Source organism: Protomyctophum bolini, assembly GCF_963924005.1.
Source record: "Protomyctophum bolini genome assembly, chromosome: 7".
NCBI lineage: Eukaryota > Metazoa > Chordata > Actinopteri > Myctophiformes > Myctophidae > Protomyctophum > Protomyctophum bolini.
In genome coordinates this window covers 8,601,440-8,741,269 of record NC_137868.1, presented here as the reverse complement: position 1 = coordinate 8,741,269, position 139,830 = coordinate 8,601,440, and the positions used below count along the sequence as shown (strand labels likewise).

Here is a 139,830-nt window from a genome sequence, read left to right as displayed (position 1 = left end):
CCTTGTGTCTTCCACACCTCGTAATCAAGCATAATTGAGGCTAACTGTACGGCATGGCTGAAATGCAAGACAGGTAAGCCACAGCCTCTCATGATTAATGTAGTGCGTTAGTGTTCTGGGCTCTGACCTTTTGAGATAGGCCAGGCACCATTTTTAAGTGAAAGCTCTGCCTTAGCTGAGTTGTGGAGTTGTCCATCAAGTCCTCCTGCCCCTGTAACGCCCTCCCCCACCCAGCAGCACCACCATCTTCTCCTTCCAGAGGCAGATCCTTGTCTTGCTGCCTCGTTGCCCCTGACCCATGTTTGTTTTCTTATATGTCTCCTTTCACGCCAAAAACCTCTGTTTCCCCTTCGGCCCGCTCCTTACATTCAGACATGCACTGTTTGTTCAGGGTGTAAAGTGTTAACAACAGTTATCGTCCTGGGCATGGGGTTCAGTTTAATTCGGAAGAAAAAGAAGTCCCTCCCTCTCAGACACAGAGGTAATGGATATTGCTGGGGTGGGTTAGTGATTGATTTATCGTTCGTGCATGTGTGCGTGTGTGTGTGTGTGTGTGTGTGTGTGTGTGTGTGTGTGTGTGTGTGTGTGTGTGTGTGTGTGTGTGTGTGTGTGTGTGTGTGTGTGTGTGTGTGTGCACGTGCGTGTGTGTGCGTGCGTGCGTGCGTTTCAAGTCAAAATGCCAGTCACACTCTGCATGTATGGAAGGACTGTTATACCCACCAATGGCCAGACCAATGAAATCCATTGTCCACCCCACTGGTCAGTAACCCTGCCTCCTCCGCTCCACTAGTCTTCGCAGATGTGAATTGGCAGGGAGGTCATGTCCTTGCTTTGCCCCCAAACACAAGCATTGTCCGAGTTAACTAAGTAAATTTACTTTTGACTCAAGTCCATTCAGACTCTCACACAAACACACACACACACACACACACACACACACACACACACACAACGCACACAAACACACGTACGCCAACACTCAGACACATGCCCTGACAAAAAAGATGGACTATAAGCACACAAGAAAGACAATCTCCTCTTGAGTGTACAGAGGAGTTTACTGGGGAGTCGTGAGGTGCGTGCGCTGCATGCATGAAGCAGGGATGACTTTAGGACGCAGGTCACCCTCTGTAACACAGACCAGGGGTAGTAAATAGATGAGGAGGGGTGAAAGGGCATGCCTGAGACATTCCTTTAGAAAATAAACAGAAAGAAAGGGGCTTCGCCAGACAGGTACTCCATGCAGATCCATCAACCTGACCCAAAAACCGCTTTCTGTTTTCTGAATTTCTCATGTGCACTTCTTTGATGTGCTCTCGAAAATCCTCCCGAACGGTATCAACAACCTAAACAACGCTGCCCCCGACGTGCTTCAATCTAGAAGCATATACCGGTGGTGAAGCCTCTCGGGACACAATTCAATGTTTCAACAGCCCAGTCGGGAGTGTGTTTAATGCAATTAGGAGGTTATCTATGCGGAAGCGGAGGTGTCTGCTATCTCCCTGCCTGCTGCCGTATGATGTGATGAGAGCCCGGAGCGGGGTCTCAGCCCGGAGCGGGGTGCTGCAGGGTCGGATGTGCTGCCATTGGACCACAGAGTGTCCTTGTTGTGGCTTGCTCGCTTCAGCAGGGCTGGACCCTCAGAGGAAGCAAGCAGATGCTTCATCAGAGGGAAGTCCCTGGTCCTTTGTTATGCGACGGCTACTGCTCCAAACCTGGTTTGTTTTTCCTCTCTCTTTCTTTCTCTAAGTTATAAAGAGAGCAGCTGCCAAGGGCAACCACGACTCTTTGTAGTCGCTTTTGAGCCAGTCGGTGCCACAATACATCTGTGTTTTGGTTATTTCCTAAAATAGAGCTTTAAAAACATTATGTACTCCCCTCCAATGCGTGGCTTTCCGAAATTACGTCATGTGGGCAACCAAGTCTATATGGACTTTAATGTTTGTTTAGGGAAGTTAATGGCCAACGTAAGACTCTCTCTGATATTAATACATCTTGAAATACATGTATTTTCAAATACATTTACATTTTCACGTACATGAGAACATCAACATGCACCCCAAAAGTCTGAGCGCCCCTCACTTCACACGAGTGTGATTTTCTTCACTTCTGTCTTGCTGTTCAAGGAAAAAAAGTGTTCTCTGGCATAAAAGGCACAAGCAAGTGTATTTAATGTTGAGATCCACCCCTGCTATTGTGTTGACGCTGGTAGTTCAATGAAAGGCAGGATAGGGGTCAGTCCAGGCATCTGCTGGTCCTCTAAAACCACTCATCCTTCCATCTGTGGGTGCTGCTGCCCTTATGTCCCCTGACACACACACACACACACACACACACACACACACACACACACACACACTCAATCTTGTATGTGTGTATGTATATATGTCCGTGTGTGTGTGCGCGCGCGCGCGCGCGCGTGTGTGTGTGTGTGTGTGTGTGTGTGTGTGTGTGTGTGTGTGTGTGTGTGTGTGTGTGTGTGTGTGTGTGTGTGTGTGTGGGGTACATATTTTTACTCCCATGCTCTCTCAATGTCTTATTATATTATATAAAGAGGAACACAGGATGGGAAAGGGGGTGACGGGGGTCATTCTGTGTAGTAAGACGAGCACACTGGCGAGCGGCTATAAGAACAGGGACCGATCCCTCCAGACAGACAAACATGCAGGAACGTCTCTAAGAAGGGAAACAGATATTGAAAATCTTTGATAACAGAAATTCCTATTTGATGTCATCCTCATTACAGAGGGTTCTGTTCCAACTACAGGCCTCATGCAGCATGCAGAGGCCAAGCGGCATGCAAGTCTCCTGCTTTTGGTTTTCTCAACAATCAAAAACTCAGCTGTTCAACAAATCAAAACCATGGGATCAAATTCCTTACAAATATATCAGTTCTCTTCAATTGTCCATTTCACAATTTTTTGCTCGCTCGCACTGTCTGAGAGATCGGCCTGATTTATCTCCTTCCTGCCGCCTGATGAGGACATCACTGATAGCAATGGGGTTAAGTATGAGGAACATTTATGTCTCCAAATATGAGCCAAGAAGTGTTTCTAAACCTTGGAGAGACTCCCGGGCTTTGGACTTGGAGCAACACCTACTAGATCTTCACTATAAACCTTAAATGAACACTCAGGATTTTACTGTGTACTACTATGCGCCACAGTCCTCTAAGAGGAGTCTCCACCACAGATGTGGGGTGTCAAGACTATTTGTGTTATACATTCTCCACATTTCTGATGAAAGGGACCTGCGCCTTTGCCAATTTTGGTTTGGTTAAACTAATATATTAGGACGAAGTTTCAAATAAACACAACTCTCTTTTGCTCGCTCTCTCTCCGAATAGCCTCTCAGCTGAGAGACAATAACTGGGTTGTGATGAAGAACTCTGGAGGAACATTCAACTTAAGAGCGAGGGATGGAGACAGGTAAACAAAGCATTCCTTTCCCTTTCATCACCATTTAACTGTTCCCTACGTTCACTCCGATGCCCACCACCATCCCGTTTGAACGTGTCACATAAATAAAGATCAGACGTTTACGTTATTTTGACCATAGGAACTATAACAAGTGTGAGTTCCAGCAGCATCATAATTCACCGCTAATTCTAATCCTGCATCAGGCTTAAAGTATCCACCACTCTCACTGCAGTTATACAGACGCCAGGACACAATACCTCACACAATGCACTATGTGAGGTGAAACGGATAGCATATACCTGCTAGTGGCTGTATGCACATAGCATCCCGATGATGGTGTTCCAACCACCACACAGACATAGCCTGAAGGGCCATTTGGTTATACTCAGGGGAATGGTTGTTGTGTCAGTCATTTGCAGGGGCTGCTAAAGAGTGCACTTAGCATCCTCCATTTCCCCCAGCAAACATGTGGGGAGTGACATGATACTGTACGAGAGCCTGGACAACATATAACATTTCAAAGCAATTTCCTAATTGTTTCCAGGCCAAGGTCGACAGTCTATATGGAAGCAATCCCTGCTTTCAAACTTTTTCATCCCCAGATTGGGAAACATTAAAGTGTTAAGTAAACTTGACCCAGGCTGGCTAATTCATTGGGAAATAGCTGTGGTTCATACATTCAGTACCGTATCAGTGACAGTCAATGTAGTTCCTTCTATACTTGGATGGTCACCATATGTTTACATATAGTTTGTAATTCTGAGCCAGACTTATACACTGAACAATGACATTCATTGTCTGTGATTAGAGAGTGAACTGTTTACAAATGGCAAGAATATACTAGATTAGCCATTATGCCTCCAGCTTGCTCCATATGGACTGTATACATACACATCTTAACGTGGAGGACGAACGGGGGGAAATAAATCACATGAAATTTATGGGAAATGAACTGACCGATTTATCTTTATTTGTAAAAAAAAAAACAAAAAAAAACAAAAGAAAACATTAGGCTTTTCAAATCCATCGGCATCAACGGTATACTTGTAAAATAAACTGTCACTAATATGTCTTTTTAATGTATTTTTGTTTGTAAAGTGACCTTCAAGATCAACCACTTCACACAGCGTCTAATATGCCCATGTTGACACTCTGGAATGTCCACATCAACTCTGACACATGAAGCACCTCGCTGGTTCTATAGAAAAACTAAATGTGTAATCCAAGCACATTTAATCATTCGATGGGAAATATATAATGATTTTTATTATGATTTTTGTAAGACTGATATTAAATATGCATAGATAGGAATGAGAAACGGAACAATATACAAATATAGGATCTCTTATCAGTTATTTACAAGTCTTTTAAAAACATAGCAAATAAGCGATTCAAAGTTTACTTTTTGCTCTCGTAATTAATCTGTTGACCAAATATAGGAACATTCTTTGCCTCTCGTTGCAGTCAACGTGAAGATGACCAACAACATCCTTGCATGGATTAAGAATGAACAGACTTTTGTATATCACATGATTAACCAGTGATGCTATATTTGCTCTTTGGATGCCTATATGAACACTTACAAGAGTTAAGGTTTCATTCACAGAGACTCCCCACAAATGTATTTGTGAAAAGGGTGGAATTAATCAGTTGAAGTATACAAGACCTGGATTTATTTTGAGTTTGGATTTTATTTATACAGTAATGGTGTGGAATATTATCCAATAATATATGTATATAAATGATTTTATATAGCATTTGTAATTGCTCTTTACACTCTAAACTGAATACCTCAAAACTCAGATCCTATATGCAATTATGAGGTAGACATTAAAAATGGTCTTTCCACCCTCTGCAAAAAAAATATTGAATACAGCTTAAATTACTCTTATCAATGTAAGAAATATATGATTATCATGAAACTCTGTACAGCACAAATAATAAAATAATTATAGAATAGAAATTATAACGATTTGAGTGCATTTGTATATTTACAAAGAAATGTGTTTTGTTCATTTCTCCATTCGTTGCACTTTTGTAAAGTTTTTGACTATACAAATATTTACAGCTCAAAAATAATGAACAGCAGTGCATTCAAAGCTAATGTGCATTTAAATAGTATCTCGTTTGCGAGTCTTTTATGTCAGGCGATTCATCAAGGGGGGCGGGGGGGGGGGTCTTGCTGACTACATGTCTTTAGCGCAGTCAGTTGTGGAAGTGCATTTCGTAAAGATGGCGATGCAGACTTTGAGCAAAAGTTCGTCTCAACGTTTGAACGCGGTCGCGATGCTCCTGCGGTTTCTTTCTTTCTTTCTTTTTTACAAGAGGTACTTTCCCCGACCAGTCATAGTCACTTTGAGGCACAATGTGGTTTGTGTCCGTTATATGCAGGAGTATGTATAAAGGGGCCACCGTGTTCCCACCGCCTTGCGTTGTGAGCGGCCAGCCGTCTGGAGGAAGCTGGCCTAGCCGGCATCTCTGGCCGGCCGATGCCCCCACAGTCAGAGACCATTGTGTCAGATCACATTCATATACCTAGGCATTGCAGGGCCTATTGATAACGCATCAGGAGAGCGTAATTATTATCCCAGCTGGCCACAGACAATTACAGCCTGGATACACGTAGGCCTGCCTGCCCAAATGAGTGCCCCTCACATGATCACATGGGAGAGCTGCAAACAACAGGCCACCCATAATAATGTCCTCTGGCTTCAGCGCGAGCAGGTGCGTCATGGAATTATCGTTGGCCACTCGAAAAAAAAAGGCTGCCCGTCTCTTCTTCGTGTAATCAGCCATTTGGAAATAGGACATGGTGCGTCGCACGCACGCACACACAGGCAGACACGCACGAACGAACGAAGAAATAGGCCCCGTTTCCCGTGCCACACACGGACACGTAGGCTATATTGCTGTGGGAATATAAAAACAAAACAAAAACAAAAGCCTATTTGTTGATTAATAACGTTTTGCATGGTTGGAAATGTGTGCGTAATACTATGACACTGGGTGTAAATCATTGTGGTTGGATTGAGTCTGAATTGACAGAATAAATACAGCAAATAAGGCCTCATGTATCCCTTTTCAATAAAGAATATAGGCGCGCCATCTCCACGTGTTGAGCATTTTACACCTGGAAACGCACGTTTGCCAAACTTTATTCGACCATGGGACCAACTGGCTTTGATTTTAAGTGTTTTTATCCTTCTGTTTTAGGCCTAGCCTACTCGTACAGGCGACACATATAAGCGCTGCTACCTGCAGCCGCACTGCTCCACCACCATGTCCTCGTACTGTTTGTACACCACGTTGTTGCCCGAGTCAATGTAAAGGATGCTGATGGGACTCAGCTTGGTGGGGACGCAGCAGCTCGGCGGCGTGCTGTTCGGGTCCATGGAGTTCATGAGCGTCTGTATGATGGCGTGGTTGGTCGGCTCCAGGTGCGACCGCAGCGGGAAGTCGCACACGCCCTCGCAGTGGTACGCCTCGTAATCCAGCGGCGCGATGATCCAGTCGTCCCATCCGAGCTCCTTGAAGTTGACGTGCAGCGCCTTTTTGCTGCACCTCGACTTGGACTTCTTGCCGTGCCGCTTGCCGTGGCGGTTGCTCAGCGCCGTCCTCCGTCGGCGGCGGGCTTTAAACTGGAGGCCCCGCTCCTCGTCCAGCCTGCCCCCGGAGGCTTTAAACTGGAGGCCCCGCTCCTCGTCCAGCCTGCCCCCGGAGGCGGCGCCGCCTCCGGCTCCGCCGCCGCGCGACTTGATCTTCTCCTTGATTTCGTTGAACAAATTCTCCCGTTTCTTCGACCTCGTGTACACGACCAAGATGGCCTTCTCCTGCTGGGACCGTCCGGTTCTGCCGAAGCCCAACTGTTTCAGGTCGATTTCCGTCTCTGATTTACCAAGTGTGACCTTGAGCTGGAAACAAAGCTGGCTCCCGCCCTGGGCAGAGTGATGGTGGTTTCTGAACATTTCCCACACATCCAGAACCTCCCATCCCGGTTTTCTGGAATCTAGAGGATCAAGGGACCTGGAATCCAGTAGTCTCTCGGACCGACAGGAGAATAATTGAATGTTATAGAGACCTGTCGGAGACGTCTGGAAATCCCCAGGCACTTTCCTAAATATCCTTAATTCTGTTCCAACCAGCTCCTCTTTGTCTGAAAGGGTTGAGACATCAAACAGATACTTTTGTCTTCGCAAAGGAGAGTGCAAAAGATCGTCTGCAAGATAAAAAGAAATAATTGCAGTCAGATTCACTTAGGGTGTACAGTGTTCAGAAAGGAGGGGGGGCAGGGGAGAGGGGAGGGGGGAGCTCGCATTCTCACAGAGAGGCCAGACCCGCTGGCCTTCTTTCTTGTTTTTCAATGCCCACTCAGAACCTCAGCTGAGCCAAACTACGGCTGACACGTCGTCAAATTGGATAAAAAGAACTCACGGCCAACATCATGCTTGATATTATTTTGGAAAGGGGAGTTATTTAATTTTTGTGTGTGTGGTAAAGCGTTGCCATTACAGAGTACAGACTAAAACGCACCCGCAACATACGTTTACAGTGGGCCATGCAGTGCAGCCGGGCAGGCCCATGAACTTGTCTCTCGTTAAAACTAATTTGATAAATCTTGCATAAATTATAACTTTATTATTAGTCAGATGCAACATGGGAAAGGAAATGAGTTTGCAGCCGGTTTCCTTTATAACATTACGCGCTAAATACGGATGAGTGATGATGATGAGCCTGCTTTTACACATGTATATTGTCATCGCGAATATCACTTTATATGTTATTTCGTAGTGTAGGCTATATAGGCCAGACAGACAGTTAACAAGGATATATAAATAAATAAAATGGCAAGCACATTTCGTGTTCTGCAGTGGGAGCTATAAGCAAGGGCTTGTGCACAGTTTCACTTTTGGGTACATGAGCTGAGGTATAGGCCTATAGGACTATACTCGATTTATTATTCTGATTGCACAATTATTGTAATTATAGGCTACAATAATTGTAATACAATTCTGTAATATATAGGCTAAACGATAAACCATTTCCCAGCAAATCAAACGACTTTAATGAAGGAGGGAAAAAAAGGTCGATCCCTCATTGTACTTGATGACAGATGAATTATTAGACTACTAATTTCCACCTCTTTTGCAGATGGGGACAAATTACAAACCTTGAAAACCTTCCCGTTCTTATTATATAGCAGCAGCCTGTCACAATCACAATAACAGACATATATGAATAGTTTCTGCGTTCATTATTTAAAAGTGTTTTGTTTTGTTTTTGTTTTGTTGTTGTTTTTTGCTGTAGGAGTTGTGAAGCAGAGAAACAAGGGGCCTAGTGATGCGGCGGGCCGCGGGGTGCTGCTGCATGCCAGACACAACGAACCAAAGGCGACATACTGTACACTCAGCTGAGAACAATACACAATTAATGCATTATTCCCTGACGGAGAGACCCAGGAGGCCTGGCCTGCATGCACATACTTCAACAAGGCGACGCAATGTGCTTATATAGGATACACACACACAGGAAATATTACTTAAATGGAAAAGAGCGTATATAGTGTTTATATTATAGCTTCAGATTGTTCGTTATTTTAATATTATAAATGTCATGGTTTGATTTTATTTAAAGGTGTTATGCTATGCCATGTCTTAAACGCGAGCTAAACATAATTTATAGGCTACTGAGCGTGCGCTGCTCGTTGTGTTCCATCATTTTTCTGGCAACATGTCGATATATATGGTTTATAATGTGACTTATTATCTAGTGATTAATGTTGATAAGGGTGCACGTTAGTTCACCGGAATGGTGTTTTAAATACATCTGATATGCCTGCGTGTATACTTAAATACGTCAAGGCCAAGTGATACAATTTGTTAAGTTATTCCAAATCCATAGGCTATTTGAATCCGCCAGTTTTCCCCCTCTGTGAACCCTGCGGAGTTAAATAGTAAAGGCAGATTGAAACCTTCTGTTTGTTTCCTTAACTTTGCACGTATGGTCTGCATTAGGACTTTTATAAGGCCTCAAACAAATCGAATACAAGGTCACCAAATAATTAACGGTTCTGAATTCCCATCTTCCTCATTAAAATACTTCCTCGTTTATGCTTCATCTCGTCTTGCCAAAGAACACATTTTCGAATGAAAGTGCTCGCGCAGATTATGGGCTTTTAAACTATTGGAGGTTTTTACTGTTTGGCAATAAAAAAAAGAAAAGAAAAAAAAGAAGATAAAGCTCGAACAATTTCCATTAAAGTTTTGACATTTTCACCATAGGCAGATATATGTGAAGCTGATGATCAGCTTCATAATTGATCAGCTGCTGATCTTTTTTTATTAACTGTACCGGTAATCCTTATCCAACAGGCTTTAATTGCTGGCAATGTGCCAGGCACTTTTGCATTGTCAAGACCTTGTCGGTGGGTGTATGCGAGGAATTGCAAAACATGTTTTCACTGTCATCTATACATGCCTCTGTTTAATAAGAGGGGGAGAGAGAGAGAGAGAGAGAGAGAGGGAGAGAGAGGGAGAGAGAGAGGGAGAGAGAGAGAGGGAGAGAGAGAGAGGAAGAGAGAGGGGGGGGAGAGGGAGAGAGGGGGGAGAGAGAGAGAGAGAGAGAGAGAGAGAGAGAGAGAGAGAGAGAGAGAGAGAGAGTTCTCCTGCATGCTTCCGAGTCCGGCCAGCAGCCCAGCACCATCTGCGTTTTAATGAGTTACCTCAAGTGCCAAAAGTAATTTTCAGAATAGCGTTGTTTCTTTTCTGATCTTGCGACTGACCCCAGGCAGCAACGCCCTGCTTTATAAAACAAATTTATTTTTTTACCTATAATACAGACTATACAGAAAGACGGAATTCGCAGAGAAAGTTTCACGGGGTGCGCTAAAAAAAAACGTGTCTAAAGAAATGATGCGCAGAATGCGCATGCCTTCTCACTTTACGCATGGAATATTGTCCCCAAGGTATTCCTTTCCTTACTCAAGAGAGAGAAATAACCTTAGCTGTGTTTATTCTGCAGGTTAATGCAATTCAGCACTCGGGGGGCTTTTGGGACCCCAACAGAAACCACCACTGGGCTCAGAGAACGGAAGAAAAATAATTTTCCGCAATTAAAGTGGCGGTCTCATGGGGAGGTGCGCTGTAAAATACTAACCACTTCACAGCGAAGGAAGCGCTCTTTCATTTTTTTCCCCCCTCGTCGTTTTTTTGGTGATGTGCCATTGGCTGAGCTGGGTCATTATGGGAGAATAGACAGTGTTTGATATGTTATGACATGAACACTCAATTAGATCAGCGAGTTCAAATACTCCAATCAGTGGTTCGATGCTAAGCAACCCTCAGAGAGTCCAGCGAGGGGTCAGACCCAGTGACACATCAAATCAAAATCACAGGCGAAAGTGAGGCGTTTTCATCAAATCAGTTCACAGCCCGTCTCTCTCTGCAGGCTGCAGTTCGGGGTTGCAAAGATGGGATGGAATGCAAACAAAGATATAGCTTTTATTTCTTCTCCAAAGATTATCTTGGCCTGTGTCCTCGCGCTTGTTAGGTCTGATTGTGTTTATCAGGGCTGTGTTTGTCTACTCAACTCACTTGGTTACACAGTTAACTGACTCAAACACCTGCCTCTCACACTTTTGCCTTCATTTTTATCATTCCAGTTGGCTATAAGGCTACCTACTTGCTACAACAATCCTGACCAGTGACCACCATTAAATTTAAAGAGCGACAAGCCAGGGATATATTGCGTGTTTTTACGTTTGTTATAGTTCCCGTTTTAAAGTGTTTTAAATATATCCCAACACATTTAGGCTATATTCATTAACATTGAGGTTATAGGAACAGCCTTTTCTTTTTTTTTTCCTGTTGATCAGGGACCGTGGATGGAGAATGATTTACTTTCATTTAAAGAACACATCAATTAGTGTTTTATTATGTCGTGTTAGCTGGAGGTCAATTTAAGTTTAGTGTAACTTAATACTCGGCTAAAATGTGCTTCAACGTTTAAAATGTGTCCCACATGTTAAAACAGACCAGCATATGCATGGCGAAGGAAAAAAAGGTAAATAAATTGTAAAAAAAAACCAGCATTTTAAATAACCTTAAGTTTATAGGCCTATACAACAAATAGCATAGTCGGTCAAAGTATATTGCATTATTGTTTATTGGTTTCTTGTTGGTCTCTTTTGTAGTTTTATTTTAATTTAAAGTAAACTAAACATTTAAACACTTAAACAATATTATTTGTTTGTTTCTATACTTTTCTTCAACGTGCAATAGCCTATAGACCCGTCGGACAATAAGGGGGGATTTAATAGGGGCTAACAACTATTCCGTTATTTCCTATTATGTACTTCTTACAAGTTGCAAAATACTTTTGATCTTATAAAAGAGGCACTCATACTTAAATCAGGGGGAAAACATGAACAAGTTAGCTGCAGAGTATAGGCTAGCCTAGTTGAAACCAACCTGTTCCTCTGTCCACAAAACTTGTAATGGTGTTGGCAGATTTAGAGGAGCGAAAAAAACTGGCATTTAGTCCGAGCTTCTCTGCGGCTGAGTATGTCCTGTATATGGAAAGCATATAATCGTGCGGCACAATAGCGTCCTTTAGGTCTTCGCGGTGATGGCTCACGACTGGAGAAGATGCGAAGATCTCTTTTAGAAATTTGTTTGACCTTTGTCCGTCATGATGAGGGATCCTGGTTCCCTTGTTTCTCCTTGGCACAGAGGGAGAGATGATAGCAGCCGTCTGAAAACATGGTATATTCCAGAGAAAGATGAGGAGTATATATAGCGTTACTGCTCTAAATGCGTCCATGGTTATGAAGTCCCAAAGATGTTTATGAACTCGTTCCACAATGAAGCCGATGATGAGTGAGCCCTATGTCGCCACGCAGCCAGAGAGAAGTCTGAACATGAGCTCATAGAGCTGCACTTTTGCGTTCCCGTCTCACCACAGAAAAGTGCGTTCGCGCTCTTCACTTCACACAAGAGCGGAGACTGTTGAATCGACAGAAACACGCCCACTCGCAGAGACGCGGAGGAGAGGACATGCTTTTCCCAAAGTCTCTCTCCGACCGTGGCTGTTGATAATACCGAGACATTTCTGACGGGTTTCTCAGCACCATAAGTAACGCCACGGGACGCCAAGTTTAAAGGTACAATAACATGTTGACAAAGGTCAGTAGTTCGTGGCAGATTTCAATGGGGCTATATAGGTCTGACTGAGCCAACCCTCTGAGACTGAGAGTGTAGAAGGCTACAAATGCAACCAAAGATTCCCTTTGGTTACATTTATAGCCGTATACTCTCAGAGTCACACATTGTTATATTAACACTAGGAGTTGCAGTCAAAGGTGCAAACAAGCTGATTTACGCATTGGGCTTCTTATGGAGCTGCATAAATATGAAAATATGGAGCTGCGTAAATATGTAAATACTGCTCAGTGTTCAGCAATATTATGTGAATGGCCTATATTTATTATTAGCATTTCGATTTTTGATAGGCCTACACATTTAATACAATTTGTCTGTGTTAACAGATTCATGCATTAAGTTCGTTTGTGTACACGCCATGCGTTTCAGTGGCTGTATGAATATCAATTTGAATAATTTAACAGAATGAACCATTAACCCAGTGAATGACAGGTAAATCTTTGAGCGCTTATAGCTTGGTCAAAGAGAATTTGTATAGGACACATTTGTGATGGACTCTATCGACATCTAGTGGTGTTTCACGTGAACTATCAGTAGAAGCTTGATTCATGGCATGCCATGATGAGATGAGTGAGGCAAAGCACTCTCTTATAATAATAATAATAATAATACATTTTATTTATAAGGCGCCTTTCAGGGCACTCAAGGTCGCCGTACAACAGGTTAAAAACAGTTAATATAATTAAAATAAAACATAACTAAGGTAGCCTACAGCCTGCAGCAGAAGACAACAGAGGTCATGCCTGCCTGTCAGCCAGTCATGCCTGCCTAAACAGGTGGGTTTTGATGTGAGTTTGGAATATGGTGATAGAGTCCACGTTTCTGATATTAGGAGGGTGGGAGTTCCAGAGGTGAGGCCGGGCAGCGCGGCTGAAGGAAGGCTCTTGAGTGTGGGGGAGCCTGCAGTGGAGTTGGTGTAAAACAGGGGTGATGTGACTGATCTGATGACACGGGCAGCATCGTTCTGGACCACTTAATCTACGGTTTGAATTTTATAATAATTATGTTATTTGGATGACTCTCTAATAACTAATAAGGATCATAAAAAACCTTGAGCAATTAGCCTACTATTGCAATTTATTTTGGGTCACGCCCCTTTTTAGCTGACTGGTCTATTACGGCTGTGTTCGTTACAGGTTCACAATAAGATCGACAAGACATTGGATAAGGCATTATTCGATTTATTATGTATATTAATATGTTTGAACAGAACCCGATTTTAATTTCAAACCGAGAAATATTCACGCAACAGACTTACAATAACGCGTGTGCGCGCGCGTGTGTGTGTGTGTGTGTGTGTGTGTGTGTGTGTGTGTGTGCGTGTGCGTGTGCGCGTGTGCGCGTGTGTGTGCGTGTGCATGTGTCTTGTGTCTTTTAAGGACAAGGCGCATTTTTGTTCCAGCAGGTGGCATCATTTATCCATGCATGTGGACATGGTGCTGAACACAGCCTCTATCCTTGGTTCAGATGCTTTTGTCAACAAGGAGGATCATCTACTACGCAGCGAAATCATCACCCGTGTTGGAATTGTTACTGCGTAGTGAGTAAGGGACATACAACACCGGTCTTTTATCATCAATTTACGGCTGTGCAATTGTGCAACTGTTCCAAGCTATAGTAGGCCTATATGTATTAAACGTATTAACGTTATCTGGTCTCTTGCTAATCGCACCATTATTAGAATATGACTGCTTGATCTATCTGACATTGATTCGGCCTCCACTCCAGGCCTCGCAAGATCGTGACGCACTACTGAAGTCCTCCGATTTCAGCACCATGGAGAGAGTAGATTCTGGGTGACTTCATGGAGGCAGACCGTACGTCAGACAGACCATTAGATGTTCCCACGTCAATTGCACGGATGGAGATATCAGTTGCAGCATGTCATGTATAGTAGCCTGCCTATACATATAGTTTAGCAGATATATAAATCGTGTTACTGTTAATGTTATGTCTAATTTGTTTAGAGCCTATGGGAGGATTAAATTCCACCATACGGCTTATGTCCTTTCAATATAGGCTACAGTGGATGCCAGCCACCACTAGCAGGACTACCAGGCGTTAAACTGTACAGTAGACATGCCACTGCCAGTGTTATGTAACACACTTGGGATGTTCGTCTACGTAGGACGCGCGCTATCATAGGTCTGTACTGGGCGCTCTGCTTTTATCCAATCGTGTGTGCACGCGGACTGAACACATCAAAACACCGAGAGGGGATCATCGTCAACACACCCAGACCCGTCACCAGCAGCAACGACAGAGGACCGGAGCGACCCTTTGTGATTCACAGATTTAGGAAGCATCCTTTGCGACTGGAGGAATCAACGTCAAACATCCAGGCAAGAACAGATTTTCTCGAAATGGTATAGTAAGATAGTAATGCTACTAATAGTTTAATAACGATACGAAACTATACAATCCAAAACTATTTTCATGCGCTTTAGCTTTTTGTTATTGTTTCTTTTCCCCCCCTTGGTGGATCTGTATAAGCATGTATACACTGGCCAGGATTTGTTTATGATGTAGCCTAAGCCTATAGTATGTATACACGAAACAATAACGTACTGTAGCATAATTCACATCTGTGATTATAGCCTATTACCAATATTATTAATTTACTGCACCTAAGCCAAGAGGCGGGGCTGGTCAAATTATGTTTGATAGGTGTTTTCAGCACCGCGAGTCGTTGGACAGCTCCCTATAGTTTATCTGCGTTACTAACATGGAAGGGGAAAAAAACTGTCTCAGTGCACGAGGGTGGGGGCGCCAGATGAACAAAACAAAAACACTGCTCGTCACAGGGAGAGTAGGCCTACCTAGTATACAGTATTTGTAGTTTAAACAGAGAAATGTTTTCATGGTTAAGCATTTTGATGGTAACAATGGGAAGCTTTATGTTTTTAAAGTACACACACACACACACACACACACACACACACATATATATATAGCTATATAGTGTCACGGGGCAACTCGTGCCCTATATACAAATGAATTGAACACATGAAACTGCTTTCTATAATATGAAAGGACTAATGTTTTAACCGTGTGTATTGAAAGTGTAATCACTGATTTGTTGTCTCTCCTGCACTGCTGGTGGAAATTCCCTTGATTAGGAATGGGCCACGTGCTGTGCAGGAGAGGGGTGTTACTTCTTATGCTTTGAGTATTTGTCATTGAGTTTTCATGCTTATTTATATTGGTTTAATTGTAACACATCTTTAGCATAGGTTACTTTTATACAATGGATTATTTATGGGAATGTTGTGTAACTATTTATGTGTAAGAAATGTTAATTGATTCTGTCCTATGGTAGGATCCACTCCTATTTAAGGGAGGCTGCAGGGACAGACTAGTTAGTTGGTTGTGAGCTTTAACATGGTAACATTCTTGAGGGAGAGCTACAGGGCCATGTGTGACCACAAGGTTTAGCCTGAAGAGAGTTCTCATCCTGATTCGTTTTAATATCAAATATCTAAATACTGAATCGATCAACTTAAAAACTGATTGGGGTACTCACATAAGCCTGGGTAGACAAGGAAATTACTTTTAAGTGAATTTAAGTACATTAATCATTCACCTCTAGACAGTTTGTTTGTTCACAGTTGTCTGGACTCAAGCAGAAGATAGGAGAACACATTGATTACATAATCCTACTTTCTGGGCTCCAGGACTTAGTGTCAGGACAGGAACAGGGTGAACCACAAACACAGCAACAGAAGTCTTCCACTGAAGCTTTGTGAATCTTATCAGAGACCACAGGACCAGAGCATGCATGGGAAAGCATCTGTATCAAAACATCTCACTATGTTTCAGAGAGTGCAAAATCAATTTAGGTACCAGCAGGAACCGAACGTAATCAGATGCCGGAACAAATTATTTCCCTTTTTTGTTTTCATGTTCATAAATCATGAACACTCTTTGAATTGATGTGGAAAGTCCATGCAGGGAGTGTAGCCCACTTGCTGCTTATATTAAACACCAGCTCCCACATGCTCACAAATCTAAGTATGCAACAACACAAGCTCAAGGACATTAATACGGACATTGAAAAGCACTAAAATAATTATTTGGCCTTGTTAAATCCAACAATAACAAACAATAACCCCCCCCCCCAAGCAAAGGTACACCTCATGATAAGAAATGGAACCCTCAGCTGTGTGCCAATTTACAGTAATTGGGCCCCATAGCCTGCATGTAGCATTCCTTTCTTTGTTGCCAAGTCTGTTGTAATGGCATGCATGGGGTCGGTTGTTCTACACCGTCTGTTCCTGTTGTGACTCCGTTTCCGAGTGCCAGTCTACCAGCAAGCCTTGGGCATTTCTTTGATTTTACTGTAGGAATGATTGGCTCTTACTGTAGATATAGTCCATATACGTAAATACAGATGGTAGTGTTGTAGGACGTATAAGTAACATTAGGAGAGCCAATACTGTCCACAATTTTAGATGGGGTCTGATTGACATCCTTTTCTATGATTTCTATAATATCTTGGCTATATCTCTGTCTATATATAGAGAACATATACAAATGATACGATACTAGACTAGTACAGTATACCTAATCTCTTTTTTAAATGAGAGGAATTAGCCCAGATAGGCTGTGTTACGGGTGACAGTTTATTTTAATAATATACTCAAACACTGTCAGCCATGGTTGCTGTTGAGATAATTTGTCATTCAGACAATTCTATGTGAAATGCCTGAACTCTCGTGACGAACACTGCACGCGGCACGTACAGATGCAAGTGGATCTAGTTGGGACAACCATGCAGGACCCATCTGGACTCGGGATGAAAGAAAGGTTGAGATTCACTGATGCGACAACGGAGGCCTTCTGGCCAATTACGTCATTCTCAGTATAAAAAAGGAAAACACAAATGCACTTACATAACAAGGCTCCTTAATGGAGCTTGCTCGCAGGCACAACATTCAACAGGCGAAAGAGGAAGTAACATGGCTATATGAAATTCATTCAAGCATGAACTGCTATGTTGAATTATTTAGCCAAAAAGCGTCAATAAAATATTTCACTGCATGTACATAATGCATGTACAGTACATGCAGTTACTGTAGATATAGATTATACAAATATAGTAGATATAAGTTGATAACTGCAAGGAAGAAATGCATTAGAACCTCTCGAAGGTAGTTTTTATGTAATTTCTGCATCGTTTGTTTTGGAGTAATTAAAAAAATATGCACTAGCATGATTCTTCCCATTCGCATTTATGAAACCCACACAAAACAACAGCTTAAAAATTCACAGCTAAGATATTAATGGGTGTAAATTAGGCTATATCAAAGAACAAAACAAGAAACTCTCTTAGGCTTATTTCCTGCACAAATTGAAAACCCTGATAAGGGAACGCTTTTCTAAGTCACTTCTGGGATTTAGGATTGTACTGTACTGTACTGTACTGTACTGTACTGTACTGTACTGTACTGTACTGTACTGTACTGTACTGTACTGTACTGTACTGTACTGTACTGTCAGTTACAGTTACAGTGCTACATACATAGAGACAGGCAGACACACCAGGTTAGTCATTGGAGCGAGTTGCAACTCACTATCAGACCCCATCTCACTGTGATGCACTGTGAACAAGGCCAACCTAGAGATGTGCATTGTTGAGCCTTGCCAGGCGATCCCTTGACCTTTGACCTTTCCACTATGTGTCAACTATGGAGTTACAGATCTAATATATATATAATCAGTTTCATGACCATGAGCTGTGATTTGATAATGTTACAGATGACATCAGGCAACGGTGAATGCCCAGATACTAGATGGTAATTTTGCGTAGACACAATTATTTAGTCACAAACTAACACAACAAGAGAGTAATGCAACCGCTATGGCAGCCGTGCCTGACAGGATGAGCTCCTTCCGCCTGGAGGTCACTCAAGGTGACAGCTATGGTCAGCTACTTCCATATCAGCCCTTAGGCTGTTATCAGCCGTCACTCTCCTTTTATCACCTTCCTCCTCATCCATAGCAAATACAGACTGCTCGTGTTATGAATACATATGCACGGAGAGAACGCTCATTACAATTGCTTAATATTTTGCTCACTATTCCCAGACCACCAGGGGGTCAAGTTCTATAGCCTTCGTGATAATGTGTGTATGTTCAGCTGCTTAAATGGTTCAGCTGCTTAAATGCTGATCTATACTTTTCCCTAAGATGCTGTCGCTTGCCCCAAAATAACTGATCTACAAGCTAGGCTTCGGATAGAATAGAATGGTGTTTTTTTTTTAGGTAGGCTACCCACATTCACAACCTCCTCTGTTGGTTCCTGTGCCATCTGTGCCAGGCAGCCGTGCCAGTTAGTGATGTAACAGATTTTCTAAACAGGCTCGGCCTTGTTTGGACTGCCACGTCAAGATGATGCCACTCACTGCACAGAGCAAAACGACCCGATTTAGATTCTCCCTTTTCATTCCACCTCCAGGGGGGAACGCTCGCATGAGGCACAATGGGACCGTTCCAGGAATATGAGGTGTGTCAGATCTACTTGCTGCTAACATCTGATTTTATCAGTGGCACTTTTAATGCAAGATTTAGCAAGACGTCAAATACCAAAAATGTTGCTGTCAATTAACTTTTTTGCACAGGCTTAAAGTATAGCCTACGCCGGTATTGACAGATTTTCTTTTTAGCAGGAGAAGAAGTCACCAGAGAAAGGAAGCCCTCGTAGTCGCATACCACGGTTGGTTCTTCATACATTCCGCCCCAAAGATAAAGATTCACCGCTGTCTGATTCACCTGCTTCAGAAGAGGAAGGGAAAGACCGTGAGATGTCAGATCATTCCAAAAGGACCGTCAGCACCAACAGCTATTGCTCCGGTAAGAAGCCTCACCCCCAATCTTCAAAATAGTACGCTATATGTTAGCCTATTAGTATTAGTAGTATTTGCTTTTCATGATTCATTGTATTTTTGTTGTTAAATGAGGTGAGATTAACCTTATAAACACCACTGGGTTAGTTGGTTTACTAAATCTCACCTGCACAACCCTAGTATATTTTCATAAAATTATGTCACAAAACTGTACATGTAAATGCACTCGTTTAAAGGAACAATCAGTAATAGGGGCTCTTAGTTCACCTCTAACTAGAATAACTGCTCCTTTGGTCTCCCCCAGGTTTGTTGTGGGTGTGCATTCATTGTTTGGTATTGAGTGATCATAGAAGTAGCAGTTAATAGCCAATAGGCGTACAGTAGATGGAACTTGTAGTGTGTTGTTGTAGGTAGTTGTGGTTTATTATGACAGGATCATAAAGAAAAACAGGTCAAGGTTGATGCTAAACGTTAAAATCAAGTATGTGTGCTATCATAATATGTATGGATTTGCATGATGTTTAGACACAATGTGTAGAAGTATTATAAAAAAACATTGTGGTGGTGCTATAACAGGCCAATATGAAAATGGAGGCATTTATTCCTCAGCCTAGTGGGAATGTGTGTGCAAAATTTCAGGGAAATCGCACGCTGTTTTCATGATTTCTTTTTCAAAACGGACCAATCCTGCAAACTTTGGAAGCCAGTGCTAGCCAATTAGGATGGAATATGAAATATATTAGACAGATCTGTGTTGATCACATGACTATAGAGATACTAGTATGTACCGATTTGCGTGGTTTTTGGACAAAATCTGTATGAGTAGCCTCAAATGTGTTTGGCAAAAGTCGGCCTGCTGGTGGTGGCGCTATGACAGGTTGATCTGAATAATTCGGGGCAGAGGTTCTGCTCTGGCTTCCATGGATGTGTGCACAGTTTGGCAGCGACCGGGGAAACGGTGGTGGAGATTAGCTGGTCACAGACAGATGGACATTAGGACGGACGGACAGACAGGGTGAAAAACATCTCCCCATGCCCTCAGCCTGATGGAGACAATGAAGTCTGGGCTTAATGTTGGGTGACCTCCTGACAGAAACTAAATGGCATTATCAGACACGTAGAGATACCGTTCAGAAATGTCTAGTGAAGATGTAACATAACATTGCATTTTTTTCATTTTTTAAATATACCTGTATATAGTTTTTTTTGCACATAATTAAATTAATAATTTCCCACATAGTTGCAGAAATATTGTAGGCCTAATGCAAGTGTTTGTGAGTATACTGCTTTTATTTATCACAGATAGATATGTTTGTATTATCTTATATGACCTAAATTATATTGAATTTCCTGGGGGTGTGGGGCATCTCCAATGAAAGACAGAGACAGTTTGTTTAGAAACAATTTAATTCTCTGAATTCTAATCTCAGCAGCCATTAAGGTAACAGTGGAGTCATTGTTGACACTGATGAGCCAATACAATATTACTGATTTTTCCTTTAAAGAAATAGGAGATTTGTATATACTGCTCTTAATCTCGTCAAATGATAAGTCTAGTCAAATGATGCAAACATGATGATACAGTTGAATAGTAAGTTGTGTTCAGAATCTTGACATGGTGTGAAACAGAAACACGTACCACATTACACCTACCGGTAATCAAAGTAACAGTAGTAACAACAGCACCTTTCATGTAAATGAGCCAATTGATTGTTATCTCTTAGATAACACTGTAAACACGAACCTTGAGCTTTGATTGGTTGTTCTCTCATCTCTTGCCTGCCTGCATTCCTGCCTGTCCGACCTGTTCTTGGATACACGGTATTACTGTCTGTGTGCCTGACTGTCTACATAGATGACACCGGCTGCCCCACTAGTCAGTCTGTGTCCCCCTCCAAAACCCCGTCAGGCTCAGAGAACAGTCCGCACAGTCCCTTACTGCCCGAGCGCAAGACCAAAGTGAAGAGGGTGAGAATGATGATGGATTGGAATGCAGAACGCACCACACCAAGGCACAAGAGGGAGCAGAGGTCCGCCATGAAGTCAACAGCTAAAGGTGAATATGTAAATCCATTAGAATTTTCAAACACAGGTAAATCTTTTGTTGGGACACTGTCGGGGGCTGGGAGCTGCATCACCCAATGTTTTCCAATGTTAGTTTGACCAGACAAGACAAAAGTGCAGCACATCTCCAGTGCCAATTATACAATTTAAATATTGGTATTTTGCTTCATATGACACAGATATGAGTAAATATTTTTGATCTGTGTAGCTTGATACAATATTAATTTGTGTATTGTAGACAGCTGATGTTGTACGGTGCTCTGAGTGCTTCTGCACGCCAATAATTCCCTGCAGACCAAAGTACAATGAATGAATGATACAGTGTATTTGTTAGTTCAGTCAGCAACAGATTCCTTGACATGTTAAGCTCAGCAGACACTGGTTGGGAAACAGTTGCTTTGAAAATGACAACACACTATGTCTTCATTGTTAGATTGTAATGTGCATTTGTGGTGTACTGACAACGTTTATCTCTGAATGGATTTACCATCCACATTTTTAATCTGTACTAAGAAGTGAAACAAAATCCACAGATTAGTAAAGACAAAACTGGTTCTTCATCGGTAAAACAAAACAACAACAAAACTAGAGAACAAAAACCCAACAGGACTATGTAAAGCAAGCTGATTGGTTACAAAGGTTGATGAAAAGTTTCAGGGCGTAGCCAATTAGGCTGATTAGCTGGAGGTTATGTTCCTGTTTGCACACACCATCATTTCAGTCACTCACTGAGTACTTGAGGTCTGGATCAGTCACTTTTACACTATTTGTTTTCACAATCACTAGTGAGCACAACACTATGGTTTTATTTAATGGCAAGAGATGCTACTCAGGTATAGCTATTCTATTAACTTTCATCATTACTTACAGTGCTGTGGCATGTTCCCACACCTGGAATTTGAATTCCTGATATTCCAGGTTCTGGTTCTTATTTCTGTGCTGGAGATGCTTTGTTACATTGTTTGGTTTGTTTTTATTCAGAAATTAGTTTCAGAATGGTGTGTGAGTTAACCTTTCCTCAGCATTTACACATTTTCTGTGGGACTTGTACATTTATTGTATCTTTATTGGGGGGGATATAACGAATGCCCATCAGACAAGGATTGACATTAACAGATCTGTTGGATGAAACGTAGCAGCAATTTGCAACTCTAGCTCTTTATATAATTGGATGAATCTAGAGTTGCAATACCCTCCATTGACTCCCCATTCATCCAATTTGCTTTTGCGATCTGCTTGTATTAAACCACGTTAAACTCACCAACATTGCAGCTCTAGGCCAAGCTTGAATTATCCTATTTCAATCTGCCAAACGTTTGTTTCATACAAATTCACCGTACACATGTTATGAGCTACTTTCTGTCAATAAATTCTGTGCAAGTGATTCTTTGTCAAAGTGTTGGAGTTTGGAAGCACTTGTCGAAGTCACTGAACGGCCCTGATCATGCGTACCACAGGTTTGGAATTTGCACATAATGCAGGAGGCAGCAGCGTGACCCTAGATGAAACTCTGCTTTTCACAGCTTTCTACAGCTTCTGTAGGGACTGGTAGATTTAGAAGAGATACAGGTTATGTAGCTGATTTGAACAGGTTTCTACGTTCCTCTTTGTTATTCACAAAGAGGTCTTGCACATCCTATAAAACGTGTCTGTTTCAACTGGCTAATGTATTGCAGGTAGTGAGGCAGATTTCAGCTCCTCTAGCAGCTCTGGCAGCCTAAAGACCAGCCTTGCATCCATGTCTACAGGGAAGAAGAATCCTTCACGCAGGTATGGGGTGCTTTTAATCATTTCTTTTTGCAATATAACATTCTCCTAATGCCCAACATGCCAGTGTTTAGACTTGGAAGCTAGGCAGATCAGTGGATCAGTAAAAAGTTAAAATAAAAATAATATATCAAAGGTGATGTATTCTTTGTTCCTTCCTACCAAGCCGTGTTGGTGCCCACACAAGACCTGTCCCAGTGTTCAAGCCACCAGGGAGTCCAAAACTCAACCGTGATGCAGCGCTGTATGCCCCCTACAGAACCCCTCCCAGGACAACTCCCTCAACAAACAGCAGCAGCAACTCCAGCCCTACCTCCAGGTGACCTTTTTTTAAGAATCAACTACCGGTAGCTTCTTTTATCTATTTGGCATTAGTGCATAGCAGAATAAACTGTTTTGAGCAGTGGATATAATTATGATCTACAATGGTGATTATTGTGTTGCAGAAAGGATTATTAGGATATGACTATAAACAAAATGTCCTTGGGTGACCCTAAAGAACTGTGCCCTGTAGTACAATGTTTAGGCTGACCAGCCAGTATCTCGGATTCTCAGCATTGCCTGATTTCATGGCACAGCATGAGGCTTATCCTGTTGCTTAGTGACAGCATATTTTTAACAATAGCCTCGGAAGCTGAGCCATACTTGGTTGGAACATGTAGCATGTGTTTCTTTTTAGTAGCTTAACTGGATACATTAACGATTAATGCACCATCATGCCTACATCATCATCCCCCCCTCCGTATCCATCCCACAGTCAGCTCTCTCAGCTCGCCTCAGTGTCATGTGACATCCTCCTTCTCTCAGTAGCAACCTTCTGCTGGGCGTTTCTATTTCTGGCTGGGATGCAGAGCACTCGCATCACAGTATTACATTCCCAGGTTGCTAGGATATTGGGATGACTATGAATCATGTATTGGAGGCGTTTGCTGCTTTACATATCAACCAATCCCACAAACATGGCGATTATCCTTTTATCCATACTCTTTGAGCAAGATGAAAAACGCTAACTGGGCTTATTTACCAAACATGAATCTGTGAATAGTGTCTAGATTCTGTCAAATAATCGATGCAGTTTGTTCCTTTTTATTCCTAAAGTGATTGCTTTTCTGGCTGACTCTATTAGCATTTAACATAACACAGCATTTAAATAAACTAGTGTTGTGTGGGTCTTTTGCCTGTAGTCTGCATGCCAGTAATCCTGTGTCGGAGTAATTCCAGGCTTCAGCAAACATCTGCCCTGACAGCACACTTGCCAGACTGAACAAACTAATCCATTTCCTTCTTTAGGGGTTTAGTTTTCATCTGAAAGGGGGTAGTTCTGTTGTTGCTGTTTGAAATGGCAACTTGGTACTGCAAGCTGCCATTAGTTTCTTAGAGTTGGATCTTCATTTTGAATAATCTCTCTTCCAAACAGAAGGGTGAGCCGCTACCACTCTTGCGGAGACAACCATGGTATAAGACCCCCGAACCCTGAACAGTACCTTACCCCGCTGCAACAAAAGGAGGTGGCTATCAGGCATCTGAAGATCAAACTGATGGAGTCTGAGAACAGAGTTCATGACAGGTTGGTTAATATGGAGATGTGTGGCTATAGAGTTGCATTTTTTGTGTGATACCACCATTTTATTTCCACTGGTACAAAAGCCACCCTATTTAAATAATTCTCTTCATAACCTGTTTGAGGCCACCTTTGTCTTTTTCTGGGAGTATATTTTAAAGACCATTCTTTCTCCTCAGGGAGGCTGATATTGACGAGCTGAAATCGCAGTTGGACAGGATGAGGGAGGACTGGATTGAGGAGGAGTGCCACCGCGTTGAAGCACAGCTGTCCCTGAAGGAGGCACGTAAGGAAATCAAACAGCTGCGCCAGGTGGTGGAGACGATGAAGAGCAGTCTGATGGAGAAGGACAAGGGCATCCAGAAGTATTTCGTCGACATCAACATCCAGAACAGGAAGCTGGAGTCTCTGCTGCAAAGCATGGAGCTCTCCCAGAGTGGTTCAAACCTCCACGACGAGCCCACGGAGGAATTTAATTGCGACTCCCTAGCAACGTCTCCTGATGATGATGAGGAGGAGAAGAGCAAGATGGTAGGGGAGGAGGAAGGAGGTATGGAGCTTGGAGACCAGGCTGCAGAGGCGATGGCGGACAGTGGGCTACTGGTGAATGATGAGATGGCCAACAGAGCAGATATTTTGGAGCAGGTCTTCATGTCCACGGCAGTGGATTTTAGTCAGGACTCCAGCAGTAACCTGAGACAATTGCCTGGGCCTGGAGTGTCTGCACTGCTAGAGGAGAGCGTGGAGAAGTCCAACAATCTCCCACCCCCACCCCCAATTTGTTCCACCTTCACCACCTGCCCCAGCCCACCACCTCCTAGCTTCGTTGATCAGAGTGTGCAAGCCGATGTGGTGTCAATATCTCCACAAGACCTCCAGGCTCTGCTCCTCCAGCTGCTGAAGCTCAATGGGGGAACAATGGGGGCAAATGCAGCCCTCCCAGCCCCCAACGGTGTCCCAGGTTTCCCAGGCCTGCAGGCACCTATCCTGAATTCCACCCACACCACTGTTCACTTGGATGACTCGACCCCTACCCTGTCTGTCCTGCCAAACCATGCTCCCCCAAAGAGCCCGGACACTTCGACTGATTCAGGGATGTGCTCCTTGGAGCCTGCAGAGAGCCGCAGGTTCATGGAAGAGCTGGACTTTACCGTTGGTGAGAAGCAGTCTTTGGTCAAGGAGCAGTCTTGCATGCAGCCCGAATTGGGGGTGGTCAGCAAACGGTACTGGAGCAACAGTTTCCTGGTTGATCTTGTTGCGGTGGCAGCACCCGTGCTGCCTACGGTGGCATGGCTGTACTCGCGGCATGGTGTGGATGGAAGTGCTCCGGTGTACAACATCGCTGCTCTGATCAGGGGTTGCTGCACCATGGGATTACACTCTCTTCGCCACGTCACTCGCAGGCCAAATGTGTAATGGCCTGCCAACCCGCATGAACACACCTGTCCTTCAACTAAAAGCACTTAGCATCTGCTTATGAGTATTAGCAAATTTCTCTTTTCCAACACTTGAGCATATCAATGCAGTTATATTGGATTTGTTATTTTGCACTGTTGGTTATTTGAAAGGGATAATTTATTATTATAAGGTATTATTTTCTTGATTTATTTGTGTTTCCAGTATTACTGGTCATCTGGTTAGATGGTTAAGTGGTATCACTGTCCTGTGCTGTTCAATAGCGCTCCCTGTTTTTGGGTGTTTTTTTTTGTTTAAAGTGAGTTTGAGTTGTAGATGGAATGTTATTTGAGTTTATGGTATTTCGAGACTTCAATGTCATGTGGTGTTCAAAAAACAAACTTTAAAAGTTCAGCCAAAGCTTCTATGTATTCTTTTCATGTCATGTTTTTGTGAAGATTTCTCCCTGGGAGTATAGAGCTCTTTACAGTATTTACAATACACCCTTTGTATAGCAAGTACTGATGCTTCTAAAATATTGACACTTGTTATGTGCCTGAGCTATGTGCAATACTGGTGGTTTACATCAAATGTCCTTGTATATTTATTAAAGCATGATAATCGCACCTGTCTTTGTGTTTTAAGGGCAGCAGCAAAATGTAATAAAGAACCTAGAAGACAACTCTGACCTATTGCCATTTCCTGTCTCCATGAATGGAAAATGTATGTACAAACTAAATTATACAAGTTGCAGGAGTTCAAGCGGCACAAAAACATCCGGGTGGTACATGGTTTCTTCCTTCACATAAGTTAAACATGAATTATTAAGGACATTTTCTTCAGTCTGAACCCAGTGCAACAACGCACATTTGCCTGTTATGTAAAGGCTGTGTTTTCAAATGTCTCTTGGGCTATGGTGATGACAATGTTGGTGTGTTAGAAATAATCTACTTTTACTAAGAACACTGATGCTTTAAAATGGATTTACTGAGAACACCCTGGTGCTTTAAAATGGATTTCCAGGCCCTGAGACCAATAAAAACTGGTTCCCTGCTAGAGCAGCGTCTTGAGCAATCATCCACTTGGTGTGGAAAAAATGGATCACTATTGACCATATATTCAAATGGTGACCATGTTCTTGTGTCATCGAGAGGAGGGAGGTCATGACAAAAGTGTGAATATGGTCAATTACTAGGAACCTTTTGGTACACGACAGACTTCAACTTCTCTCTGCCATATGGTGGTCTGTCATCAGTTGCATAATCCTGACCTCTCAGTTCATGATGGCGATGACAGACTAATGAATCATCCCACATGCTGTAATCTCTGAGGCCCATGTCTGTTAGTGAGCAGTACAAAGTAGATTGAGAGGCAGGGCCAATGATGGTCTTAAAAGAAAATTGAAACCAGCTGACAATACACCAGTAGGCCTATGTCTAATGTGTAAGTTGTAGACTAGCTATGTCACTGTCACTGATTCTCACCATTCCATTATTCATATGTTTCACCCATCTGAGTTTGAAGTGAATAAGAAAATGTAGGTCTCTCCGTTCCAAAGACCTGATAGTGTTCAGCCTCTGAGGGTCTGTCAGGAAAGCATGCCTTGAAACAGGTGGTGTTGACAGTGGCGAGATTAGAGTCACATGACTGTTACTAATTGTTCAGCAAAATGGGTGATGCCTATTAACCCATTCTGACCGGGCACCCATTTTGGTGTTGGCATCATGTTATGCTTTAGCTATTGAAAAATAGCAGATCTACAAGCTCATATCGCGCCACCGAGTGGCGCGATACGAGCTTGTAGGTCTGCTATTTTTGAAAAATTCGAAGAACGACTGACATTTTTAGAATCTGATCTCAGGTCAGAATGGGTTAATCAGACCAGTGTGTGTCCCGTGGAAACCTCGTATGAATCTGATCTCAGGTCAGAATGGGTTAATAAATATATTCTTCTCGTCTGTTATCGTGGGGTTTGTTTCTTCCAAATCATAACACGTAACCCCTCTATACTTTGTCCTAATAGCAAAAATTGCTCACAAGCTTGTAGATCGGAGCTATTTTTGACAATGACATGCCCAGAATAGGCCAGGGTTAATTTGGTTTATATGGAAATCAGGTCATGCATTTCATGAAACCACACAGGGATGAATACGTTTCATCTTCACCAAACCTAAATTATGCTTAATCTTTGTCCATCACTGCGACAGCCGACAGATCGTAAAAGGGGATTCAATTTATTGTTGAAAATGAAATGTGCAGAATAAAAAACAATCCCTTTGATACAACAGAACATGCACCTTTTACCATAATGCTAACTGATAACAGAAGGCAAAAGAGCATTTTCCAAACACATCAGAAAATAAAAATGAAGACAGTTGCCATAATTCCTGTGAGCCTCCCTTCAGTTGATTCTTCAACCGATTCATGCATAAGTCTGTTATTTTACAGTGCATATTGTAAATTAAGATTCTTGAAATTTGGAATGAATCATTCAATAGATTAACTCCACTATATGTTCATACAAGTACTGTTATTGTATCATTCAGCAGACTATAAAAAAAACACTGCTCATGTGAGTGATGGAACAAGTCCTGAAGACCCAGAACATACGGTAATATCCACCTAAAACCCATTTTCCAAGTACAGGACTTTGTTTCCATGACAACTACAGCTGTCTGACTGGAAACGCAACCATTCGGTGCGTAAAAGGCTGTTAAGTTGCATCACTTGATCCGTTACCATAGTTATTTTCTTTTTTCCATGAGAACACGTAATTTTCCATCCCTTTTCAACTTACAGATCCAAAGCTGTACTGCAAGCAGCTGACAGTACACAAAAGACTGTCTGTGCAGAAATACTAGTTGTCATGTAAAAAAAAAGAAAGAACAGATGAGAGGGTAAGCCTGATAAGTATAGTTTTACTGTATATTAAAAGGGAGGGTTAGGGCATTTTGATGCAACACCAGAGACACAGGACAGGAGCCTGGCAGATCAGCAGCTATGCAGTTACCATAGGAACACATAGCTAACTATTATAAGGCTATAAATTACAGTCTCTCAAATCCCTTGAACTGTTCTTTCAAGACCCTTCATTTCAATGCAGAATTCCAGTGTAATACAAGATACACAGTACAGGGAGGTACATGGAATATCAAACAACATCAATAAGGAAAATGTGACTTCAATAAAGAGAAATTAAATTAAAAAAAGCACAATGATCAAGCAAAAAAGGGATGTCACTGATATACAGTGAATTAAGCCTGATTTATACTTTGTCATACAATGGTGTCACACTCTGAAAATAGATCTATAAGATCACACCATGTTGCAAGCGTAGAGCGGCTATTTTCAGGCAAGCGACACCATCGTACAATGGAGTATAAATTAAACATTACACTCCTTTGTCTTTAAAGATTATAAATAAGACAAATCAAATAACTTGCACTCCCCATTAGAGTACTATAGGTACCAGTTTATTTACAATTGTTCCTGGAAATCCCCAAATAGAATTTGTGTAACTTATCTAATAGATGAAACCAGAAACTTAGTAGTTGTGTCTAATGCTGTTGTATCTTTGTTTTTTTTGGTGCAAGATACATTTGCATTATACAAAATACTGAATCCCCTTTAGACCAGAATGACCTAAAGTCTTGCCACATCAAGTGGCAGACAGCTAGCTGTATGTCAAATTCACAAGTGCTTGTTGTTTGGCAAAACAACAATGACTAAAATGGCTTCTAGGGGAAATCATTTGGTGCAAGATGACATTGGCTATAAGATCACTGGTGGATCCTGGATTCCTGGTTGCTTTTGTGACAGCAGGGTCGAGTTAATGGTTGAATGTTTTTTTTCTTCCGTCCACAAGCTCAACATTGAGCATTATTAAAATGTTACGAGAGCTTAACAGCAATCTTTTGCTCCTTCTTCATCATCCTCTGGGCATCTTTCTCCATCTTCTTCCTCTGCTGCTCCATGGAACGCTTTTCTCGGTCTGCCAGCTTCCCTTGTCTGAAAAACAAAACAGGATTGCAAGCAATGTCACCACAATGCACTATAAGCTGTCAGCTTCAGAGTGTAGAGTCTCTATATTCTATTTACTTGCAACCACTGCCACCTGCTGGACATAACATTAACGTACAGACTCCAAATGCACAATACACAGCAACCTACAACAATAAAGTGTATTGTGTGTGTGGTGGACTATGAACAGGCCAGTGTGAACTCTTGACATGCCATTACCTGAGCACCTCCTCTGCCATCCAGGTTGCATCAGACTCATCCTCCCAGGCGTTGGCATCCTCCTGCCAGGTATCTAGTTCTCCCAACTCAGCCTGTTGAACAGTAAGGAACATGAGAATAATAACCCCACAGCCAGTATTCCAGTTAATTTACTAAACTAAAAGGTTCGCTTTTGCTGTACATTCTCAAATCTATGTCAGTGGCTGAAGTGGTAGAGCTCGGAATTTCCAATTATTATATTTGTAATTTTTAATTACATTTGGGGAAAGAATAGACAATTTAACATTGATGTGCCCACAATATTTAGGTGCCTGCTCTTCCGGTTACCTTTCCCTTTATTTGACATTAAAATATCTGTAGGAGCCATTATGATGGTGCTATATTATTGGTTAGGTTGGCATGTTATTTTTGAACACTTGGTGGCGGGCGTTAGATTTGACAGCACTGGGTGTGTATTTAGACTGAGGTCACTCAGGTGCACTAATCAGAGTAAATAGGACACAGGGAATGGTGGGAGCACACTGTTTCTTACCAGCAGCAGCAGAACAGAGACAGACAAACTTCTACAATAACTTCACTGGTATGTTCATTTCAACTGCTCAACAAACTTGCTCAATAAATACACCAAAACTGGATTTAAGACTGGACATACATCTGTTATGTTTCTGTTAGTACTCTGCATAGGATCACTCCCAGCACCTGTGAAGTAACGTGCAAATATAAATTGGAAGGTGAAAGATTTCCGTTACAATATCAATGTATTTATTAAAATAAGTCCTGGATAATTTTTAAGCAAGCATTGGAGCTTGGTCTAATATCACTGCTTAGATGTATTATGTCTGGAATCTCTCTGTGGAACCTGCATTTCCAGGACGGGTGAAACAAAATAATGCCTCTGGTGATTAACCGGTTGGATAGCATTGGTTAGACATAAGGTTGGTGAGGGGTGCGTTAAGACGACCAGATTAAGGTTGGCGAGGGGTGCGTTAAAACGACCGGATTAAGGTTGGCGAGGGGTGCGTTAAAACGACCGGATTAAGGTTGGCGAGGGGTGCGTTAAAACAACCGGATTATGGTTGGTGAGGGGTGCGTTAAGGGTTGGGAGAGGGTTACGGTTAGGTTTAGGTGTGCTTCCCCGTGGGAGGTGAGGGTTTGAGATGGGTTGTAGGACTAATGACTGGTCTAACCATAATATTTGCATTCTGGGCCCCGATTGGTGCCCCACAACTTTGAGGGCACCGAAATCCAATTAATCCATTAATTGTAAATGACTAACAGTAGGCCAAGCTCAGTCGTCAGAAGGTAAAGTCTGACTCACAGAGGGTTGATTGAACTGCATCATGTCCTGTGTGGCCGCTAGGCGGCTGGAGAAACCTGCCGAGCCGTCAGGTACAAGGTAGTTGGGTTCCCGCTTCTTCAGCACAATCTGTAAAATGTACAACCAGAGAACAGGACAGGGAGTGTTTAGGGGTTAAGGAGGGTGTAAGTCCAGTAAAGCAGATCTAGATTGATCTACTAATATTTTAAACTAAAGGCCTATTCATAGTTTGGATTTTCAGTGGTGAGGTGACCAGGTGAGAGAAGGGCTGGGGAGAGCGGTGGTTTTCTCTTCACCGCGGCTCAGTGACGTCATGTTGTAGTTTTGGGTGAAGCGGTGGTCACCTCACCACCGAAAATCCAAACTATGAATAGGCCTTAAGGAGGTGGTTGGTCATAACATGACTCCATGGCCATATTTTGGTATATCAGAAAATAATAAGTGCACTCATTATTACAGGTGGGGTGGGGGATCAAGTCAAGTAAAAAAATCATGATTCCTATTTTCTACAATTCTGAATCTGTTCACAATTTAAAAAAATCGATTAACGCCTGCCCAGCTTACGCAGTTCTTATGCAACAACCTAACAAGTAATGTAGGGCTGCAGCAAACGATTATTTTAGGGCTGCAGCAAACTTTTTTTTTTTGGATAATCGATTAATCCGCAATTTTAACGACTAATTGGATTATAGCTCTCATTTAGCTATTGTTTGTTTTAGGGCAGGCATGTTCTAACTAACAATAAGGAAGAAATACAATACGAAAAATACAATACGAAGACAGACATAATACCTTCTGTGTTTTCCTGATAGTGGGCGTCATGTCTTTGAAGTAGTCAGGTTCTCCCTCATCTCCCTCATCAGTTTGAGGGGCAATTCCATTGCCACCCTCAATCTTGATACTTGTTGGAGCGTCTTCATCCCAAGAGCTCCATTCCTCAATCTCCGGCTGTGCAGACTAGCAACAACAATGTGTGGCATTAAAATTGAAAACAATGTAAACCTACTGTAAATATGACAGTTGCATGGATGCAAAGTAGTGGTTGATGTCTGGACAGGCATGGTGAGTTGTGTGCAAACGGTGTGGTTTGGTAGGAGAAGGCGGACAAAGGATGGGGTGTTGCGCTGGCTATTAGTGTGGCAGGATACGGTAGATTAAAATTTATACACACAATGGCCAGTGTCAGATTTCTCTCATAAAACTGGCACTGTGCCAAACTACAGTAGATTAGATGTGGGTGGGGTAGCCAGATGATTAAGAATACTAACCTGTTTGGGTCCAGATGAAGAGAAATCCACAGTGGTTGGGAGGGTTATCTGATCACCACTGAGTTTACGTCCCCTTCCAGTCCTGTAAAAATACATAAAGATATCATTCATGATCATTATAATGAAACCTTGGCATATACCAGTGTGTTCCCACACTTTACTTTATTCTTTTAAGCCTTACTCAATTTAAGACATGTAATGAATAGAGTAACATCCTCTCCAGTATTCAACAGTTAAGCCATTTGTGGATAGTGTAATCGCCATTCAAGTCTCCTAATTGTGGCCAATGATGTCCACTGAGGGGTGTGGTCAATGTAAAGGTTGGAAGGGTATTTAATCAGATCTCAATCAAGCAGCAGGTGTTGCTGACAAGAGGCAAACAGTTTTCAGACTGTGTTTAGGAGGCCGTTTGTATTGCATTTATTTATATGTATGCTGTAGTGACTAGGCCTGCAGAGACAGATAATAAATCCTCATTATACCAACTCTACGCACATGTTTTGGACATCAGTTATTTTGATCACACGTCTGAACTTCCTCGGCAACCAGTATCACCCAAGTATAGGGACTTGGGCGTTACAGATGATAGTGAGCTGCATGTTTTCTTTTAAGGGAAATTGAGTCCCTATGGTTTACAATGGCGAATCTGCCGGAGGAAGCCATGCGCTGCCCGGTCTGTTGTTGTGATCACCGCTATGGAATACTTTTCTACACTACAAGCGATTACACCGTTTTAAAGTGGATTTTCATGACGAGCAACTCAGTGGTCGGCGGTGCACTGGCTGTTCAAAGGTAACTTTAAGTCTAGCTTGAGAGACGGACGTAAATTACTATTCTGTAGTTACCCAGTGATGTAAATATAGACGGGGCAAAAGCTATAACAACCTGATTACCGGGTGTGCCAAACTTTTCTCAGTTGTTTCCAATATGATTTCTCACGTAGAATCTAATTCTGCCTTGTAGGGGTTGTAATAGGTTTTCAATGTAATGGGTCCCAGCAGGGGTGGTCTTTTAGATGGGTCCTAGCCAGGGAATTTTTTTGAGTCCTACTTCAACGAAGTTAGTACGGTACTGAGTACAGGATTGCATCCCAGGAGTCAGGACCTCCGGAGGGTGACATGATTGCGTCCTCTCTCAATTTAGTGAGTCTTAAGGGCCTTGCAAACAGGGAGCGATAAAACAAGCCTATAGTTTACGTGTACACGCCCGCGACTCACCAGACCTGGATTCTGTTTAGCTTTTTTTTTTACGCTTGCGTTGTTGCGCCCCTTAGAAACCTTCCCAAAGCTTTCTGTACAGCTGCAATGTTGGTGAGTTTAACGTACTCACCAACTAATACAATCAGATAGGACTTTCCTGTTTGGATGTATGGGCTGTCAATGGTTGGTGTTGCAGCTTTAGATTCAACAAATTTTATCTAGAGTTGCTTGCGGCTGTGGGAACACCAACATTATAACGATAACACAACAAAAACACTGTTGCTGCTGCTATGCTGATTTGTATGAACATTCTGACAAGCTTACCTGCATATCAATCTTTTGAAGAAGGAAAGCAAACTGGCTAGACATGTGCAGATCTTGAAAAGGCGGAATTGTGTGATGGCCATAATGAAATTAAACTGTTGAGAAAGATATTGACAGAATTGACATGGTTAGAAAGGCCATGCATTCCTTTACAGTTCAGTGTGTGTGTGTGTGTGTGTGTGTGACTGTGTGCATGCGTGTGTGCCAGTCACATGACATTGGGATGTTATGTTGTGCATCTTTATGTATTCTTCCAAGTTCATGTTCAAGTGTATGTCCTAGTTGTTAAGTGGTAACATTGCGTCATTAGCCATTAATACTTTACAGAAACAGATTACATAGTTTAACCACTTATGTCCTCTGGATATCCGACTAAAGCAAATAGAGATTGTAGATTAGCCATGATTTTCAGTCAACTTTCACACACATGTTAGTTTACATTATTTTTAATTGCATGGTAGAATCAGGAACGCTCGTTCATATTCGTGTTTAATACAAATCGTTGTTTTATCAACAGATGTGTAAGTGTAACTCTGACTCACCATACACGGTGTTCAGATACAGGATGCAGAACAGATGGCTGGATGGCTTGGCTTTCAAACGCACACAGCGAAACGAAACGAGCAGCTCATCTATGTGGCTAACAGAGGCTTGCTAACTTAGCTTACAGGCAACCATCATCACGTCTTTGTTTTTCACAACACTCGTCATTTGAGACGATTTAAGATTATTGCAAATGTGCCACGTTGCGAGCATGAAGCCGTACAGCTGCTAACGCCAATGCCATGTCATAATAATATGCCTCGAGCCTGAACCTGTCTGTCGTCGCTCGTTCACAGTCTCATGGCTGCCATCTTTGAACAGAGAGCGGAAACAGGAACCAGAGCAGACCTGGAAAAAAACGAGTGGAATAGTAAGAGAGTGGCGACACCTAAAGCGGGTGCGGATATAGTTCCAAACATTGGAACTATCCTATTGAGATATAATGAGCACTTCCGCATTCCATTGTTACAATGGGAGTCAACGCTAGTGTCGTCACTCTCTTACTAGTTTACTCTGGGAAGAAGGACAGGAGTCCCCTTTTCTTTATTTGTAGTGGTGCGCATCTAAAATGTGCACAAATATATTTTATGCTTTTCACAAATGTTAAAAATTAACATTGCATTGTCTATTGTTATATTGGTAAGTAAATGTCGTTTAATTCTCATTTCCAACCCTGCTTTAAACGTAACATGACCCCCATTATTTCACCCCGATGGTAGAGTCTAAAATGTGACGATGACGTGTTCATCTGGTGTTACCATAATCTTTAGATTAGATGTGCAGGCAGTAAGTGACGCATTCATTCATTGACACATTTTTACAGGTTAATATGCATAATAAACTTGTGCCGTTCCAATGCGGACATGATAGCAAATTGTTCATGTGTACATTTATGATTCATTATGTATGTGCCCAAATTAAGTAAAAATAACCAAGTATCTTTCTACCATCCGTTTATAGATGTTGCATTACGGTAGTACCGGCAGTAGCCTCAGTGGTGTGATTGTGAGGTAAACAATAACAGGCTGCTGCAAAAACTAGAGGTTCATGTAGACAAATATTTTGTGGAGACTGACATAATGGAGACAGTAGAAGAACCAAAACTCATTCTTGTGTTCAGTGGGAAGCGAAAATCCGGGAAAGATTACGTGACTGATTTAATTCATAAACGGTAATAAGTTGACAGTACTGTGTGAGTTCAACACGCTGTCCATATAGTTCTGTTGGGTTTGTGTACATTCATTGATTTAGATGTTATGTGTAATTTGATTTAGACCGTTTGTGTGCATTGATGAACGCTGTCTCTTTCAGACTTGGTCCTGATGCGTGCTGCATTCTGCGTCTTTCTGGTCCTTTGAAGCAGCAGTATGCACTGGTGAGTTGAAGGGTTTTTTAAAAATGATGCATGGTATGTCTGTTTGCTCATGATTCAACATACCGCAGCAGCTGATACACCGTAACCGTATAGCTAGAAATATGAACCAAACCTGGCTCAACCAGAGCTAACTCAAACTCACATGTCCAACCCTGGATAAAGGATTCTGAAATGGAATAGAGCGTATTTATAGGTACATGGTGTGTGTGTGTGTGTGTGTGTGTGTGTGTGTGTGTGTGTGTGTGTGTGTGTGTAAATTATCGTGTTTGTAACCTGTCAAATATAGAATACTGTACCCTGATATTTACCCACTTCTGCCATGAGATCAAATCCCATCTAGTATAAAAAGGTAGGTGGCTAGCGCACATCCAGTTCCTGTCTGTTGCTGGACTAAGGTACATACAGTGAAGAGAGGAGAGTCCGCACACAGGTTTGCTCCAAGGTGTTTGCTTTTTATTCAATACACCATAAATTAGACACAACGTTTCGGCCGTGAACGGCCTTCATCAGGTGATAATCGGCAGTATATGTGACAAATCCCATCAGAGCATGGTCTCCATGACTCCATCTCAACATTCCTACTGTCTGTCTCTCCTCCTTTTTTTTTATTTCATTGGAGTGAAATGTTTATGATGCTTAACATGTGGCCACTGTCTGTTCATGTGTAGGAACACAGTCTAGACTTTGGGGAGCTACTGGGAGCAAGTGAGTATAAAGAGAAGTACAGAGCCGATATGATACAATGGGGAGAGAGACAGAGAGAAAAAGACCCAGGATTCTTCTGCAGACTGGCCACTAGAGGTGCCCAACAGCCTGTCTGGGTAAGAGAACAGGACACACACACACACACACACACACACACACACACACACACACACACACACACACACACACACAAAACGAGAGTTTAGAATTAAATTAAACATTTGACGTTATTATTCTCATCCTCCGTAGCAACAATGCATGTGATGCGACAGGAGACGTAACAGTTCCACAGCAGTTCTTACATAGTTACATTACACTGACTTCCATGACTCCATCCCTCCCAGATGATCAGCGATGCTCGGCGCCTGTCGGATGTGCAGTGGTTCTGGAGGGAGTACCCGAATCAGACCCGCTGTGTCCGAGTGCACGCCTCACAAGAGACCAGGGCGGATCGTGGCTGGGTCTTCACTGCTGGTTTGTAGAATCTCTGCAAAGTTACGTTTATACAAGAAGCCCTGTGATGGCCTAACCACCTACAATATACTTAGTTGGCTGGGTCCCCCATGGCTCTATACTAGGTCTGCTGGTACCAAATCTGACAAAAATAGCTGATTACGATGCGTTGTGAGCATGTAGATCAGCTAATTGTCGCTGAATGTTTTTCCCAGAATAGGGAGTGGTGTGGTTAATAATGAATAATACGCTCCATCTCTTACGAGTGGAGGGTTGGATTTAATGGTTGGAGAGACTGCTATAATGCAAAGGCTGCATGTTTGACCCCCTAACAACCACTGCTGTGTGTTGTGAGCTTGTAGATCTGCTATTTTTGGCACAGGACATCGGCACGTTGTACAACTTGAGCATAAAGTTTTACACGTCCTTTTTCTGCAGGGATAGACGATGCAGAGTCTGAATGCGGCTTGGACAGCAACGTGGAATTTGATTGGACGATCAGGAATGAGGCTGATGCCCCGCCACTGAATGAGCAGCTTCAGTTAATTTTGTCTTTAGCTGAAACGGCAGCGGGACTGAAACAGACCAACAATTTTATAATGAGTGAACACTGAGACATCGAGTGGACCAGGAAGCATGCCGCGATGAGAAGAACGGATCATCGTTGTTTTCTTGTTGAGCAGAACAGTGCCATAGAAACGCATTTCAAATCTTCAGAAATGAGTGATGTGTTGTGCTGAATTTAAGAGGAATTACTTTTAATAAAAGTTAAATTATGTGAATCACCTCTCAAACCACATGCATTGTGGATAATGTACTGTTTTCCCATCAACACTTTTGTTATTGGCTGTAATATTTCTGTGCAAGACAAATATTGGAACTCACAGACTCTAGTTAGATGGATGGGTGGATGGATGGACACACGCATGTAAAATAGTGTCCTCTTTATGTCAGTATTGTTACTGATTGCAGTACTGTTGACAGTGACACATTTATCTGCATTCTTTCAACGGTAGATGTCATTGCAGTGAATATGAATTGCGTTGCATGCTGATATAATGGTGTCAACAATATTGCAAGTGATTGCAATATTACACGCTGTTATATTGTACAATGGCATTGGATTTATTTGCATCAATATATGTTTTTAAATGAATTAATAACATTAATGTATTCATGTATACATTTGAATATAACTCTGTTAATAAATATGTAGCCTACATTCTGAATTACATTTTGAATGGTAAATGCAGATGTAATTTCACAAACGGCTGTTACACAATTGATCCACTAGATGGTAGTCTAGACCACAAATAGCTTATTCTGCAAATCTGCACTGTTTCAATTTCTCCCCAGTCAGCCGTGTCAAATGTGTTTAACCTACCACCGATATTAAATAAAAACGTAATTGTTTAATTCAAGTTAAATGTGATGCTTTTTTATATATCAAATTTGATATACAGTACTCTTAATAAAAATTAAACATTGTGTTTATTTATTCAACATACATGTCTGGTACGTATAAGTAACACAAACCACCCAATGAGATCACAATGCAGGCGGAAGTGGCAGTTTTGAATTGAAAGTGGGACTCGCCTAAAACAAAAACAGACGGACAGATCATACTTAACCGTTCGCATATTTTACATTTTGCGAAAAATAAAAACACGGTGAGGTGGACTTTTGTTCAAATGTCCTTTCCGTGAAGATGTTGCATCAATACTTGTATCTTCAGATGTGTTTTTTAGATAACGTATTACGTTAGATCCATTTGTCTTTGAGATTAGTTGCGAGCTATTTTGCTAACAGTAACTGGAGCTAACCGAGCTACTGTTGTTCGTTTCAGACCGTGGCTTAACAAAAATGACCCCCAATGATAAAGTAGCGTTAGCTCTTTGTTTTAGTAGATCGGGATAATCTGGATGACCTATTTCATGATGTTTTATACATGGTTAAGTTATAGTTGAACTAGCTATTTACTAAACTCTACTAGTGAGACACGCTGCATAGCACTCTGTTTAGCGTCAAAGTAAAAGTGCCTTCTACCATTTTCAGATGGAGGAACTTGAGACGGATAGGAAGCAACAGCTCGACAAACTTCGTCTAAAACTGGACAGAATAAGGCAATCTCTCAACGAAGGTAATATGCAGCCCAGTGGCTCTGTCTAGAGTACTCGTTATAGATGTCATCGAGTCTGACATTACACAAATGTCAGAATCGATAAAATAAATCTATGACTGAGTAATAAAGCAAAATGAACCAGGTTGTAGCCTGACAAATGTTTCTGACACCACTGTTTTCTTACAGATGACACTGGCAACATGAACAATGTCATAAGCAAAAACTCTCCTGAAGCTTGTCTCACATATCTGATGAAGTTGGAGAAGAAAGGTGACCCTCAGACAGACCAGAAGCATCTGTGCAGGGTCATTGACTTTTATACTAGAGTGTTCTCCAATATGCCACTGGGAAAGCACTGTCAAAACGAGACCTATGCCAGGATGCTGGTCAGATTTGCAGAGCTGAAAGCGTGAGTAACTAATCATTAATTACACTGCAGTCACCGCTATTTGTAGTCAGTTTTAACACAATGTTTGGCAGTGTGTAGGTAGACCCTAGAATGAAATGTGTCAACATCAGCATTGCAAAACACATTTTCTTGCTTTTTCATATTTATTTCCCCCCCTCCCCTTCAATCAGAATCCAAGATGTCAAAGAAGCAGAACCCAATTTCAATTTAGCAAGATCTCACTGCCCCAAATTTGCATTTGTCCACATTTCCTATGCAGAGTTTGAACATTCCCATGGTAAGGAGTCGAGATTTAAAAAAAATACAATTTGTATTGAAGGTGTTTTCTTTTGTGTGACTGTTGAAGTTTCAATGTCTGCTGTCTCTTGCCAGGCAACACAAAGAAAGCCATTCATATTTTGCAGAGGGCAATTGAAGAGGATGCTAAACCAAAAGAACTGCTGGAAGCTATCTTGCTCAACCTCCAGACAGGGAAGACACAACTTGCCTGCTCTGAGGATAAGGAAAACGCCCTAGGTCAGAATTTATGTCTTCTTATCATGAGGACTAATAATTTTTAATAACAAGATCATAAAAACACATTTGAAAACAAAGTTTACTAAGAAAGGAAGAACTGTGTACTTGAATCTGTATGTTTTCTCTCTACCAATTAGCCCACAATAAGGTGCGTGATTCTACCAAGCAATGCTCTGAGTCTAAGGTCAGGATTTCAGACGGGACAGGCGAGTTGCATCTCCCTGGTATTTTCAGTTCAGGGTAAGAATAATCATATTTCTCCCATTTCAAATGGGGTATTATTGTAAAAAAATGTTTACCCTAGAAAGCCTATAAATTGTCATACCTTTAAATCCAGGCAAGCATCTGTGTTATTTTAGTTGTTACTACTACTGTATATATTGCTTCTGTCTTTGTTTTTGTTTTTGTCAATTAACGCTCTACTTGATCATCATAATAATAATAATGGTACTTGATCATACTACAGCGTCAAACAAAATCATCAAAGGTATCAGATCTGCAAGCTTGAAAAGCGGCGTCTTTGGAGCTTGTAAATCTTTTTGGGATCCTGAACATTTACAGTTTTGAACCGACAGTTTTTCAGAAAACATAGGTTTAGGATTTAGAAGGCCTCGAGTCTAAATGGGTTGATCAGTGCATTTTAGCATCTGTCTTCTGTTTCCTCAGGAGAGAGCCCTTCAATGCATTGTCAGATGACCAGCTGCCGAGCTGGAGAACCGGGCCTCAAAAAAGAGCTGTTGGCTTGGTGAGAGCTTTCTTCCAATTTGAACTTGGATATGTTCTCTAGAGTTGTTCCAATACCAATACCAGTATCCGGGGGGAAAAGCTGCCAATACTGCCTAAAATGCTGGTATCGGTATCGGCGAGTCTGTCACTCTTAGCTCTATGCCATTCCGATACCATCTCATTCATCATGATGATGATGTGTAATTTACAGTCAATCATTTTGTATGTTTGAATGCTTCAGCTGATGTTGCTGTTTTATCTCTTGCTGTACAATTCACAATCATTATGATTTTACTAACTTGGAGCTGCACTTTAACTATTATTAATGGATTTGATTTATTCCTAGATCAGTGGTTGTCAAACTTTTCAAATTTTAAGGACCACCATAACTCAGAGTTTCAGACCTGTAAGGGTTCATTTGGAACGCCCTCAAGGAACCCAAATGGTCCCTGGTCTGGACCCCACTTTGAAAACCACTGTGCTAGATTGGTTTAAATTACACACTGATCGGGTCGGCACTAGGTATCGAAAATGGTATTGGTAGTACATCTCTACCTCATTGTGACATCAGTCTAAAATTGTCTTCTCACACTTTGCTTTTTAGCCGGGGAGAGTTCCCATACTTCCCTTCTCCATCCCAGAAACGGATGATGACGACAGTGAGGGGAAGTCGTCAAAGAAAGAGGATGTATTCATCCCAAAAAGCGTTTTTAGGTATGTGTTTACAATGACAACCTGCATATGCCACAAATGCATTGAGAGAGGATGTATTTTCTTGAGCATTTGCTGCAACTCACACTGGTAGTAACTAGTATCTACGTGAAATGCAAATCTCTCTCAGGTGTATGTATAAATAGTTTACACATCTGAAGTACCTGTCATTTCACATTATTAGTTACAATGGCACATTGCCTTGATGGTAGATTTACAATCTGACAGTTTTGTAGAATTACCCTAACCCATTAAGACCTGAGGCTAATTCTACGAATGTCTTATAAATCAGTAATTCTCAGACTTTCAAGATTCTCTAAATATGTTCAAAAATAGCAGACAGCAGTGACGCGCTGTGAGCTATTTTTGGATAGCCAACGCAAAAATATAAAATGACACAGATACTTTCCTGGTTCAAATGAGGTAAGATGAAACTTATTTTGTTTCATCCTGTTTCAGGCAAACACCTGGTCCCAGTTCTAGTGCCATGATCACACAGTCATCCTCCAAGAAAACTGTCACTGATGGTGATTTCCACCTTAAAGTGAGTAAAACTGACTAGTTATGGAAAACTAGTACCATACCATTGTTTGTCGGCCACATAATTCATATAAACCGGGACATTTTCTCACCAAAATTACTTTACATGTTTAGATTTTTGTTTGTGTTGTCCATATAGAATATAACTGAATAATTCTATAAAAACAGTGTCATTAGGACCCCTCTTCAAGGCAATCCAAAATGACAGTTTGAAACGCAGCTCTTGTAAGGAATTAGACTAGATAACATAAATGTTGTAGTACTTTGTAAATGCATACTAAAACTTGTGCTGTGATCTACTACGTATACACTGCAGTGAGTGCTTACATAGTCTTAATGCTCACAACATGTTGAAGACAAGACACATGCAATATCTGCAAAATTAGACTGGTATGCCGGTCCTTTTAAGGTTTCTGATTATATGATAAAAACATTGTAAGCACCCATTTTCTTACCAAGCCATGACCTAATAAATAAATGTTGTGTGCACAGCCACCAAATGTCAGTCCGGACCCCCGGCCATGGGTGGACGAGGACCAGGCAATGGTGGACTCTACCACCACACTGCTTCACAGACCGGACAAGGGAGGCACTGATAAAATGGAAGGTAATGGATGGACCACAGAGAACCTATAGATATTCTTACACATTCATGTCGATACAAGACAGAGAGTAGAGGACAATTGATGCTGCAGTTTAATCCCTTTGTACTAGAATATCATTTTAATTTTCTCATCCATGTATTGAGTTGTACTATTACTGTGATGCTCGACTTTGTTGTAGCCTATATATTACTCTATTTATCCTGCTGATGTTAAAACTGTACTATTTGCTTAGTTACCCTCGTAAAAGTCTTCTGTTGTGATCTTGGCTTATCTAATCTACATAAATGATGTGGTGATTTGATCACTGTTGTCTTTTGCAGATACCACATCCACTTTTAACCAGATGGTCAGTTCATATTCTCCTGAGTCATGTCAGAGATATCTCTGTAATCTGGAGAAGACGGGAAACCCTCACACTGACTTGAACTTCCTGAATAAACTCAAGGACCTCTATGATAAAGTATTTGCCAAACTGCCAATGGTAAAATACAGTAAGAACGAGAGCTATGTGAGGATGTTGGTCAGATGCGCAGAACTGAAGGGGTGAGTATGAATTGGAAATATGTCATAATCAGGTTCCTAGAGAGATGCATGTTATTGATCTAATTTTAATCAATGCCTCTATTGCATTTATTTTATTACCTCCAGGAGGCCAAGTTTACACCCCCTCCATCAACATATCTTGAAATGTAATGGCCAGTTTGCCATGAAATGTGCTGTGTAGTGCACATTCATTCTCCCACAAGCAAATCATTTTTACATGTTGGTCACCCTTACCTCTAGTGCCACCATGAGGCCAAACCTTTAGCTACAGTATCTCTTGACCACTTAGTCTTTCCTCTAGCTGCAGCACATCAGGCTAACCATAAACATTTGTGGGAGGAGAATTATGGCTTTATGGCTTGGTGGAGGGCTGCACTCTACTCTCTTGTCGAGTATTAGATACAAGACATTGTCTATATAGAATAGATTATAGAGGGTATGTGCCTGACATCATCATCCCTGACGTTATGCGGGAACACCTACTGACTGAGTGGTAAAAGACTACTTTCTGGCCTTGACAGCCCATAAATCCAAACAGTAAAGTCCTATCAGATTGTATTAAACTGATGATATAAGAAAACGTCCTTCTGCACACCTACAATGGACTGGTGCGTCGGATAACTGTCAAAGCACTGTTGCTCAATAAATCTAACTCAAGTGAAGACAGTGTGCGGGATTCATTTTTCTCTATTAAACTGATTATGACATTAAACTCACTTTGCCACTCACTTTATGTACATAGCATAATATTCTCTGGTGTACAAGAGAATTTGACTGGGGTTGACAGCTGTCTTCTTATGTAGGATTGAAGACCCAGAAGAAGCTGAAGACCATTTCATCGTTCTAAGATCCCACTGCAAAGGCCTAGCCTTTGTTCACGTTGCACATGCCCAGTTTGAAGTCTCGCAAGGTAGAATACCCCATCTTTTATTGCATTGACATACCCGTATATCAGCTGATTGACCCCATTCAGGTACTGGTGTCTTAGATCCAAATGTATTATATTATAATTTACATTGTTAATATCGCAGGCCAGCAACGGCATATGGATATTTAATTTGGACCAATTTAAAAATGTACCTTTAGAATTGATCAAACCCAACTCCTTTGATGGTTGTCGTCTTTAGTTGTAAACCATACTAGATTTCAATAATCAATTTTGAGTTCATTTTGTTATATTGTACTATTTTCATGTATGTATGGCAGCATGCGCTTATAAAAGGCATGTAGACCGTAGACATGAACAGTATAGTATCCTGTGTAAAACCTTGTCCAATGTTTCAAAACTGCTGAATTGATGCTGAATTGCCTATTTCATTCCATTTTCCTTCCCTGTGCCCCATAAGGTAACACGAGAAAAGCAACCTCGATTTTACACAAAGCAGCGACACTGAAAGCCAAGCCAGCTGAGCTCCTGGAGACAGCCCTGGCAAATCTTAAATCAGGGAAAAAAGAGCTAATGTTGGTCTTCACTGATCAGGAGAGCCCTGCAGGTAAGTTCAGCATGCTTTGAGTGTTAATATTGTGGACTGATCATTCTAACCACTCAAAGGAGAGTCCTTGAGTCTCCTACCGGAAACACAACTGGTCATCAAACTATTGGCGTAGGAATACGACAAAATCAAAAAGATATCCATGAATTCTAGGCTTCATGGGGTGTGTAATTGATTAAAACTGAACTACTCCTTTAACATGAATCCAACACTGATGATGGATTAATCAAGTCTATGTATGAAATCTGCAACACACTCACTCTATACTAGGCCCCCTCCTGGCCTAGTTTAGAGACCTGCACAACATTTCCGAAAATGGCAGATCTATAAGCTCACAGCACGTTGTGTTGGGACACTTTGTGAGCTTGTAGATCAGCTCTTTTTGCTGGATGTATGCCCCAGAATAGTGGTATACTAGTGGTTCAAGTGGTCAAAAGAAACTGAGGAATCACATGCAAAGCATTGTGAAGTTGTAGATCACCATCATACAACAAAATATGTATAAAATAGGGCTTATGTTATATAGTTAAATGTAAAATCAGTGACTTAAAAAGAGAAAAAATAAACATTAGCTTTATTCTTACCACCTTTCCTTATTGCAGCTATGCGGACCAGTGAGCCACTGAGTGTAGCAGCTTCTGGAGGCAACTATGCTGTGCAGGCACCTGGTCGGGTACCTGTCACCCGCCCTGCACTACCGCCTCAACCTGTTAGCAAGGAGCCTTCATCAGAGTGGAAGATACCATCTGCTGTCAGCCGACCTGTTTCCTCACAGGTCTGATACAGTATATTAGTTGGAGGTTAACCAAACATATCACTGTTCGTCTGTTGTTGTTTTGATCTCCTGTTCGGTTTTGTGTTTCTGGAAGCGTGGTCGTCATGCAACATTTTAACTGTGAAGTTGAATAGATTTTGTATATCTATTTTAGTCTCAAAACAATCCCCCAATTGTTTTTATTCCTAGGAGAAGCACACTTCTCCTCCTGATGCCAGGCCTGCTCCATGCCGGCAGGATTCACTGCCCACTCCACTCCCTCTGCCATCCACACTGAACACAGTCAGAAACCAGGTTTACCAGACTCCTAACAACCCTATGAGAGACCCCTATGGGAATAATAGGTAAGTCACTGATGGTAGGAATTTCACTTTATAATCTGATTAAGGTTAGGGTAAGTGATTTATTTTTGTTTAAATAAGTATGAAATGGCTCTATATTCTGATTGTCCTCATTGTTATATACATTCTACAGTTCTATATTCTATATTGTTCAGTAACAGGGGCCCCCAGCTCTTAGTAAACAGAAAAGTCAGACAATTTGATTAAATCAGGAGAGGGTACTTACACATGATACAGATTAATCAAGTGAAATTGGAAGTGTTGACACAATGAGCAGACAACATTGGAAATGGAAAACTATAAATTTGAAGTTGATAAATGGGTACTCACTTTTGCAACCCCCCCTCCTGAAAATGTAGGTTCTGTTTTGTAAAGAGGCCTCTGCTACTGAAGATACTCTATAACAATGATTACTGTATCTCAAGCTCACAAGTCACGATGCATCTTGTGGATCAGCTATTTTTGGCACTTCTTGACGAAGTGTAAATCAGGCATTAGAACTGTGTGTCCTCCCGTCCCCAGCTACATCACTCCAGTTGTAAAGAGAAACCTTGAAGTGACTCCCTCTACAGCACACACATCTGGCCCTGCCCAGAGCCACTCCAAAGCTCTCCACCAGGTGCCATGCACCCAAACCCCACAGGTAGTTTATTTTGACTCTGAAGAAATCGTTGCTGATAACATTCGGCAGTGGCATTTTGTGAGTTTCTTATGAGATGAACATGGCAGCACAAGAGCAAATATATGTGTATTTGTTTTCTAGGCATCCATCACTGCTTTGTCAAATGAAACCATCACCATTAAGGGCAAACAGTTCTTCGTCCTGAAGATGATCGGACGAGGCGGCTCTAGCAAGGTGAGATATTTCTCATGAGCTGATTTGAGCTATTTACAACCCAGAGTATATCCCCAAATATTCAGTATATGGAGATGACAAAGTTCAAAATGAAAGTTGAAACCTAATGCATAATGAATTCACAACTTGGTATTTATCTATTTCACTTCCTATCTCTTGGTCACTTATATTTCCATCCTGTTATTGTTCTATTGTTCTCTCAGGTGTACCAGGTTCTGGATCACAAAAAACAGTTGTTTGCTGTGAAGCAAGTGAACCTGGAGGAGGCTGACGCTCAGACTGTAGAAAGTTACAAGAATGAGATTGAACATCTGAACCATCTGCAGCAGTACAGCGAGCAGATCATAAAGCTGTATGACTAGTGAGTAGTACACGCTACACAACACAATGGGTATGTGTAAGAAATCACATATAGTGTGTACTGCATGCTGCATTGGTATGCTATCTTTCAACATACGCTTGAGTGCATGCACAACAGTACGTTGTGTGACCAAAGAGACCACATGGAATGTTAGGAAAGTGCCCCATCTTGTAACAAAGCAGAGGTACTACGGATACTGTTTTATCACTGTACATATTTGTGGAAACTGATGAAATGTCAGTTAAACATTACAATTTAGGCATTTAGCATCCAGAGCGATTTACATTAATTAAGTGTTCACTGTTTACTTTAGAAGCATAATTGACATTACGATGACATTGATGTTTTTTTGTTTGTTTGCTTGAGCTTGTAAAGTAAAAGCAAATCGCTATACAAGCTACACTTTCAGACATAATAAGTCTTCTACCAATTTGGCATACTGGTAAATATAGCGCTTGTATGGAAATTCGGATTGCAGCCGATCTCTATGCTTCGACAGTTCAGCTTCACCATGTAATCCATATTTTAGGTACATTATTGGAGTTTCAGAGATTCCCTGTCTCTCCAGCTCTCTAGTAAAGATAGAATACTTAAAGGATGCCATGTGATTTTGTTTTTTTAATAATTCCTGATGGAAATCATGTTGTGCTTGTAATTGCAGTGAGATAACAGACAGTTGCATCTACATGCTGATGGAGTGTGGCAACCTGGACCTGAACACGTGGCTGAAGAAACGCAAGACTGTTAACCAACTAGAGAGGAAGTATTACTGGAAGAACATGTTGGAGGCAGTAAGCACCATCCATAAACATGGTCAGGATCTCTCAATCTTCCCGCTCTTTCTCTGGCTCTCTCTTTCCCTGTGCACACTTGGCAAAACATTTAAGGAACACTTCACCTATTTCCAATTAATTTTCATATTATTGGTCCTCAATAATGCTCAAGATAGAAGCATTTCTGTCTGCTCACTCTGAGGTGGGCTGTGAATTGTTCAGAAATGTGCTTCACTGCTGTGCTTACCAATTACCTACTTCAGTGGTAAGGATTCCAAGTGAATGGCCTTTCTCTTCCGGGTAAGGTAGAATGGTGAAATAGAAGGCGTTGTTGCCATCAATAAAACTGTCAAATCTTGTCTGAAATCACGACTTTGATGTCACCGGTAGGCATATTTTTGAGGGGCGATATGTCCAGCTTTTGGTGTGTGTGCACAAACTTTGTCCTACAAAACATTAAAATGCCATTTTGACAATGGACAATTTTGAGTGTTCCTGTAAACACAAACATTAAAGTCGAAGGCGAGGACGCAAATTCTGATTGGCTGGAAAGAGATGATGTATTGATGATTTACGATAATAAGATCGCCACTCACGGTGTGATTTTTAAACTATCCATCTACACAATTCCACAGTCCACCGTTGACACACAGAGCATGTATAATGGTACACCCCATAGTGAGCATATACGTATATCTCTATGTATAAATATATATATATATTAGAATATTCTTAATTCAATTATTTTTATGTATCTTCTGTGTTCTTTACAGGAATTGTCCATAGCGACTTGAAGCCAGCCAATTTTGTCATAGTGAATGCTTCCCTGAAGTTGATCGATTTTGGCATAGCTAACCAAATCCAGGCGGATCATACAAGCATTATGAAAGACTCTCAAGTAAGTGATTTATCATAATGACATCAATGCTCCATATGTTTTCACCGTTAATGTAATATGTAATGCAATTAACGATATATTCTTGTTTTCCAAACAGGTTGGAACAATCAACTATATGCCACCTGAAGCTATACGCTACACGACATCCAAACACGGGAAAGCAAGCTCCAAGGTACTCATATTCAACAACGTATATTTGCTGGTTATGAATCTTTCATTTTCAATGACACATTTGTTTTATCTCTGGAACCCACTAAACCCTCAGTGACAATTTAATTCTGAGATTGTATAACTGGAACCAAATGGACCATTTGGTTCCAGTTGTTCGCTCTCTGAAACCCACCCCCTAGGGGTTTCCTGCAGTTAACGTTGAGAGCCAGTACAGAAATACTCATCTAAAGTGGTGTTTATTTCATATTTCGGTCCTCAGATCAGCCCTAAAGGTGACGTGTGGTCTCTTGGATGCATCCTGTACTACATGACCTATGGGAAGACGCCATTCCAAAGCATCACCAATCAGATACAGAAGCTGCACGCCATCACGGATCCCACATTTGACATAGAATTCCCTGACATTCCAGAGAAGGATCTGCTGGATGTATTGAAGGTGAGAGTCTTTGATATATTTAAGAAGAACGTACATTTAAAGAATGCCTGTTTGGACCCACCCATTAGGATCGTCCTCAGGTACAAGAGCAAGAGCTATTTGCACATCCTTATATAGTGAAAGTCGGGTCATAGTAGTTTTTTTGTGTGTGTGTGTGTCCTCTTTATCAATCTATTAGTTTCGCCAACATTGTTCTTGTGAAACACTTCTGTTACTAGTTGAAGTATTCATTAACATTCCACACAAAATTGTTAGTCATCACCTATGATTACACACTGATCCATCAATAGCTCCAGAAATGTGTTTATTTCAGATGTGGATATTTCAGTATAGAATGATAACGGCTGGTGTTGTATGACATTCCATCTTCTGCTTGACTCTGCCAGAGATGCTTGGTAAGAGATCCCAGAGAACGGATTTCCATTGCTGAACTTCTAGACCATCCGTACATCCAGTTTCAACCACAGGCATCACCTGAGCCAGGTATACAGTACAGTACAGTAGTACAGTACACAACACTTGCATGCACATTTGACATACTTGACTGCATCATTTATTTGAGTGGTTCTCAAACCTTTTCACGTCATGGAGGATGCCCCCAAATTAAATTGATTTGGCCGCAGACCCCCATTTCAAAGTATTTTGAGATAGGGCCGTGTCATGGCAATGGGCAATTTACAAGCTCACGTATCACATCGCCAATTCACCATGTGTTGTAAGCTTGTAGGTCGGTTATATTTTAATAGCCCAAAAAAAAGATGAATAAAAATGGGTATTGTTTTGGTGTGTGACAGCGTCCTATAAACTAAGCTTACTTAAACTTATTTTCTCCTCATTCAGAACATTTATACAACAGCGATCTTAAGAAAATACTCAACGACCTCGCAGCCCTCCAGTCTCCAAACAGCATCGTCAGAGCTGCTAATGTAAGTTGATGGAACAAAAAAATATATATATACAGTATATCTGATCCTTTTTCTTTGACTTATTCTACGACATTCTCACTTAACAGAACTTGGCAAGAATGTGCAACAGTGGCAGGAAGCTGGATGTTGCAGAGTGTGTGAAGTCAAGTCATCAGTCATAGAAAACTATGCTTCCCCATTTTGAACCCCACTTCAAGCTATTGTCTTCCATTTGCCCTCTCATCCTGGAGGGAGCTGCCTAACCATTAAACTGAAATAACATCTTGCATTTAATCATATGTAATGTAAATGTAATATGTAATGCTTTCTTGTCATATTTGTATGCTGGTGTTCTATTTCTTCAAGTCAATATCACTATGTTATTTGTAACACACTAGTATTGTTATAATAATTTTATCCTAATGAACCTTTTATTTTTACAACATTGTAAAACAACTTTTATAGGAACAACTTTTACTGTGGAATAAAAACAAGGATGCCTACGTTATTTGCCTATTAGTTATTTCTATGGTATTATTTAACTAGTGATCTTAACATAAGTAGTAGCCCATAGTGTCAGTATGGGCAGCTTGTTGTACCAGTACATCCCTGGACATGATGCTAGTATGTCGCAGAGCAGGGACTTGGCCCCCATCCAACCAAGATGCCGAGTGCCAAGTCATTTTTATGGGCTTTGGTATGACTACTAGGGATTGAATCATTGAACCCTAGGTCAGTTGTGTAACTTTCGCAACGTTAAGCCGTGTATATGTTCAACACCACAGCCATGCAAAATAACATTGACATCTATGGTGGCGAAAGCTTGACCTGCATAGCAACGGTTGCTAAAGTATTTGGATTTGTGTTGGACAATCGCTTTTTGGGGTGGGATTTTGCGAAGGGCTAATTGTATCATAGAGCTCAGTCAGTGGAAGTCAATGTGTTAACACATACTCTACCATACATAAAATGTATTAATAAAAACAAGTAGAAGACTAAAAAAAATAAAGGCAACAGTTTCCCCCAGGCACGGCAGGTATTTGGCATTTTTGTAAAGTCCTCCCTAGGACTGAAAATATAAACTGACACTTGACTTACTGGCTGAATAATAATTTAAAAACCAAATAAGTTCACCCTACCTTTAACCTTGTATTCTATTTTGACATGCTGTACAATGATGGTGTACAAAAGTAAAGGAAAGAAATGTACAAATCAGAATCCTCTTTACTGTCACATCAGTTTTACAAGTAAAAAGGTTTGTGCATAGTTCCCATTGTGTTATTTTTTCACAGGAAACAGAGGGGGGGGGGGGGCATAGTCTTGTTAAAATACAAAAGGGGGTTCCAGATACTTACAAGCAATTTTTTCAAACGGCACAACCATGTCATGATGTGACACGTGACGTGAGCTTCGTATCTGTAAGATCTGCTATTTCAACTTTCCGAATCCGGAAAGTTCAGATGTTGCATTCAGGGGGAGGGTGGGATAGGCAGCTCATTCCGCTTCAGCTCAATGTCAGATGTCTGGTGGAGAGGGCTCAGTTTAGCCACATCCTCCAGGAGACTCTTGTTCTGGATGATCTTCTGCAGTTTGATGGATGGTTCCTTGTAAACAAAACAAAATAATCACATTAGACATTAAGCATATCATGGTTGCCTCTATTTAGTATTCAATGGTGATTATACTGAGAAGAAATTAGCTTTCAAGAATAACAATTAAAACATCAGAAATGCTTCACCTGCAGTACACGATGTACTAGTAATGTAGTTGTAGGCCATTGTATACACTAATAACCTACAGGCTCTTGCATAAAATGTACCTGCGCCATATTCCATGTTCCATAATAAATTAGCAGTGAATGTACACACAATGAACAAACATGTAAACCTACCAGATTTCAACCAGTGTTTTGTTCTTTGAGAGTGCAGACATTTTGGGAAAAGCACATTGGTGTGGTTGTGCACATTGTGGACGTGATTCACTAGTGATGACCACTTTGCCACAGTATCTTCACCCGAGGGGGACTTATGGGTCGACCAGTACAGATGATTGACAATACTTTGTTGCCATTTCTGGATCACCTCACAGTCCTTCTCCTTCCCTAGCTGCTCCACCTTCTGAGACACATCTGGATAGTAGGCCTACATATAGGAGAGTGGAATTAAATAGAATTACCCTAATAACATTGTTGTGGCATGTGTAAGATAATAAGTAGAATCAAAGATGCATTTTTTTGTCTCATTGATTTACCTTTTGCAACCTGCCGCACATCGTAGTAGTGAGTCACATCTGGCTTCTCTCTTAGATAAATGTATTTGTTGTGGGTGTCTGTCTGTGATGAGGGTGTCAATCTTTACACCAGAGCTCTCCAGAAGGTTCAAGCTGCGGATCAGGCCTTCCTTCTCCATTCCGTTTGAATGGCTGACTTCGTTACCCTGGGAAGACATTCATTGAATAGTTTCGGCTTTGTTAATGATCATGTACTTACAGCCTTATATCAAGTGACATCTGAAGTAAAAGGTACAAAGAACGTGTCATTTTTGTATACATTCAAAACATGTTTTACCATTTAGTAGTCAGTTGGCCTAAACTTTAAAGCAACATAAAAATTACACCCTTGTGAAGTGAGGGGCGCTCTTATCATCTTATCATCACCTCATTACGGCCAATCACAATTTGTGTCCTCACTTTTGTCTTCAATGTTTGTGTTTACACACGTTTGCCTTCAATGTTTGTGTTCATACACTTTTGTCTTCAATGTTTGTGTCTTTGTAAATGAAAGACAGCCATTTATCGTACAGATCGACCTTGTCATTTGTTGGTAAACGATGAAAGGATGTTTTAGCACTAGATATGTTGCAGCCAGGGACATAACAGGTTGCCATGATGGCTCTGGTTTTTCTTATGTACACAATACACACATGAATGTAATGTTCTTTCTTGTTTTGAGAGCGTCACAAGTCCGGTTATTGGTGCATTACTGCCACCATCTGGTCAGGAGTGTTCTCTCTCTCTCATCATCCGCCACAGACACGGCCCTCCGTTTAGACCAATCACAGCCCTTTCCTGTCAGCCACCGTGGTGTCCTTCCTGCCTGCTCGCCTCCAGTCACAACAACAGACATGGCGGCCGCTGCACGGTTCCTGGTCCGCGGTGCGAACTCTAAAGCTTCTATCGGCTGTGTTGTGACCGGCGGAGCTCCGGGACGGTTCGGGGCCGCCGTGTTGAGGCTGTCCCCCGGCTGTAGCTCCCATGCGAGCACACAGCGGAGGCATGCGCACTTCACCTTCCACCCTGACCCTGTCCCCACAGAGTATGGTGAGTTGGCTCTGCTACATTAGCTCCCCCCACACAGCTAGCTAGCAAGTGCACAGGGTTCAGGGTTGCATAGCTTAGCTTACCTGTCAAACCAGCCAGAAGCAAAATTCAGCACTATTCTGTCAATATGTTATCAGAAACTTGGTAATCGTTCCATAACCAGTTGGTTACCTGTACCACTGGTAAGTGGTAACCACTAACCAGTCTGGTTACCTGTACCACTGGTATGTGGTAAGGTAACCTAACCACTAACCAGTCTGGTTACCTGTACCACTGGTAACTTGGTAAGTGGTAACCAGACCTACACTGGTACTTCTAGGCACCTTCTTTTTTGACTTATGTCCATCTTTGAGGGTTTGTGTAAACACAAACATTGTCCTAACACAAACATTGAATGGCCAGTTTTGAGTGTTTTTCCTAACACAAACATTTAATGCCATTGACAATGAATGGCCAGTTTTGAGCGTTTGTGTAAACACAAACATTATAAACACAAACATTGAAGATGAAGGTGAGGATGCAAATAGTAATTGGCAGAAATGAGATGATGTATGATGACATGTAGGGGATGAATCTAGAGTTGCAATACCCTCCATTGACTACCCAGTACCCACTCATCCAAATTGCTTTTGCGATCTGCTTGTATTAAACAACGTTAAAACTCTGCACCAACATTGCAGCTGTAGGGAAAGCTTGAATTGTCCTTTCAATCTGCAGTGCAAAGCTTTTGTTTCAAGAAAATCCACCGTAGACATGTTATGAGCTACATTGTGTGCAGGTGATTCTTTTTCTAAGTGTTGGAGTTTGGAAGCACTCGTTTTTATTAACGGGTCAAAGTTGTACGATTAGTCATAGTCACACACGTTACCGCAGTGAAATTTGTTCTCCGCATTTGACCCATCTCTTGGAGCGGTGAGCCACAGTGTGCGCCTCGCTCGGGTAATCATTAGTTGATTTGACCCCCAATCTAACCCATTGATGCTGAGTGCCAAGCAGGGAGGCATTGGGTCCCATTTTTACAGACTTTGGTATGACCGTATGGCCGTGGGATCGAACCCCCGACCTCCCAGTTTCAGGGTGGACACTCTAACCACAAGGTCACTGTCTGGTACTGCTGCCTCCTGAAGTACTTTAACTGTATGTGCAAATTCCAAACAGGTGGTAAGCAGTGCCGTTCAGTGAGTTTGACGAGTGCTTCCAAACTCCAACACAATAATTTCTTGACGGAAAGATTTTTATGAAACAAAAGCTTTGCAGATTGAAAGAGGATAATTCAAGCTTTCCCTAAAACATTGCAGCTATAATATGGAAGCAGTTGTTGGGTACTACATACCACCAGTTTCCAAATTGCACATAATGTAGGTAGGTACTAGGTAGCTCATAACATTCATGATTGTCTACGGTGGGTCTTTATGAAACAAAAACATGACAGATAAAGAGGATAACCAAAGCTTTCCGTACTTCTGTAATATTGGTGAGTTTAATTAAATGAAGGGGCTGTCAAGGGTTTGCATTGCAACTCTAGAATGCATCTACTGCAAGTTGATTGCGACTAGTATGAATACTTTATAGGCTCATCATGAATTATTTATATTATTTCTGAGCATTTTCCAAAGCAGTTTTTTTACACACAAACAGCCAATTGAACATACAACATACATATGTAACCTGGGTACTAAGGCCCGGAAACAGAGCCAGACTACGCCACTATGGGAATTTCACCCAGAGAATACATGTACAATACAGGTTGCAAGCCCACTGGGCAAAGATAAGGGGAGCAGAGACGTGCAGTTCCAGTTGAAATATATTGTTTTATTCATAACTCAAAACAGAATTAAATACATAAGATTTGAATTCACTGAAAGATCATGGGTTAGAAATGTATATAGTTATCAATTACAAAATACTAATTAAAATGACCATTACAAAAAGGTCAATATCAAAAAGGGATTATGAATGACAGTTAGGGGCCCATGTGCTATACTATACCAGTAGCAGGGGTTTTAAAGGGTGTCCTCACTGTCCTGACACAGGAGAGAGGCAGGGAGTGAGGAGAGAGAAGGGAAATGTCTAACCGCCACCAAATAGCCCACACACAGCAAGACACGTCACTCTTCAATCACTGCAAGACAAGAGATACTGTTAAACACTCACAATAAAACTGGGAATAAGCATGCAGACTATACTAAATCCCAAACACAGCCTACCACCCGTGACCATCCCACCTGTCGGACTATTATCTGAACCACCTGCTATACTGGCACGGCTGGGGCCAAATGTACACGTTATGAGGAACTACTAATGGAAATCACGAAAACAGCTGGTTTGCACAAAAAATAAACAAAACGAATGAAATAACCAAAATAGGGACAAAAACAGCAGAGGTAAAGAGCTCCTCCTAATAAAACAAAAGGACAATATTAATAACCAATACTTATTACAATTTAAAACATACAAATACAATAGGCAGCTCTTTACCTCAAATTAAGAGGGCCACACTAGGCCATGAGATCATGCTCTGGTCCATAAACGCCGCATGACACCGAACCGGAGCCGAAGGGCGCCGCATGCAGTCGGCATACGAGGCCATGACTCGAGGCGCCATGCCACTTAACCATCAGCAGTTGATGGGCAGACAAGGCCTTAAGCCTACGACATGTGGGGGGAAGAAGCAGCCTATCCCAGGGAAGCTGGGATTCCCACTGTCAATGCCTGCCCTGCAAGAGTTAAGGAACATTCATATTTTGCTCAAAACATACATTTATCAAAACACATGAAACCGTGCATACTGCATACCATCAATGAGTCTCTTGTTGCACCTAGACCCAACACACCACCAAGCAACCACAACAAGCCAGCCAGCTACTCTGATGGCTGGGTGTGGCTCCCCTTTATTCAGTCAGCAGCCAGGTGTCACAGCTGTCCTGAATATGGGTGATTGGGGAGTCACATCACATGTCTAGGAAAGCTCAACTCACTACACATACAATACACCAGAATTATTAGCAAAGATGCTAAATTCACCATTCACAATGTTTTAATGTTGTTTTATGCTTTTTCTTTTTTTTTCTTTCTCTATTGCTCTGTAAAGCACTTTGAGCTGCATTTCATGTCATGAACTGTTCTATACAAATAAAGTTGTATTATTATTATTACAAGACCTGTCCAAGTTGCCCATTCATTAAAATTGAACTCTGTCCCATTCTTTCTGCTCGCTGAAGAAACATTAGCAACTTCCTCCTATGCCCGGGAATCCTGAGGCGTTCCCAGGCCAGTGTGGATATATAGCACCCCCCATCTGGTTCTTAAGTTGGTCTGCAACGGGGTCTCTTCCCAGTGGGACGTGCAGCGAGGACCTAGGGAGACGCAAATACATGCACCCATACCACAGTATCTAGGAGGCCCACGCATCATGTCGTAGTATTACTTTGTATATAATCTCTCTACATTATGGCTGTATGCTGCTTCTCTTGTAGGTCCAACTCAGAAGATGAACTTGTTCCAGTCTGTTACCAGTGCCTTGGACAACACCCTCGCCATGGACCCTACAGCAGGTAGATGGCTAGAAATTGGCATGATAGCCATTTGAATGAAAATATAATAAGAGACACCTTTTAGTTCCTGATTGTTAACTACTTAACCCATTCTGACCGGGCACCCATTTTGGTGTTAGCATCATGTTATGCTTTACCTATTGAAAAATAGCAGATCTACAAGCTCATATCGCGCCACCGAGTGGCGCGATACGAGCTTGTAGGTCTGCTATTTTTGAAAAATTCGAAGAACGACTGACATTTTTAGAATCTGATCTCAGGTCAGAATGGGTTCATCAGACCAGTGTGTGTCCAGTGGAAACCTCGTATGAATCTGATCTCAGGTCAGAATGGGTTAAAAATCCAGCGTATCCTTCATTGAACGTCACATAGTGGAAATAGCTGATCTACAAGGTTACGACTGTATGTTTGCCTATTTTTCCCAAATGTTGTTCACCTGTTATGACATGCCCAGAATAGGCATAATAGAGTTCATGTCATGTGGTTAACAACCATGTGCTTTTGAAGTAATGTAGTCAGTGTTTTTCTAGAATCTAGCTTCTAGCTTAGAAGACATGTACTCATATAACTAAATGTCTCTGTCCTGCAGTTATCTTTGGGGAAGATGTGGCCTTTGGAGGAGTTTTTCGATGCACAGTGGGTCTTAGAGATAAATATGGTAAGTGCTTTATTCCCTTCATTCTGTCTGGAGAAGTATCAACACCTTTTTGTGGGCACCAAAAAAAAAGCTACAAATTGTGTACAGCAGGATCTTGCCACTAGGTGGCAGTATTGTACTTAGTAGAAACTAAACCTCCTATTTGAGTTTACTGTTTGTCAGAAGGTCCAAAGGGATCCGTTTGCGTTCATTAGTCCAGCGCATGCAGCCACAGTGATATTGTAATGATTCCTGTAAATGTCTTTGTGAAGTTATGATTAGATTTGGATGGAGCTTCCAACATAGGTTGACAAGATGACCAACGACCTAAATTCTATTTTTCAAATTATCTTTACAAATAATTGAATGGCCTGCCCTACAGTACATCTTATCCAGAACACCTTTATTTTACACCTATGGCAAAGATAGATATAATCCATTATAGTGGGAAAGTTTGTATTACTCTCATTTTTGTCCAGCTAATGGCCACATTTAATGCCATCAAAATGCATTAGGCAGTACTCTAGTCCAGGGCTTGGCCATACACGACCACATTTCAGAATCTCTAAAGACACATTTGAAATGTACATACAGTGTCATCGGGCCTTCCGTCAGTCATGTGGCATTCCACTCACATTAACATGTTTCATTCAGCAAACGCATTTCCATCATAATGGATCACATTTCTTTTCATAAAAAAATAAATTGTCTCTGCCGAAATGAAAACACTCGGATGGAAACAGCTCTTGACGTCAGGAGTGTTGACATTCGGAGAGAGGGGTCATTACTTTCCAACTCATCCATATAGACAGCGGCTAAGCAGCAAGCTGTCGCTCTCCCTGTTGTTGTTGCTCTGATAGGAACGTCACAGCCCCCTGTAACCCATAGCTATTGTACAGCACAGGGTTTAATGCAGGGGCATGGCATAGAGGGAGCTCTTTACAAGGCTGATGGATTCAGCCCAGTGATATGGCCTTGCACCCTGCAGGATAGTTGCTACTACTGAGCTCTGAAAACAACGGCTTATATGGAGCAAACTGGCTATAGCTGTCACATCCCTCCATTTATGTTTAGCCTATCTTACTGAACTAAACATCAGCCGCACCAGACACACACCACAGACTGCTGAAGGTCACCAAGCTGTGGATTTGGGTGTCCAGAGTATATTGACGGTTCAGATTTATCAAATGTTGTCATATTGACAACATTTGGGCTACAGCTGTCGAGTATCTTCTGTAACGATTATTCCATTTATTACTTTTTCGATTAATCGAATAATCGTGCCGCTAATGTTTTATGATTGATTAGTTAGGTTTTTTGTTGCACCCAACAACATTAATACATTACAAGTTGTAACATGATTGATCTTTGGCAGTGTTGGTAACAACTTACAACCTTGATGATATTACACACTTAGTTGAATTATTGCGTCTTGATGTTTGTGGTGTTGCAGTACATTGGCCTTGTTTTCAGAAATTAGGCATGAAGGTTTATTTTTTATCTCTTTTTTTTTCTTCTTTTTTTTACCAAAACAATACAATTATGCAGTCTGGCATTATGAATGAATTACAATAACAAACACAAAATCAGGATGCATGTATACAATACATAGTGTAAACCAGGGGTAGGCAACCTTAGGCACCAGTGCCAACATTGGCACAAAGGAGGGTGATCACTGGCACACTGGCAAGTGTGTGAGAGAGTATTTTTGGTTTTAAATAAACTATTTTAAAAAATGAGTCAAATCCCTCACATTTGTGTGTAAATGACATCCTGCATTCCACATTCATTAAAACTGAACTCTGTTATTGCCCCGAGTATAATGATCATTATAACAACGTGAAAGAAAATATTTAAAAAGAAGGAAAAACTTTATATTTGTGGACAAGCAAAACATGTTGGACTTTTTGACGTGGTGTCATTAAAATTAATTAATGTTGATATGGCACACTGACGATCTAGAAAATACAAACATGGCACTTCATTTAAAAAAGGTTGCAGACCCCTGGTGTAAACTAACACAACAAAGGATCAAAATAGAAAACGAAAAAAACAATCCCACCCAACCCTCCCAGGACCAACGATGTCATGAAAAGCATACCGTACCTGTGCAAAGTTCTTACCACTGTGTAAAGACAACCGAAATCATTCCCATAAGTTTATCTGCAATGCTAGACCTAATTGTTCAGTCTTTAGAAGGCCTGTGTCGATGGGATCACTAAGTTAGCATTGTGGTGACTGAGCAGGTCACACAAGGCCAATGTTCCACTGGTCAGAATCACAGTTAGGATCAAGGACTTGCTTGGAAATTACACAAAGCAAGAGGAAAAAGAAAATCCTCTAAATCTAGAGTCCCTCCTGCCGCTCTTTGTCAGATTACAGGGTGGAGGATTGGAAAATAGTTGTTTCTTCTGATTTTATCCCAAGGGGTTCAAAGTGTGCGTCACAGGCCTTCTAAGCCTCAGATTGTCACCTATTCATTCATTTCACATTTACAACGGCTAGTTTAAAAGTCTAACATTCATGACGTGTGCTTCCATGCAGCTTTAGGAGTTTGTAATGAATCGAGAATCAAACGGGCTTATTTGTCACTCTCTGGCCATTCTGTATTCTTGATTGTCACTCTCTCAACCATTCTGGATTGTACAACCCCTGGAAGAATTTTTTTGGGGGGGTCTCAGATATAAATGGCATTAAATGGGGGTCAGTAGCCTATCCATGTCAAACTGGGCATCCTTTTCAAATGGGGTCTTGCCCTGAAAATTTATTTTCAGGGCAAGACCTCAACCTCGCGCGTGCAGACTCGGCCCCCAGCCTGGTACCCTAGTCAGAATATGGCCCTTAAGGAAAATTAATTGGGGAATGAACCCTGCAGTAGGCACTAGACAGGATCTGAGTGTGGCAAGGTAGTTTGCCCCACAGACTTCAAATTCGACACAGACGTTCCACACCCCCACCGGAAGTGCAGTACCTGGTGTCGAGTCGGTCGGACCCACGGTTGTCCACGGTTGACCGGGCAGAGGCCACAAAAGGCCTCTGCCTGGGCTCTGGACAGGGCCCCTGCCAGACTCCATATGGAGCTGGCCTGTTCTGACATCACAACACTCCAAGTCCATATTTGGGAATGCCTGACACAGAACTCCATATATAGGAATAAAGGGACACAGAGACAGATACTGAAATAACCATATATGGGCATAAAAGGGACACAGACAGATGGGTGGAACGGGTACTCTGACACGGGTACAACGGTATTGCATAGCCGGGTGGGGCATGGATCTCCAACTTCCGATCCAGTGCTTATTACCGACTCGGTGCTCTACAGCCGGGCACCAGTCTAGTAAATGTTAATGTGTTACCCTGCCTGTTTGAGTTCTCAGTGGAGCTTAAAGGACCATACAGGTGGTATGGCACTTTTAGCCCATTGTTGTCTGACTCATATACAGTATAATGGGTACTTGTCATTACTGCTGATCATTTTCTGAAACTTATCATGGAAATTCAAATGCTTATTAACTTATTATAACTAAAGAAAACATCGCATGGATGCACCTGGGACGTATCCTCTCAGTGATGTATCCCAAGGTCAGACATCGTGGTTTTGGGTTGACTGACTCCTGTCCGGGCCCCTCCTACGTCTCACCAGGTCCACTCCTGCTCTCACCAGGCCCAGGACCTGTGCGTTGCACCAGACTCCCAGCACCAGGCACTTCATTCAGGCGTGGTGGATTATAAGGGCCCAGTTTAGCTGGTAATTGGTCATTGTAGCCGATTGAGCACAGCTGGTGAGACAGTCTCAGGGGGAGAGTTGTTACGAGTGCCTCCAAGATCGTATGGTTGATTTAATGGGAAAAAGGTGTGAATGAACGACTTGCGCATTGGAGAGATCAGCTTGGGCTGGGAACATTATTATTAAATTAAATTAATGTGTTTTTGAGGCAGTTGGGCTCCCCAGCGAATGCTTCGCGGACCCCCACACCGTGTTTTCGATCTGTACTCTGTTTCTGAGAGTTAAAACACACACTCACACACACACACACACACACACACACACACGCACACACACATGATGGCTCCTCCTTCACTCTTCTCATTCACAGAGAGAGAAGCAGCTGGCTCGTCGTTTCTCATCTTGAAAATACCGGTAGTTGAACGACTGTACTTTCTGACTCGTGGTCAGATCGCACACAAAGTGCAGCAATGTCCCGTTGCACAGTTACTATACAACGAGACATTTCTGCACTATGGCAAAGTCTGTGATAATGATGATACTGTATATGCATAACCCATTTTGAACAGGAACCCCTTTTGGTGTTTTAAACATTATGTTATACTTTAGCTATTGAAAAATAGCAGATCTAAAAGCTCTTTCTTAGCTACGAGCTTGTAGGTCTGCTATTTTTTTTTTATCATGAAAATGTGGTGCAAATCTTTGAATATATATTCTTTCAGAGCAAACGTTTTTAACTCTTTAACGTTTTTTGCTTCTGGTCCCTGGAACAACATATTTTCAGATGGGGGTCGGCGGCCAATTACAGATATTTGTGGGGGTCCTTACTCCTTGACATGAAAATGTTTGAGAATGACGGACATAGAAACATGGGTTTTTCAGAAAACTGTCAGGATTTTGAAGACATTTGTAGAATCGTTCCCAGGTCTAAATGGGATAATGTCAGGTCCTTTATGGGCATGTAATGCCATTCACTTTTAACTTCAGCTGAGGTTTTACCTTCCTTTTAATTTGTATCCTGTCCTAATCTTTCTCGCCAGGTAAAGATAGAGTTTTCAACACACCTCTGTGTGAGCAGGGGATTGTTGGCTTTGGTATCGGTGCAGCCGTAGCTGGTGCCACAGCCATTGCAGAGATCCAGTTTGCCGACTACATCTATCCTGCTTTTGACCAGGTAGGGCACGCTGTCCAACTGTCATTAACCCATTCTGACCTGAGATCAGATTCATACGAGGTTTCCACTGGACACACACTGGTCTGATGAACCCATTCTGACCTGAGATCAGATTCTAAAAATGTCAGTCGTTCTTCGATTTTTCAAAAATAGCAGACCTACAAGCTCGTATCGCGCCACTCGGTGGCGCGATATGAGCTTGTAGATCTGCTATTTTTCAATAGCTAAAGCATAACATGATGCTAACACCAAAATGGGTTCCCGTTCAGAATGGGTTAACTCTTTCTTGTGGAACTGCAATGTTCGGAATTCAGTCATTATTAGAGGTGAGTGGAATCTGTAGAAGTTTAGGGATTGTTGTTTATGATATGTTATTGCCAATCAGGATGGAATATGAAAAATCAGGACACATCTGTCTTGATCACAGGACTATTTGTCAGGTCCCTTATGCTTTGATTTAGGTTTTGTGGGATTTTTATATAGCGTCTCATTCCTGCCCCCTTTCATGACGACGACTGGGCCCAGGAAATAATTCCCCATTTATTTCTCTCATAGACTTTTCAAAAAGTATTTATTTAAAGCTTTTTTTTTTAATTTATTCAGACAGCCAGCAATGGGTAGAACACTCCCAAAACAAAGTAGTCTCTGCGACACATATAGGGGCCGCAATCTGCATTCAAAGATGTTCCTAGAAGCTTTGTCATTGGTCGAAAAAAAAAGAAAACCCGGTCGCAATGACCAATAAGGAAGCAGACAGGCAAATAGACCAATGACAAAGCTTCTAGGAAAATAGACTACATTTTTTTGGGAGCGTTCTACCCATTGCTTGCTTTAAATGTTGACATATTGCTTATAGCAGCTTTAAAGCCAAGTGTTTACCCTGCCCTTTTTTTCTTCTTTCTAATTTTTTGTTCGCCCCAAAATATTGTGTTTGTTGTCATGATTTGTCACGATCCGAGTTGGCTTTGTTCGAGGCTTACAGATCTTTAAATAAAAAACTCTTTGAAATGTCAATGGGAAAAATGCATGGGGAATTATTTCCTGGGCCAGTCGTCGTCATGAAAGCCGGCGGGACTGAGTCGCTCTATAGAGATTTGCGTGATGTTTGAAGTTGAACACAAACTGTAGGAGTAATGTAAAAAAAAAAAAAAAATGTGTTTAGCAAAAATTTGCCTCCTGGTAGCTTTATGACAGGCCGATGTGCTCTTGCATCCAGGGAGTGTGTTTCACATCGATCAGGCCAACGGTGCCGGATATTAGCTGTTCACAGACGGATGGACGGACAGGGGGCAAAACATACTTTCAGCCACACCTTCGGCCTGACGGAGACAAAAAACTATCATTGTTTTCTCTCCTGTCTATGCCCTGTTTAATGCTCGGCGCGGTGCTTCACTCCCAGTTGTACATTTAACATTGAATGTCTGCCTGCGGTCTTTCAAAAGGACAGACCTTTCTATCCCTGCCGTCTGCGTCAACTGTGCATAATGCTGTTTTCCATTACGAACACCTGCTTGATTTGTATCCATGACACTCTCCTCTAATTGCTGGAAATGTAATCACGCAGCTATCCAAGTTCAGTCGCTCATAGACATGAAATTAAATGCAATCAAAAGCTCCCCAACAGAGACAAAGGGAGGGGGAATAAATCAAAAATGCGTTTTGGCTAGGTGCCAGCCTGGTAGTTACTAATGTGAAGACTTTTGACACATACATTTTGTGACACGCTGTCAGGCTGGATTTCCAGCCTAACATGTACTGTCTTTTAACGAATGGCCCAAACGATGCTTGCAAACGATCTGCTGAACAATGAACTAATTCTGTTCCACGTGTTGTTGAGCTGATGGCTTTCTGAGGAAGATGAATGTGGCATACATACATACATACGCTGATCAGGACAGTGGTCAGTGGGGGCTTTCTGACCCTGTGCAGGTGTTGTAGTTTGCGTCACTCCTCCACGTCTCCTCGCCCCGGCCGCCACAAGATGAACGAGCTCTCCGTCCTCGCCAAGGCAACCGAAAACAACATGTGATTATGGGGAAGGTTCCCCCGAAGGTTTTTGTGCCGCTGCTCGGCAACAATAGCTTGCATGTGGCATCGCTCTCCTTCCGTAATCTCGTTTATAATGGCACGGGCCAGACTCCTCCTCAGAGAGACTTAACGCGTTCTGACCTGAGATCAGATTCTAAAAAAAAATCTTCTACATCCTGACAATTTTCTGAAAAAGCTATGTTTCTATGTCAGTCGATTTTTCAAAACCTACAAGATTTGTAGGTCTGCTATTTTTCAATAGCTAAAGCATAGCATAATGCTTACACCAAAAGGAGTTCCCGCCCAAAATGACTTAACAATTAGAAATACAATCCCATCTAAGGTTGAGGTGGATATCTTTGGACACCTTTTCAGCGATGGTTTCCGAAAGTGTATTGTAGATGAACTAGACAAAAGAAGAAATCTGAGACTTGAGTAGTTTTTGGCCAGTTCAAAGGGAAATTTCATTGTAATAGCATTAGCATTTTGAGGAATGGAACAGACTATGGTTGGAAGAAAAAATGTAGATCAAATCGTGTGGTCTTTACTCTTTTTTTAAACTGTAGCTATTATTTCTTTTTAGTTTGTGAATATATGCAGTTTAAAATGACCTAAAATGAGTAAGTGTAAGGCCACCTATGTGCATTGGTGATTTACAATTCTGTCTTGTTAGAAAATATAAAATAAATACAAAATTGATAAATGACTTTCAAGTTACAGCAACTGTTAACGAAAAAACAATAAATGTAGTGATTTCTTTGTATTTCTTTTGAGTTTTTACAGAAAGTCAAATGAACACTTAAATGAACACTGTTTGACTCTGGATTGAACAAAGTCATGTCTTCTCTGCTTTCAGATAGTAAATGAAGCCGCAAAGTACCGATATCGCTCTGGCAACTTGTTTGACTGTGGAAACCTCACCATCCGAGCACCGTGGGGATGTGTGGGCCATGGATCACTTTATCATTCCCAAAGCCCCGAGGCCTTCTTCGCTCATTGCCCGGGCATCAAGGTTTGTCACTCAACTAACGGCTTGTTCCGAACTAACCACAGCCAAAGAGAGATATGGAAAGTGAAGGGATGTTGAAATTCAACCTCATCTTATGTCGTATATTACATGTTTGTGGCAAAGAGGGGGCAAGTATTGTCACAAAGATATCACATCACTTAAATGTTTAGATTACATAAATGAAACGCCGGTTTTTAGTCTCTGCATAAGGATGTTAAGGATGTTATGCTTAATGCTTACAACTGAAAGAAGAGTCCACTCTTTAAGCGCCACCTGGTGGTCACCAGTTTAGCACTTTGAGTGCCAATTATCCCATTATAAAGAAATAAATAAATTGTAATTCTATTATGCATGTAATGTGCATGTCATCACCTGTACACCAGATTAGAGGAATTTTCAAAATATGAAGAAAATAAAAATAAAAATAAATCCCAAGGGATCACGTCTTGCATCCGGTACATAATTGACAATTAGATGTCTTGACGTTTATGGCTCTTAAACTGTTTTAATTCCTACTAATTTGTTGGAACTGGTCTGATGGAAATCACTTTTAATGAGCACATAGGCTAATCATTATGCTAATGATGGTGTCGTCTGCCGAATATAGACGATCTACAGGCTCGCAACTTGTCGTGATGCTTGTGGATTGGCTGTTTTTGTCCACCGAGCATAGCCATCACGCATAGCCACTGTACTTAATGAATGAGTCTCTCGGACTCAGGAATCAATATGTGACTCGCAGTGGGATGACCCTGGGTTGAGCCGACGCTCCTATCGGACAAAGTATTTCATTAAGTTGACATTTAATGCATATAAAAGGTTGGCAAATAAAAGGTTAAACGTACACACAAACCGATCAAAACATATACACACATTCACGATGAATGGTAATTGTCAAAAACGTTTTTCTTTTCAAATGGCGTATATGCTGGAAATGACTGGTTTATAAGTGGTTCATCCATCATGAGTATCCATAGTCAATACTCTTTCGGCAAAGGTCAGGCTAGTAAATGTTATCTTCCTGTGCAGTGGGTGATAATTACTGAGCCAGCCAGAGGGACCAGCTACAGTACATGCTGCAATATGGAAGGATGCTTGTCAGAGGAGGCATACAACAATCACACGTTTTAATGCACTGTTGAGTTTGTAGTTTTGTTGATTGTGTGTGTGTGTGTGTGTGTGTGTGTGTGTTGCCCTGCCCTGCCCTGCCCTGCCCTGCCCTGCCCTGCCCCAGGTTGTAATACCCAGAAGTCCTGTGCAGGCCAAAGGACTACTCCTCTCGTGCATTGCCGATCAGAACCCCTGTATATTCTTTGAGCCCAAGATCCTCTATAGAGCAGCAGGTAAGCTAAGAAAAAAGAAAAGGATAAAAAGCTAAAGAATCAACATGGAATTTGGATGCTTGTCTTATTTTGGCACCCAAGTTGAGCTTCTCACTAAACCACCCTCATTCTCTGGCGCCTTCTATCCCTTTGCCTGTTCCACTTATTGAAAACATGTCCTCTGTAGAGATCTGAACTGTGCCTGGCTGCAGCGTTGTGCAGATTTCACAAGTGTGAACCAGCCGGACTAAATGGGCTGTGAACTGTTGACAGTGCTGAGCCGTACCAACCTCCCCGCCTCCCCCCCCCCTCCCAAAGGATGGACCTGTTCCACTCAGGGGGAGCGCTGATGTTCGAAGAACCGTGGTCAAACTGAGTTCAGCTGTATTGGCTTTGGAGGGCTGTTGTGCCCCTGGCTAACTAAGTCTGTCTATTCTGAACAGCCCATCCCACATATTGCCAAACCAGTGCTGGAACAGTATAAGTTCAGTTGGAGATTCGACAACTCTGTGTTTATTGCATACTCCAAGTAATCGTATTGCTAGGTTTTCACTGCCCATTATAGTAAAGAAAAGCAGACTCCCAAAGGGATTGCCATCTTCCGCTTCTCAACAAAGTATGATATTTTCACATTCATTTAAGTTGTGATAAAAGCCAGATGAAAATGAAATATTAGACACAGAGGACTGAATATGATTATGGCACCAGATTAGTGATCATTGCCCAGAACATCTCATCATGTTACAGTGGCATCCGATATTAAAATCTGCTGCTCATCTGTTGAAAATCATCAATTCCAAATTCCATTTCTCACATCACTGTCTCTTCTAGCCTCTGTCTATAGGGAATCAACATGGTGGATGTGTTAGAGTTAGTGTGTAGTATTTACTGCACCATGTAACATAATCCTGTCTTGACTGTTTCAAAGAAGATTGAATGAAAAGCACTTCAGGCAGATGATTCGGTTATTTGACATGTTTCTTTTCGAATTGTGTTTGAGCTGATGCGGATCATGACATGATCTCTCATTCTTGCCTCTCAGAGGGTGAACAATTGGACAGGAAATTGATAATAGGCTTATCTCTCGGCGAAAGGTACCTGTACCATGTCATTTTTTTGATCTGTTTCCAACTGAATTGATGCCAGTGGAAATAGATCCACTACTTAATTACTTTTTTGAGGAGTTGATGACAAGACACGAGTTTTGAGGAGTCATATGGTGAGTAGGTTGACATGAGGGATAGATTAATGTACTCAATTGGCTTATTTTGTCAAAAACAGAAATAGAAGATTTTCCCTACAATTAGGTATTTTTCTTTCCATTTTGCCACAACTGTTGTGGCAACAATATCGGTCATCCGTTTCAACCAAGGAAGTCGGCACTGGAACTGGTAGCGTTTAAGGAATTATTTTAATTTGTTATAAAGGGCAATGAGTGCTAGCTCTCGTGCCGTGTCGCCCATGGCTCTGAGCGATCCCAGTTTGGATTATGAGGTCATGTTTATATTTAATTGGAGCAACCTTTTCTCCCCCTGCGCTCACAAGAGAGTGGATAAAACCCACGCATTAACCTCATCAAGGCCACACGGTCGACTGTGGGCTAAGATTACACTTATTAAACCATAACCCAGTATTTATAGTACACTTTTCAGAGTTCTGCAATATGCAGTAGTTTCACTGAAATAGCCCACTTGCCTTTCGGTCTGTTCTGAACTCTGAAGCAGCATCTGATTACCACAGTTACCAAACCAAGCGCCCCGCTTCACTGCTGGCCAAAGATGTAGGTACAGTATAGCTTCTGAAGACCATGGAATGAACTGAAAGCTATGTTTGCGGTTTCGTCCCTGGAAGGAAAGGAACAAAGTCACCCTGACCGCTCCAAAAAGTAAATACTGGGGTCAAAAAACCCCACATCTCTCCTGAATGTCCCTAATTACAAATCAGAGTTCATGCATTGCCATACAGGAATGCTTTCAACAGCCCAGATGCCCAAATGCACTCGCATGTTCAAATCCCCTTTGAGGTCAAAGATGTTATGGTGAGTCAGATCCAAAAGTAAGTAGCCTGCGGAACCACAAGCAGCCCGTGTGGCCCATAGACGTACTTATTTAGGCCCATAGGTCAGGAGCCTATCTGTTTCCGTAGCTTGAGGCAGGTTGATGTATGAAGTACACCCCTTGGACATGGTGAGCATATCGCAGGGACTTTGCCCCAATCCAATTCTTGATGGAGAGAATCAGAAACAGTTATTGTTATATCACAGGTGTAAAGAAGCATGGATGCATATAGAGTACCATCGTTTTATATTCTTTGCTATACCTCGGCCAGGGATTGAACCCCCAGCCCTTGACCTCCCATTGTGCAGGGCTGGGCCACTAGCAAGGCCACTGAGGTAAAGATGGCGACACAAGGGTGATAGTGGTTAAAATGTCTTAAAACAAAGCATATTTTAAGCCTCATATCTGCGGAGGCAGAATTGGCCAAGAGGCCATGTCCTTGCTATGGTTGCCAATGCCATTTCCATTCATGATAGATTCTTGCATCGCAATGACGACCATGACCGATGAGTGTGTGTGTGCGACGTGTTCCAAGAGATTATTAACCATTATTGAAACCATGTACTTATTACACATGCTTTGTCTTGGGCTTTGTTTCCAGGAGAGACACGTTATTATTATTATTTGGACTAATGTCACATTATGTGGGACCTTTTTACTGAACCATATTCCATCCCCATCCCGCCAGTGTTTTGTTGTCACGCTTGATCACGATTATGGGCCGTGACTATGCTGATAAAAGCACACTTGGTCTCTGGAGAGAGAGAGACGAGGTTCTGGAAAAAGCATGAAAATGCATCTGGAAAAGCCGCCAGATGATGTGTCCCTGAACGGGAACCTGTGCTTTCTCTGTAATTTCGCCAGTTGTCACCTACTCCATTATGGAGAAGATATGGGACCTTGTTATTTTGCAGGGAGGCCACAGTCTCCACAGCGGCGTGATTAATGAATGTATTCAGAGTTGAGCCTTGGTTATGCATGCAAGCACATACTTCATGTGTATTTTAGACACATGTATGCACACAAGTAAGACGCGCGAAGCGAACGCAGCTCGTAAATTGCAATAACAACAATTAGAATATATATTTTGTTTACGTTCTGGTGGTGGGCGGGTGGTGTCACAGCGTGACGCACGCACAGACAGACAGACAGTTTGCTTGGCTTCCATAGTAAGCTGCTCAGTGCGTTCGCAATCACTGCGTTCACAATTACACAGTAAAAACATATGTAATTTGTACACTCAGAGTTAAAGCTGCTATAGCAATAATTACAGTGGGAATATAAAGCTTATTTTTCTTAAACTCTTTAACAAATTTTGTTTTAATCACACCCTTAAATTGAGTATTTGACTGTGTACGAGACTACGAGTGCACAAATGGACTAGTGCAACTCTATTGGGATGTTAATCGTATGTGTGCTCTGTGTCTTGTGTTCGCAGTGGAGCAGGTCCCCGTGGAACACTACACCATCCCACTCTCTCAGGCCGAGGTCCTGGAGGAAGGAAGCGACGTCACCCTGGTTGCCTGGGGAACACAGGTACAAGTGCCCCCGAAGTGTCACTGGCAGATTGTCAATGGGCGACCTTAGTGGCCATTGGCTGTCGACTGTCTGTGGTCGCGGAAGAGAGCCACGTCTCATTTCTCGCTCGTTGACATTTAAGCTGCGGAGGCGAGCAGTGGATTAGCTCGGACTCCCGTCCTCGAGTGCCCCCCCCACCCCACTCACACCCCGGGCTCTCCGTGGGGTTTCCCCCAGCCAGTGGTCCGTGGCCGTATCTGCCCAGACATCTTCACAACATCAGGGCTTCTCTTGGCTCTGCGCTTGTTAACAGTACATGTCTGCGGCGCACTTTTCCATTGTTCTGTTTCCTTTCATCCCTGAGATTTTATTTTCTGTGGCTTAGTGTCAAGGTGTGTATAGCTCGCTGGGAGTCATCCCTGACTAAGATTGTGCCTCCGACACCTTACTGGGCTTATCCTGCCCTCGCTTAGAGGGGCTGTAATGTACCTCAAGCAGAGGGAGGTCGGACAGGATTGGAGGAAAGATGGCTTCATCAAAGCTGGTATTATAGTTGAATGCATAAAGGGAGTACAGGGAAGAAAGCAGATCCTGTAAAGTAGTGGAAAGTCGTGGCTCTTCTTTTTGAAATGCCAGTGTTCTTTCCGACCCCATTACGCACCTCATCTGTCGGCCCTGCACAGATGAGAGTAAAGCGAAAGAAAAACGCGTCCATAGAGCCCAGTGGTGGTCAGTGTGTGCCCCGGCCAGCCCCACAGCAAAAGAAGACGGGCAGAGAAACGTCCCACACCCGCAAGCGACTTTGCATTCCTTCTGTCATTTTCTGTCAAATCTAAATGTGCTTAATCTGCTGGTGCTCATTTGTAAATGAATGACAGTGTCATTGCGTAATGGATGCTTATAATTATTATAGAGTAAATTACTTGCGTTGACTGTCTTTCATATTTCTTTGGCAGCTGATATTTTCACCAGAGATTTCAGCGGATGCGTAACAGTTGTTATCTTCTGACAGCCAATGGAAACTGCCAATAAATGTGGACTCCATGAACCTTTCGACTTTGTTCGTCAGTCAAAAGTTGATTTGAAATAATGAACATGGACACCATGTGTGTTTTTGTTTTTGATTAATTTGCTGTTTTTGGCTCTACATAACTGCTCAGATGTTTGAAAGAAATAATCCCAGGCAATGATAGTTAATGATCATCCATGTTTGTTGTCTATTGCCTAAAAATAAATCTTCAAAGGTTAAAATCACTTCATCAAATCAAATTGTGCACAACATCTAAACAGTGTCATGTGAATGATCAATAAAACCTATGAAAGAAAGTCAAATATGCCGGCATTAAGTCTTTCTTCCTTTCTTTGTATTGACCTTTTGATTTTCAGATCCATGTGATAAGGGAGGTTGCCAAGATGGCCCAGGAGAAACTGGGATTGTCGTGTGAGGTTATCGATCTGCAGACTATCTTGCCGTGGGACACTGAAACGATTTGCAAGGTGAGACAAGAACATGACATACCATTGATTTAATCAACTAACTCAACTAAATTAAGACATGCCACCAAAGGGGTACACCATCTAGAACAGCATTTGTCTGTATGTCCCTGTATTAATCCCAATATTAATATTTTGCCCAATATGGAGAACACTTGACATCATCCGTAGGGCCCAAAAGTGAAGTCCAATAGAAGGGTTTTGATGCTCATCAGTAAAGGACTGTATAGAAACAAAACATTTTACCTGGGTACTTCTAATAGACCTATTAGGACATTCGAGTCTGTACATTTATTGCAGGGTGGTGACTGATTGACATTTCAACGAAGCGTGTCTTCATCAGACCCTTGTTGTCACGCTTGACTCTGACGCTCAGTAAGTTTCTTGATTGGGTTATTAAGCCCAAGCCACACCAAAGGGTCGGGTTTGGACAAAACGTTTTTTAAGGTAGACCACACCAATGCTACTCATTGCAACTCAATGAGTGGCATTGGTGTGTTTTACCTTAAAAACAGTTTTGTCCCAACCTGACCCTTTGGTGTGGTTTGGTCTTTGCACTTTGTCTAATGCTGTGACTTCTAGAAGAGCGTCCCCCATATATATGCGCCTCAAAGTTTTGTGGTTTGGTTTGGTTTGGTTTATTTATTTAATTAGCACATAGTAAAAAATAGACAGTACATATCGAAGAACAAAAATTCAATGCAAGGAAAGGAAGAAGCCGGCTGGCTTATTTGGAATCCTTTCCTGTATGGAAGAGGTAAACTCAATCACCAAATGTCTTATGCCAGCAAGATGTGGAAGTCAGTCCCTGAATAGTTTTGGCAGGGCTGGTCATCAACATGGCATTTAAAAGATGATGTCAGAGATTCACAGGGAGGCCACATCGTTATTAGATCCCGTCTTGTTTAAAACGAGAGCGAGATCACACAGTTTTGGCTTAGCCATGGAATTGTCCCCTTATTTACATTTTATTTAACATGGCCTTTTTGTGGTGCAGAAACTATGTGTGGTGGACAGTGTGGTTCCTTATGATGCATGATAAACAGGATTCCTTCCACAGCTGGTAAGACTTGACGACCATCTCGTGTTGCCTCCATTTTATGCTGGCTATGGCGATATAACCAACATAATGTGTTATGTAGGAAGGGCTGGTCAAACGACACAGTGCTGCTTGTAAAGTGGGGATTTCATTGTCCTGTATTTTGATATGGGAACAGAAACTAAAGTTTGTGGAACAATGGTGCAGAAACAGAGCTTTTCCTTGGTCACCAGGGGTGATGAGCACCACAAGTTCACCAAGTGGCACCAGACTAAACCACTAGGGCACTGTGCTGGAACTAAGGTGGATACATGGAAACGTTGAATGTTTTGCAACGCCATTATGAGACGTGAAAGCCTGGGTCAAATAAAAACCTTTTAGGAACTGGACAGTCGAAGGGGAAGCGCGCAATTGCACATCCCCTCCTACCCACGTCACTTTATAAATGGGCCACTTGAATAGTACGTCTCACAATGAATTTGTTGTGTGTCAAATGACTTGTCTTGTAGGCACACAACCCCAGCTTTAGCGGCGTATGAGTTTTGTTTTTGTGAAAGAAGTATTTATTTTCATTGTGCAATCTTTATGTGCTTCTGGTCACACATGACACAGTCAGAAAGCCTTGTGAGGCCTCGTCCTGCCAAGCAAATCTTCTAACCGACAGTTAAGGCACAGGATGAAATTGCGGTTGGAGGGTAGTAATTTAATAGGGAGTCCGATCGGAACCAATGGCACTGAATGTACTGTTCTACTGGCACTGGGGGGGGGGTGGGGGGGACTTGAAACTCGCGGTAAGCAGTCTGTTACAGACTGTTTGTTCCCCTCTGATACAAATGTCCGTGGTCATTTTCTTCTTTAAATGGGTTATTGCCCCATTAAAACGGATCCCTTGAAATGTAATAGTGTGTTTTTGCGATACTTACGGTCCTAGGGGCAGGCCTGTCACCCCAGCCTTGTCAACATCTCTCCATGTCCACTCCTCTACCCACATGTCCCTGTGGATACAGTATCTGTCAACCCGACTGCTCATCACTGCGTGGCACACTGTTGCTATTCTCCCCCAGACCCGTTGGCAGGGAGAGTTACGACACTGATCTCGCCATGACACCATCATGCGGTTCCTGTAGCCAGTGTGCTCCACGAACAACATTTAAAAGGCATTAGATGCTGGAACTACACAGTTGTGTTTGGAACTTGCCCCATGGCAAGCTTTACTTGCGCATCCTTCTTGTTTTTGTTCTCTCTGAGCACAGTCAGCACACAGAAACACATATTATCTGTTTAAAACGGAAGTCTATAGAGCGTCGCAGTACCTCCCCCTTTCAGAACGAGTGGCCCAGGAAATGAATCTCAATCCATTTTCCTCATAGACTTTTCATAAAGTATTTATTTAAAGACCTTTTAAGCGTTGTACGTAGCCAACTCGAGTCGTGACAAATCATGACAACACACACAATATTTTGGACGAAACAAATAATTACATACTAATTCTTTGTTTGGCCCGAAAAATTGTGTTTGTTGTCATGGTTTGTCACGACAAGAGTTGGCTTTGTCCGCAGCGTAAACGTCTTTAAATAAATACTTTCTGAAATGTCTGAGGAAAATGAACGGAGAATCATTTCCTGGGCCATGGTAGGGGGCGGGACTGCGACGCTCTATAGCCACACGTCCCACCCCAACCACCCCGTCGATATGGTCAGTCTGGTATTGTGTTGGTGTTGGCACTGCCATACCCAGACACTGAATGTGAGACCCAATCAGACAGTTGAGCTGAAAGGGCCTTTAATCAAGTTCTAATCAACGGTTATTTTCACATATGAATGATTTTCGTCTCTTAATCAATTGGAAGCACAAGGCCAAATGTTATGGCCAGATGTGTGTTAAGAGGCAGAGTAAAAACAAATGTGGGTCTCATTTCTGTTATGCAAGACATTCAATTCCTCTGTGAAGTAGAAGCAGAGCGGCTGTGTGTGTTTTCATGTTCGGAGACGGCGTGAGACCAGGGAATGAAAACAGCGCTGACATTATGAACAAAAGGACCACAGGTCAAATATCAAGGCCTGTTCCTTTTTAATGCATAAGGGTTGGCTGTGGAGATTATAGCCTTTTCCAAAAAAATGTAAAGACCCCTGTTTATGCTTTGGCGGATAATCGGTAATTGCTTTTCTTGTTTTGATAAATGTCTTTTTGAAAAGACTTCTGAAAATGTTTCAAGATTCCATAAATGTTTAGAAGATTTCCTGCCTATAATGCCATTCCCAAAATAGGGACCCCAAGCTGAAAATGGTTAATCCAGTGGCGTGTTCTACTGTTATAAAGCGCATACTGTCTGCTAACCTTTTTCATCCATTGAGCACGCACGACCGATACTATAGCCTATACAGAAAATATGGTATACCATCTGAAAAAACCTATAGGCTACAGCACTGGGTTAATCCTATGGTGGCATAATGTTATTGTACGACGCATCACGGGCTCATCACAGCGTGCTACCTTTCATCCCAAGGCACTTGATACCTTATGGGAAAAGGTTTTATTTGGTGCCACCATTTGATATTATTGAAGGCAGTTGTTTATGATTATGTGATGAGTATACCAGATGAAAAACAAGACTTTAAGGCCCTCATTTATCAATGGAGTGTAAATTCTGCCTCAAATCGGAGGGTGGGTGTTGCCGTGCGTTCACGTCGGCACGGCATTTATTAAGGGATCGCAAACAGCTGATCCTTTGCTTAATTTCGTTTCTCGGCGTTGATAAATGTGACGGCTGAAATCACTCTGGCACGCCCTATGAAATCAAGCCTCGCCCTCGTTTTTGCGACACGAACAACGATACGACCAAACAACGTATATGGAAACCATAGTTGCATGATAAAAAGGTTTCCCCCACTCGCCTCGCTGCCCGCCTCCCCCCCCCCCCACGCCCCATTTTTTATAAATGCCGAAAATTGCGTTGATAAATGAGGGCCCAAGAGTCTAAAAGTCTCAGTAGTGCCCTCTAGAGGTTGTACTGCTCCACACCCAACCATTGACATTTTGGCCCGAAAGTTACTTTAGACTATAGAGTAAAGGCTATGGGGTCACCAAAATCACTAGTATCATTATGTTCAAAGTTGATATTTTGGCATCCTTTCGTCCGCCATCCAGATGCAGGCCACTCGGGGAGCTTCAATGGTTCTTAACTCCTTCCGTCACTTGAAGAGTCGCTTTTCATTTTCCGTAAATCACATAAACATTTCCCAGTCCCAGTGAAAAGTTCTACACATAGCCAGAGGAAATTTAGGCTGCTAAAAAAAGACTTGTGTCTTGTCTTATTCCAAAAACAACACACATTTTTTTAAATAAAGCATATGCCCTGAATATAGTAGCCGGGCAGACAAACAAAGTGACATGCTGAGAAGTGCCCTCAGTCACCCTGAGCAGTGGTGCCCTAACTACTGGGCGGCGCTCCCTGTTACGGGCAAAGGCTGGCATCTGGACGCTTCTGTGGCCGCAGCCTTGCTGATGCTTACACTTTTGACCCACTGCTTCACGCAAGAAGCTGTCCATGCAGAACTGGAATGTCAATATATAACGCTATTTGCAGTTTATAGGAAGCCTTGTGTTGTTTGTGTGTTATGGATTCTTAGTTGTTGGGGATCAGTCTTTTATTTTGTTATTGTCGACTGTTCTCACCATCGTCCCCGTTACTTAGTGTCCTCTCAGACCTGACCTGACATGGCCTTGCCCGAGGAAATAACCTATAAGTCTATGTTCAATAAGTATTGGCAGGTACCTGCGAATATGAGAGGCAATATTTTCAACACTACATCATTACATAATGTACCTTAATCTTTAGTCGTTTTTGTGACACCACTGTGTGCGAGCTGATTTTTCATTAAGAACCAAGCCTTTTGTAAGGCTATTATTTGGGATTCTTGGAGCAAGTGCCATTCTTATAGCCAGTGTGCAAAGCAAATAGTGGCTGTGCTGTCCAGCTTGACCAGCAAGTCTGCATCTCACTGACACTGGTCTTTTGAAAAACGGATTACTCATGGGCGTGTGCGTGCGTGCGTGCCTGCGTGTCTGTGTGAATGAATGAAGGGAAAGAGGTGTATATCCGACTGCTGGCAGCAAATTAACATTTTGCATGTGCCATGAGTCACAGTTACCTTCGGTGTGTTTGTGTGTGTGTGTGTGTGTAGTCTGCTGCTTACTGTATTTAGTTAGCCTGGCTAATAACCCAGACTCAAGGCTAGTATTTAGTGAGTATGTTGAGTGCAGTAAATGGAGAATGATGTGCCTTTCAGCATGAGAGACCATTCAGGCAGCGCCGTGGTGGAACGGGCCATCTTTCCGCTTCCTGAGGGATCCTCTCTGGCGTCAACTAGCTGTACTTAGATCTAAATATATTCAGCTCTCTTGTTGACAAAGGGAATCATGGGGCAGTAAATGGCTGTAAAAGTGGAGAAAATGTGAGTGATTTTCATTTTTGTCTCACTGTCTCTGCAGCGGTCCAGTAAACGTATAGTCGTTCATTTAAGGGATTAAACCTAAATGGCTGGTTATCCCCTGCCAGACCCGCGGCTCAGATGATATATATTACTGTGGAAAGTCTTGCTGTCTTGCTGGGTCAAAGTATTGTGCAGGGAGTTTGTGCTATAAAGATCACGAGAGCTCTGCAGGAGAGCTTTTTGCGTTCTTCACTGAGTGGGATGTTACACCCCCTATATCGTTTTAATACATTTAAATGTTTTTCAGATGGCCCTTAAGCACGAGCTCAAGGTTTGTATGACGGCACGGTGTGTGTGTGCGCCAGTCAGCGTTATAAAACATCTCTGGCCCAGTTATTGTATTAGATTAGTGTGTCGTTGTTGGTGGTTCAGCCTCTTTTCCAGGTTTTCCCAGACTGCCAGTGTGAGGAGAGTAAGGCAGCCTGGCCATAATAGAGTTGTCTATGATTGTTGAAGCTATGATTGGAGATGGCACTTCCCATGATGGCTCGCACAACTTAGGGCTGCCGGGCAAACGTTCTGGAACCTTTAGCGCCTTAAGGCCCCTCTACAATAGTCCTGTTGTTTCCCTGTGCAGCCCTCCGCTCAGGTTCCCAGCTATTTTGACTGCTTCACCCTCCATGGGACACAGACTGCCCTCCTAAGGCAGACCTGTCCAAGACAAACGTGCTGGCCCCGCAACTGGCTAACGTGATTGTGATGTGGTTGCTGTTTTCAGGGCGGCCTTCAAGGGAACATGCATGCTCGGGCCCTGATGTTCCCCAATAAAACGCTTTGTAGAACAACCCGCAGCAAATTATGTATTTGACTGATTTTATAGGAGCCCGTATGGATAGAGCATCCCCCTCTCTTCCAAAACCCGGTCCAGGCACTGGAATGCTGAATGTGAACCAGAACCACAGGCCTTCGGATCATACTTTTACCTAACGGGTACTTTTCTTCTCGCTTTTTATCACTATAGGTCAGTGGTTCCTAAACTCTCGTAACAACCACACATTATTCTTATTCCGAGTCGTATTTTCTGGTTGGAGACTGGAGATGATGTCACCATTTCTTTGGTTACGCTGATTGGCTGTAGGGGTTGCCTGTCAACGTTGTACGGCCCGCAGCCAACCATGCATTAGCAGCGTCCAGACTCTTCCGCACGAAATGCGATTTTACGAAAATCCCTGGAGTTGATGGAGTGGATCATATAATTCATACGATCATATATTGGGAGATCTAAAGGTCGGAGGTCCTTTGGCGAATGACTGTGAGATTCAGTTCTTGACCGTTTCCCATGACCCTCTACCATATTGCGAAATTTCGTGGAAAGTTACGGAATTCTACAAATATATATATATATATATTAACCAATTTCAACCTGCCATCCCCATTTTGGGCATGTCATCATAGACGAAAATCTTTCATCTTGCATTTTTGCTTTAGTTCATTTAAAAGTTTTCACAATACCAAAAGTAGCTGATCGTCAATAAACGTACAACGCATTCAAAGTATGACATATACGGCTTAAGTGGTTAATCCTATTGGCACTATTAGTAAGTAGTAAAAAATAATCACTGACAGACAGAGTGACAAGAGTGATAACACATGTTATTGAGGCTATCTTGCACATATATGAATACAGGCATGCCTTGAGATTTTAGCTTTCCCTTTGGTGTGCCTTGGGGCACAAAACGTTTTTTAACCCATTCTGACCTGAGATCAGATTCATACGAGGTTTCCACTGGACACACACTGGTCTGATTAACCCATTCTGACCCGAGATCAGATTCTAAAAAAATGTCAGTCGTTCTTCGATTCTTCAAAAATAGCAGACCTACAAGCTCGTAGCGCGCCACTCGGTGGCGCGCTATGAGCTTGTAGATCTGCTATTTTTCAATAGCTAAAGCATAACATGATGCTAACACCAAAACGGGTTCCCGTTCAGAATGGGTTAAACCACCGCTGTAGATTGAGTTCAAAATGTCAAGTGTCAGTCACTAAGATCTGCCTCTACTGCAGGGATTTTGCACAGAGCCAAAAAGCTGTCAAGCTATACAAAAAAAAAGTAGAAGCCAATGTAACAATCTGTTTCTTACATTTTGTTGGTAAGCATGTCATAATTCTATCTGTCTACCTTTTGTCTTTCTCTCTCTCTCTCTCTCTCTGTCCTGAGTGAGTGTTCGTCTTCTTTGCAAGTCTATGCTGGTCGACAACATGTCTGCAAGTGCAATCTGCTCCTATAAAACGCATGCTGTGATACCGTCCCATTTTCCAGCTCCAGCACCACACATTCTGCTCATCATATAGTTGTCCTTGAATGACCCATCCTGAACATCTGTGCGGTTTGTTTTGTGATGGGGACCCTTCTGCTGTGTTACGCTGATTTGTTTTTATTTTCTTTAATCATTAGGCTTTTAACTATTATTGTGAATAACTTCAACAAATTGTGCACTTGACATTAGCCCATTTTGGGCCGGAACCCCTTTTGGTGTTAGCTTTACGTTATGCTTTAGCTATTGAAAAATAGCAGATCTACAAGCTCATAGGTCTTGTAGGTCTGCTATTTTTGAAAAACGACTGACCGAAACATAGCTTTTTCAGAAAACTGTCAGGATGTAGAAGACATTTTTAGAATCTGATCTCAGGTCAGAATGGGTTAGACTCACCTGCAGGCTGCAGCGTTGTGCAATGCAAACACATTGTCATTCTGCAGTTCTCTCCAGGTGGTGGTAGCCCTGCAGGCTAGAGCGTGTTTATATGTCAGGCGAAGGTGCTCTTGGCTTCACGAGGCGGTGGTGGGAGCTGCTGCTGACGATCGCCATGGTAACAGGCGTGTGTTGGCAGGCGACAGAGAGTGGCAGGTGCTCCTAAATCATTCCGTTTAGTCTAGCTCACTAAGCAGAGTGGAAGATGTTTTTGTCTAAGCCTGGCTGAAGCCCTGGCACCAGATTGCCATTGCATTTGGCCCAAGCACCAAGATAATTCCACCGGTGGTTTCTAAATACAGATTATTATTTTACCTACCGGTAGGTTATTTAGACACTCAGGATAGCATAAATGTCAAGTACTGTTGTAGGTCCACATTGTGGCTACTAATGCTCCTCGCCGATATAGAGGCCCAAATAGAGAGGTGTGTAAACTTCCGCAAACGTGGTCTCTAAATAGACGCATCTTTGCCTGTGCAAACCCGCTGAAGTCTCAGTGACTCCATGCAGTGCTGCCTCCTGGCCCTCATCCCTCCTGGTGATGCAACCAATTTGGCTGAACCTGTTTAACTCCACACAACACATGCAGAAAGAGTCATCTGAGGACTTGAGAGCATCTGTGTGTTCACAAGGTTGCATGTGTTTTTCTGTTTGTGTGTACTGTGTGCACAAGTGCATGTGAGTGTGTTTTGTCCAAAGATGGAAATTTCACTTTTTCTTTTGTTATCCTGGGCTAATGGGAAACTGTCCTTGGTTACTTGAAAGAATGAGAGCTAGTGAGAGCTAAAGTACAGGGATGTGCATGACTGACCTAAATAAACATTTATTGACTACCCAATCAATTGTACTTTGAACAATTTTCCAAAAGATCAGTGTGAACAATAAATCAATGGGCATTTACTATACATTAGTATTAGCATTTTTTGTAATCTATATCTATATCTCTTATCTATTTTTTGTGTAGTCAATCATTTATTTTACCCATTTTCTTTTTCTCCAAATTTTGTTATGACAATTAACCCTTTCGTGTAACGTCAGAGGTCCAATTTAGTGTCGTGGAGCCATGCCCGCATATCTGGTCCTAGGTCGAAGAGGTGTTGCTTCTGAGGGTAGTCTGTCTAAGGGGCAGGTGGTGATTTTATGGGCAGCGGGGGCTGCTCAGGGTCACCGCAATCAATGCCGCACTAGTGTCCGCCAAGCCCCACTTCTGCATGGATGACTTGAAGCGACCAACCCCAGTTCGTAGGCGGTTCAGCGTGGTCCATTGCTAGCGTGGCAGGTCGTCTCCTCCTGTAGCACCATCTCCTGGGTCCCAGATGTAACAATAGATGCGAGTGGGCCCCGGCTGACTCCCACTCCCGCTTCCACTCTGCTGCCAACCATGCATCTCTGGAGATGTCCTCAGAGGTGGAATTGAGCATCTCTTGTGCTGCCTTGTTGTAGGGGTGGCAGGACTCGAGTCTGCTTGGAGGCGCTGGAGTTGTTGTGGTGTCACTGTTGTGCAGGATGTGCCAGTCGTGCTTTCCTGGCCGGGATGAGCGAGCGTGGCAGCATTTTTTACCGATTCGTTCATGAGAGTTGAGGAAAAGCAGAACCGGAGGGTGAAGTAGAAACACATGGTGCAGGTGCAACAGCGTTTCTTGGAAATGATGCTGGTTTCATTGTGTAGCTCTTTGGGTCTGTTGACTTGTACAGATAGGACCCTCTTATCAGGGGCTGCTTTGCCTCTCGCTAAGTGTCTCTGAGGCATAATGTGTGTCCCCTGGTCAAAGACGCTAGGTAAATACTGGACAGTACATGGACCCAGGGGTCTGGCAGGATGCAGTACACTCAGACGTGTTTGTTTGCGATGCACTGAGATGGAAAAAGACGCGAAAGGCAAACAAAGTCAGGGAGCGCCAGTATTTTTCTGCTCAATGTCAAGTTTAACATACTGTCCTTGTTTCGACGGCTGTGGTTTGTTATTGTTTTCAATAATACGGCACCATAATTACACAGAGTGGATAAGACGCCATTTGGGAACGATGAATAAGATTCAGTTGTTTTGAAGCAGCATTTATAGAGAAACTGAGTGCAGTCGTTTGAAGAGTCTTTCAGGAAGAGGATGTAGGGATGAATGGAAAATATTACACAATCAACCACAGTAATAAGGAAACTGTATCATTAAAGTTGTTCAAGTTAACGTTATTATTTTGTAGTGGTGTGATTGGCACCAGGAATGGAAATCCTACTTTGATAGTACCAAACGTAAACACGAAGCCGCAATACTTTTTTTTCTTTTTAAATTGACTTCAGATATTTAAACCATATCCTCTTGTCGGTTTCAGGGGGAATTGACAGTACAAATCAATTAGTGTAACGCAGAATCGACCACGATTGCACAAAGTACTGCGACCGGGCTGGGTATGCATGTCAGTGTTGTACGTTGTATCGGCTAAGTAAGCCATGTATGGCCTACTTGTGTGCAAGGCACAAGTTGGCACCTCGACAGAGTGCATTTCTAGTTAAAGTTATTGTCTCTGCCAGGCCGATTTTGGCCCCCGTCCGAACGTCATCCAAAGGGGTACACATTATCTCATGTGATCAAAACAGATCTGTCAATTTGAGGGGCGCTAGCAGATATAGTGTAGATTTTCATCTTACACAAAGATTATATTCCCATTGACAATGAATGGATGATGTACGATGATAAGAGCGCCCCTCACTTTACACGGGTGTGATTTTTCATATTCCATCCTGATTGGCTAAGATTGGCATCTAAAGTTTGTGTCTCATTTTGAACAAAATGCCTCAAATCATGAATGCAGCGTCTGGTTGCTGTAAAACTTTACACACAAAGTCCCACTAGGCCGAAGATATAATACCACCCTTTTCACATTGGCCTATTATAACGCCACCAGCTGGCAGAGTTTTTGAAAAACACATTTTCTTTTATTACTTCAGCTTCAGTCATAAAACAACTGATTGGCTAAGATTGACTTCTATAACTTGGCCTGGGAGCACATTTTTCTAGTTCAGTTTATTGTTTTAAGGTAGTAGTATGTCTGGGAGAAGAAATGGAAATCCTACTTTGATACACAAGAAACCACAATACATTAGATATTTAAAACATAACCTCTGTATAGTAGGTAGTTGATAAATGAGCCATACTGTCAGTTTCTGGGGGTGTAGTTCACACTCTCAGGTGGTGCAGTGGTATCTGCCCGCAGCACTGCAGGGTGACTATGTAGAACGGATATTTTGGAAGATTTTTAATGAAATAAAGTTGAGTTTGTGTATTTTCACTATTTTGTAGGCTTAATTGAAGGCTTACAAATAAACATCCAGAAATAAATATGTATATATAATATACATATACTTTATCTAAAAGTTGTTTGTATTTATTTATTTATTTTCTTATAAGACTAAATGTTCTTAAAATAAAATAAAAATCATACTTGTGTGAAGTGAGGGGCACCTTTTGGGGGCACGGACAAAGCCTATAGACTTGACTGCCACATGAAGTCACAGGGGTGCATGAATAAGACAAACATTAAAAAGTCCATAGACTTGGCTGCCACATGACGTCACTCGCAATGAAAAGCCAGATGTTGGAGAGGCTAGCACCCCTCAAACGTATCCAATTTATCAGTAAATAACCAGGTCGAAGAGGCTTCTTGTCGGTATCAGCCAAAGCGCTGCAGTCTATCACCGTTTCGCAATGCGCTGGATCTCTGGGAGATGGATTTGTGAGGTAGAGCATATCAGCTGCCAGTACTTGCCGCACCCAAGCCATGCTACTCATGTGCTGAGTTGGCGGTGCCCGGGATCGAACCCATAACCTTGTGGTCCAAAGGCAAGTGCTCTACTGACTGAGCTACACGGAAACTAGGGATGCACGATAATTATCGTCCCGATAAATTTCGACCCGATATTAGCAATTATGACGTCATCCCGATAAATTCGATAACGTTATAATAGCGCCGATAATATACTTTATATGGGCTCGAAATTGCGATCATTTTGGACGCAAATGCGCCTGAAATTTTATCTGTGAGACATAAAAATATAGTTGGTAGCAACTATGGGACTACCAATCATTTCTGTGGTGCGCCCAAACGCTCCCCGAGTCGCCAATCTCTCCGGAGGAACGGCTGAGACGAGCGAGAGAGACGCTTCTCCACTCTGTCTGTTGCAGTGTGTAGTTCCATAGCAGGCTGCTAATAGCCCCGCCTGCTTCTCCTCTCTCTCTCCCCTCTCTCATTTCACTCACTGACTCGCATTCATACGAACGGTGACTGTCTGTCTCTGAGCTGAGCAGCTGACGAGCGCGTATTGGTGCTCGTTCATTCATCGCGCTGTTGAATGCGTGTCACTCGTTACCGGTTGTAGTTTATTAATTTGCTCCAGTTGTGTAGCATTGTGAAACGCGACGCGACCGTTTTGGTTGAGAAATGTAGAAGTAGTAGCTGTTTGGCTACATGATGCTACAGACCATGCTAATGACTTATATGCTAACAACAACGTCTATCACTGGAACTTGGATAGTGTTGTATTTGTGTTTACACACGCACACACACACAGACAATAGTGGTTCTCAAAGTGGGATCCGGGGAGTCAGAGTTTACAAATGGAACGAAATTGACCCTTACAGGTCCATTTGGTTCCATTTGTACCCTCTCAGAGTTGACATTGATTTCACGATATAAATAAAAAATTATAAATTGAGGTCCCTTATGTAAATGGCATTAAACGGGGGGTCAGTAGTAGCCTAATGCATGTCAAACTGGGTGTCCTTGAAATAAAAATGATGAGAATCACTGCTAGAGCCCTGGCATATATTTTCAAATGGGTGTCTGTGGGCTAACAATTTGGGGTCCTTGGCTCCTTGACATGGAAAAGTTTTGAGGCCAACTGACCGGACACACACAGACATTCACAGACATTATATTGTTGTTTTTATTCATTTAAAAAAATTCACACCTGTGTGAAGTGAGGGGCACTCTTATCATCATACGTCATCTGGCCAATCACAATTTGCTCTGTGACTCCCAATTTATATTGTAAAATCAATGTTATTTTTACTCTGAGAGTATACAACTGGAAATGTTCCATTTGTACACTCAGAGTTACAGACCCATAAGGGTCCATTTGGTTCCTAACTATATAATTTAGCTGGGGACCCCCTGGAACTCCCTCAGGTACCCCTGGGGCCGGGGGTCCCCGAACCCCACTTTGGGAACCACTGATATAGCCTACTATACTGTAATTGCTTAGGTCAAAGCTGTGTTACATGTACCGTTACTCACTAGTATGTATTTTTTATTCATGTCTATATATTTTTATTATCGGTTATCGTATCGGTATCGGTCTTTGAGAAGCAAGAAGTTCTCGATATCGGTATCGGTTTCAAAAAATCAATATCGTGCACCACTAACGGAAACTAAATGTAATAGAATATGTGACCTCGGTCAGGCTCTACCTAATTGTGGTGAAACGGGTCTCACAAGACCTGCTTGAATTATGACATGCTTTTGCAGAAAGCTCTTTCTCAAACTATCTGCGTTTCCATTCCACCGTAGATCCGGACAAACCTTGAATTTGTTAATGTTTTGGAAACCAGCTAATATCAGGATGTCAACTTACAGATACAGAATACTGTTGTTCAGTTTACTGATTGATGAGCCCTAATATAAGGTTTGGTTCTACTAGACTGGAGGCTCTTTGACCCAAACGGATCCTGATCTGGTTTGTGTTACCCTTGGTTTGACACACAGCTGCTGTGCCTGCCAGGCGGCAATGTGAAGCTTTGCAATAAAAGATCACTGCCTTTTTCCCCACTTCATATTGAAGCACTTGAACCAACTTGCACCAAAGTGGTAATGATGTCAACTTATGAACCATCCCTCAAAATTTAAACTTGCCGACTTGAACTTCGTAGCTGTTCAGTGGAAAAAAAGTAGACCAATTTAAATTGGGATTATTGTCGGGTTAAAATTGGACCCAAGAAAAGGACGGATGTCCGTTTTTCTTACAGCTTTCTTACAGATATGATTTCATTGTCACTCACGGAGACAGCGTTGAAGTCTGTTTGCTCAGAGTATACCGTTCTTATTCTCCAGCGAGGCCTGAGGGAACAGGCCAGCGATTCAGCTGTGATCATATCGAGCTATGAAAACACCGCCGAGGCCGCTCCGACTGAGACGGGTCTCCGAGGGGCCACATGCAAAGTCAGCTGGCGGCCACAGGTTCACAACACGCTTATTTGATGCGGATTGCCAGTCGTGGAAAGTAATGAACCCATTCAGGCCTGACGTCGAAATTCTTCTAAATCATGCCAATTTCTGAAAGATTTGAGGCACATTTTAACGATCTTTCAAAAATAGAAGACCTTCAAGCTCGTAGCGCGCCAGTCGGTGGCGCGCTATGAGCTTGTAGATCTGCTATTTTTCAATAGCTAAATTATAACATAACATGTTTAAAACACCAAAAGGGGTTCCCGCCCAAAATGGGTTAAGTACATTTATTCAAGTACTGTACAATTTTGAGGTACTTTTACGTTATTGGAACATTTCCAATTTGCAATACTTCTACTCCACTACATATCTGAAGAAAATATTGTACTTTTTCTCCACTATTACATAAACACTTTAGTTACTTACTGTAGATGTTGTTTATTATACTAACCAGTTCAGCCCTATATATATTCTGCATAATGAGTACTTTCTACTTTTTGTACTTTTAAGTACATTTTTATACCAATAGTTTAGTACTTTTTACTTGTAACAATCTACAAGCTACGAGCTTGTAGGTCTGCTATTTTTGAAAAATCGAAGAGTGACTGACGTAGAAACATAGCTTTTTCAGAAAACTGTCATTTTCAAACAGACATTTTTAGAATCTGATCTCAGGTCAAAAGTAACAAATGCCTGAAATGCGAGTACTTTATCCACCACTGATTGCATGTGAACATACAATGCAGAAGAACTGAGGCCCAGTAGGTTTGAGTTAAGCCCCCGAAGCTCCATGAAACTCTCAAATCTTTAACTGAGTGACTGACTGACTGCACACCATTAGCGAAGCCCCGTCTTTCCCCCAGCCCAGCTAAGATATGGAAAGGTCTTACATGACTTCAAACGAAGGCAAACAAGCACATAATATGGTCCCTGCGTTATGTCGCTTTTCAATTAAATACATCACTTTTCAATTAAAGTAATTTATGAAGGGCCTTTCTCAACGGCACTCCCACGCTGCGCAAGTTCCATGAAAACTTTACCATACGCTATATAAGTACAAGTCGAACATGAACTTTTGTTCGGTTTTCAATTTTTTAAAGGTAAGCTTTGAACTTATCACGGAGATCATGATATGGAACAGTGCTAGCACCAGGTGGCCTCCAGATGATGGCCCATGCAGAAACCGCTTGTTTTCACTGGATATAGGCTGCCTGTTGGACACATACAGTAGCCATTTTCATATTGTTTACTGTCTTTTCTTCGTCTGTCCAAGCACGTAAATATAGCGTTATAGCGTTTGTTCACCAAGAGTCACTGTTGCACAGCCTAACACACAGACCCAGACACACACAGGCCAGGGAGGAGGGCTTGTACAGTACAGTACAGTACAGTACAGTACAGTACAGTACAGTACAGTACAGTACAGTACAGTACAGCACCACTCACTTCAGACGGTCTGATTTTTGAGAGGCGCCAGCCCCTCCTATATAATACACAGGTTTAATTTTTGTCTTTAGTTCAATGTTTGTTTTGTAAACGCCATTGACAATGAAGGAAGAATGTACGACCGTCATAATGTAACTCATTATGTCATATTGTCTCTTTATTGTTAAGGGCGTTTACTGTTTGTGTTTGCACCATTTGTTTTATATCACCATTACAAAACCTAATCAACATGAGTTAGACTCTAATATATTAGCGCCCCTCACTTGGTGTGATTTTTCTTTTTCGAGCGGTGCTAGCCACTCCTGTCGTGTGTGGGTGTGTGTGTGTGTGTGTGTGTGTGTGTGTGCGCGGAAATAGTGTTTGTTTGACCACCAAGTGTCACTGTTGCGTACTATACAGTACGAGTAGTACAGTATGGTGTACTGCACACTACAGTACAGTTTTTGAGTGGTGCTAGCCACTCCAAGGAACAGCTATGTGGGTCCGTATGTATGTCTCTATCCATGTCCACTTGAGTACGGAAATACCGCACAGTGACCTAAGGTGTCACTGTCGAGTAGTCTATAACACACACACACACACACACACACACACACACACACACACACCACTCAGTTCAGACGTGTCTGATTTTGTTTGTTTCGTTTTGCTTGTTTGGGCAGATCCAGTACAGGCCAATGTCCTTGTGCCCCATGGTGATAACTGGACACTTTCCACTGTCATGGTGGCAGCCCAGCCATGACTAGCCTTTATCTGAATCTGTGTTCTGGAGCCGTGCCAGGGAAGGGACCGGCCTCCTGCTAGTGATTAGCCCACAGACAGACTGGGCCTGTGCCTGTGTTTCCCCTCGCAAAACCCCAAGGTCGCAGCCTGTATCTGCTTACTGGCCCTTCATAACACTATGCGCTGCCGCTGCTCTAATATCGCTGGCCCACAGTGTCGCCACCACCACCAATATAGTCACTGGAAACAATCATATTGGGATGAAAATGGCCATAGAGGTTTGGACTAGACTGCCTTCATTTGTCATTACTGTCGCCCGTGTCTGTAATTACAATGTTAACACCAGGCACTGTGGACTGAGCCGGCAGGACTTTATGGGTGGGGGGTGGGGGTGGGGGTGGTTGGAAGAATGCTGGGACGAGGGAGACCAAGGGCAGTCATGTGTGCCTTTTGGCCGTTGTGAGTGTCATAACTCTGTCATGTGTTGTACCGCGGCAGTGTTTTGCCGCTTATATCAGTGGAAAATTACTCATGGTTGTTTTTCGGTGGTGGATCAAACTCTCTCTCTCGCTTTCTCTCACACTGTGTTGCGCTCTCTCTCTCCGGCTCCCTCCCTCTCTCATCATCTGTGACACTGCAGAAGCCATTGACCATTTTGATTGTGCTGTGTTTTGGAATTAGGGCAGACTTAGAAGATTGTATCAAAGTTTGACCTATCTCTTTTTTGTGATAGAACATCGACATCAACCTCTCTTCTCACTATCCTATATCTCTCGCTCCTGTCTCTGACTTTTCCATTCATCCTCTAGACGACAGTCGTCGCCTCTCTCTCTCTCTCTCTCTCTCTCTCTCTCTCTCTCTCTCTCTCTCTCTCTCTCTCTCTCTCTCTCTCTTCCTCTTCTATCTCTGTCTTTTCCATTCATCCTCCAGGCTGCAGCCAGTGTCTGACATTCCTTAGCCAGGCACTGGAGATTTCTAGAATTCCTCCCTGTGTCACCCGGCTGAGTAGAGCCTTACGTTAGCTGGGTCCGCACGAAGAGGCTTTGAGATCTGATAGAAACAAGACATACTTTGACAGAAGACAGGCCACAGTATAACAGTTATTGAATATGTGCGTTATATATCTGAGAGAAAGAAACAGATGGAGAGAAGCCTTTACTTTGATATATCCTTGAGCGAGAGACAGAGAGAGAGAGAGAGAGAGAGAGAGAGGAAGGAGAAAAATATACAAGGGACCCTTTATACTCTTTCAAGGTTTTTTCCTGGACGAGGTGGACGGATGCATGATTTTGTGTGAAGCTGCCCAGTCCATACCACTGACACCTTTATAATCACTCATATTATGCACACAGACACTGCAGAAACCTCACACAGACATGAACCTAATTAATTACTGAAGTCACCTACACGTCAATATATCACTAGCTCCAGTTGTCTCCTATACAGAGATTAGACGTGATTGATTTATTATCATGGCAAAGAGAATGATTCTAAACTATGCAGGGCAATAAATGTCACCCACCCTCCACAGCAGTGTCCCGTGTTCAGAGAGTTCTTTTTATTTTTTATTTGTTTTCCATACCCAGGCTTTGATTGCTAAACTCTCCAGCAGCAGGAACAGTGGGGGACAGCCATGTTGTCATGACACTGAACCCTCTGAAAACACTTTAGATGTGATGGGCCACTGTGCCTTGCCGCGTCCAGGCCGGGGCTATTGATTTTCCACTGAGGAGGAGGGTGTCGTTAAGGACTTTTGGCCAGGGGTCTGGACAGATTGAGATCATTGAGGTCAGTTCGGAGGTTGATAGCGAAGCCCAAGTGGAAAAGGCGGTGTGCGCGTGAAGTCACGTGGATGGCACCAAGCTCTGAGTGCAGACATATGCATGTCCGTGAACACACATGTAGGTGTTCTGTTTCATCTTATAGATCCGTATTTCTCAAATAATTTCTTACGTTTTTAAATGGCTGATCTACAGCTTGATCGTGTAGATTGGCTATTTTCGAATAGCTGCAATGAGTGCCTTACAGTAAGTGCTAATTTAAACTCTTCCTCATTTTGTTGGGGACACCTGTTGGTCCTCAGACCCTGCTTTGAGAACCACTGTTCTTCTACATGATATGAATATGAGCTCCTCTGTCCACCACTGGCGGGTCCTTGGGGTCCAAGACAAATTTCTTCCTTGGGAGACAACATAAAGAAACCTTGAACCTTGAACCTTGATCACAGTCATATGTGGAGATTTGCAATCATAATGATAGACGTGTTGTGATGAAAAGAGTTGAGCCAGAAGGCAAATCTCTCTGTCTACCGAGCAATCTTTGTTCCTACTCTCAGACACCTATGGTCATGAAGTGTGGCTCATGCAAGCGGCTGAAATGAGTTTTCTTTGACGGGTAGCTGGCATCTTGATTCTTCCTTAGAGATAGGGTGAGAAGTTCAGTCACACGAGAGAGACTTGGAGTAGAGTTGCTGCTCCTTCGCCTGGAAAGGAGCCAGCTTAGGTGGTTCGGGCATCTGGTTAGGATGCCTCTCGGGCGTCTCCCTAGGGAGGACCTCGAGGCACGTCCCACTGGCAGGAGACCCCGGGGCAGACCAAGGCGCAGTTGGAGGAAACACAGCGACTCACTGGCCTTGAAACGTCTCGGGATCCCCCAGGAGGAAGTCACTAATGTTGCTCTGGAGAGGGACGCCTGGAGCTCTCTGGTGGAGCTGTTGCCCCTGCGACCCGACTACGGATAAGTCGTTGAATGGATGGGTTGTTTCGAGAGAGGGCATTGGGCCTCTCAGTGCATTATGTAGGGTTATATTATTGGATTCATATAGGATACAAAACAGATGTGTGTTATGTTTAACTTTGCAAGTTATCTTGCTTCACAATAAATGTTTGGATTATGTTAATTGTCACGAATCAACTATCATAAATATCATACAACGGGACCTTAAACTGTAAGTGTAACTTAAAGGACAACATTGCACATAAGAGAAACCACAATGAAACTTACAGTATACTGTACATGCTGGCATGCATTCAACACACTCGCGTGCGTTCACTCACTCCCCAGAGTGAGACATAGATAACCAGAACAGTGGAGGCAAATGCGAATAACATTTTATAGTTGATTGGAATGTCTCCCAGTCCCACACGCACGTCTTGATAAAGCGGTGTGATTTATGTTTTTCCCTAATTCATATTACCACATTTTAATTAAATGTACGCCTCCAGAGATCAACAGACATGCAGCCATGCGTCTTCACAATTGCCACACAAACACCAGGAGAAAAGTAATAGTTGTAGTGTGTGTGGCTGATGGAAATACCACAATATGGGAGAGAGAGACACATTACTGCTGCTCTTCAGAGTGGAACAACTGAGCAAACACTGAATTCAGTCAAGATGTGCTCATGATTGTGAACTGTACTTTGCTGAAGTTTGGGCTGGTCCCAGGTGTTTGAAAATGAAATGTGTTGCACTAACCCACTCTCATTTTCTCATAATGGTTAGCAGCCTCCGTTCAATCTCAATATAACATTTCCAATGTATTTACCTCTGGGCCCTGTGTTAAGTTAATTTTTTATTCAGATATGGCATTATTTACAATAACAAATCCTCCTTTACAAGAAATGCTTGACACTTAAAACTCTTTGCAGCCTTCACTCACATAGACACAGCTTTGGGATGTTACATCCCCAAGAAACCGGCTTTGGTTATGTTATTCTCATTTATATAGGGCCCTAAAGAGAACATCTGATTGTTTTTATGGTCTGTCTGTGTTCATACGTACATGTGGTGGTATTTGAGATGCCCATCACCAGGCTGGCGTGCATGCACGGTAGTAGTAGTAGTAGTAGTACTTGTTTATGTGTGTGTGTGAGTGCCAGTGAGTAGTCAGTGGTATGGTTGCAGGGCAGAAAGGGTGCGCGCGCGTGTGTGTGTTTGTGTTGCGTGTGTGTGTGTGTGTGTGTGTGTGTGTGTGTGTGTGTGTGAGAGTCAGGGTGTAATTGAGTTGAATTGGTTTTAATGGCTCTTTATGGGATGTTTGGAGTTATTTCTGTCTGAGGTCTCCCCTGGCGTCCTGGCTCCTCTGGAGGATGGCTTGGCCTCAGGCCCAGACCTGAGGCCATTCATTCTCTTGCACTCTCACTCTCTCCATCTCTCCCTCTGATTTTCTCTCTCTCTCCTCTTTTCCCCCCACTCTGCAATCTCGTGAGAGAGAGGGAAAGCGAGCAAGCATGTGGGATCGAAAGGAGAGAGAGAGAGAGAGAGAGAGAGTGCTTGTGTTTCCTGCCTCGCTTCAGTGCTATGATTTAACAGGCCTTTTGCGTCGCCGCGCGTTCACCCCTCTCGCTAATCGCAACGCGCCACTTGAAAGGCCCGCGCAGGGAGTCAAGCTGTGTTGCGACTCCCATTTGTCACGGAGATCACATGGTAGCGCATGAGTTAGGACCCTGCGGGCGGCCGCGGGATTACAGGGCCGGCGGGAGGGACCAAAGCCACCGGCGGCCGCGACGAGGACGTCTCCTCGCCAGGCGGCACAGTTCTGAACTTTCGCTCTCTCTCCTGTCACAGTGTGATGGACGGCCTGGTGGGACGGAAGGCGTACTGAGAGGGCTGGGAGCCACTTTGGGGGCCCCGGCGACTTGTGTGTTCGCGCGCGTGCGCGATTGTATGTTGACTGCCTATATGCTCGCAAAACATTTCGTGCCAATTATCTTGGCGTAAATTTAGATCTGAAAAATATATTATGAACCCTTTGGCAGCTTCCCCTTGGTTCTCTTGTGTCCTTTTTGGAAAACTTTGTCATTCAGAAAGCACATAATGAGCTTCTATGTACTAGTCCAACCACAGCCTTGTTTTGTGGTAGTTTGAACTTGTTTTTATTTGCTCTTCGTCCTCATATAGTCGCACACTGTCCTTTCGGAATGAGTTAGTGCCCTGTGATAACTGTCTACCGTATAAATATGGTCTGTCTATGTCCCGTCCTGTTTGTGAAAATAGCTTCCAGTGGCTGTCATAAAAGCAATAATCAGGTGTGAATACGAAGGGTAATGAAAAGCTCTTGGGGTGTGTGCACGTGCAACCATGCGTGATGTGTATGCAAAAGTGCACAAACGTTGAGTATACGGTATGTGCCGGCGTGTGTGCGTGTGTGCGGCGCGAACTTGTTCTTTGCGGGACCCCCTCGTGTGTATATATTGTACTGTACATGCTTTTGCGGGCCCCCTTTGTCCGTGTGCAGTGCATGCCCGTTCACCATGGGAGCGTGACCGCTGTGACCCAGGGCCGTTCACCATGGGAGCGTGACCGCTGTGACCCAGGGCCGTTCACCATGGGAGCGTGACCGCTGTGACCCAGGGCCGTTCACCATGGGAGCGGGACCGCTGTGACCCAGGGCCGTTCACCATGGGAGCGTGACCGCTGCCTGTGACCCAGGGCCGTTCACCATGGGAGCGTGACCGCTGTGACCCAGGGCCGTTCACCATGGGAGCGTGACCGCTGTGACCCAGGGCCGTTCACCATGGGAGCGTGACCGCTGTGACCCAGGGCCGTTCACCATGGGAGTGTGACCGCTGTGACCCAGGGCCGTTCACCATGGGAGCTTGACCGCTGTGACCCAGGGCCGTTCACCATGGGAGCGTGACCGCTGTGACCCAGGGCCGTTCACCATGGGAGTGTGACCGCTGTGACCCAGGGCCGTTCACCATGGGAGTGTGACCGCTGTGACCCAGGGCCGTTCACCATGGGAGCGTGACCGCTGTGACCCAGGGCCGTTCACCATGGGAGCGGGACCGCTGTGACCCAGGGCCGTTCACCATGGGAGTGTGACCGCTGTGACCCAGGGCCGTTCACCATGGGAGCGTGACCGCTGTGACCCAGGGCCGTTCACCATGGGAGCGTGACCGCTGTGACCCAGGGCCGTTCACCATGGGAGCGGGACCGCTGTGACCCAGGGCCGTTCACCATGGGAGCGTGACCGCTGTGACCCAGGGCCGTTCACCATGGGAGCGTGACCGCTGTGACCCAGGGCCGTTCACCATGGGAGCTTGACCGCTGTGACCCAGGGCCCTTCACCATGGGAGCGTGACCGCTGTGACCCAGGGCCCTTCACCATGGGAGCGTGACCGCTGTGACCCAGGGCCGTTCACCATGGGAGCGTGACCGCTGTGACCCAGGGCCGTTCACCATGGGAGCGTGACCGCTGTGACCCAGGGCCGTTCACCATGGGAGCGTGACCGCTGTGACCCAGGGCCGTTCACCATGGGAGCGTGACCGCTGTGACCCAGGGCCGTTCACCATGGGAGCGTGACCGCTGTGACCCAGGGCCGTTCACCATGGGAGCGTGACCGCTGTGACCCAGGGCCGTTCACCATGGGAGCGTGACCGCTGTGACCCAGGGCCGTTCACCATGGGAGCGTGACCGCTGTGACCCAGGGCCGTTCACCATGGGAGCGTGACCGCTGTGACCCAGGGCCGTTCACCATGGGAGCGGGAGCGCTGTGACCCAGGGCCGTTCACCATGGGAGCGTGACCGCTGTGACCCAGGGCCGTTCACCATGGGAGCGGGAGCGCTGTGACCCAGGGCCGTTCACCATGGGAGCGTGACCGCTGTGACCCAGGGCCGTTCACCATGGGAGCGTGACCGCTGTGACCCAGGGCCGTTCACCATGGGAGCGTGACCGCTGTGACCCAGGGCCGTTCACCATGGAAGCGTGACCGCTGTGACCCAGGGCCGTTCACCATGGGAGCGTGACCGCTGTGACCCAGGGCCGTTCACCATGGGAGCGGGAGCGCTGTGACCCAGGGCCGTTCACCATGGGAGCGGGACCGCTGTGACCCAGGGCCGTTCACCATGGGAGCGTGACCGCTGTGACCCAGGGCCGTTCACCATGGGAGTGTGACCGCTGTGACCCAGGGCCGTTCACCATGGGAGCGTGACCGCTGTGACCCAGGGCCGTTCACCATGGGAGCGTGACCGCTGTGACCCAGGGCCGTTCACCATGGGAGCGTGACCGCTGTGACCCAGGGCCGTTCACCATGGGAGCGTGACCGCTGTGACCCAGGGCCTGTTGAGGCCACGCCATGCAGGCCCTGTGGGACCTGAGGGCCAGCCTGTTGGCAGCCTCTCTCTCCGTGGTCAGGAACACTGGGGCCAAGAGCGAGGTAGGTAGGTGGATGGAAGGAAGGAAGGAAGGAAGGAAGGAGGATGAGAACAAAGAAGGAGGGAGTGAGGGAGGCTGTAGAGCACAGGTTTTCAAAGTGGGAGGCCATTTAATTTTCAAATTCAAGTCATCCGATTATTGTGCCGGTCTAACCACTGTCCATCTGCCGTCCTTGTGTTTGGCATGTCGTTATTGGCAACATTTTTCGAGAATAGCTCTCAATATTTTTTTTCAAGTCATTTTGCAAGCCAGAAGTAAGTAGCCTTGCCGAGCCTCTGTAGCGTGAGGCAGTTTGATGTACACCCCCTAGACACGACGCTAGCTAGTATGTCGCAGGGACTGACCCCCCAATCCAACTCTTGATGCTGAGTGTCAAGCAGGGAGGAATTGGGTCCCATTTTTAGTGTCTTTGGTATGACCCGGCCGGGGATTGAACCCCGACCTCCCAGTCTCAGGGCGGACACTCTAACCACAAGGCCACTTTGCAAGCCAGAGGCTATGGCTATTTCTTTATTCTTTCTTGGTATGGAAAATGTGGGAATCCCTGATGTAGAGGACATAGAGATAGAGCGAATGGGCTATATGGAGGGATAGTATTCAGAGGGATGGGAGCCAGTGGGATGGAGGGAGGAAGATCCTCCATGCTGCTCATTACGTTGGGTGTGTTTGGGAATGGCAGTAAACATGACATTTCCCCCTGCAGCCAGCGGAACGGCTCTGCTCCTAATGACAGCCCTGCCTGCAGCACAATGAGCACTAAAGCTGCAAACCACCACCACTGTCGCCCAGCCCGGCCCGGCCCAGCCACCACCATCACCACCAGCAGCCCTCCCTGCTCCCACTCGGCTTCGAGCGTGGGCATGGAGGCGGAATTTATACAGAGAGCATCTCGATGGGACCGGGAGAGCTTGATTTGATCCCTCATCAATCAAACGCAATCCGATCCCATTGAGCGCTTGCATGAGCACTTTCTATAATTCACAAGCATATGGAAATGTGTTACGGAAGCATTGCTTATATCCCCATGGGGAAGATGGCCTACCTGCAGGCTGAGTTTAGGATTATATCCCCATGGGGAAGATGGCCTACCTGCAGGCTGAGTTTAGGCTTTTTGCTTTGATTCTGTTGAAACGAGCAGGATTTGTTGGTTGCCGTTTGTCGGCCCCTCCTCCCAGGCTCAACAACATACGTACAATGAGAGAGTATCTCTTCATAATGCCAGACCCAGTCAATGATAACATACAGGCAAGCCCATAACAATAAGGTGAAAGTGCCAAAAGTAATACAAAAAGAAGAAAAGTTTTTAGAAACTGGTTGAAAACCACTATGCAGTATGCACCACAAGTTGCCATAAGGCTTAAATGAATGAATGTTTGTAAACTTAACCAGCAATCTCTTAAAGCTGGGAGCTTGTGTCAAGGCTGTGATTTCTGGCCTCAACAGACCAGTTGAATCCAGGACCAAACTTGTGGATTTGTGTTGTCTGTTGCAGCGTTTAGCTTCTTTGTACTTTCTGCTATGTTAGGCAGACAGATATGGCCATAATACTGTAACTCCACCACAGTACAGTCACCATACATGTGCAGAGGGACTCCCACTTTCATGTAACTGTTGGCTGAGTGCCTCTAGGATTTCTCTTTCAATTACATTATCAGCAGTACTCTATTCACTCTCCTTACCTTTTGTCATTGCATTGTAGCCGCCTGTAGCCTAGGCCACTTCCAGGACACTCAAAGCTGATTCTCTTCCCAACGCCTCCACACACAAATTCAGTTCTCGACACAGCGACCCAACATTTCTCTTCTCCTGTCATCTCTCTCTCTCTCTTCCAAACCACTTCTGCTCTCTGTGCTGTTCCAGTGAATATATGCTCCTGGCCTGAGACCCACCATTGAGCTTCAGTGATGTTACTTTGTCCCAAATGTGTCAAACGTTTACCAGGAGCCTCATAAGACAACACACAAGACGAGGCCCACACTGTAATAAACGCATCCGCCTCACAATGAAATGGCTCTGCCAACATGCCTTTTGTCAACTTGCGGTTGTACTGAAAGATTCATTGCATGTTTGTTTGTACTCGGCTCACGCAAAGCTTGTAATCTGTTCTCACCCCTTGGATGTGTCCGACTGAACATCTTCACATGGGGGGCCTCTCTCCTTGTGGCTCCTCTCAACAGTATGCCTTCTTTCTCCACTCTGAGCCTGAGTCCTAAGTTTACCAAGATGAAAGGCTGGTTCTGATGGGCAAATAAGAGGACTAGCATGACCTTTGAGACGAGGGTCAAGCCACACGATGAGAGTGGATGGTTTTGTCTTCTGAGAACTCATCTTGCACCGGAAGCAACAGGGTTAAAGGACTGCAACCGCAATTGCTATGTACGACTTGTACAGTGCTGTCAGAGTCTCCTGTCAGACATGAAGAAATGAAAAGAAACAAATACGTTGTGTGTGTGTGGTGGTATATTTCTTAGGGCCCTGGACACGGGCAGTACGATGAATGAACCCCATTGGACAGTGCTGCTGTCCAGACTGACAAGTGTTGTCTGACAACAGAAGCCACTAGAATTGGCCTTTTGTGTGGAGACGGTGAATGCCACATACTGTAGTAAAATGGACAGAAACGAGCTGATAGATCTGTGTGGAGACAGACAGTTTGAGTAAAGGTGTAAATCAGATGAGCAAAAAAAACCTACCGGTACTGCTTTTTCCCTTTCTTCACATTGTTCTCTAGTTTTGGCATACTTCCATTCACCGCAGACGCAACAATGCAATGGTTCATCCAAACCCTTAGGCAAGTGTTTTATTCAAGAGATATTATACCAAATCTCTGTGGCTGTATAGACCATTTTACACCGTCTTCAAGTGAAATATAATAGCCTAGGATTACTGTGCGATTATGTATGAAGCAATATTACAAAGTGGGAACGGCATCGTTTTAAATTGACAATGTGCTCATTCTTTTTTCCTCTGTAGCTGGCAAGTACGTATGTTTGCGTCCTAAATGCTCCATACCCACCCGCTATGCCACTGTATATCCAGTGGCTATGTGTGTTCCCAGACATTACCACATTCTGCCATTTTTCAGGCATATTGTCATTATTAGGGCAGTAAGTAGCTGACAGTAAGTAGCTGGCTGGAAAACCCTCTGCCAACCGAGCTGAGGCCTTTCCCAATTCCTGTCACTCATTCCCTATGAAAGCGATGAGCATTTAGAATGCATCTCCTCCAAACTGGGTTGTTTGCCGACCGTCGCCCCCTGTGGGGCCCTAGGGACAGACATTCTATCCCACGATATTGTAATAACAGTGTCAGGCTTCTTTTGTGCCAGAAGTATCTGAAGAATGCGCTGCTGATGCATTGTTCATGACGATGCGGGGATCTCTTTCTGATTGGTTGATCGTCACACAGGGAGATAGAGGCAGTGCTGGTGTTTCAGGGTGAACTCAAATGCTTATGCAAACACATTCTGTGTGCGTGTGCGTGTGTGTGTGTGTGTGTGCACGTGCACGAGAGAGAGACACAGATGAGGAATGGGGTCAGCATCGGGGTGGGGCAGCGTCGGGCAGCGTCTCTGTTTATTCGTCCGACCTGTGTGAGTCATACATCGCTAAGGCAAACCTAACAGCAACATGTCATATCAAGACAACCGCCCCCCCCGATTCAAGCCCTCCGCACTCTGAGCTTCTTCACTTTGTAGCTTGCCAGGTGTTGTTATCTTCTCGTTGCTTGTTGTTATAAACTTCGACATTCCTGAACATGTTGTCATATCACTGATTTGCGGCGCAACACAATGAACTCGTTCCCCTGAGCTGTGTGCAGCGATGCCTCCGAATTACAGTACCAGTTTTGCACCTTACGCTATAATGTGTATATATTATATATGTACATTATTATTTTGCTTCTTTAGAGTTTTCTCCCCATCCCTTTTCTTCTTCTCCCTTTGTGGAAAAACAACAAAATGATGGAGCTTGCGCAAAAACTAATTTCACCCAACTTCTTTACACCTGTAAACCAGCAAGGTTACTTTGGATTCTTGATTGTTACGTTTTAACCCCTTTTGGGCGGGAACCCCTTTTGGTGTTAACTGAAAACTAGCAGATCTACAAGCTCATAGCGCGCCACCGAGTGGCACGCTACGAGCTTGTAGGTCTGCTATTTTTGAAAAATCGAAGAACGACCGACATAGAAACATAGCTTTTTCAGAAAACTGTCAGGATGTACAGCAGAAGACATTTTTAGAATCTGATCTCAGGTCAAAATGAGTTAAATAGGGTGAATTGGCATGGCCATCAAGTGTTCAAGCCAGCCAGTTATTAATGCTGTCAGAAGTTCGGGACTGCTCCGTGTTGATTTGCCAGCTTCTTAACCCATTCTGACCTGAGATCAGATTCATACGAGGTTTCCACTGGACACACACTGATCTGATTAACCCATTCTGACCTGAGATCAGATTCTAAAAATGTCAGTCGCTCTTCGATTTTTCTAAAATAGCAGACCTACAAGCTCGTAGCGCGCCACTCGGTGGCGCGCTATGAGCTTGTAGATCTGCTATTTTTCAATAGCTAAAGCATAACATGATGCTAACACCAAAATGGGTGCCCGGTCAGAATGGGTTAAATAGCCACCCTTGCAGGACAATTCCGTCCAGTGTGCCCCAAACCAGGAAAAGGCCCCTTTTGGCAACAAGTCAAGCTTTTAGAGTCTCATCGTGACACTCTGTGCCGTTTCTTTCAGCCAGCTCGCTCCATATTACCAGTGTGGTACAGTCAGTCCACCACAGTCGGCCCGTGCCTCACAGCCAAACCAGAGACCTCAGCAATGTAAACATTTGCCTCTTTAGCATCAGCGGGATGCCCTGGAACGCTCCTGTGTTTGATATTATGCGGTCCTCCCCCATGGGAAGAATGTGAGGCCTAATTTGCAGTGCCATATGGCTTGCGTGTGTCATGCATACTTTCAGGGGGGTTATTTAGATGCATTTGGCTGTATGTTGTTTGGTTTGTGGGCTTTTTGCAGGAGGAGGAGGCAGGTGACATTCTATTTTGGCGTGCGCGTGGGTGCGTGCGTGCGTGCGTGTGTTTTTAAATGAAGGGAAAGAGAGAACTGAGTGGTCCCATTTTTGCAGTGGAAACTCAACTCAGCTTCCAGAATATCACACCAGGAATTTCACTCTTGCTTGCACAGCTAAGCCCCGGGCATATATTTTTATTAGGCCCCATTGAAACCTCTACGTTGGAAAATAAATCCTCGACAAGTACATTAGCGCTGGTATGCGATGTGAGAGTGGCATAGTAGACTCGTTCCGTTATTAACTTCTTTCAAACGGGTGTTTAGCATGTCATTGTAGGCTGAAATTTAAAACATAATATAAAAAAAACATTTCAAAGATCTCCCCAAAGTTTCAAAATGCTCCAATACCAAAAACAGCCAATGTACAAGCTATAGGGCTTTAAGCAACTAGTCGACTTTTCAACTAGTCGACTAGTAAATCCACTAGTTGACCTTGTTGGTACTAGTTGATGAGATTTTTTCCCCTTTTTTGTAGGCCTCAAGATCAGCTAGATTATAGTTATAGTGAATGTACACCATTTTTTACAAATATTATTTAAAAGAAAGTGTGGGGGGGGGGGGGTGCATAGGTAGTTGACTAGTAAACTATGCAACTAGTAAAAATCACTAGAAGTGAAAGCCCTGGTACAAGCTCACTTGCACGGCATATAATTATGATGACATACAGTATATAGAGCTTATGTGATTAAGGTGCATTAAGGATCCCTAAAATAAAAATAAAAGAGACACGAGAAAGAGAGGAATGCAAGGAGGAGAGAGAAGGTTTGCTAGAGTTTGCACAAATCAGGGGCACAGATATAGTTTTGGTCAGGACAAGCGGAGAGACGTCGTCGTACAGAGTGGATGAGATCAGATGATAGTATATAGTAAAGGGTTTTATGCTCGGGTAGATGAAGGGTGGAGCAGTGGCATCCTCGTTGCCGTAATGTCGGGTTACAGAAAACCCAGATGAGAAATGCCTGGGAGGCAAAGACCTCTAATGTCCATGATCGTCCTCTCTCTCTCGGCCCTGCACGCCGCCTAAATCAGACCCCCAGGTCGTGCCTGTGTGTCTGTGTGTGTGTGTGTGTGTGTGTGTGTGTGTGTGTGTGTGTGTGTGTGTGTGTGTGTGTGTGTGAGACATCCATTCTGCACACATGCAGGGCTATGGAGAGTGAACAGATATAGTACAGTATATGTGTGTACCGCACAGTAAGCGGTTTCTACTTGCTGACGTCCTTCCACTGACCCGAGGATGGCCTCGGCAGATGAACGTCCAGCACTTAGTCTCGCATCCGTATGCATGTTAACCCATTCTGACCTGAGATCAGATTCATACGAGGTTTCCACTGGACACACACTGGTCTTGATTAACCCATTCTGACCCGAGATCAGATTCTAAAAAAATGTCAGTCGTTCTTCGATTTTTCAAAAATAGCAGACCTACAAGCTCGTAGCGCGCCACTCGGTGGCGCGCTATGAGCTTGTAGATCTGCTATTTTTCAATAGCTAAAGCATAACATGATGCTAACACCAAAACGGGTTCCCGGTCAGAATGGGTTAATGCACATCAATTGTGCATATTATACAGTACACCCCAGATACCTTTTAGAGATTATTATGCGTTTTTTACCACATGAACCCTATATAGATAGACCCTGGGCATGATGTCATGTTAGGCGAACAACCAGCAGCACAAATAGCGGAACAGTCACTGGAACTTGTTGAACGTTCTGCAAAATAGCACCACATCACAGTATACAGGGTTTCAGTTGTTAACCCATTCTGACCTGAGATCAGATTCATACGAGGTTTCCACTGGACAACACACTGGTCTGATGAACCCATTCTGACCTGAGATCAGATTCTAAAAAATGTCAGCCGTTCTTCGATTCTTTCAAAAATAGCAGACCTACAAGCTCGTAGCGCGCCACTCGGTGGCGCGCTATGAGCTTGTAGATCTGCTATTTTTCAATAGCTAAAGCATAACATGATGCCAAAACACCAAAATGGGTTCCCGTTCAGAATGGGTTAATTGAGCGTGCCTGAGTGTGTAATTGTGTATACTGTATAGACAAATCCAAGTGCCCTGTAGGCCCAGGTGTAGGCAATCGATGCTGAGGTGTCAAGCTTCGCTTAATGTGACACCCCAACCAGGGCACCCACCCCGTGTTTTTGCCTATAGAATAGACAAATCTGCACGTGCAAATCTGCACGTGCATGTGTAATATAGCCACTATACACACATGCACACACGTGCGCACACACGTGCGGACTTGGCAGAGGAGGTGTTGTCGGAGCATGCGGTGAAGTCTCCCAGAAGATCTACTTGTGGGCTCACAATTCCATATCCAGTTTCATACCCGCTCACATTCATGCATCAAAGATAGGCGCACACGCCCACACACACACACACACACACACATGCACGCGCACACACAGTCACACACACACACACACACCATGTACTGTAAGAATGTGATGAAGCGATCAAGTTGAAAACATCTCATGAAAATCGCAGAGCATTCTGTTTTCCTTTGCAAGGCATCATCAGCCTGGTTGTCTGTCAGCGAAGCCGGCACCAGCTGGTACCAATCTCAAAGTGATGGATGAACGCAGTCAGAAATAGTTTATATCTCTATTTTATTCCTTTCACAATCCCTATACCGTATATCTCAATTATCAATCATTGATCCCGAAGACCATGCGTGTGCCAAACGTCATTAAATTAGTTTAGCTCATTAGTTTAGCTCTTCACTTCACGTCATTGTATTGCATTTCCATGTTGCTGATGCTGCCAGCCACATGGGTTCCAGAGGCCTGCGGCTGGATGCTGTCAGCAGGCCAATCCATTCAACACTAGCCCATGAGCACAGTGAGCTGATGAGTGCTGGACTTGTTGTATTGATTACCATGTGCATTTGAGGCTTAATTTGGGGGGGTTTTTTTCTTTCCCTTTTTCAGTCGGTGGTGAAGACCGGGCGCTTGCTCATCAGTCACGAGGCCCCCATCACTGGAGGGTTTGCTGCTGAAATCAGCGCAACGGTGCAGGTGAGTGTGTGTGTGTGTGTGTGTGTGTGTGTGTGTATACGGTACTGTGTGTGTGTGTGTGTGTGTGTGTGTTTCTTTTTTTTGTGTGCAGCGCGACATGCACACAGCGCACATGTTTGTGCCGTGTGTGTGTGTGTGTGTGTGTGTGTTTTTCCTGTAAATGTGTGTGCATGTATGAGCTTCTTTGTTTTGCAAGGAGGGGAGGGGCGGGGCGGGGGTAAATGCAAACATATCTGGTAACATGTTACTGGAATCCCCTCGGGAATCAGGGATTCAGTCATTGACACGACAGAGGCCCTCTGGATGGTGGTGGATTTGCTAGTCATAATCTCACTTGGCTTGAAAGTTAAAACTGAAACAGACCTGTGTCTTGGAGTGAACGGCCTATAGCTTACAGAGGCAATAAGCCACACGGTAAGAGGCACTGACAGATCTGCCACTCAACATCCATCTCTGCTGGCTATAGGGTACAGTATATAGGTACCAGTGTACAGTATGAGGCCCCCATGAGGACTTATCCCATTTTGACCTGACCTCAAAATAAAATAAAAATATTCTAAATCCTAAAAGAATATTCTAAATATGTTCACGATTTTTCAAAAATAGCAGACCTATACAGTAACAGTACAAGCTCGTAGCGCGCCACTCGGTGGCGTGCTATGAGCTTGTAGATCTGCTGTTTTTCAATAGCTAAATTAAAACACCAAAAGGGGTTCCCGCCCAAAATGAGTTATACAGTAGGATTATGTGCTGTGTGCAGGACGGGGCAGGTCGGGTTCATAATTCAAGTCGACGCTGATGAGAATATGGAGATACTGTATGGTTTCTGCCCCAAAGATGAGCGATGAGGTCTTCTTAGTTATCAGGACGGTAAAACCAGAAGTGTGTCCTCCTTCCCTTCTCTGCCCATCTGCTCCTCGTGACATCTATATAAGGCTGGTGTGACGGTGATCAAAGTGTGTGTGTGTGTGTGTGTGTGTGTGTGTGTGTGTGTGTGTGTGTGTGCGTGCGACCGGTAGCGGCCAATGATTTCCAGTCTGGTCTCAATGAAATGTTCTAGAGACTTAAATCACCCATAGAAGGTCAGCCAATACAACTCTCTCGCTCTCCCACTTGTCTCCTCCAAAGGCTGTGGGCTGGCTAATGGTATGTACGGTACAGTAGTAGGGTGTTACCTCCTGTGTGTGTGTGTGTGTGTGTGTGTGTGTGTGAGAGTTCAAACTCAATGCTATAGAATCAGCAGTTCCTCTCATTAAATGCAAGTCTGTCTCCCTCTCTCACTGAGGGCTTTAATGACCAGTCCAATCTGGTGAGTCATTCATGTTTCCACATTGGACGCAGATGACGTACGCTGTCGGTGCATTCACTGATTGCCGACCGTGCTCCAAGGTTTTCACTCTGGGGGACTCTGTCGCCTCAAGGATGCTTTTGTTGTAAAAGTGTTTGAGTTAGATACTTTTGTATTGACACAAATGGCATTTGAGAGCGGGCTATGAAGTGGACCGTGAAAAGGCTACCAAGGGACAGCAATCTTTTGTCCCAAGCAGGGGTTTTTTGGCCTATTAAAAGTGACAAAAAGACGTCTCCCGAGTATTCACAGTAGCCTGTCCAGGTGTCAGTGTGTGTGTAAGGCACACATGCACGCTGCTCGCCTGACTAGGGTTACCTGGGTAACATGACACCGACTCCAGACACTCCCCCCACCGGCCAGATGGCTACCACGGTGACTCACTGGGAAATAACTGGGATGTGGCGTGGACCGGTCTCAGCGTTGATAATGGGACGGAAAGGAAAAGTTGGCTAAGAATAGGGCTTTTAGCAGAAACGTGCTGTGCTGGAGCTGGCTAATGATCAAAACATTCTGAAAGTGATCCTAACTATATCGTTCTCTACTGTTGTCGTTACAGTTGTAGTGTGAAGTTTGCAATGAATTTCTTCTTTGGCATTTTTTTTTATTGTACAGTTGCAAGGGGCCTATTTATGTATTTATATTATTAGGAGCAGTGGGAGCTATAGTACAGCGCCCGGTGAGCAGTTAGGGCAAGTGTCATGCTCAGGGACACTTTGACATATGAATAAATACAAATAAATGGTGCTGCATTTACATAGGGCCTTCATCCAATGCGCTTTACAGAGGTTGTGCATTCCATTCACCCATTCTCTCTCTCACACACACACACACACACACACACACACACACACGTGTGGGGGAAACCATGCAAGGCACCAACCTGCTCATCGGGAGCAATTAGGCGTTTAGCGTCTCACTCAAGCCCACGATCGAACTGGAACTCTACACCTCTAAGCCCACACATGGACTAGGCACGCTGGGACGGGAGCCGGTGACCAATTCCCAGACGGCCTGTCTCTACCCACTCGGCTACGGCCACCCTATATTTACAGTTATCATTATAGTTATGGTTCTTGGTGTGGGCAGCCTTTAAGATCAGAGCCCTGTATCACTACATGGGATGGGAAAGGTCACTTTAACGGAATGGGAGAGAAGTTGACAGGGAAACTTTTAGAGTCCAGCCACTGTTCCTGTTCCTATTCATATCTATTATTGTTGCATTGGAAGGATTCAACTAAGGGTGTGTTAAGCCTAATCCTCAGGCCTCAGCTTTTAATGAAAGATCTGTGTATGTTTGGTTGGATGTAGTTTGGTGGAGTTTGGAGGGTTTCCATCCATGCTCAGCGTTTGGCCCAAAGCCCCTCATGGTTTAATAATGTGTCATTGGCTGGCCTCTTGGTGATCGTCTCTCTGCTGCCTGGACGGACGGGGCAGAGTGGGGGGGGGGGGGGGGGGCTAAAGACAATGCTTCCATGGACCTCAGGGATGCACAGAGAGAACTGGTGAATCACGCTTCCTTCACAAACCCCACAAACCTCGGTCAAAAATCTCCTTTATCCCATTTAGGCCTGAAAAGAATGTCTTGTAAATCCTGACAGTTTTCTGAAATACCTATGTTTCTAGGCCTATATCACTCAATATTTCATGTCAAGGACCCCAAAAATGATCTGTAATTGGCCTCCGACCCCCATCTGAAAATATGTTGTTCCAGGGACCTCCCCAGAAGCAAAGATTTGAGTTAAAAACGTTTGTTCTGAAAAAAAATATATTCCAAATTTGAGGCACATTTTCACAATCTTTCAAAAATAGCAGACCTACAAGCTCGTAGCGCGCCACTCGGTGGCGCGCTTTGAGCTTGTAGATCTGCTATTTTTCAACAGCTAAATTATAATTATAATGTTTAAAACACCAAAAGAGGTTCCCGCCAAAAAATGGGTTATTTAAAAAATAATGATTTGATCCGCTGAAAAATAATCTGACCTGTCCGTTTCGCTTTTAAAGGAAATTAATTTGACTTGTCCGTTTTGATTTAAAAGAAAATACTATTGGCCTGTAAATTTGTCAAGAATGAAGCGCCGCATCACACAATGACCGTTGTCACAACATGGCGTTTATTTGGAGAATTGCGGCCTGCCTAAATGGTCAACAGCTGCTGTTCACACAAATCCCACATAGGCTAGCATTATTAAAGATGATAGTTTAGCATGATACAGCTGTGCATTCTTAAACAGTCTGGTCTACAGTTCATGCCCCAACTTCCCACTACAATCAACCAACCTAGATTATACACTGCATTCAGTGAAATAATCTTCGCTGTAGACCTACCACAGTCCTCCAGGAGACACTTGAGAACGCTGCGTTCTGGTTGCACTGCGAGCACTCTTTATTTGTCTGTAATCGGAATCAAGCGGATTCCCGGCATATAAGTACAAGCCAGTGCTTACCGCCATTCTATGGTTCTGGGAGAGCCTTCAAAGGTTTAAGGCTGTACTGGCAGCCCAGTTGGTGTTGGTATAGGATGAAGGCTTGCATGGTTTTTTGTTTCTTTTTCCGGCTGTAAATGCCCTTTAGAATCAGAAGCAGAGTCACCGGGTTGCCTGTCAGGCATGTTGGAAGTTGGAAGCAGCATGAAGGCGACGTTGGCCTGGGAGCCATCTTCTGCTGTAAAACCCTGGTCATCTCCCCATGGCCACGTCCGTCGGGGGGTGCACTAAAGGCCTTCAAAGGGACAGCGTTTATGGAAGAGGGCTGGTTTTAAGTGATAGTGAATGCGATGCAGGTACCACTGGGCGTTGTAACACTTGGGAGCTTATAAAGCTACAGTCCACTGCTGCTGCGTATTGCAGCCCATTCCAGTTGATTGCTGAAATAACCCCAGGCCCGATTCAGTCATTAGCCTGCGCTGCCTTTCATCTAACTGATGAGAGGCAGTGAGCGGTTTTCCTAACTTTAGGTTTAACCCATTTAGAGCTGGGAACGATTCTACAAATGTCTTCTAAATCCTGTCAGTGGTGCTCTGCTCAAACATTTTCATGTCGAGGACCCCCACGATTATATATAACTCTGAAAATATGTTGTTCCAGGGACACCCAAGAAGCAAAGAGTTATAGAATATATATATATATATATATATATATATTCGCACTACATTTGCACGATTTTTCAAAAAATAGCAGACCTACAAGCTCTTAGCACGGCACGCCATTTCTGTATCTGTGAACTATGCCCTTACTCTGATTTATCTCTGGAAACATGGTTGCAGTTTAAACTGCTGGCTGGAAGATCAGCCGTACAGTAGGTTTCCCATAGGACCATTCAAGCAATTGTATATGTCAAAACAATGTGACACCTGACTTGAGATCTATACGCAACCAACTCCTTGGGATTTGTTTCACAACCTGACATGCAGCCTACTGTACATCTTTTATTCGTTAGTTTCATATTAGGCCACGAGCCCGTTATTGCTTAGAACTAAATCAGTGAAAAAGAATTCATCCCAGCTGCCAAGTCGTGTGCTCCGTTCAATATAATAGCTGGCAGTTTGACTGTTGCACGCTTGTAGCTAATCAGACATTTTGGAGGAGATGTAAGAAAGATAAGCGTCAACATTGAATCTTGCTGACAGACTGACATTAGAAAACCAAGCCATACGTAGGCTAAAACCTCCCCCCCCTTTTTTACCCTTCTGTGGCAGGGAGGAGCTTAGATGTTCAACTCAATATCCACTATACAGTGACATTGTACTGAAACCGTTGCTTTATTCGATCTGAACTACACGGTGAGAGGTTTTCACAACATTCTGCTCAAGAATCAAAGCCAGGCTTTTGAAGTCTGTGGTTTTGACTGTTCTCTGTTGACATTGGGCTAATATGAAGGCCTGTTATTGTCTTTCTTGGCCAAGTCTACCAAGTGATATTGGCATTTATCTGCCATCTTGGAAGGAGTGCACCCCCCAATCTGTGGCTGTCTGTGACAAACTGTTAGTTGCGTGTGACAGCAGACACGATATCACAACTGCAAATCTGAGCTGTATTTTTAAACCAAGCCTCATTGCAGCGTTTTGGTGCTGCCAATGTTGTCATATTTTTATTCTGACATTTAAGGCATATTACATATAATGATGCACTTCCCAAAAGATAAACACCGATTTGAGTGAAATCTGAGTTGTGTGGCCGTTCTCTGTCCAGCTGTGGTGGCAGCCTACCAGACTACTGTACTTTTCTCCTACTTCCCGTAAGTGTATTTAGAGGTGATTACAGTTCTGATCCAGACAAAAGGGCAAACTCCCTGGTACTGTCTGTCTGTGTGTCTTTGTCTGTCTGTGTGTCTTTTGCTTTTCTTTTTTGCAGTGCCTATTACCGCTTCAATGAACATGTGTGTCTGTCCCTATGTATGTTTGTTTGAGAACAGACATCTGCAATACCGCTGGGTGTCCTATAGTGGCACTGTTGAGCAGCTTAAAGGGCTACAGTACAGCTGTACACTGACCACTATAACAATAGCACAGTACATACATATTTTATTTGATTCAACTCATTTTTTTCACCCGGTGCTAATTGCCTAAACTGTAATCGTGGGCTCTACTCTCCCTTCAGCGGAGAACCCTGAGTGCATCAAATCTCGATTTAAAAAAAATATATATGAGCAATATAATAAGCTAAAAGTAAATAACTAATATACAACAAATACACACGACCAACTGCTGTTATTGCACAAGAACATGTATTGCAGTAAGATATTGTGTTTCAGCAGCAGCCATTGAGTGTGATTATCGCTGTGGGATAGATTTTTTTTTTACTCTGTTTTGTCTGATGGCAGCAGTTCGAACAGGGAGTGACCAGGGTGGGAAATGTCCTTTTATAATGTTCTGGGTTTTTATTTTGATTATTTAGATACATTTTGGGGCTTTTAGTGACCAGAGGTGGGATCAGGATTTGAGCCCGCGACGCGCTGTCAGACTTGCATTGCAGCCTAGGGTGTCCGCCTGTCCGGACAGCCTAGGGTGTCCGCCTGTCCAGACAGCCTAGGGTGTCCGCCTGTCCGGACAGCCTAGGGTGTCCGCCTGTCCAGACAGCCTAGGGTGTCCGCCTGTCCGGACAGCCTAGGGTGTCCGCCTGTCCGGACAGCATAGGGTGTCCGCCTGTCCGGACAGCATAGGGTGTCCGCCTGTCCGGACAGCCTAGGGTGTCCGCCTGTCTGGACAGCCTAGGGTGTCCGCCTGTCTGGACAGCCTAGGGTGTCCGCCTGTCTGGACAGCCTAGGGTGTCCGCCTGTCTGGACAGCCTGGACACGCCAGCAGTCATTGTTTTTTGGAGACAGCGGGAACTGGTCTTCCGGTGTGGGGAGAGGGCAGCCAATGATCTTCTGTGCTAATGACGCTCTGGAGCGGTTTCCTCTGAGCCGCTGTGCGGCTGGTGTACCACACGCATATACAGTATGTCAATATGCTCTCTATGGAGCACCGATAACGGGACACCAGCACACTGATTATTCCAACCAGTTCCTTTCCCATCAGGCGCCTCAGCTGACCAGGTGAAGGCAGTATAGAGACCAGGATTACTGCATGTTTTTGTGAGGGGACCTACCTTGGGGGACACGGGGGGAGAACATGCAAACTCCACACAGAAAGGCTCAATGTTAATGCTCTAGAGTCTAGAGCATTAACATTGAGTCATTGTTAAAATACAGACTTTTTACTGTGTGGCACCTATAGGGGAAGGTGGTGTGTGACTGTGCGACTAATCTCACTGATCAGTGCTGCCACATGTCTTGTGCACGCTGCCAGTAGGCAGAGGAAGTTATTGTGTGAATCTTATTCACATTGTATTGTGATTTGTGATCCGCCATCCCTCCTTATTTGGGCAAGACATCAATATTATGTCCTCATGCTCCCTTTATTATTCTTTCTTTTACATTCTACTCTTTTTCTTTTGAGCTGTAAATGCAGAACCTTGCATAAACACCAATTTCACCTCACTTTCACCTGTATTTTGTTGTGACAAATCCATTCGGTTGACCGATTGATTGATCGGCATGACGTCTGAGATCCACTAAAGGAAGCCACGCTGTTATTAGACCCTGACTTGTTTTCCCTGGGCCCTGTCTCCTGCGGGGGCTTTTAATGCTGCCATTCATCAGTCTTGTTTAAATAAGGGTTTACTGGAACAAATACCCATTCATTGCACAGTTGTGTTGTCAAATGCTGGGTTACGGTGAACCGGAAAAATTGATATCTTTTCAAGTCCATACAGACGCCAATTTGTCAGAGAGTGCACCGGTTTATGTTCATGGAAAATACACAGAAATGTTTAGGCCTGAGCAGACAAATCCATTCCAGAGTGCACGGCGCTGCATGGTTCATCCATCTGCCTGTCAAATGAGAAGGTCGGGGACCTCATCCACACGGCCCATGCTGTTCATGCACGTCCACGCTCTGCTTTCTCACTCCCCAAGTTGTACTTTTCCACGTTGAGAAACGCCTCAACCAAAAATACTCATTTATACCCAAGAAGACCAATTAAAGTACATCTGCTTCTCCTTGTAAGGATTGCGATTATGTAACGAGCATGACATGCATTCTTTTGATCGGTTTCAATTATTTTGATCCGTTTGAAACAAATTCAATTTCACGGGTCCATTTTTTACTTTCAGAATTAAGATTCGACTATGTACACTTTGTACAGGTTACAGCAAAGGACTTCTGTTGGAAGAAATTCCTCACACATTTAGGACTTTGGAGTTAGCCCCACTATCTCACGACGTGTTCAGCCATGCCACATTATAAATCAAATAACTCTACACTAACATGACTACATGAGTGTTCTGGTATTTTCACACCACTGTAGACATAGGCTCTCCTTTGCCCAAATTCGCCACGGTCTGCTGCATAGGTCTGTTTTCCAACACAGAACTTTGCTCCCTTGGCCGAGGAGAGAGGAGAGGAAAGGAGAGGAGGTGCTGGCACTAAGCATATACATCCATTAAACCTAATCACTGCTAATTAGACGGGTGGAGCAGCCTGCCAATTGCTAGGTAAAATGATGGCAGCAGAACTGCCAAGCAGATCGCTGACACAGTGCGAGCCCAGAGGCCAGGCAGATAGCTTTCACAGTGCGAGCCCAGAGCCCAGGCAGTCAGCTGACTGTGTGGGACCTCCATCAGGGTTCCTCCACCCCTGTAGTCGTTCCCATGCTCTCACTGAGGCAGACGTCTCTTCTCCACCAGCTAAATCTTGTCCTCCCTTACCTCCCTGCTCCCTCCTCTGTATGTCTGTTCTGGGACACAGTTCTCATCCCATAAAAGAAAAGTTCTTGGATTTATGATTAAACGTAATCTTGGGATCTTTTCCCACGATATACTTAACCCATTCTGACCGGGCACCCATTTTGGTGTTGGCATCATGTTATGCTTTAGCTATTGAAAAATAGCAGATCTACAAGCTCATATCGCGCCACCGAGTGGCGCGATACGAGCTTGTAGGTCTGCTATTTTTGAAAAATTCGAAGAACGACTGACATTTTTAGAATCTGATCTCAGGTCAGAATGGGTTAATCAGACCAGTGTGTGTCCCGTGGAAACCTCGTATGAATCTGATCTCAGGTCAGAATGGGTTAAGGCAGATTTATTGAAAACACTTGACACAAAAAGTAGCATGAGGTCACTTTAAGGTCCGCAGTCTACACACCTTTGATTCATGATCTCCTGGTTTCTGGTACTATATTCATAACCCAGGCGTGTTGCTACTTTATTATTATTATTATTTGCTACTCCTAGCTGCATCTCTTTTTTGTATCTGTCCAGCAACTGCAGTAGGCTACTGCCATAACAACTGAATTTCCCCCATGGGATAAATAAAGGCCTGGCATAAATCTGCCTATCTATTTGGATGAAACCATGACAAGCAAAAGAACATCATGTATTGTGTATATCCGCAGGGAAAATAAAGTACTCTTTGATGTGCAACTATTCGTGGGCTGTAAACAGAAAACACATCTTGCTGTCAAGTTACAAAACTGTAAAAAATAGCCTGTATCACAGTGGATGGGATGTGGTTAAGTGACGTCTGGGATATACCCGACCTGAGTTCACCGAGTTCCCTCAGCAAAGTCCCCTTAGCGAGGAATCCCAGAGTGGAATGTACTTGGACAGGTACAGGTATGGCATGATTACAGCGCTTGCTTCTATTTCAAAACAGGGGCCAAATCAGCACACAAAATCTAACAAAACGTTTCCTGCGAAACGAAAGCGACCTCTAAGCCACTCAAGAATAATACCAAAAAAAATATCCTGTTTCTGAAAATGTGTCCTCTTTGATGGTGTAACTAACCCTATAGCAGCCATGCTTGAGTTAATATTTGCAAATGTGCACAATTCATAGCATCTCTCATCATGTCTTTAACCCATTTTCTGAAAAACCCTATGTTTCTATGTCAGTCGTTCTCAAACATGTGCATTATATGTATTTGGCCGACGACTCCCATCTCAAAATATGTAGTTCCAGGGACCCCCCCCCCCCCCAGAAGCAAATATTTGAGTTAAAAACGTTCGCTCTGAAAGAATATATATTAAAAGATTTGCGCCACATTTTCACGATTAAAAAAAATAATAGCAGACCTACTGTACAAGCCGTGCTATGAGCTTGCCGTGCTCATGAGCTTGTAGCTCTGCAAATTTTCAATAGCTATAAAGTATAACATAATGCTTAAATCACCAACCCAGAATGGGTTAATTGAAAGCACATTGGGTACTTTGGTCATTAGCTTAATTCCTCAAGCCTTAGTCTAAGACAAAATGCCAGTAAATTTGTCCATAAAGGAGTGCAAATATCTGCGGTTCAGAGGATGCTTACAATACACGACATGACCAGCAGGAAAGTCACTTACATCTAGACACGGACGTAGACATACAGTCATTTCCATGTTATGAATGCGTACTTGGATCGTCCGTTTGTGTAGTTAAGAATTAGATTTAATCTTTAGACCGTTTCATGAACGAGGCTGCTGGCCTTATACCCACTGTTTTGGGAGGGCCCGTTAAACTTGACGATGATTCATAGTTTAAGCATTTTACTGCAGTAGTAATATATATGCTTCCTCGTATCCTGCTCCAGTAGACTTTATTGTCCAGGATATCTATTATTATTATTATTTTTAAATAGATGTCTTTTTGTAAGCAAAAAGCCAGGTGAGGTCAGATAAAAGATGAAGACAGGATGAATGTCGGACTAGTTGGAAGAATAATTAATAATGTATGAACAATGCCACGACCACACACACATTTAACCGTTTCCAGTCAAGACGACTAATAAAAACAATTCTACCACTTTTAGTGTAGAGGCAGCTCTTTCTTGATTGGTTAAAAAGTAGCGTCACCGTAGCCATACTAATATCACTGCGTAGATATGAGTCTCGTCCCTCTCAGTGTTAGGATTCTTTCCAAGGGGCGGTTACAAAAAGATTCAAACAGACTCTATTGGTTAGACCTACAATCAATCAGAGCAGTGCAGCCCACTTGACGGAGCGCTCTGGGGCTCCCAGGCCGTCACTGTGAACCTTTTCCCCGGGTTTAGTGCATCTCAGTGGGGACACAGAGGGCCTGGTGATGGGGGGGAGATAGCGGAACAGTTACCCTAAAAATGGCATTAAATATATTAGCTAGTATATATATATATTCGCTAGTACGAGCACAAATGGTTGGTCCTGCGCTACTTCAGGTCCGTGAAGTCCTCCCAGAGAGAGTCCAGGCTTAATCTGCCCGGGGCAATTTGCATTGCAAAGGCAGATAAGGCTGGCTACACCAGGCTAGACCTGAAGGCTCCTGACCTGAAGTTATTAACATTCTAAAATTCACACGACTTTTATCCACTTCCAGGCAGCATTCTAAACAGTTTCACGTTGTTGAGAATCTTTGCTATGAGCGCCGAGCAGCCTTTACAAATCAGACGGAGCATCCCAGGACATGCTGTCTGGATGAAGCTGCCTCATTTGGCCTTGCCTGTCCTGTGAACTCCACCTGGAAGCAGCTCCGCTTCCAGCAGACTCACGCAGACTCGCTCCGCTCGCACACTCCCTGACGCCGACTTTCTCCAGTTGTGTTGTTCACAAGCTGTGAAACGATCGGCAGACTTGGGTCTCCCTCAAAACTCTGCCAGATGTTTTATAAGAGATGCAAACGTGCAAACCGAGAAACATGGAAGTTCTGCCCTGCCAAGCCAACACCATTGCAGGGCAGAACTTGGAAAGAAAAGAGTTGGGATTACACGGCCTGCTGAGTTTTCAATGCCGTCACTGCTCAGAGGAAGAGGTCAAATTCCCTCCTCAGTCAAGAGTCTGATGAAGACGGACAGCAATGCGCACAGAAAACTGCACAAAATGTGTGTCGTTCATTGGAAGTTCTTGCATTGTGTGATTGGGGTTAATCTGGTTGCTTGAGCTGTGTGCAGATCACAGCACACTCTGGCAGAGGGTACTTTAGGTCCTTGTCAGCACGTGTGTGTGTGTGTGTGTGTGTGTGTGTGTGTGTGTGTGTGTGTGTGTGTGTGTGTGTGTGTGTGTGTGTGTGTGCGCGCATGTGAGTGCGCATGTGCGTGTGTGTACGCTCATGTGGCTAAGTGGGGGGTTTGTCCCCTGCGGAGTGTTTTTGCCAACTTTGTCCTGCTTTGACTCAATGGGAGGTCAAAAGCCAATGAAGAGACATGAGTGATGGCGTGTTTTGCAATTGAGCCAAATCTCCTGAGCCCAACTGTGAGCAGCCTGCATAAGTCATTTTGGCTCCTATAATGTGTGTCAGAGATGTTAATAATAAATGTGAGTGTTTAGCTACAAGCAGAGACCCTGCAGTAACTGCAGCAAGTGATGCAGTAGCCTCTGAGGACAACATAAATTTCCATGCCTCAACTCCCATTTTCATCAAGCGCATTTTTTTTCTGTGAAATGTAGCCTCTATGGTACTGTATGTAGCAGCCAGTGGGGCTTTGCTAAAGTGCATGACACTTTCACTGCCTGAATGTGAGATGTTTGATTGCCTGATGGAGGGGAAAGGAACTGGTTGGAATAACGTGTTCCTTCCACGCGCTACGTCCAACCAGGGAAACTCCCCCCTGTCAGGTGTAAAGGAGCAACTTGGACACTCAGGCATGAAGGAAGCATGAGTTCAAGTCCGTTGTTCTCCCCCATATATGGGGGACTAGGTTGGTGGAGGGTGTGTAGAGCCCAGGATCACATTAGATGATTGACACAGGGGTGAAAAATGGGTTACAAAATCGTGGGATAAAAAAAATAATATATATATATATATATATATATGTTTGATTGCTGTCAGATAGCTTTAGGCTAACGTTCACCTCTCTCTGTGCGTTTCCAGGAGCAGTGCTTCCTGAACTTGGAGGCTCCGATCGCCAGGGTCTGTGGCTACGACACACCCTTTCCCCACATCTTTGAGCCGTTCTACATCCCTGACAAATGGAAGTGCTTCGAGGCTCTCAGGAAGATGATCAGCTACTGAACTGCTGCTATAGGTAAGTAGGGTTGGCAGGTAGGACTGTAACGATTCACTCGACTCACGATATGAGATTCACGATACGATTTTTCACGATATATTTTTTTTAAATATATTTTAAAGAAAAAATACAGTTTTTTTTAATTTTATATCATGAGATTTTTTATTTAACTACATTGCAAAAGAAGTAGCATTTATTTTGACAGTGCAGAAACATAATTGCCTTCCTTGATGAGCATCAACGACCATCATCACCTGGGCACAGTCACAGACACACACGGCTCCCCTCTACAGTGCTCTACTACTGAAAGTGACTATCATTTCTCTCCAAAAGCACTTGAATATGATGGAATAATGACTAAAGCTCACATTTCACATCACACACTAGCCCCCCTTTTGAAAATCTTTATTTCTATTATGAATCGATTCATATCGTCGGGATTAATATTGATATATATCGATGTACGATATATCGTTACATGCCTATTGGCAGGTTGCTGCGCCTCGTCCATGTTATTGACTACATTGGTTACGTGTAAATGCATCGATTTTCCACAGCCATGCATCAAGGCAGCATTTGTTTCATTTATATTGTAAGCACTTCTACGTATTACATTCTCCTATCATTTGTGTTGAGCAGATTTACTTTCTACTATGTTGCCTCTAATCTTTCATATCACCATATTGGCTTTATAGCTAAAGAATTAGTGGTTGTGGAGCACACATGCAGATTTTCTGAACATTTAAGTCAAAATCATATTAACATTTATACTGAAATATCAATATTATATATTTACTATATTATTTAGATGCATTTTCTGAAGAAAATGCAGCATCTAACTCAAGCCTACCTGTGCGAGTCTGCGGACACACTTATTAATGTGATTGGCTCACTTCCTATTAATAGCTAAGCCATTCAATGTACTGTCTACGTTTACGCAGTTTGAAGCCAGGATGCTTTCTTCAGACATTAAATGTTGGCATTTAGGAAAGCCTTGAAAGGCCTTGCTCCTAGTCTCGCGTTACCAGACTGTGGCCAAATTCAAACACGGGTTCTCAAACTCACAACGAGGAGTCTGTGCACTCTGCACTGACTGGCTGAGCCATCAGACACCCTTTTTTGGTGTGCCTTGTTGCTGTTTATTGGAAAACAGTTGGAAGATCATTTATTTATTTCCCTTCTTGGTACTACCTACTGGCAGTGTTTCTTTCTCTGTGTCTTACACAGTATAGTTGCGAACGCAATGGGCACTTACTATGAGACCTAGCAGATCATGTCCGTGTGTTCCGTGTGTGTGTGTCCCCTTTGTGCCCATATATGGAGCTGAGTGATTTGTTTGTCATTGATGCAACACACTCCATATTTGGACGTATAGCTACTTTGGGGACTCCTTATATGGTTATGGCTGAGTCATGGTGAATTGTTATTGCAATTTACGATCTGCGTTCGCTTCCCGCGTTTGCGCGTCTTACTCGTATTCAAAGTAAGTAACTATACTTATTGTCAGCATCAGCTATAGAGCGTGGAAGTCTATCCCCAGTTCACAATGCACTAGACCATGGGTTTTCAACAGGTGGTCCGTGGACCACTGGTGGTCCGTGGACCACTGGTGGTCCGTGGACCACTGGTGGTCCGTGAAGGTGTTGCATGTGGTCCCCTGACCATGCATTTAGTAATGTAGGAAAGTGAAGATTCGTATTTGAATTTATTGTATTGACCACAAGTTGAGAAACAATGCAGTAAATAATCTGGTGACAAATGATGACGCATCGATGTTGTCAGTTACTGGGAAGACACGGATGTCAAGAACTTCCACAGAAAAGTGAGTTAGAATCTCAAGGGAAACTGTAGCGGATTGCCTGGTTGAGTCACCATTATAAGGAAATGTGCCCATAATGAATCGCAAGTGTCTGCTTACTGAGTCATAGAATAAGTTACAATGAACAGCAACATGAGTTTAATATGGAAGGTAAATTTTTTCCCCCACACCACGACCATATCCCCCCTCCCAACACAACAATGGTCCCCAGGTTGATTCCTAGTCAGGGTGGTGGTCCCCAGGTTGATTCTCAGTCAGGGTGGTGGTCCCCAGGTTGATTTTCAGTCAGGGTGGTGGTCCCTGGTTCATACTCAGTTGAAAACCCCTGCGCTAGACCCCTGGGAGATGGACTGCTGAGGAGATCAACACATACCGTACCATCAGCTCTCAGTATTTACAGTACGCACGACTTGACGCACCGAAGCCATGTTACTCATACGCTGAGTTGGTCGTGTCCGGGATCGAACCGATGACCTTGTGGTCGTTCCACCGACTAACACCGACGCGTAGCGTCTCCGTCGCGTGCGTCAAAAAACGAACCGGGGCGATTTGAATGCAGTCAAGCATCCTGGCATCCTCCCAGCTCATAACCTACAGTACTCCCTCCTCCTCTGTGCACCTGCTCTGAACAGCACATTTCAGTGAAACTTTCTCCGTTTCTAGGGCTCCACTCGCTGGTGAACTCTGAACTCTCCTTCCCTCTTCATGTATCCACCCACTGGACAACAACCATGACAAAAAGACTTTGTTGACCATCTGGTCATGAAGCGGTGTCCAGATCGGTTCCTTGTTCCCTGCTCTCAATCTGACTGTTACCCCTGGATTTAGTTCATAATATACCGTATGTTCTATTGAATAACACAGAAGACCACTTTATCTATTGTATAGGCTGTAGGTCTCTAGTATCCAGATAAACTCTTAAATGGATCCCTGGCTAATGAGACATCAGACAAATAGGCCTTAAAACATTATACTTGCCCTCTACAACTAAAATATAAAAATTAAAACAACCAAATTAAAAGTATTTAAAATATTGCTTTGATGCTCATATTATCCGTATGAAGTACTAAAGTTTTATATTAGCATATGCATTCCATAGGGCTGACCACACATGGACATATGACATCATCAACTTGCGACAGGAGCAGTTCCTAATGAGTTAAAGATTCTTTATTTATGAAAGAAATAGAATATTTATGGTGATTTTATTTTCTTATTTTAGTTGTAGAGGGCAAGTGTCTCATAAGCCAGGGATCCTTTTAACACTGGGTTTTGGGAGATTGGATTTGAGATTTGATGGTGGAATGTGTGTTTCTCCTTTGTTTTGCGATTACTCTGGATTGAATATCTCTTTGCTTTTCTAACCTTTTCTTGTGTTTGACCTGCACTAAACGTAAATATTCTAACATCTGTGTTTCTGTGGTTTATAATAAATTGTAAAGAAAATAAATTATCTACATAGGGTGATACATTGTGGGTGTGATATGTCCCTTGGGCACTATTCCAGTACAAACTTCTGTCCCTATATCATCATTACCAAGTAAAAAATGGACCAAAAGTCCACGAGTGTCCTGCCGTCAGATCTTCCTGAACCTGTCCCTTCCAGCCCATCTGGTCAGAAGATGACCGTGACTTCAGATGTCACAGCTGCATGGAGATGCAGCACATTTTGAGCTACAGCTGGGTGTCTTTTTTAAGTGGTGCAAAGCACTTACTTAAGTGATTATGTGTGTGGGTCCCTGCCTGCCTGGCTGACTGGGTATGTGTGAGCACGAAAACAGCATGGTTGTAACTCTGTCATTTCTCAACCGTTTCGGATGCGGGCCGGCTCGCCGGAATCGGGCCGGCACCCTGGGTGCGTTCCTGTGGGTCAGGAACCCCCCACCGCCACACGGCGTTGCACCACTTACTTCACACGGGTGTGATCTTTCTGAAGACAAGGGGGAAGAACCTACTCTGAAACATTAGGGGAATCGATCACATATTTAGCTCACATAGGAAAATGTCTAGAACATGAAAAGGAACTGAAAATGGATTACCATTCATTGGTACTGTAGTTTTCTGTGAATCCACCCATAGCGAGTTTCCCAACCACATCAGAGGAGTTTGGTTTTCGTCTCATTTACATTTCAACAACAAGTAAAAATGGAAAGATAACAGTAGAAAAAGCAATAAAACTAGTACCAAAAATATAGTACAATAGCACTTGCACAATGTAAGGTGACTTTGTCAGTTGCTGTGTGCATGGGTCCTATACTTCTAATTGTGTGTGTGTGTGTGTGTGTGTGTGTGTGTGTGTGTGTGTGTGTCTGTGTCGGGCGGCTGTGGCTCAGGAGGTAGAGCAGGTCGTCCAATGATCCCTGGGTCGGCGGTTCGACTCCCGGCTCCTCCTGTCCACATGTCGAAGTGTCCTTGGGCAAGACACTGAACCCTACATTGCCTCCAATGAGTCGGTTGGTGTAAGCTCGCCACCATTGGTGTGGGAAGTGAGGACGCTGGCGTCGACTGTTCGCCGCTTCACCTCCCAATGTATGAATGAATGAACCATTGTAAAGCGCTTTGAGCACTTGGAAAAGCGCTATAAAAATGCAATTCATTATTATTGTGTGTGTGTGCAATTATATAGTGATTTGTGTGATGTGTGTTTTGTCATATCTTTGAGGGAAAGACCTTTTTAATATTTAGTTAATATTTTACCATAACTTTAGGCATGATTCCCATGAACTCTACTTCTGTTTTCTACTTCACGACACTTTATGGCACGTTTACAGTTGAGTCTACTCCCAGTCATTGTTATTCACTCAATCTGGGTCGCACATTGAAACACGGCACATCACTCCTTCTCCATGCTCGGCCATAACATTTCATTTCCCTCACGCTGATAACATCTCAGGAGGAGACATCTCATAAATCTGTAACTTTTTGATGTGTAAGCCCATATACAAATATGACATTTCATATAATAAAAACTAAAACAATAAATACAAAGCAGCACAAGACCGCTAGACCAGAAAACTGTTGCAGAATATTAATAACCAATCAGTTGAAACATAAAGACTATTTTTCAAAAATTTAAATAATTACATGATTAATAAAAACACATTTGTTTTAGTGTATTATTATATAATATTATATTTCATTACCATTATTCATTTTATACTGTCTTCAGTACACAACACATATTTAGATCATTTTCACAGCTATATTTGTATCGCTTTAGCAGAGATACACATTGCTTTTTAATGCTTTTTTTCTACACTGTCATTCATTAATGTATACGTACTCGTACTGTAATAGGTGTCGTAGATTTGATGTTCCATTATTCCCCAGCATCCTTATGCTCCCTATACTTATCCTGTCACATACTGTATAATATACGGTACAGTATGGCTGCCATATGCCAAAATAAACGGTCCTAGTGATATTCAAGCCTATATGGGAAAGAATAGTAACCCTTCTAATGAAAGCACCGAATGAGAAGGAATAAGAAAGAAGACCAGCTGTGCTGCATACTACATGCTGTCCATGGCCTCATGCCTGAAGCTCTTTGCTTATAATTTGCTTCTGAAGTGTAAAACTCAAACCATCGGTAGACTTTATGAGAAAGGTGAGGGGGGGGGGGAACTTCAAAGTCTGGCTAATAAGTTCAGAGTGTAACAATTTCCCTATGGCATAGCCTCGGCCATATGTGATCAAATGGAGGGGAGGCTTACACTTGATTTATACTTATACTGTAGTAGACCGTGCCGGTGAGCTTTAAGATCGCCTATTTTCCCCACGCAAAACGTATCTGTCGTATGACGGTGCCTAATTTAGGCAATAAGATTGCGATGTTTGTCCGGTTTGGATGTCTTACATTCAGACCTGGACATGAGGGAAAGTCCCACAGGCTCTGAAACAGCATCTGGACTTTGTTCTAAGAACATTTCGAACATTACTCAGTATGCACTTTTGGACATTTGTGTGTGTTGTTTGGATGTCTTTTGGGGTGTAGCGATCAAGATGTTTTATTTGCTTGACAGGCGTGCTGCTAAGACCAACTGCTTCCAATAAGGTCTTGATTGTTTGAACTACGTTACTTCACTGACTTTAATTGTGATCGCTTTCTGCATCAAGGGAACTCGGTGAATCCTTGCAGAATAAATGTTCTAGGATTGCTTATAATGGAACTGAACTATTGTACTGCTGAGTATCATTGATCAGAGCTATCACCATGTGGAAGTTTCAAAAAGAAATGCTAATAAAGCTTCTCTTGGATTGACTCTTAAGGATGCTTGCCACCATGCCAAATGCTGTACTCCCTTGTCTCTCATAATGACTGAGTGCAGAGATGTGCTGGCCTCCCTCCCTCCTCACTAGTTCAACACCTCAATCATAAAGTTTTTATGACCCACAACCACCGGAAGCAGCGGTTTGGGACTTTAGGGGGATGTGAGGTGGGGGGGGAGGGTGTATAAACAGCCAAAGTAACAAAGTGCTAACCCACTGAGACAATGCCACTAATCAGCAAGTATCTGCCGAGCCCTTGTACACTTCAGATAGGATTCTCAGCACTCTGCGCCACAAATCCCGAATCCCGAATGTAAAGATAAAATCACGTCTGTCATTTTGGTCAGGGTGAAAGCCATGGTGGTGAGGCAGCCCCGCCTGTCGGGTGGGGCAGCTAAGATGACCTCTGGTTAGTAGGCAGGCTATAATAGCATCCGTGCTCTTTGACAGTGTGTCATTAGACACTATATTTACATGAAACGCTCAAACTAAGGGTTGGTATAGGTCACAACTTGAATCTAATAATTATTAATTAGTAATTTGACAACTTGGCAGCACGGAATGTTTTGATGTACGACTACTGCCACCACAGTCACTTACAGTATGTAGCCTACCCACTGCCACGATTGTTATTATTGAACTACCTCATCCCACTGCTATTTTTATCCACACAACATACGTAATCAATTATTGGCCAATTGGGCGGCTGTGGCTCAGGAGGTAGAGCAGGTCGTCCAATGATCACTGGGTCGGCGGTTTCGAATCCCGGCTCCTCCTGTCCACATGTCGAAGTGTCCTTGGGCAAGACACTGAACCCTACGTTGCCTCCAATTAGTTGGTTGGTGTGAGCTTGCCACCATTGGTGTGTGAATGTGGGAAGTGAGGACGCTGGCGTCGACTGTTCGCCGCTTCACCTCCCAATGTATGAATGAATGAATGAACCATTGTAAAGCGCTTTGAGCACTTGGAAAAGAGCTATAAAAATGCAATTCATTATTATATCATGTGCCTTATACAATATGTATACTGTATATTTCACAATGCCATATGGATATATACTGTATGATGTGTTTTCCTGTCTTTCTGTCTCTATCCCTTTCCACTTGCAATGACGGAGCGTGTACAACAACTCATTTCACCGCCTTCTTTACACCTCAATAAATGCGAGTTGAGTTGAGGTGAACTATTTCAGTGAACTATTTCAGTGAAGGCACTTCGTTTTTAACCGAAACCGAGGAACAGACAGGAGTATAGTTGGTCAGTCCGTATAGTAGTGCTTTAAAAACATAATAAAATCTTGTGTATTTGACAGGCAGCCAGTGAATAGAGGCCAGTATAGGGTAGATGTCCCTCTTCCTGGTGCCAGTCAGCTGCAGCAACATAGAGGTGACAGTCTGACTCCTATTGGCATAAATTAGCCGAAAAGTTTACACACTCAAATGCATTGCACCGCAAGGAGATTTGGTGTTGGCGAAAGGGCCTGTCTGTGTGAAGTTTGCACGTTCTCCCTGTGTCCCCTAGGCCTAGGGTACGTAACCCTCACAAAAAACATTACCAGTAATCCTGGTCTCTATACTGCCTCCCCCTGGTCAGCCGGGGTGCCTGAAGGAGGGGAAAGGAACTGGATAGAATAACGTGTTCCTTCCACGCACTATATAGTACGTCCGGAAACTTCCTTCCTGTCAAGCGGCCTGCTCACTCCTCATGCATTGAAGGAAGCATGAGCTCACTTCAGGCCTCTCCCCAGGTTGGCAGAGGGAGAGTAGAGCCCAGGATTACAGTTTAGGCACCGGATGAAAAAATGGAAAATGAAAAATTACAAAATTGTGGGATATTTTCTTGTGAAGTCCCATATACCATTTATTTGCATATTAGTGGCGCCATTGTCGAAACATATATTTTCTCTATAAATCAGCTGATATTGCACTTACGGTAACTGAGACTTTGAGGGGAAATGCGAAAGCTGAATTAATTCTAGTCTAAATAAAGACATCAGACTACAACCTGACGTTACCACGTGCCTTTAGGCAACCAAGGAAATGGTTATTAAAGTTAAATCCTCAACTCAAGCGTTTTCAGATAGTAGTCTTTTCATTGCATATTGTGAAACACTTCGAGCCAGTCTCTGACTGTTGATGTGGAAAGGCAGATGAACAGGGGACTGAGGGGAGCATGGATATTGTGACTACAGACACTGTTTGTTGACTGGAATCACAGGGGACGGATGGAGGGAGAGTGCTGTTCCCTTTCCATTTATCTAAACCTCCATTAACCCTATCAAACATTTACCTGCGAGGAACAGTGGGCACACATGGGCACACTTACACACGCCACGCGACAGCTGAATTGAACACCCCAGGGCAAAAGGGTTTCCAAGCTGCAGCGTGCTGCCTCTTCTAACCCAAACGGAACACTCAACAATGCATAAACACATAACACATGATGTACATCTGCCCGTCTTACTGTTGGACCATATTACGCACCAAAAACACAAACAAACATCGGGGCCTGTGAGTTTGCTTTTCCCTCATCAGTGTTTGAATCGGCACCGGGTGTGATTCCAGCAGTTGTGGCAAAAAATGGTTGCTACAGTATGTGTACACTGTTGGTCAGTGGAGGTAATTTGGCCTGGATGACAGCCATCCTAACTTGAACCTACCAGGGGTTTATGTTCAAGCCTAATCAGAGATTGTGGAAGATTATACCGTATAACCGCTACTGGAACTAGTCGATCTTCTGGGAATAGGATACATGCATCCTTACCACCAAGACCATCAAGAGCATTAATGGCTGACATGTGAATATTTCTACACACACTGAGTATGACGTACTGTAACAGCCAAATGACCGCTCTGTGAACATGGACTATTCAAGTGGGTGATAAAGAGAACATTCTGCTGTGGCTTGGAAATATGTTCTTTGAAACCAAAATGGTTCAATATGAGAAAGGCTTTTCCAGCATTGCAATATGACAAAAACGTGTCTCTTGCTAGGCTCATTTTCTTTTACTTCATATCGTGCCCACCCGTGCCTTTGGCCTTTTCAAATACTATAGCTAAAGTTGAGTAAACCATCAGTGATTAGTGACAGCATATGGCATCTGTCAATCTTTTCATGTTGAATGTCGGCTTGTAACAACTTGTCACAGCCCCTGTAGTTGGTCTACTAGGGCTTGTGTGGTTTGTTAGGTAGGCCTAGTCTTGTGTTTCCCACAGGTCCCGCCGAGTTGCCAATCAAAACCTCAGTGCCTTTATATTGACCAGGTTATTCCCAGGGCACAACGTGACCACAAGCTGACTGTCTCTGTCAAACCAAAGATACCAGTTGTCTGTTCTCAGACTGACAAGTGTAATTTCCTTGTGGTTTAATGGAACTGACACAGGGCTGGAACTGGTAGATGGTGCTCAGCTCTATCATGTCCTCATGTACCTTCTCTTCACACAGAGACTGTTTGGCCATCATTTTTGCAAATCTGAGTCACACCGTGGGACGTCCATCCGTGGGACGTCCATCAGGAGGATGGATGTCCTCTCCACGCCGATCTTGATCTTGGAGTCATACGCTTAATGGAACACATACTAGGAATATGAATGGACAAGACATTTCATGTTTTATTACTTCCTTGCGAGAGAGAAATGCAGAGAAATATGTTGAGCCTTTAGGAGCTGGAGTGGAATCTTAGTTCAGGAGCTTATCTTGAGATGGTCTCTTGGTGTTAGTTTTTTGTGGAAACCAAAAAAGAAATACACTGCACATTTTAAAAGGTTCATGATGTTTATGATAGATGGGGTGAAGAATGAAGACGCAGACTTTTGGATGGTTTTATCTCACTTCTTGCCCTCAGGCATCTTACTGCTACTATACTGATGCACAATACTGTTGAAAATAGTTGATGTGACATGGTGTGAGCTTGTAGATCGGCTATTTTTACTATTTTTAAAGGATTTTTTCTGTACAATGACATTCCCAAAATTGAGATTGATTATGAATTGAATATTTTATTAGTAAATCATCTATTATGGATTATTTTATTATTTGGCTAAATTGATTAGTTTGATTAACTGTTCTGTTAACTGCACCCCTACTTCCATAATCAGAATTGTCATCTTTATTGTCACATCACAGTTTTATTAAGTAAAATAGTGTGTGAAATGTATTTTTGTGCATAACACTGACGGTCTCATGTTTGTTGACTGGAAATCACAGGGGACGGATGGAGGGAGAGTGCTAATCCTGTTCCATTTCTAAACCTCCATTACCCCTATCAAACATTTACCTGCCAGGAACAGTGGACACACATGAGGACACTTACACACACGTGCACGGCTGAATTGGACCACTCAGGGCAAAAATAGCAGTACAATTCATGGGTTTCCAAGCTGCAGTGCATTGCCTCTTCTAACCTAAATAGTATACTCGTCACATGACAATGCGTAAACACATAACACATGTCCATCTGTCCATCTTAAAGCCTGACTTATATTTCGTCATGTACGACTGTGTCACACCGATAATAGCTCATATATGAGCTCACACGTCATATGCAATGCTTTTCGCTCATCAACAGGGTCTCTATTTGAGGCCCGGCTTGTGATAATAGCAGTCGAGATAAACCATTGTTTATCAATGTTGCGTCTTCTCCGGGGTCCACCTGGGGTCTAAATGGAGCCTTATGGATCTGTAGAGTGTATAAATGGAACCAAATGGACCCGTCCTTGCCGGTCCATTTGGTTACCTTTTATACACTCTGCGTTAAAAATAACATTGAGTTATTTAGTAAAGAAAATGGTTGCCAGGGGTACACTGTTGGCTTGGCTGACAGCTTGCCAGTGTGTTTGTGTACCAATGACATCCTGTTAGACACACAGAGGACAGACGCACTTGACATCGTTCATTTGTGTGGCAATAAAATAATTTCCACCCGTAATTGAGAGATCCTTGCATCTAGGTTACAGTACACTCGTACAGTATGGCCCACAAGTTCACCCCTGGCCCTGGCAAACATGGAGTCAAAGCACTACATGGAGTCACACACACTGTGTGTGTGTGTGTGTGTGTGTGTGTGTGTGTGTGTGTGTGTGTGTGTGTGTGTGTGTGTGTGCGCGTGTGTGCGTGCAGGCATGTGCGTGAGTGCGTGTCTATTATACACAACTCCCCAAGGGCACATTTCCATTCTCCATAGCCTTGCTGCAACAAGCTACACATTACTGTCTTTGAAAACTGATACCATACAAATGCTAACCATCTGTGCAACACTGTCCTTTAAGGGTAATGATGTTTGTAAAGTCTCTGACCACAACTTGACAGTGTATAACAAAATGCGTTTGGCCAATCACACAGTTCAGTTAACACGGAGATGATGTCATATTATGGTGACATTGGTTTCAGTGGAAACATTCCATATTTTGACCAGCGATCCCTTGACTCGGAAAGTTAAGCCATTTAGGACTGAGGTGGATTCCAAAAAATGCCTTTCCAAATCCTAAAAGTTTTCTGAAAAACCTATGTTTCTATGTCATGGTGCTCAACCTTTTTCATGTCAAAGAGCCCCAGAATTATCTGTATTTGGTCGCGGACCCCCATCTGAAAATATGTTGTTCCAGGGACCCTCCATAAGCAAAGATTTGAGTTAAAAACGTTCGCCCTGAAAGAATTATATATTTAAAGATTTGTGCCACATTTTCACGATTTTTCAAAAATAGCAGTTCTACAAGCTCGTATGAGCTTGTGGATCTGCTATTTCTCAATAGCTAAAGTATAATATAATGGTTCCCGTCCAGAATGTGTTAAAGTGAAACTGTGAAACAGATGAGGGTCCGCACACCACCCTCCTCATGTATCAACACGGAAAAAACACGCATGGCCTCTGTGTAGCCCTGTTTTGGCCTTCAGCTGTTTTCTACGAGCTTTGTTTGGGTAGAAGTATACTGGAGGTAGCTTTAACCATAATATTATTCCTTTTCACCAGATTCGTGTTTAAAACTAAAGAGAATAGAGGACTCTAAAAGCTGAGGTCTGCTCATTGTCACTGTGTGTGTGTGCGTGTGTGTGTGTGTGTGTGTGTGTGTGTGTGTGTGTGTGTGTGTGTGTGTGTGTGTGTGTGCGTGCAGAATAATAGAATTTCAGAAATAGACACTGTGAGGACAATTGTTTATGGAATACTTTGAAGTAAAGTAGGGCCTAGTAGTAAAATGAATATAATCATGTAAAACCATAATTGAATTAAAGAAATATGAAATTAAATTGTTTTATGGCTAGAATACTAAAGTTAGGCCTAAAATTATGAACAAAGAATTGGGCATTTAGAGGTAACATTTAGTGGTTAAGGTCAGAGTTATGTCTGATTTTTACTGTGTGCGTGCTGCGAACAGATGTTGCGCGTGAGATCAGTTGGTATTGATTGTTTGACATTATAGTCAGATGTGTTGCCAGGAAGTTGAGTATACGTACTGTAGGTGCAACAGTAATGGTGTTCTTAATCAACTGGACCTATACAGTATTGCCTTTTTAAATCTCCATCCAAGACTTTGATGTTCATCTGTGGCCAGGCTAAAAATCAGAAGGAAAAAAATGTTAACAGCTCACAAATAACAATGTTTTGATTTCAGATAGCTCACACAGCCTACATGTCTGAGATTTATGTCCACAGATGCTAGGGGCTCAATAATTCACAGGAACATTCCAACCATAAAAGACTTCCTCAAGGAAACGGACTGGTTTCTGAATCAATTACTTCAAACCCTAGAAGGGAAGGAAACGCTTTCAAAATAATAATAATAATACATTTTATTTATAAGGTGCCTTTCAGGGCATTCAAGGTCGCCGTACAGGTTAAAAACAGTACAAGAACACAGTTAAAAGCAGATCAAAACTAGGGCACAGCTTGGTTACTATATTATCTTTGCTCAGTGGTCAGTGGTTTTACTTAAGTAGAAGTATAAATACTGCAATGTAGATGTACTCCGTTACAAGTAGAAGTACCGTATACAAAATGTACTCGAGTAAATGTGTCAATGTGTTGCGATGCGACGCATTGTGAGCTATCCGCTATTTTCAAATGTCCGAAATGTACAGCGTTGAAGTGGTTAATGCATGTTTTGTAATCAAAATTAAAATCTCCAAAGTAACTAGTAAGTACAATTTTCTAATAATTGTAGTGGAGTAGAAGTACACATTCTGGCTCTGAGATGTAGTGGAGTAGAAGTAAAAGTACTGGAAATTGGGAATATTAAAGTACAAAGTACAAATACCTCAAAACTTACTTGCACGCTCCAGTTGCTTTCCGCCAGTTGTCTTTGTTATCCCCTGATTCAGCACCACCAAATCACAACAAGCTGTGTTGTAGCTGTTTAATTACACCATACAAACACAATTAATCATATTTAGTATTTCATAATAATAATAATTATGCTCCGTAACGCAGCATAGCACTACTAATCATGTTAATTAATGACTCTGAACAAATAGTAGGTGGTATTTACAGTTTTGCAATTTTCAACACAAACAAATTTTAACACAACCTGAAATTCCTGAAAATAAGCATAAATGCATAAACAACTATAAATTAACAGAATCGTTTTTTGGTTTTAGACTGTCTAAAACCTTGAATGACAGTCGGCGTGATGACAGCTTTGCTCACAGCCCTACTCGGTATATCAACAAATAAGCTTTCATCTCAAGGGCTCCTTGTTACCCCTCAAGTCAAGCTTATAAATACTGTCGCTGTCAGGCAGAAACCTTGTATCTCCATATTGAAACCTTCAATGTTTTTTTTGTAAATTAATGACATACTTTGTGCTGCCAACGAATATTCCATATTCGAATTAATATTCGAATGTAAAAAAATAAAAGAATAATAGAATATTTTAAATTAAGATTCGAATTTAAAAAATAACAATAACTTGTGTGAGTTCTGGCGAGACTCTGTGCCACGTAAACTAAAACATTATACAAAAATTAGGCTATTAAGATAATTATGGATCATTCATTTGATCTCGCAAGACTCAAGAGAGCGCCATTTCTCAGCACCAAACGCGGCCTATACAGGACCGGACCATATAGATAAAGAAAGAGAACGTTTTACGGCATATTAGACTGCAATATTCATATCTTATTCATATCTTAAATCTTATACATTCGACATTCGAAATCGTTCGAAATTCGTTCGAATCCATCCATGTGGTGTTTTAAACGGAATATTCAAATATCATTTTTGGTCAATTCTGGCAGCACTACTTTGTCATGCTTATGCCATAGTGTCACAATGCAGAAGTTGCAAAAATCTACAAGCTTACAACGCTTCACGGTGTGACTCAAATTTAGTTAAAGTGGTTCTGTATGTGGGTTATATAAATGATTGAACCAATATTATAAAGTATTAAAAAGAGTCTGGGACTAAATAATAACATGGGATCAATTGGAACACAGGTTATTTTTCACATAAAATGTTATGGACTGGTTTTTGACATACATGGTTTCCACCCGACAGTGACACTTTGCTTCTAGTAGTTTACGTTTATCTTTTCTTGCTATCGTTTGTTGCACATACATATTTCCACTGAGTTGGAACATGCCAGTCAAGGCTTGTGGCTTGACAGACATGTATCTATCTATTCTGCTGCCTCTGAGTGACTCACTCTTACTTTTCAAACACACTCGTAGGCAGCAGACGACTTGATCCACGGCATCCAGCGATCTGTCAGACGTGCAGCTTCGGTGGTGGTGCTGAAGGATCTAAAGGGACGGTATTTCTGCAAGGAGGGAAGAGGGAAGTTATTTGAGGTCAGCGGGGGGAAATGTGCGAACAGTAAAACATTCCACCTTCTCGGGGTCTGAGTCACTCACAGGCACGGCCACTTCTATCAGAGCTGGCAGTGAAGTCGGGGACAGGAGAGGCAGAGACCGGCGAGCACAGCTGGGAAGGTCAGGAACTGATTGACCCAAATATGAGCAGGGCCGAGATTTCACCGGAGGAGAGAACTGTAATATATATCGCCCTTGACTAGTAGCTATCCGAAGAGGGGAGCAGCAGTTGATTGTATTTATTTATATTTCTAGGGCGATAGCTTATTGATAGAATATTGGGTAGCCATAGAAACAGCTGTGGTCTGGATGCTGCATAGAATTCAAAAAGCCTCATTCATGCTCAGACATGGTATACATGGGGCTAAATGTTTGGTGGGTTAGTAGCCCAGGGGTAGCGATTTAAGGGAACCTATCTAGGGACCCCTCTTTAACTTCAGAAGGAGTTACTCTGAGGACTCATGATCGGTTTGACAAGATTTAGTGCCATAGATACACTCTGGTATGCTACTACTAGGAAGAGATCCTTCAGCATGATGTAGGTTATTGGACTCCCTGCCAACTTTCCTCGCACAGGCTTCAAATAAATTAGATTCTGGCACTAGTTTGGATAATAGGGATCATCCAAAGAATCTGGAATTTGTTATTTTACTCTTAAGTTTTTTAACAGCCGTGTGACAATAGGAATGACTGTATTGTATTGTACTTACTGTACTGTGTGTGTGTGTGTGTGTGTGTGTGTGTGTGTGTGTGTGTTTGAGTAAATAGTTGTAAATAATGCTCCATCCCGACTGAGACAAATTCCTCATGTGAGCAAACATACATGGCGATGAAAGGGATTCTGATATAAATTGTAAACAGTTTCAATTTTTTATTGTTTTAACTATGGAACTAACGTACTGTAGTTAAGTATGACTACACTGCTACGCTCTGGTTTCTTGTGTCATCATCCTCTAGTCTACAGCCACATTCTCTCAACATGGCCACAGAAACTCCTCAGTCAGTGCCGCTCTTCCACTAAAGCAAACACACCAAAATCACCTATCCAGTTATATTTGCATTTTTTCCCCCCCATGATTTTATGTCTAAATGTTTATAATTTTCCTTTTGGGAGCTTTGTTTTTGTTTTGGTATATTTAGCCATCCACCGTCCTGGGCTCGCTGCCCGGCTGAAAGGCAGTCTCTAATTAGCACAGCAGAAATACATATTTAGAGCTGTGTGGCTTTGGAGACTCTTTATTTAAAGCACAAAGGAGAACAATGGAGGAAACAATAGCTGCAGCACATGACGGACTCAGCTCCGACCTCTTCAATCTGGCTGTGAGTGGAGGTTTAGGTTAAGGATGCAGACGAACAATACAGGTGCTCAGGTATGAATGCAGAGCTGATGATGCTATACCATATGAGCGGCCTGCGGTTACCGTTGTTATTCTGCTCGAACGCAACGTGCTGATTTCAATCCCTCCCCAATTCCTGCCCTATATGCCCATGTAATGCAGGGTTTGAACCCAATATGAATGGCTGTGTGAGCATTTCTGGTTGCAGGGATTTACTTTGACCATGCACTTAAGTATGACACATTCGTTGCAAAAAAAGAAACGATAATTCATTGCTTAAATAATGAATTGTGTCTGCTGCTTGTAATTAACTTATCAAGTTCCTGCCTTCCCCTTAATCGTCGGGAGCATGCGAGACTGATTTTTAGACATAATAATAGAAGCTTCTGAGACAAACTGTTTTAATCTCCCATGGTGTTGTTGATAAGAGGAAGCGGTGGCTTTATTCTGATAGCTGTGTGTGGGGTTTGTGTCTCCCTCCTAGACCTTCCTTGTCTAGGAAGTGTGGCTGAGCCCGGGAGATATTTCCCTTGGCTCCCAGTCAGACTCCTTCAAGTGTGAAACTTTATCAGTGTATCCATGCATTCTCCGTCTGCGGTCCACACGTTTGTGAGCTATGGGGTGGGTAGGGGCGGCTGCAATGTAATATACAAATATTTGAATTTCCTTTTTTTATTTTTAAAGAACACGTAGGTCGTAAATTCCCTTCAAGAAGTCTCAGATGATTTCCCCAAGCCTTCTGTGGCAAATGTTCCCCCAGAGTTACAGTACCCACGGGTGACATGTCTACTCTGTTCCCATGATGTTATCTGTCACTCGGTCCCTAGAGCTGCCCAGATGTGTAGGTGTAAACACACTTGCAATTAGGGCTGCGTTCTGTCGACCTGGTATTTACACAAGGCCCAGACACTAAACAGTCACGCCCTCTCTTTCTCCCATGCCCCTCACCCTCCAGCCCAACACCCAGGCACTGACCAACCCAACCCCCAACGTAAATATTTGTGTGAGTGGCACTGTTGAACCGATCATGCCTTTTGGGTTCATTGCCATTCGCACATCTATGTGTGCGTACACACACACACACACACACACACACACACACACACACACACACACACACACACACACACTACTATTCCTGCTATGTTCTCATTATCTGTTCTTTTTGTCTTTTGTATGACTGCTGTAACTGCCATAGCGATTAATATTTCCCTCGTGGGATCAATGAAGGACTGTCTGTCTGACACACACACACCCACACAGGCTTATACTACTAAGCACTTCCACTTTTCATCTAAGGATAATTATTCATGTCATTCTGCAATGCCTTGCAGAAAAGGATTTAGTAGAGGGATTTGAAGGCTGCACAGCTGTGCAGGACGCATCCTCCACCAGGGCTCTTACGTTTAAGAGATTTGCCAGTAGAGGTACAGTAGGACACACAGGTATTAATACAGTACCAGTTCAATGAGAACAGCCTGTTTCCAAGCTTGTGTGGAAGATGAGAATTTGTGAAAACGAGTCTAGGCGGGGCACAGCTGTTTGTCGTTCTAAGTAACTGTTGAAAGGATAAAGAAGACATTTCCACAGCTCATCTCCGCTAAAAAAAAAAAGAAAATCAGATATTTGATCCATAATTTATCTTGCATGATGCGGTTGTACTTGTGAGGGCAAGTAGGTTTCTCCCCAAAGTAAAGTTAGTCTTTAAAGGCAACAATGTGTAAAGCCCTGCAAGGGTAATCTGACCCAGGATAGTGAATTCACACATGGATACATGAGCACATTTTCTGTTCTTGTAAATGCTACTGATTAACTATGCTACATGAACCCTATAGCACCCCTATTCTGGGGGTGGACATTTGGCGTGAATAGCAGATCTAAAAGCTCACAACATTCATTGTTGTGTTGTGATGTATCGTGAGCTTGTAGATCGGCTATTTCCGGTGTCCAAGTCCGGGCCGGGGGCCAATCGTCTTATGAAGACAGATTTGTTTGGCTTCCTTCCTTTCTTCTTCTTTTTTTTTTAAATAAAATTTATCCCACGATTTTGCAACCCATTTTTTCCCAGTGTCAATTTAATGTAATCCTGGGAAGAACATGCTAAATCCTTCCTTTCTAAAATGTGTATTATTTATGGCTCGCCTGTGTAGTCTGGAAATTCATACATTGAAGTGTATTGAAAATTGTTATTCATTATTGTAGAGATCTTTTCACGCCTACAGTAGTTACATTTGGCTACTCTGCTTCTAACTTGGACTGGAAATATAGCAATGCCGTGCATACTGTATGTGGGGGAAAAAAAGCTGAAAAATATGGCCCACATTTGGAAACGTTTGGTCACCCCTGGTGTAGAGTGAATGGGCCTTGACCCCCGGGGGACTCCAGTCCGGTCAATAGAAGTACATAGGCCAGAGTTTATGCTGATTTGAAATGTAACATCAAATGCACATTCTGTGCATCTGTAGTACAAAGTCAATCTTTGCGTTGCATGCCAGTAAAGAAGCTCATAGAGGGAGGAAACGCCACAGATACTAATTCAACATGTGACATCGGAGAGGAGCGCCACATGAAGCGCTTTCTGCTTTAGGGACGGACGGGTGGACGGACTTGTTCTGCACTCAGAGATGCCGGCAGCACTTGCACATCTCCTCCGTTGGCCTCTGAATCTGTTCATCTGTTTGTCTTTGTATCAGAGTGTTTATCCACCCCCTTGCCAATTTTACTAGCTCAGAAAGCTGTTTCTCATCTGCACGTACCCTGTTTGACACATCACTAAATACAGCTGGGCCACACTGCCTTTTTACCCATCACTGCGTCCCTTCTATTCTGCTTAGCTTTGCCAGACTCAGGTTCAGTCTGCTCTATCTGGCATGAGATTAATGGCACGTGACTTGGATGGGGATGGGGGGGGGTATTTAATACATAAATAAATAAGAGAAATAGAGAGGGGAAAGTACTGTATCGGAGAGAGAGAGAGAGTGAAATGCAGATGATGATGATGATGCGTGCTTTTTGAAGGGGAACATTTATGCATTCAAGGCTATCGCTTTACCTTCGTTGCACTCGTCACCTTGGCACAGTTAAAGTCTGATCTGCAAATAGTTATGCACTGATATTTACACGGAGGCACTCTTTTTTTACTTTGCTCTCTCTCTCACACACACACACACAGGTCATTGCGTGTGGTCTCCCCCCCCCCCCTCAATTACAACACACCCCATGAAGCCTCGAATTAATGGATTTTTGTCACATTCGTAAGCCATTCAAAACTCAGGAGATTCTTTGACACCCGGCCGGTAATCAAATTATTGGCTTTGGAATGCGAATAAAAACGAAAACATGGAAGTGAAGGCGTGCCGTGAAGCACTTGTGGTGTGTAATGATAGAAAATAAGTCTTTTTTTGGGGGGGTGAACTACTTTTTTCTTCTTTTTTTAATGTTTTTATAGAGGGACAGACAATAGGCTGACAGGAAATGGGGAGAGAGATGGGGGGTGGCCTGCTGTAAAGGCCGCAGAGATCGGGAGTCGAACCCGCGGCACACTACCTGGACCGCTGAGCCACGGCCCAGGCCGAGCGAACTACTCCTTTAAGCAGGGGGCACATGTTAATCTGACATCCGGTTAGTCCGACATACGTGGCCGGTTAAGACCCCCCCTTGGCTTCCACGTGCTGTTAGGGTTAGAGGTATGGTTAGTAATGTCGGATTATTGGGACGTCAGACTAACGCTATGCACCCCCTTTACGTAAGTAGGGATGTCCCGATCACGTTTTTTTGCTCCCGGTCCAATTCCGATCATTCGATTTTGAGTATCTGCCGATACCGATTTTCCCCCGATCCGATATTTATATTTTTATAGAACACTTACCGGTATACCATAGTACAATATCCAAATTCCCAGGGGACAACCCTACCTTTAAGCTATGACCGCTTTAATGGTTAGAGAGGCCGCCTGGCATTGAGAACGTCCCCAGTTAGCCCCCTGGAGACTGGCGTGTGTCCAAGTGCCCCTGAGCAGGACATTAACCCATAAAAGTGCTCCCCAGGCACTTTAATAGTTAGACATATGGGTATAATGAAGACACATTTCTCTGTCTGCAGAACCCGATAAAGTACTTAATTCAAAAGAGAACGGAAAGAATAACTCTGCTGTTTGGTCTCCTCAGTGCTCTGGTCCTTGTCAGCTAGAGTACAATGTGAAAACTCCATTTATCAAATTGGGTTTTTCCTTACTTATGATGAATTAATTCCGTTCCTGCATCTTCACTACTGGAAACTGCAGAACATTCTTAGAATTCCCATAATGTAGAGTCATTTCAACCCACATTTTCAACTACAGTACCTGACCCGGCCGGTGATCGAACCCCGACCTCCCAGTCTCAGGGCGGACACTCTAACCACAAGACCACTGACCTGGGGTGGGGGTATTGATATAATGGTAGATGCCAGGATTGGACCTCAACGTGACGGGCATCAAGTTTTTCATAGGATTTGTGAAAATGAAGGCTTGACTAAAATATTTAAGATGTGAGATTCAGAAAAAGGCACTGTATGTAGGCCTACTTTACAGCAGAAGGCACTGGCAAACTGTTTGACTTGTTCCAAATGTGTTATTGTGCATTTACAATTTTACATGATGGTTACATATAGTGGAGCATTAAAATAACTGTGTGGAAAACATGGGCTTCTGGACTTCTGTGTGTGTCCCCCACACACACACACGCACACACACACCCACCCACCCCTGGTTGGGAAGTATATCATGGGTGCAACATTAATAGAACATATGAGACATAAGGTTCAACTTCAGTTCAGCGATATCATGCTTGTCTGCAATATGAGTGAGCAAATATGAAATCTAGTGTCGTGATGGGAATATTTCCAATCATAAATTAGATGATGGGTGAATCAATGACGTCATACTGTACTGTACTGTACTCCATGAGTAAAAGGCCCAGGCTAATCTCGAGCAGCTGCGCCACCAGTCTGCTAGGGCATTGTGATTCATCATTTATGGGACTATCATCGTGGCGTTAATAACTAGGCTAACTAATCAGTCTCCATTTCCTGGGAACATAATATGACTGCAGAGTTGACAATGTTTTATAAATCAGGTACTCGAGACGCAGGAATTGACGTACAGTATGAAAAAAAAAACTGCAGCCAATTGCAGTGGGTATCCGATTATGACTCATTCTCCTGTCTGTCCTCTTACGCACCAGATTTACTGATAGAGATCCACACATAACATACTGTGTGCATATATTGACTTTTAAGGGGCGTTTGCCTTGCATCGGGAGTTACTAAATCCGGCTTAAAGATCATTCATGTTAAATATTAAATGTAAAAGAAAAATCACAGCCGTGAGAAGTGAGGGGTGCTCTTAAAGGGACACTTCACCCTTTTTGCAAAAAAATATATGTTAATGACGTTTAGGAGCTTTAGAACACTTTCCTGGGGGTCTTTATGTGTGTAATATGTGGTTTTAGATATTTTAGATTGTAGCAGTGAGCCTGTTGTCTCTGATGTCATGGACACTGGGCTCACTTCCTTCCTGGACTACATGTTGTCTCAGTAAGACAGCTCTCCCCCCTATCAACAAGGAGGAGCAGTGCACCAAAGAATTATGGGAATTGTAGTCCAGGAAGGTAGTGAGACCAGTGTCCATGACATCAGAGACAACAGGCTCACTGCTACAATCTAAAATATCTAAAACCACATATTACACACATAAATACCCCCAGGAAAGTGATCTAAAGCTTCTAAACGTCATTAACATATATCTTTTTGCAAAAAGGGTGAAGTGTCCCTTTAACATCATACGTACAGCATCATGCGTCATATCATACTGGCCAATCAGAATGCCTGGTTGCCACAAATGTAATGTCATAATTTGACATTCAATTTGACACTATGACGTACAATTCTCCATTCATTGTCAATGGGAATTTAATGTTTGTGTAGGACAAAGTTTCCTATAGGCCTATTCACTAAAAACTGAATATAGGAAAATAGAAATAACTATAACTGCACTCTGCCGAGTGCATACTTGCTTGTTGCACACTAGTAGGCCATAAATGGCCAACTAGTGCGCAAGCAGAGCGCGCAAGTACTTTCGACCGCTGTAAACTGTCACATCTCAGTATCTCTGTGAAGGAACGTTTGAAATGTATAATCA

General features: G+C 43.1%; 6 protein-coding genes across 6 annotated transcripts; 4 read left to right on the top strand and 2 right to left on the bottom strand.

The window, feature by feature from the left end:
• Nucleotides 1–5,591: 5,591 nt before the first annotated feature.
• On the bottom strand, nucleotides 5,592–12,355 carry gdf6a (growth differentiation factor 6a). The gene is made up of 2 exons (XM_080767557.1): nucleotides 11,885–12,355; nucleotides 5,592–7,635 (listed from the first exon to the last, which is right to left on the bottom strand). Exons 1-2 carry the CDS (start codon nucleotides 12,234–12,236, stop codon nucleotides 6,671–6,673), a joined length of 1,317 nt encoding a protein of 438 aa, XP_080623683.1. The 5' UTR covers nucleotides 12,237–12,355; the 3' UTR covers nucleotides 5,592–6,670.
• Nucleotides 12,356–19,305: 6,950 nt separating this feature from the next.
• sybu (syntabulin (syntaxin-interacting)) lies at nucleotides 19,306–26,803 on the top strand. Its single transcript, XM_080767793.1, has 6 exons — nucleotides 19,306–19,486; nucleotides 21,335–21,535; nucleotides 23,220–23,313; nucleotides 23,477–23,629; nucleotides 24,728–24,877; nucleotides 25,051–26,803. The coding sequence occupies exons 1-6, from the start codon at nucleotides 19,438–19,440 to the stop codon at nucleotides 26,285–26,287; spliced, it is 1,884 nt and encodes a 627-aa protein (XP_080623919.1). The 5' UTR covers nucleotides 19,306–19,437; the 3' UTR covers nucleotides 26,288–26,803.
• Nucleotides 26,804–28,490: 1,687 nt separating this feature from the next.
• On the bottom strand, nucleotides 28,491–35,483 carry ebag9 (estrogen receptor binding site associated antigen 9). Its single transcript, XM_080768598.1, has 7 exons — nucleotides 35,157–35,483; nucleotides 34,615–34,709; nucleotides 33,092–33,173; nucleotides 32,616–32,780; nucleotides 31,824–31,931; nucleotides 30,506–30,597; nucleotides 28,491–30,274 (listed from the first exon to the last, which is right to left on the bottom strand). Exons 1-7 carry the CDS (start codon nucleotides 35,157–35,159, stop codon nucleotides 30,157–30,159), a joined length of 663 nt encoding a protein of 220 aa, XP_080624724.1. The 5' UTR covers nucleotides 35,160–35,483; the 3' UTR covers nucleotides 28,491–30,156.
• A 717-nt stretch (nucleotides 35,484–36,200) lies between these two features.
• On the top strand, nucleotides 36,201–38,912 carry LOC308318516 (phosphomevalonate kinase-like). The gene is made up of 5 exons (XM_080768098.1): nucleotides 36,201–36,328; nucleotides 36,469–36,532; nucleotides 37,201–37,353; nucleotides 37,582–37,711; nucleotides 38,129–38,912. The coding sequence occupies exons 1-5, from the start codon at nucleotides 36,237–36,239 to the stop codon at nucleotides 38,302–38,304; spliced, it is 615 nt and encodes a 204-aa protein (XP_080624224.1). The 5' UTR covers nucleotides 36,201–36,236; the 3' UTR covers nucleotides 38,305–38,912.
• Nucleotides 38,913–39,259: 347 nt separating this feature from the next.
• Nucleotides 39,260–51,324, top strand: ttk (ttk protein kinase). Its single transcript, XM_080767101.1, has 25 exons — nucleotides 39,260–39,360; nucleotides 39,746–39,830; nucleotides 39,999–40,221; nucleotides 40,392–40,498; nucleotides 40,594–40,737; nucleotides 40,875–40,977; nucleotides 41,404–41,482; nucleotides 42,068–42,177; nucleotides 42,634–42,718; nucleotides 43,207–43,321; nucleotides 43,640–43,862; nucleotides 44,666–44,772; nucleotides 45,209–45,355; nucleotides 45,958–46,130; nucleotides 46,320–46,474; nucleotides 46,994–47,114; nucleotides 47,235–47,327; nucleotides 47,531–47,688; nucleotides 48,350–48,501; nucleotides 49,235–49,359; nucleotides 49,457–49,531; nucleotides 49,790–49,966; nucleotides 50,353–50,449; nucleotides 50,807–50,892; nucleotides 50,979–51,324. Exons 2-25 carry the CDS (start codon nucleotides 39,746–39,748, stop codon nucleotides 51,051–51,053), a joined length of 3,015 nt encoding a protein of 1,004 aa, XP_080623227.1. The 5' UTR covers nucleotides 39,260–39,360; the 3' UTR covers nucleotides 51,054–51,324.
• A 2,631-nt stretch (nucleotides 51,325–53,955) lies between these two features.
• On the top strand, nucleotides 53,956–120,711 carry bckdhb (branched chain keto acid dehydrogenase E1 subunit beta). Its single transcript, XM_080769241.1, has 11 exons — nucleotides 53,956–54,189; nucleotides 57,666–57,743; nucleotides 58,333–58,401; nucleotides 63,151–63,284; nucleotides 66,169–66,324; nucleotides 67,556–67,664; nucleotides 71,139–71,236; nucleotides 72,605–72,715; nucleotides 104,491–104,577; nucleotides 117,290–117,443; nucleotides 119,908–120,711. The coding sequence occupies exons 1-10, from the start codon at nucleotides 53,994–53,996 to the stop codon at nucleotides 117,428–117,430; spliced, it is 1,179 nt and encodes a 392-aa protein (XP_080625367.1). The 5' UTR covers nucleotides 53,956–53,993; the 3' UTR covers nucleotides 117,431–117,443; nucleotides 119,908–120,711.
• Nucleotides 120,712–139,830: the final 19,119 nt, after the last annotated feature.

What these genes read in the sequence shown, in the direction of transcription:
- bckdhb (XM_080769241.1), top strand. Translation starts at nt 53,994, where the DNA reads ATGGCGGCCGCTGCACGGTTCCTGGTCCGCGGTGCGAACTCTAAAGCT. An exon ending in ACACTGAAACGATTTGCAAG is followed by an intron (nt 72,716 to 104,490) that starts GTGAGACAAGAA and finishes TCCCTTTTTCAG; the next exon opens with TCGGTGGTGAAGACCGGGCG. An exon ending in AAATCAGCGCAACGGTGCAG is followed by an intron (nt 104,578 to 117,289) that starts GTGAGTGTGTGT and finishes GTGCGTTTCCAG; the next exon opens with GAGCAGTGCTTCCTGAACTT.
- ttk (XM_080767101.1), top strand. Translation starts at nt 39,746, where the DNA reads ATGGAGGAACTTGAGACGGATAGGAAGCAACAGCTCGACAAACTTCGT. An exon ending in CCTGGTATTTTCAGTTCAGG is followed by an intron (nt 40,978 to 41,403) that starts GTAAGAATAATC and finishes CTGTTTCCTCAG; the next exon opens with GAGAGAGCCCTTCAATGCAT. An exon ending in ATCATAAAGCTGTATGACTA is followed by an intron (nt 47,689 to 48,349) that starts GTGAGTAGTACA and finishes TTGTAATTGCAG; the next exon opens with TGAGATAACAGACAGTTGCA.
- sybu (XM_080767793.1), top strand. Translation starts at nt 19,438, where the DNA reads ATGTCAGATCATTCCAAAAGGACCGTCAGCACCAACAGCTATTGCTCC. An exon ending in CACCAACAGCTATTGCTCCG is followed by an intron (nt 19,487 to 21,334) that starts GTAAGAAGCCTC and finishes CTGTCTACATAG; the next exon opens with ATGACACCGGCTGCCCCACT. An exon ending in GAGAACAGAGTTCATGACAG is followed by an intron (nt 24,878 to 25,050) that starts GTTGGTTAATAT and finishes CTTTCTCCTCAG; the next exon opens with GGAGGCTGATATTGACGAGC.
- gdf6a (XM_080767557.1), bottom strand. Translation starts at nt 12,236, where the DNA reads ATGGACGCATTTAGAGCAGTAACGCTATATATACTCCTCATCTTTCTC. An exon ending in TTTTGTGGACAGAGGAACAG is followed by an intron (nt 7,636 to 11,884) that starts GTTGGTTTCAAC and finishes TTTATCTTGCAG; the next exon opens with ACGATCTTTTGCACTCTCCT.
- LOC308318516 (XM_080768098.1), top strand. Translation starts at nt 36,237, where the DNA reads ATGGAGACAGTAGAAGAACCAAAACTCATTCTTGTGTTCAGTGGGAAG. An exon ending in TGAAGCAGCAGTATGCACTG is followed by an intron (nt 36,533 to 37,200) that starts GTGAGTTGAAGG and finishes GTTCATGTGTAG; the next exon opens with GAACACAGTCTAGACTTTGG. An exon ending in GTGCCCAACAGCCTGTCTGG is followed by an intron (nt 37,354 to 37,581) that starts GTAAGAGAACAG and finishes CATCCCTCCCAG; the next exon opens with ATGATCAGCGATGCTCGGCG.
- ebag9 (XM_080768598.1), bottom strand. An exon ending in TTCAAAAGATTGATATGCAG is followed by an intron (nt 33,174 to 34,614) that starts GTAAGCTTGTCA and finishes GTATTTTTACAG; the next exon opens with GACTGGAAGGGGACGTAAAC. An exon ending in TGCAGTTCAATCAACCCTCT is followed by an intron (nt 30,598 to 31,823) that starts GTGAGTCAGACT and finishes ACTGTTCAACAG; the next exon opens with GCTGAGTTGGGAGAACTAGA.